This window comes from Artemia franciscana, chromosome 14, assembly GCF_032884065.1.
Source record: "Artemia franciscana chromosome 14, ASM3288406v1, whole genome shotgun sequence".
Taxonomy (NCBI): Eukaryota; Metazoa; Arthropoda; class Branchiopoda; order Anostraca; family Artemiidae; genus Artemia; species Artemia franciscana.
This window is the reverse complement of record NC_088876.1, coordinates 40,379,085-40,523,263: the sequence shown is the minus strand read 5'-3', so window position 1 is coordinate 40,523,263 and position 144,179 is coordinate 40,379,085. Positions and strand designations below refer to the sequence as shown.

Here is a 144,179-nt window from a genome sequence, read left to right as displayed (position 1 = left end):
AAAAATAAAATTGTTTTCTGTAACTCGCAAATGACAATGAGGTTAGGCTTTCAAACTTAAGGTAAGAGAAAAGGACAGCAGCCAAACACCTGTTTATGTTAATTTTCGTTCATTTTAAGCTTGGCTTGATTATTCATTTTAACTGGTTTATAATTTATTCATTCATCTTGTCACTAAATGTATTTATTTGATAAAATAAAAAAATAACTTAGAATTCTGTTTAGCCAAAAATAATCAAAAATAAATTCAAATAATTTTCAAGCGTAAAACTACCACAATTTACCATTAATGAATAAATGAAACTCAAAATTAACAGGCATTGCAATAAATAGCCGAGCCAAACTGAAAACTAGCAATAATTACATCGGTAGGGCTTATAAGCCCCATGCCTTCTCAAGATTGGAACATAATTTGTGCTTTACTGAAGAAAAATTAATAAAAGTATATTCTTATTTCGTATATGAGGGGGTTCGCCCCCTCTTTAATACCTTGCTCTTTACACTAAGGATTAAATTTTGTCCCAATTCTTTAAGAATAACCCCTGAATCCCAAATGCCGTAGAAGAAATAGATGAAATTACTAAAAATACTTTAGCTTAAAGAGTATGTATTTAGGAGGATATAAACTCCTAATATGCGTAATAATTTCTGTTCGTTTTGTTTTAATGCTGCTCATTACTTTCAGTTGAAAAAACTTTCTCATATTTATCTTTCCATTGTTTTTTGCTTTAAATCACATTAGAAAATCTTGCGCCCCCTTCATGGAAATTCCATCCTCCCATGATAATTTCCTCCATTGAAAGATAATCCCCTGTAACCCCTCCCCTCAATTCCCTCTCTATCCAAGAAAAAAAATCCTCTGAAAACGTCTGTACACTTCCCAATAACCATTGCTATATGTAAACACTGGTCAAAGTTTTTAACTTGTAGCCCCTCCAATAGGGACTGAAAGGGAGTAAGTCGTCCCCACAAACATAGTTATTAGGTTTTTCGACTATGCTGAACAAAATGGCTATCTCAGAATTTCGACCCACTGACTCTGGGAAAAAGATGAGCGTGGGAGGGGGTCTAGGTGCCCTCCAATATTTTTGGTCACTTAAAAAGGCTCTAGAACTTTTAATGTCAGTTAGAATGAACCCTCTCGCAACATTTTAGGACTATTGGGTTGATATGACCAAAAATATTTTTTCATAAAAATTATTTTTAAATTATTAAAAATAATTCCACATTTTTGTACATAAGAGCTTGAAAACTCTACAGTAAAGTTCTCTGATACACTGAATGCGATAGCGTGATTCTAAGACTTTTAGGGGGTGTTTTCCCCTATTTTTCAAAATAAGGCAAATTTTCTCAGGCTCGTAACTTTTGATAAGTAAGACTAAATTTGATGGAATTTATATAATGAAGAGAAAAATCACCAATGCAACAGCAAAAACACATTAAAAAAACAGAAGGAGAAAAGGAAGACTGTTTTCCTGAATTAGTGATTAATATAGCAATTGAATGAGGCCTTAACCCTACTCATCCATACAACCACATAGGTCAAACAGCATAGCCATACACAATCAACCATAAAGAATAATCCATGGACAGGCAGTCATGTCGTCAGTAAGTATCAGTCGTCATTTACCACACATTAAAAACAGTAAAAAAAAGAAAAAAGACAAATAATTCAGAAGCAACAACCCAACACAAGGGCTTATCAGGAGAATACACACTTGCCTATAGGGTTTTGGCACTTTAAATTCTCTACCTAGGCAAGTGGCGTGCCTACCCTAGATTCCCTATGGCATCCCCGTGTTAGGTATCACCCCAAAAATATATGCCTATGAAAAAACAAGCAAATGTAGAACAGCCAAGTAACAGCAAAACAAGCTAATCCTACCTTAGCTCTGGCTCTCATGTATTTAAGTTACCAATTCACAATCTATATTAAAATTAAACAATTATTCAATGTTTTTCACTATGTCAAAATTTCTCTATTAATGTAAATGTGACCTAGAAAAAAAATCAAGGAAATGAATGTAAAATAAGACCATTTGAAACGACAATATATGTAAAATCCTCCGGAAATCCACTGTCAAAATTAAGGACAAGCCTAACTCAGTAACAAGGAAAATCAAGATTAACCAAAGATTTTGCTAAGTATTTCAAGATAATTCTTTTGTAATTTATTTAAAAGTTCGTTATAATGAAAACTAAATTTTTTAAATTGTCAAGTTGATTTATTTGGAAAAAAACCTCTTAAAATCAATTTTTGGCTTAAAATTTTCCATCTATTTTTTAAAATCAATATAATTAACATAAATCCTTGCATATCTAAGTAATCGTGAGAAAAATGCCGAATATGTGATATTTGAGTGTATATTACTTTCAGGGAACGGGAAATTAATCACTTCAAAATCGAAATCATCCGTTTTATTATACATTTTAAAACTTAATTTATTATTTTCAGAAATATTAATATTCAAATCTAAGAAATGATCTTCTAGACCAGTGCCATGACTAGGTTCAAGAGTAAGCTCTGATGGATGTATATTTTTAGAAATATCAATGAATTCCTTACAATTTAAAACCAAAATATCATCTAAATATTTTTTATTATTTGACAAAACATGTTTTAAATTATTTGGATTATTCTTATCCATCATATATTTATATTCGAGTTGACTTAAAAACAAGTCAGCTATAAATGGGCTGGTATTCCCCCCCCCATGGGATTTCCCACGATTTACTTGTACAAGTTACCATAAAATCTTATATAAGTGTTATAGAAAACAAATTCTAATAAATCAAAAATCACATCTAAGCTGTAACAGCTTGAGGTAACTGTAGTATTAAAGCAATTTGTCCATATAGCTTTTTTATTTTAAGTGTCTATTTTTAAGAACCTCTTACAAGATAAGAGGAAAGATTTCTTGATAACCCTTTGTAAATTATTAAATTATTAGTATCTATTAGTGTTAAAATCCCATTTTTTAGAGTTTCGTTTACTAGTGAGCCGGGTCGGTCCTTACTACAGTTCGTTACCACGAACTGTTTGATTTTGGCAACCCTCGGTAAAAAATGACACTTTTGCTCTACCGATACGAAAAAGTGTTATTCCTTCTTGCTGAAGAAGGAGGACTGTAACTCCCTTATGCATGATTTTTTACATGTTTGACAATGGTACACTCCTCATATTTATATAACACCATTTTTGGAGGTTTTCTAACCTGTTCTTTAAACCAATTTAAATATCTTTTTTCGCTATAAACTTTTACTTTTAAGATGAACCAAAGTAATAATTACCATTCCTGAAGCACGTCATATGGCATTTTTATCATTAGATAGTTTTTTAACACATTTAATAACTCGTAGTTACCATGGGCTATGATTACAGACAAAAGACTTTTCTAAATTTAAATAATTATTTTTGCTGGGTATTTTAGAAGAATGTTGCAACAGTGGGGAAAACGTGATGCGGCCCTAAGAACCAAAACTTTTGAAAAGTATACTGTTCTAAACCAATTAGCATAAAACACACTTTCGCTCTTCGTATCAAGTGTAACTTAGTGTCGTTGAAAGAATTTCAAAGATTCAATGCAGAGCATTGAAAAATTTAATGCAGAGCAAGAGTCTACCTAGCACTGCCAAATTTACAGACCGATTTTTTTACGCTGCCGAATTCACTCCGTAAGATTGTAAACTCTTAATTTATGTTAGTGTGAGAGGTCCTATGGCGTAATGTGAAAGAGGCATAATGAAAAAGCCATTTGTTCTACAGGTTAACTAGATTATACTTTTTATCCCAAAAACTATTAAAAACCGAAAGACGTGCTTTTAGTGTAAAAACACACTTCAATTCTCTGCTTCTAATTTTTCCCTTTCTGGAAAACCTCTTAAGACAACGTCTAAGGCCTCCATGGCAATCTTAGGGAAAGTACCACTAGAATGGCATAGCAAAAATCGTATCCAATGGCTCTTCTGTATTGAAAAGAAATACCTAATTTTAAGAGTTACATTGAAAATTTTGCTCTTTGAGCTATAAAGGACAGTGAAAATTAAATCTGATTGTTTAAATTTGTTAGGCGGCAATTTAAATAACCATAGAGGGGTTGAAAATTAAGAAAAACTCCAATTCTATTTTAAACTTTGAAACCTCCAATTGCACTTATTCAATTTCTGTTAAAAGCTTGCACCTAATAAAAAAAAACAGAAGAGAAACATGGATGAAAGATCAGTAAATGAAAAGCTACAAGCAAATGGCCTCAAACAGCATAAGAATTTATGCTTTGGAGGTACAGATGTAGTTGACATTGAGATGTAGATGTTTTCGATGTGATATAAGATGTGTTTTATTAAAAGATATAATTATTGCTCTTTGAGAAATATGAAAATATATGAAATATTGAAATATATGAAAATATTGCTATTTGAGCTGTAAAGAACAGTGAAAATAAAATCTGACTGCTTAGATTTGTTAGGCCGTAATTTAAATAGCCATATTGGGGTTGAAAATTAGGAAAAACACTAATTCCATTTTTAACTTTAAAACCTCCAATTGTGCTTATTCAGATTCTGTCAACAGTTTGCATCAAATAAAAAAAGAAAAGAGACCTGGATGCAAAATCAGTAAAAGAAAAGCTACAAGCAAATGGCCTCAAACAGCTTGAGAATGTATCCTTTGGAAGTGTAGATGTAGTTGATTTTGAGATGCAGATGTTATTGATGTAGATGATTTGATGTGATATGAGATGCTTTTGACTAAAAGATATAAACATTTTCAGTTACACATAATATCTTCTTTCTATCATTCGTATGATGAGGCCTTTCAGGCCGACTATTTGCATGATAAAACTAGTGAAATTGTGGCACACATGTCCTTAGAAAAAGCAATTTCGGTCCGTCCAGCTCAGCAGAATTGCCAGACTATGTGTCACCTTTGTAAATTATAGATGATCCACTAATAGTTGAGTCGCTTGGTAAGGCCATTGTCGAACATTCTGACTTTGCAGATGAAAAGAACTAGAAGAAGAGTCAAGACAGAAAGTCATAAGATAACCATTCGATAATAGGTAACCATAAGATAACCATAAGATAACCAAGGATAACCATTCAGAGAGTAAAAGAGGAAAGGTATGCAAGAGGTAAAGGTAGTTGAGAATATCGCGGTTCCAAAGCCTGTCATTTGGGTCATGAGCTTGACCGACGGCAAGATTGAGGATATATTATCTCATGCGATTCACGCCAGTTGTCGATACAAATTACTACCGAGCCCACTGCTGCGCAGAGAATATTGAAGTGCCAACTTTTGTAATTATAACACCATGTGAAGTTTTTGTTATCCCCGTATCAGATTTGAACTCTCAATGCAAAAGTAAGCCTTTATCTAGATCAATTGAGATCGCCTCATAACAGTATCATTCTCGAGGTTGCTCTTTTACGCCCCTCTAAGCCTAATACCTCTTAACCCATCCCTGCGAAACCATCATTAGCTGTTGTCCTTGTTGTCTTCACAATCAAAAAGAAATCTAAGCTTGATTATAAAAGTAAATTGCACCTTGCTCGTTTAAATACGGGAGACAGTCCTAAGGATAAACCTTCATGGGAAAATGTAATTAATAGTGAAAAGTGTTCTCTGGATGTTGCTTGTAATTTGAGTTTACAGGATTTTTATAGTCATTATGTCTCTTTGTTTAGTGCTATTAAGAATAAATTACTGGCCGCTTTTTTGGAGAAATTAAGAATGTTTTTACCTTACCACATTCGACAATCTCAAATTTGACCTGTGTCTTTAGATGATATTCGGTCTGCCTTTAAAAACGTTAAACGGTCTCCAACTATGGATAGCGATGGGATCTAATTTTCATTACTTTTCTTATGATCACATTGCTATTATTTTCCATTTACAATTACTATTCCAATCATCCCTTGCCGAATGAATTGTCCCGGATAGTTTTTTAGTGGGTTTTTTCCTCTATCCCGAAGCGAGGAAAAGACCGTAAAAATTTTAGTAATTATCGACCAAATACTGTTTTATATTTTCTTAGTAATTTGTTTGAGCATTTATTAATGCCCAAAATTAATTCGTTGTGTGATTTCACATCTCTGCAGTTCGGGTTCTGCAAAGGGTTCAGCTGCTCCCAGGCTCATCATATTCTTACCTGTCTTATGAAAGATGCTATAAAGACTAAGTCCTGTTCACTGTGTTACGGTTGCTATTTTGGACACTTTTGATAATTTTGTGCACTCAAATGCCTTTTATTGCTTGGCTACTTCTGGGGTTAGTATGCAATCCCAAAGTTCTTGAAATAGTGTCAAAAATGAGAAGTATAATATTAAAATCGCCATTTTTGGAAACCTTGTGAAGAAAACTTATGACTCACCAGCTTGAGTAACAAGGAAAAATACTTCCTTTAAAAACTGAAGGCTGATATGTCCACTTTTTTTACTTTTGTCTTCCATAAAAAGGAAAAGGAAAGAAGAGGACGACAAAAGCTAAGAATCACTAATTTAAGGCTAATAAGAAAAGCAAGATAAAAAATAATGACGCTACGACCCGATAAGAAAAGCTTTGAACACAAAAAAAGGGTTTGAACCCGGTATACGTGTCCACTTTCTTACTTTTTTCTTCTGAAAAAAAGAAAAGAAAAGAAGAGAACAGCAAATAACATATATAATTAATTTAAGGCTAATAAGAACAGCAAGATAAAAAAAAATGGCCACTACAACCCTAAGAAAAGCTTTGAATACAGAAAAGGGTTCAAACCCAGTATGTGTGTCTGCTTTTTTTTAGTTTTTTCTTTCTTAAAAAGGAAAGAAAAGAAGAGAACTGCATAAAACACAAATCACAAATCTAAGCACAAAATGGCAGCTACAACCTAAAAAAAAGCTTCGAATAAAGAAAATGGTTCAAACCGATTCTTTGTGTCCCCTTTTTTTACTTTTACCTCCTGAAAAAGGAATGAAAAGAAGAGAACGGCAAAAAACATAAATCACAATCGCCATGACCGCCATAAATGACCACCATGACTGCATAAAAAAGTTTTGAACACAGAAACGGGTTCAAATCCGATACGTATGTCCACTTTTTTCTTTCGAAAAAAGGAATTGAAAATATGAAAACAGCAAAAAACATAAATCGGTAATTTAAGGCTAATAAGAAAAGCAATAAAAAGAGATGGACCCCAAGACCCGATAAAATGCATCAAACACAGAAAAGGGGCGGAGCCCAGTATGTGTGTTAGTTTTATTTTCTTTTTTTCCAAAAAAAGAAAGAAAAGAAGAGAACGGAAAAAATATAAATCACCAATTGAAGGCTAATAAGAAAAGCAAGATGAAAAAAAAATGGATGCTATGCTCTGATAAAAATCTTCGAACACAGAAAAGGGTTCGAACCAGGTACGTGTGTCCACTTCTTTTTGCTTTTTCTCCCTAAAAACGGAAAGAAAAGAAGAGAAGGGCAAAAAAAAAATCACTAATTTTAGGCTATAAAGGAAAGCAAGATTAAAAAAACGGCTGCTATGACCTGATAAAAAAGCTTTGATAATAGAAAAAAGTCCAAACCCGGGACGTGTGTCCACTTTTTTTCGAGCTTTATTTCTTCAAAAAAGGAATGGAAAAAAACGGCAAAAAATATAAGTCACTAGTTTAAGGCTATTAAAAAAGCTATAAAAAAGATGGTCACTAAGACGTGATAAAAAAGTTTCGAATACAAAAAGGGGTTCAAACCCAGAATGCTTGTCTACTTTTTTATTATTTTCTTCTGAATAAAGAAAAGGAGAAGAAGATAACGACAAAAATATAAATCAATAATTTAAGGCCAATATGAAGAGCAAAATAAACAAAAGAAAGAAAAAAAAGGCGCTATTACCCGATGAAAAAAAACTTCAAACACAGAAAAAGGTCTGAGCCCGGTATGTTTGTCAACTTTTTTTTTACTTTTTTCTTCAAAAAAAGAAAAATAAAAGAACAAATCGGCTAAAAACATAAATCACTAATATAAGGTTAATAAGAAAAGCAAAATGAGGAAAAATGGACACTAAGACCCGACGCAAACAATTCAAACACAACAGAAAAGCAAGTTTTAGGGATTAACTGGCATATTTTAATTTTGTCAGAAACAACAAATGTAGCCTAAATATAGATTTTTTTTTTAGCCATCTTTCACTATTGCATCTATGCAAACAAATCTTGAACAATACAGGGGTGTCAATTAGGGGAGAGGGTTAAAAGATATAGGGGGTGCCGATAAGGGGGGGGGGTTGAAAAATATAGGGGTGCTCGTAGATTAAAAAAAAATTCTTGGCTCTATCAAATACATATTTTCTATTTTATTTTAGACTACTGATTGTTTTGCCCCTCCCCTTCTACGTTTTGTGGTACCACTTAACAAGTTTTCTTCCTAAAGAAGATTTACCACGAGAAGCTGTTGATTAGAATTTAACCACATTAAATTTAAAACAGAGCAGTCTACTATCCTCCCTAGCCAGTAAATTTCAAATCAACATGGTCGTAAGTGACCATTGGAAACAGGTAATCACAGTAAGGGGGAAAATATAGGGGTGCCCATAGATTAAAAAAAACTTCTTGGTTTTATTAAATACCTATTTTCTATTTTAGTATGGATTACTGATTGTTTTGCCCCCCCCCCCTCTACGTTTTTGTGAATCGGTGCTACTGGTACCTAAAGCCAATTAACTATCAGAAAGCAAATTTTATTCCTTAAGTAGATTTACCACGAGAAACAGGTGATTAGAATTTAACCACATTATATTTAAAACAGAGCAGTCTACTATCATCACTAACCAGCAACTTTTAAATGAATATGGTCTTAAGTGACCATTGGAAACTGATAATCACAATAGGGCTACTGTTATACATTCATCAAAAATTTTTTTACGGCTTGAAAAGGCTTCAAAAATAATAAATTACTTGAAGAAAGAAATGAAAACTATTGTTCACAACTACAAAACTGGACAAAAACTCAAACAAATGAGCCAACTCCAATTCTATTTTAAACTTTGAAACCTCCAATTGCGCTTATTCCATTTCAAACAGCTTAATTTCTGTTAACAATTGTTAACAGCTTGTTAACAGCTTGCACCAAAAAAAAGAGTGGATGAGAAATCAGTAATTGAAAAGTTACAAGCAAATGGCCTCAAAAAGCTTAGGAATGCATGCTTTGAAGGTGTAGATGTCGTTGACTTTGAGATGTAGATTTTTTCGATGTGTATAAGATGTGTTTTACTAAAAGATATAATTATTGCTCTTTGAGCAATATGAAAATATATGAAATATTGAAATGTATGAAAATATATGAAAATATTGCCGTTTGAGCTATAAAGAACAGTGAAAATCAAATCTTACTGCTTAAATTTGTTAGGTCATAATTTAAATAACCATATTGGGGTTGAAAATTAGGAAAAACACTAATTCCATCAGTACTTCCACTCCAGCTTGAGAATGTATGCTTTGGAGGTGCAGATGTAGTTGACATTGAGATGTAGATATTATCATAAGCTAAAATATGAAGAGCGAACTGTACAAAAATCCACAAGTTGAGAGAATCATTATGAAATATTGTGAGTCAGAACACTCTCTTATTCAAAGAGTAGATACACAGTGTTATCGAGAGTGTGCTTAAGAACCAGGAAGTTAACTAGCCTCTAAACCTAGTCAAAAAATTTATCAACGTAAAGTATCAAAATCTATATGTGACCATTAAGTTTCACAAATCACATTTTACGAATTTTCATTTTATGAAAACCTATCAAACATATTCCGAACCGTCTTTTTCAAAGGTCAAATGGCTGAAATTCCGCCAGAATTTATGTAAAAAAAGAGTATGGTACAAATAGCGTTTTTTATATGATCATTGTAAAGTTTTCTAAATTGCTCCATACATAACCATTCAGAGAGAAAAGGGGAAAAGTAAGCCAGAGGTAAAGGTAGTTTAGAATATCGTAGTTCCAAAGCCTATCATTTGGGTCATGAACTTGACCGACGGCAAGATTGAGGATATATTATCTCATGCGATTCACGCCAGTTGTCGATACAAATTACTACCGAGCCCACTGCTGCGCAGAGAATATTGAAGTGCCAACTTTTTTAATTATAACACCATGTGAAGTTTCTGTTATCCTGGTATCAGATTTGCAACTTTCAATGCAAAAGAAAGCCTTTATCTAGATCAATTGAAATGACCTCATAACTGTATCTTTCTCGAGATTTTTTTAAACTCACCCCTGCGAAACCAGCATTAGCTGTTGTCCTTGTTGTCCTCACAATCAAAAAGAAATCTAAGCTTGATTATAAAAGTAAATTGCACCTTGCTCGTTTAAATACGTGGGACAGTCCTAGGGATAAACCTTCATGGGAAAATGTAATTAATAGTGAAAAGTGTTCTCTGGATGTTGCTCGTAATTTGAGTTTACAGGATTTTTATAGTCATCATGTCTCTTTGTTTAGTGCTATTAAGAATAAATTACTGGCAGCTTTTTCGAAGAAATCAAGACTGTTTTTACCTTACCACATTCGACAATCTCAAATTTGACCTGTGTCTTTAGATGATATTCGGTCTGTGCTTAAAAACGTTAAACGGTCCCCAACTATGGATAGCGATGGGATCTGTTTTCATTACTTTTCTTATGATTGCATTGCTATTATTTTCCGTTTACAATTACTATTCCAATCATCCCTTGCCGAATGAATTGTCCCGAATAGTTTTTTACTGGGTTTTTTTCCTCTATCCCGAAGCGAGGAAAAGACCTTAAAAATTTTAGTAATTATCGACCAAATACTGTTTTATATTTTCTTAGTAATTTGTTTGAGCATTTATTAATACCCAAAATTAATTCGTTGTGTGATTTCACATCTCTGCAGTTCGGGTTCTGCAAAGGGTTCAGCTGCTCCCAGGATCATCATATTCTTACCTGTCTTATGAAAGAAGCTATAAAGACTAAGTCCTGTTTACTGTGTTACGGTTGATATTTTGGACACTTTTGATAATTTTGTGCACTCAAATGCCTTTTATTGCTTGGCTACTTCTGGGGTTCGTTTGCAATCCCAAACTTCTTGAAATAGTGTCAAAAATGAGAAGTATAATATTAAAATCGCCATTTTTGAAAACCTTGTGAAGAAAACTTATGACTCACCAGCTTGAGTAACAAGGAAAAATACTTCCTTTAAAAAAGTGAACACTGATATGTCCACTTTTTTTTTTACTTTTTTCTTCCATAAAAAGGAAAAGGAAAAGAATAGGACGACAAAAACCACAAATCACTAATTTAAGGCTAATAAAAAAAGCAAGATAAAAAAAAGGACGCTATGACCCAATAAGAAAAGCATCGAACACAAAAAAGGGTTTGAACCCGGTATATGTGTCTACTATTTTACTTTTTTCTTATGAAAAAAGGAAAGAAAAGAAGAGAACAGCAAATAACATAAATCACTAATTTAAGGCTAATAAGAAAAGCAAGATAAAAAAAAATGGCCACTACAACCCTAAGAAAAGCTTCGAATACAGAAAAGGGTTCAAACCCAGTATGTGTGTCTGCTTTTTTTTAGTTTTTCTTTCTTAAGAAGGAAAGAAAAGATGAGAACAGCATAAAACACAAATCACAAATCTAAGACATAAGAAAATGGCAGCTACAACCTAATAAGAAAGCTTCGAATAAAGAAAATGGTTCAAACCGATTCTGTGTGTCCCCTTTTTTTAACTTTTACCTTCTGAAAAAAAGAATGAAAAGAAGAGAACGGCAAAAAACATAAATCACAATCGCCATGACTGCATAAAAAAGTTTTGAACACAGAAACGGGTTCGAATCTGATACGTGTGTCCACTTTTTTCTTTCGAAAAAAGGAATTGAAAATTTCTTTCGAAAAAAGGAGATGGACGCCAAGACACGATAAAATGTAACAAACACAGAAAAGGGCTGGAGCCCAGTATGCGTGTTAGTTTTATTTTCTTTTCTTCCGAAAAAAGGAAAGAAAAGAAGAGAACGGAAAAAATATAAATCACCAATTGAAGGCTAATAAGAAAAGCAAGATGAAAAAAAAATGGCCGCTATGTTCCGATAAAAAACTTCAAACACAGAGAAGGGTTCGAACCAGGTACGTGTGTCCACTTTTTTTTTACTTTTTTCTTCCAAAAAAAGGAAACAAAAGAAGAGAAGGGCAAAAAAAATCACTAATTTAAGGCTATTAACGAAAGCAAGATTAAAAAAATAATGGCTGCTATGACCCGATAAAAAAGCTTTGATAATAGAAAAGGGTCCAAACCCAGAACGTGTGTCCTCTTTTTTTTTAACTTTATTTCTTCAAAAAAAGGAATGGAAAAAAACGGCAAAAAACATAAGTCACTTGTTTAAGGCTATTAAAAAAAGCTATAAAAAAGGATGGTCACTAAGATGTGATAAAAAAAATGTCGAAAAAAAAGGGTTCAAACCCAGAATGCTTGTTTACTTTTTTATTTTTTTCTTCCGAATAAAGAAAAGGAGAAGAAGATAACGACAAAAATATAAATCAATAATTTAAGGCCAATATGAAGAGCAAAATAAAAAAAAAGAAAGAAAAAAAGGCGTTATTACCCGACGAAAAAAAACTTCAAACACAGAAAGAGGTCGGAGCCCGGTATGTTTGTCAACTTTTTTACTTTTTTCTTCGAAAAAAGAAAAAGAAAAGAACAAATCGGCTAAAAACATAAATTACTAATATAAGGTTATTAAGAAAAGCAAGATGAGGAAAAATGGACACGACCCGACGCAAACAACTCAAACACAACAGAAAAGCAAGTTTTAGTGATTAATTGGCATATTCTAATTTTGTCAGATACAACAAATGTAACCTAAATATAGATTTTTTTAAGCATCTTTCACTATTGCATCTATGCAAACAAATCTTGAACAATACAGGGGTGTCAATTAGGGGAGAGGGTTGAAAAATATAGGGGGTGCCGATAAGGGAGGGGGGGGGGTTGAAAAATATTGGGGTGCCCGTAGATTTAAAAAAAAATTCTTACTTCTATTAAATACATATTTTCTATTTTGTTTTGGATTACTGATGGTTTTGCCCCTCCTCCCTTCTACGTTTTTGTGAATTGGTACCACTGGTACCTCAAACCAATCAACTATCAGAAAGCAAATTTTCTTCCTTAAGTAGATTTACCACGAGAAACTGTTGATTAGAACTTAACCACATTATATTCAAAACAGATTAGTCTACTATCCTCCCTAGCCAGCAACTTTCAAATCAACATGGTCTTAATTGACCATTGAAAACTGGTAATCACAGTAGGGGGGAAAATATAGGGGTGCCCGTAGATTAAAAAAAAAGCTTCTTAGTTTTATTAAATACCTATTTTCTATTTTAGTATGGATTACTGATTGCTTTGCCCCCCCCCCCCCCTCTACGTTTTTGTGAATCGATGCTACTGGTACCTCAAGCCAATTAACTATCAGAAAGCAAATTTTATACCTTAAGTAGATTTACCACGAGAAACGGGTGATTAGAATTTAACCACATTATATTTAAAACAGAGCAGTTTACTATCATCACTAACCAGCAACTTTTAAATGAATATGGTCTTAAGTGACCATTGGAAACTGATAATCACAATAGGGCTACTGTTATACCTTCATCAAAAATGTGTATACGGCTTGACGAGGCTTCAAAAATAGTAAATTACTTGAAGAAAGAAATGAAAACTATTGTTAACATTTTCAAAACTGGACAAAAACTCAGACAAATGAGCCAAAAGTTAGAAACAAGATACTTCAATTAGAGGACACTTGCTAGCACAACATCTCTAATCACCAAGGAACATAGTAAGCCAGAAACAAGACTGAAAGAGAGCTGACATCACAACTAGTAATCAGAAATGGGATAAAATACTGCAACCAAGATATCTAGGACCTGCCATACATATGTATGAAACTTGGCGGCCCTAAGCTGTTCTCCAGAGGTAATAAAGCAAATCCAAGTGAAGAATTACCAAAACATGGGTATACCAATGAACTCTGAAATCTTAATGCAACCTTACTACCAAAAAGGGAGGATGTGCTGGCTGGACAAAGCCTGAGGACCGACTGATATCACTTATGGCACCCTAATTACCACTGAAACCACAAGAAGATATTTGGTAATAGGCTCAGATCTAGAACAGTTTTTTTGGAGGGGGGAGGTGCAATGTTAAAAGGCTGTCAATGAGCAAAGTTGTTTTTTTTTTTGGGGGGGGGAATGTTAAAAAGGTGCCAACAATTGATCAAATTTACCAATTTATTCTAAAAAAGACTAGCATTAAAGAAAAACCAGGGTAAGAGGGAACCAGAAAAAATCTGGAGTGCCCAGAGTCCCTCCCCCGAACCCTCTGGATCTGTTGGCGTAAGTAAATGTCTAAATAAAAGGAACAGATGGGAATAGAAATACATAATATTCAGAAAATAAAGTGTAGGACTAAAGTAGAAATCAAAAAGGTAATACATCCTAAGATTAGGTTAACAAAGCCATTAAAAGAATAGACAAAATTGGTTCTTTTATGTATTGCCTAGAGCAATGTATGTTCCCAAAGGTGGGCTGGGTGGTTGTAGGATGAAATTATTATATTTGGAAGTTGTATTTATGAAAAGTTTTTTGGTAGATCTTTTTCAATTCTTGTCCTATAGCCTACTATAAGCTCTCCATGTTCTAATTTGTGAAAGTTTACTAACAAAGCAACCCTTGATTGAAGATAGTTGCAACACTTTCTTGACTCAAGGAGCTGTGCTTAAAATTAAGTATAGCAAAGTTTAGCAATTAAGTTTAAAATTGAAAGTCATAGAAAAAAGCTAGGAATATAGGTGAAGCTATAAGGAAGAGCTTAACTGAACATTATTTTGTCAATGAATTTATGAGAAAAAATTCAATTTAAATAAAATGCTCGGTGACGGCACGCCACTGGTGTGCTTAAACATTTTTGCGTTATGTCACCAAAAACTGATTGGTGGCACGCCGTTAATTCATTGGCGTTTCTTCTATTTTTGGTTTGTTTTGCTTTTTTTAATTCCAAAGACTAAATTGACAAGGATGTATCCAATGGGAGGGGAAAGGGAATGCTAAACCTTCCCCAAATCCCCAAGTTAATTTCTGTCCAGCTCGAAAAAAAGTAACAAATTTTAATATAAATAATTTTGAAGTGTTTTTTAAAGTTTTCTTAAACCTCCCATCTTTTAAACAAAATCTTGGAACCGTTTTTGTAAATTGTTATAAATTGTTTTCGGAAGGCCTTCAAAGCAAAATTTTTTGGGGTCTATAATTTCTTTTTATCTTCGTTACCATAACCAAACATCGGACAAAATAAGAACGAAACATGAATCTTAACTTCTCTCTACCATTATTTTAATCCAAATGATTGACAATGAGACTTTAAACTGCCTAAAAATTTAAATAATCTAACAAAAGGAAATTTAAAATTTACTTGAATTTTAAGTCCTAAAATCAAATTTAAAACAAATTTTTTGCCCTAACATCTGGTGCAAGAGAACTCAAGGGAATCTTTTGTATACATCTTCTTCCATGTCGGGATTTCCAGGTCTTGGAAATCCCGACATGGGATTACTTTGACTTTGACTACCCCAAACCTTTCTTGCAATTCCTTGATATCTCCTCCCATCATTACAATACTCTAAAAAACAGTATGTCCATTTTATCGTTGTCTCCCCTTCAATGCCATCGCAACAAAAACTAAAGGTGAAGGTAAAGAATACAACAATGGACTTTATAGTTCCTACTTGCGGTGCTGATCTCCATTTCATGACCTTTGAGCTAAAAGGCGCAAAGGGAGCGGGCCTGGGGGTAGCTGACCTTTACTCTCACACAGCCTTCCTCTTTATCTTCCCAAAATTTCACCAGGTACCCATTTAGAGCTGATTCAACTTTGGCTAAGCATATAGAATCACGCCGCTAGGCCCCTTTCCAAAGTAAATAACCAGCAACACCAGGATTTGGACCCATCTCCTAACTCAAAAGAGATTATACGTGTAACGCACTAATTTTGATCCAACTTTGGAAGCAAATTAGGGGATAGCAAATTGACTTAGACTTCTGAAAAGCTGTATGAAAATTGTCTTAGTCTTAAAGTTCGCTTTGCCACATCAAGCCACACTTGCCTCTAAACACTAAGTTAAGCAGTCCACACATAAAAGAGGGATGGTTATCCACTATTTCATTACTGAAAGGAAGTTTTAGGAAAGTTGAAAATTTCATTCTTTTTTAAATTTCATTTCTTTGTGGAAGGGATTCCGAAAACTCACAAATTTATAGTTTTTAGGGCCAACTTTAGTGAAGTGAAATACTATGTGGTGAAATGATTTATTTACAGTATATTGTTAGGCGACTTTTTGTAAATCGCATTATTTTGATAGGATCCTATTTGGTTAATATTTTTCTAAGTTTTGTTTTTGCCCTTACCCAGTCGTCTATAATAATTAGAAGTGGAACATATACCAGTTTCGTAACTTTTCAGGAGAGTTGTTTAAAATCGAATGTTTGTGGGTATCAAGCCATGGCTAATAGTAGAAAAAGCCAAGACGTAGAGTAAGATTGAGTGAGAGGCAAATCCGACTTTAAGCCCCCCCCCCCCCCCATTAGGATTGTACAAAGTTGATACCAGGTCATTTGTTAATAGATCGGTCCATCTATTATCCGTCCATGTGTCATTCCTAGGGCAGAAGAACTAAGGTAGATAGTCATAGAACTAAGATAGTCAAAGATGTGGGACATATATAAAAAAAAACTAAAAAATTTTGTCTGTTGTGGTCGTTCTGAAAGACGAAGCAAATAGCAATACCTGATAAAAAAAGAAACATACACCACTTAGAGACTTATGTATCGTTTTATATTAGAAAAGGTGCGATATAATACTATTCTGAGCGCACTTTTCAATTGATCGTGCTTAGTTTAGCCTTGACACATAGATAACTCATTTCCGACCAAAATATCCTATGTTGCACTTCTAATTATCACAGCTGCAGTAACAATTTTTTTTCAGTGACTCCTCTAAAAATACAAACAAAAGAACCTGAGGCTGAAGAAAAAGTTCTAATCTCAGGTGCTCTCAATGGATCAGCTACCTTGATCGGTTGTTTGAATCTTGTCAATGTGTTTTCTCAAAGAAACTCTAAATTTCCTCAAGAGTCATGACCACAAATCAAAGAAAGGAGTCTGATTGATTTGATAACTTCAGGGCAATGAGGATGCAGATGAAGACGAAACTAATAATTTTGGCATTTAAGGCCCATCTTTAAAATGATATTAAGAGAACTGGCTTTTTAGGGGCTTTTTTTTCATTTTTAAATCATTGTAAATGCAAAAGTTAAACTTTAGCGTAAAAGCGAAAGGTGGATTAGAATGAGTGTGATAGAGAAAATGAATAGAAATGAAATATACATAAGATTTTTATGAAGCAGAAAACTACATTAGAACATAAAATATGTATTCCATCTACATAATAAGAGGGTGGATACTTCCGAACATTTTACTATCTACCCTCTACAGTTGACTGGAAATGAAAAAGGCTAGTGCCCATTTTAATATTCAAAAGTGATAGGAAGGTAAAAAGCCCCTGACACCCATCATTTCCATAAGAACATACCTTCAAAATTTTGAGATAGCCATTTTGTTCAAGATAGTTAGACAATCCGAAAATTATGTCTTTGAGGATACACCTCCCTAGATCCCTCAGGGAAAGAGCTATAAGTTATACCTCGGGGGTATAATAGTTGCCTTATATAATTTTTTAGTGGTCTTATAAAATTTGAAAGGGTTTTGTTCGATTGCAACTTGAAAGTTCTAGTGGCCTTTTTAATAGTTGTTAGTGATTTGAGGGCAACCTCTAATCACTAAAAACCCCGAAAACCCCATGCATATCATTCTTCCTAACCCCTCCAATAAAAATTTTGAAACAGTGATTTTCTTCAGCATAGTTTAAACGTCTTGTAACTAAGTCTTTAAGGAGGACGATCCTGTCCGAAGCTCTCAGGGAAAATATATAAGCTATGCTCCCGGGGTATGTAAAAAATCCATGTAAAGGGAGGTCCTATACACTTCCGAAACTGCTGACAGGATTAGAAATCTAAAGTTCTAGTGACATTTTAAAGACTCAAAGTAATGGAGGGTGATTAGCCCCCCCCCCGTCTAGACACCATTTTTTATAAATGCATCTGATAACAACTGGCACATCGCCATTTTGTTTTAAATAGCCCAAAGGGCATTTAACAATAACTTTTTGAAAATAAGTCTCTTATGAAATAAATGATTATATAAACTTCAGATTGGGAATTTTATTTGAAATTGTAAGTTTTCCTTTGTAAGAGTCAAAAATGATTTGAGGGCAATAAGTCGCTCCCCCTCTGCATCCATCATTTCCCAAAAATAACATTTTATCAAAAGTTTGAGACATCAATTTTGTCAACATTTAGTTTCAGTTAAAGATGACATTAGGGACAGTTAATTTCTTATATAGGGATTTTAGACAAAATGGTTTTAATGGTGTACTTCTTTTTTTGATTTGACTCTAGTTTCAGGAATAATGGGAGATTTTGTTTTTTACTATGGGACGAGATCGCTTTTTATTAGGTTGTTAGCAACCGCTGCGACCCAGATATCTAATTAAAACTCCAATCATTCTCTAAATTCTCTTAATTGGAATTGAAACCCCTATTATCTGCAGATAATGTCTTATTCTTTAAGTTTTTGGATTTATGTCTTAAAATATTAAAGTGTTTGTGTTAATTGACTGTAAGAATGAAGCTTCAAGGCCCAATAGTAAACGAAACTCTAGAAACAAAATTTTATTATCAATGGATATGTCATCGACTGATCAGGTTGATTCCAAATATATAAGACTTTTTAGACTTAGTTTAATCCATAAATGGCTAAGAATCTGCAAAAATTTGCCTGGTTTTGAAAGAAGGAGGAAGCACGCACTAATAGTCAAAGAATTCAAATTAAAATCAAACCATTAGATCATGCGTATCAGAGAACCTTACAGTAGAGGGTTCAAGCCCCCACAAGTTTCTAAGTTTTGATTTGTAAATTCTTCCAAAACTCTTTGAAGACGTAATGTCCTTGCGTCTTTCACTTTCAATCGACGTAACTGCTAAACTATTTAATTTTTCTGATTTATTGTTGATATTAGATAGTTTTTATTTGTTTTAGCTAGGAAAATGAATATTTCAGAACTTTCAAATTTTGTTTATTCTGATGGCAGCACGGGGTCTTTACAAATGCGGAGCCCATTTGGCTCCAATCATTCAAATCGCTCTTTAGCTAACCCTGATTTTTTAAATCCTGAAGCTTGTAGAGTTTTATAAATTAGGTGAGAACACTAAGTTTCTTATGTATAAAGTTACACCTGAGCAATATATCCTGAGCACACTGAATAAGGAAAAAGATCAAAGAACAAAATCCTGAACGGATGAATTTTACCTTGTTTTACATCAATATCTTCATTTAAGCTCAGAAATCTTCACTATCTTAAAAATCTCTCTCAGAGTTTCCACCCCCTAGTGATCTATCACTATTTCTAGTGATTGTTTATCTTTCCAGGTGATTTTCTTCTAGCTAGTTATTTATACTGATTTTCGTTCTAAAACTACTGATGTCATCAAAATTCAGAGATTTTTCTCAGTATAGCTCCTAGATTCATGATTCAATCGAATAAATTATTCAAGAAGATAACTATTTAACAAAAATGCAAAATTGTGATTGACAACAGTTCTTAGTATGTTCCAGATTTGGATTTACGCAAATATACTGCCTTTGAAACTGTTGACTTCCAACCGTAAATTCATAGCAGATACAGACTCCAGAGTGTGGTAAATATCTGTGGTCTATATTTCAACCCGAGCAACATTTGCTGGGGTTGAATTTTTGTCTTCATATGAGTGTTTTTTTCTCTATAAAGTATCACTTCTAAATTAGATTTTCTTCTGTTGAAACCTTTGAAATAGGAATTATTGATGGATGTAAATACACCCTCTATATCTGCAAATAAAAGAGAATTGGAATCATTGAAAAATAAAAAACCTTTTATTCATATAATATAATTTTCTAAATGAAAAAAGAAATTATTGAAAAAAAATAGGACTTGGTACATTTTATAATAGGATTTGTAATATAACCGGATAGATTAAATCAATCGTAGTTTGACTACTTCAGTCGGTTGAGAGTAAAGAGGGGGGGGGGGGGCTTTCCTCCGAAAATAGTATAATTATTTTAATTTTTACCACTAATGCTAAGAAACATGATTTTCTCTTACCCGGTCGCTAGCTTCCACTAAAAAGCAGATTTTTACTTTTTTTTGATTGTTTTAGTAAATTTACTACCAAACTGTTGTAAAACCAATTCTTTATTAAGACTTTTTACTTGCATAAGTTAGATAAAATATTAAAATGAAAAGATAAACTATATTATATTATTTTTTCGAAGGATAAGTGTGTCACATCATCACACATATAATGATTTAATTTTTGTAAAAATTGCATTTTATTTTAATATTTCACTTAATATGGGCTAGAGTTCATTTTTTCCTATAACTTATTTTAAAATAAAAATCGGAAAAAAAGCATATGGATTTTCCTCTTTTGGAATAGTTAGAGACAAACTTCCGAGAATAGGGTAGCTAACTAAGTCAGATACGTGCCAGAGTTTGTTCTTCACTAGGTTTCAGCCATCTCTACAACCATGATACAGATGAAACTTAAATAATCCCTAGGCGTAATTGAATCGAACCCACGGTCCTAAAACTTTGGAAGAGGGCTCATTTCAATGGAAACTAAAATTTCTTTTATTTGTTTAAATTCCTTTTTATTTGACCTAAACGATTGGATGGCTATAAGCCACCCCCCACCCTTCCACGTCCTTTTTTCCTTAAAAAGTTGTTAGATCAAAAGTGTCAGATAGCCGTTTTTGTAAAGCTTAGTTGAAAGGTTCCAAAACTATACCTTTAGATTTAACATGACCCATGCTGCCCCTCAGGATAGGTTTGGGGATGAAAGTTTTCTAAAGATAATTTGCTAAGTATAATAAGGATGATATATGATCTATGAAAACCAGTTCCATTGCCACCAAGACAAATAATGGGTGACGGAATGCATTGGACTTGTTTTCTTTGGGCTATATATGTGCATATTTGGAGGGTGGCTTAAATTTTGGGTTATATTAAATTACCTCGACACCCCTTAATGTGCAAATATACAGAGCAAATTATATTAGTATATAAACTAAAGAATTATATTTTCATCATATTTGGCTTATTTCACTAGGATTAACATAACTTTACTTCTTGGGTGTGTTTCATATAAGTAACAAGTACCTCATTTTTTAAAGAAGCAACCTAACCTGTGCTTATTGAAATTTGTGAAGAGTGAGGTACATTTAATTCATGGAAATATAAAAGTGCCGTTTGCAAAATTGTCACTGGTGTCTCAGTAATTATACTACCTCACATAGAGCAAAAAAGAAAAATATTCTCGATATTTTTTGGGATAAAAACTGTGGTTTTGGGTCGATAAGAAAAAAAATTTTTAAAGCAAAATAATTATTTTGATTAGATCCCTAATAACCAATTTTCAGTGTGCGAGGTAAAAGCTAAGGGTATCAGATAAGGAAAATACAAGGAGGAAACAAATCTTATATAAGATTTGGGGGTGATTTGTACAAGCAAATTATGGGAATTCCCATGGGGGGGAATGCCAGCCCATTTATAGCTGACTTGTTTTTAAGTCAACTAGAATATAAATATATGATGGATAAGAATAATCCAATTAATTTAAAACATGCTTTGTCAAATAATAAAAGATATTTAGATGATATTTTGGTCTTAAATTGTAAGGATTTCATTGATATTTCTAAAAATATATATCCATCAGAGCTTATTCTTGAGCCTAGTCATGGCGCTGGTCATGAAGATCATTTCTTAGATTTAAATATTAATATTTGTGATAATAATAAATTAAGTTTTAAAATGTATAATAAAACGGATGATTTTGATTTTGAAGTGATTAGTTTCCCATTCCCTGAAAGTAATATACACTCAAATATCACATATTCAGCGTTTTTCTCACAGTTACTTCGTTATGCAAGGATTTGTAGTAATTATATTGATTTTAAAAATAGATGTAAAATCTTAAGCCAAAAATTGATATCAAGAGGTTTTTCTGCAAATAAATTAACTTGGCAATTTAAAAAATTTAGTTTTCATTATAACGAACTTTTAAATAAATATCAAAAGAATTATCTAGAAATACTTAAAGAAATTTTTAACTAATTTTGGAGGTTCGAGAAATGTTGTCACAGCGCCATTTATTTTGAATTGTGTTTCTTATTGAGCGGATTTTTTAAAAAAATTAGCCACATGGTAAAGATGAATTCTATAATTGTTTAGTTCATTCAGGTTTTTTGCAATGTGTTAATATTTGTGATTTGGTAAAATTTATAATATTTAGTTTACCTATTGTTGCTAAAGGGAGGGATATATTAACAAGATAAGCTTGTTTTGGTTTTACTTGGTTGTTTTACATTTGCTGGTTTTTTTTTCATAGGCATGTATTTTGGGGGTGATACCTGACGCGGGGATGCCATGGATATTCTGTGGTAGCCACAACACTGTGCTGGGTAGAGAATTTAGAGTGGCGAAACCCTATATAGGCCAGTGTATTCTCCTGATGAGCCCTTATGTTGGGTGTTGCCTCTGAATTATTTGTCTATATTATTTTTTCTATTGTTCGGTAAATGACGACTTATACTTATTGACGACATGACTGCCTGTCCATGGATTATTCTTTATGGTTGATTGTGTGTGGCTATGCTGTTTGACCTATGTGATTGTATGTATGAGTAGGGTTAAGGCCTCATTCAAGTGCTGGTCTATATTAATCACTAATTTAGGAAAACAGTCTTCCTTTTCTCCTTCTGTCTCTTTTTTTTTTTTTTTTTTTTTTTTTTTTTTTTTTTTTTTTTTTTTTTTTTTTGTGTGTGTGTGTGTTTGTGCTGTAGCATTGGTGATTTCTCTTTTCATGATAGTAATCTCTAGTCATTTATCAAGGGATTTACACGCTAGTTTAAGGCCTTTTTTCGCGTCAACCAAAGAGACTGTTTGAGCTTAACCACTCAGTGTGGTTGAGCTCAACCGCTGTTTTTGCGTGAAACAGTGACAAACCAGGTTGTCATGAAAAGTGATTTTGCGTGAAACAATTGACTGGTTGAACTCTAATTTAACCAGAACTGTCATTGTTTTTATCCTTAGGGTTCTACCATTCATAATTGTTGGTTGACCTTTTCAGGCGTAGATTTCGAAAAGAAGAATTCGTAGGCTATAAATAAGTATATAAAATAAGAATTATAAGCTGACAAATAGAATTCTAGCCACGCAAAAGTAAGGTTTAATTTTGTTTTTTTTTTCGTATTAGGGCTATTTGGATAAATGTTGGGTTATATCCTGCAATTTGATTCACATAGGCCTTAAGACAGGAAGTCAAGAGTTTGAATATGCTTTTGAAAACTTATGTAGATACTTGGAAATCTTTGTTTCATCCTTTTGATGCCCTAGGCTTGACCTTAGCCTGGTAATTTGGCTTCAGAGATAAAACCTTGATGAAGCAAGACCCTAGTGGTTATAAAGCATTGTTAATCCAATTACTATTCTTACTAGATGCTTCAAGATGTGTTGCATCTTTGTCAGAACTCTTTGCATTTCAGCCTTACCCTATAGGGCCATGGATAAATTTTCAGGTCAAACTCTAGTTTGGGTACTGTTTGCTATCTTAGAAGTGGGTTAAGTCAGGAAAATAGAACTTCCAGTAATGAATCCAAAGCAAAAAATATGTAAAATTCTAGTTTAGCTAATTTTCACTATCTTGGAAAGGGAATAGGTTACAAGAATGAAACTCAGTAATTAATCCAGGGTCAAAAACACTCTGGGAAGGTACTGCCAGGCTTCTATGTCAACCCTTTTCTGATTTCTAAGTCTTAGATAATTGCTTACTCAAAAGGTCTATACCTATACTATTGAAATTTTGACAAAACAAGATTTACCTTAATTTTTAATTATCAGTTTCTTTTACTCTGGCTTTAGCTCTTAAAATGCAATTCCTTTTATTTGAGTAGCATTTTAAGCCATATCAATATTTTTTTTTCAAAATTTAGGAAATGTCTTTGCATATCTTTAAAACCTTATAAAGTGGATTGAGGAAAGCTGTGAAACAGTTTCTTTGTACTCCATGTAAGCAGACCTTCCCAGAACATACTTAGCCTTTAGACCCATCCCTGAAATTTTTTTTTTAATCTCACCCCCTGGTGCTCTTTTACACATTGTATAAATTGTGAAGAAATGCCTGCCCCCTTGCTAAAAGTCTTAGAAGTATCTTATATCAAAATACACCTGATACAGTTTAATTTTTTAGAGATGACACAGAATAGCATTAAAGCTGAGTATTTGCTTTGCAAGAAATGTGTCCCTTCTGTTGTAAAACATTTTGGATAGACACTAATCTAACCATGGGCGTATTGCTGTTGCAAATGGTTTTGCTTAAAATGTTTTGGAAAACAAATAGCAAATGTAAATTTGCTTTTTTATCATTATTTAAGACTAGAATATCACAAAGCTATGCAATCACATTGCTTGTTGTATCTTAAGTAAATACAATCCCTGATGGAGTTTTGTTGATACCTGTCTTAAAATTAGTTTGTCTAAATAAAATATATTGTTTATGGGACAGTAAAGAAAATGGTAACAACCATGAATTGAGTTTTTTTCAATATTTCTTTTTTCAAATAATAGTTCTCTGGTCACATTTGTGTTCCTTGCTAAGTTGTTGGCACTCTGGTTTGGGAATCCTTTGTCCAAAGGGTACAGGTTTAATTCCTGGCATTGCTAGTGTATTTGGTTTTTACCAGCTAAGTATTCACCATGCTAGTTTGCATCTTAAGTAAAGCAATCCTTGCTGGAGCTTTGTTGACACCTGCCTTACAATAGCTTGTCTAAGTAAAATACAATGTGTATTGAAGATTAGTGAAAATGGCTGTAAATCCATCTTGTTTTTTTTTAAATAGTTGTTTTACTCTGGTCGTAATAATGTTCTTGGCTAAGTGGAAAGCACTCTCAGTAAGAAATCCTTTGTCCATGGGGTACAGGTTTGATTCCTAGTATTGCCTGTTTATTTGTTTTAAATGAAGGTCAGTGATGTTAGACAGATCTAAACCAGCTCTAAATAGGCAAATGGAGAAATATGCAAAAGGTAAGCAGGGAGGGTGTACAAAAGCACAGGATTTCTGGCCCCCAGCCCTTAATTGCAATTCTTGGCCAAAGGGTCACAAAGTGGAAATTAGCACTGCCAGTTTAGACCTTGATGTGTCAGTGCTGCCATACTTACTTACTTGCATATTGGTGTTGAGTTTGCCCACATTTTATCTTCATTACTATCTAAAATCATTTAGACACTCAGCAAACTGTCTCAAAGCACAATTAGTATTGAATAGTTTTTGGGCCTTTCTGACTTTCCCTTTATAGCAAAGGTTTATTGTTGTGTATAATGTAGATATTTTAAAGTAATCAATCATTAAGAAGTCCCTTTTAGTTTTATCAAGTTTTTGAGTAATAAACCTTTTTAATTACCTTAAAATATTTACTCAGGTCCTTTACTATTGGCTGCCCTTTATATTACACTAATGATTGAAATATATTGTGGTAACTAAAAATTTGGATAATCTAACCTATTTTACCATCTTAAGGTTGTTTACAAAGGTGTATGAAATATTTAAGTACTGACTTAGCTAAAGAAAACTTCTAGATATAATAAAATGTAAGCAAGATGGTTCTTACTTTGACCATATCTATGGAAGCACTAATGAGAGAGTGGGTCATTTGATGCATTTGTAGGATTGAGTGAGATGAGAAATGAAGTGTAGGTTTGATGAGAGATGGCTGGTGAATGTGATGAGGGATGAATGTTTTGCAAGATTTAAAAATTTTGCACAATTTCTCATGTTGACAGAAGAGTGCAGAAGTAAAATTTTGTAATTTTTTTTTCTTTGTTTCTGTTATGTTAGACAATGTTGAATATTCTAAAGTGAAGTTTCTTTTTTGTTTTGAATTGTCATGGCCCTAGGGCTTTAGTGCAATACAAATTACTAATGTTTATTCACTTTCTTTAAACAAACACAAGGTCTATGTCTCCTAGCTTTAACAAAGTCAAATGTAATTTTAAGACCAGGGATTTCAAAGTAGGTCAAATGAACTTCTGATAAAAATGAGCAATTTATGAAACATCTAGATTAAAAAAAGTCTTTTTGACAACAAAGAAGACAATTGAATAAAGAAAAGTACCTTATATCATAATTGTTGTGCACCCTTAAGATAGAAATGAACAAAGCTTCAATTAAGATTCTGTTTTGTTTAAACAGACAGAAGGGACAAACCTCCAAGCTTTGACAAATACAATCTCACTTTGTGGCTCCTATCTTTTCAAAGGGGACTTTCTTTGGATTTTTTCCACCCAACTAAAACTGAAAAGGACAGCATGATATACAAGTGACCTTCCAATTACCCTACATAGCAAGAGAAAATCATTAAGTTAGGCTATGCTTTATCTCAATCCCCCTCCCAATGTGCAGAAATATGGCTCAAATTTCATATTTTCAATGCATTTAACCTCCTGTCACCTGTTTTTCTAGTTTTTGTTTGTCACATTTGTTTAATTTACAGCTACATGGGATGAAGTTAGAGAGACAGATTGACAAAACAAATGGAAAATAGGAAATTTCAGCAATAGATTTTTATATTGGGAGGATTGAGGGGTAAAGTAGAGCAAAGTTATATATAAAATGTGTTACCAGCTATTATTCTAAAAATTATGAAGCATGAATTTTTTTTTTTTTTTTATTATGTTTCTTTCTCTTCAGGTCCTTCTCTAGAGCTTTACCAAATCAAACATTCTATGCCCAGAAAAATTATCAACAAGGTATAGTCTATATACAAAGGCTTATGTTATTTAACTATGAATATGGAATTTATATGGCAATCAGGAACTGGATACAGGCTAAAGCAAGTAAAAAACAAAAGAAAAAACTTCCCTAGTTAGCTCAGGAGACTTTTAATAGATTACTCTTCAGATAATTACCTATGATACATAATTTAAATATTTACCCCTGTACAGTAGGGCGTTAAAACAATCTATCACAATGTAAGATACAGTATATTTAGATATGATGCTGATTTACAAATTCCAGGATTCTTTGTTGTAGTTTTCATAATTTTGTTGATAAAGTTTTATATATTCATCATATTTTATTTTATGTCATTAACATTAGCCAAACTTAACTTCTCAATAGAACTTGAATGTGGTGGCTATAATGCACAAGTACTGCAAGAATCTTACAACACATTATGTGTTATGGTAACTGTTCAGTGAGAAAAAAACTATTTTCCTAGTTTAGCTAAATTTGTTATATTTTTGTGCTTATCAGAAATATTTTGTTAATTTTAGGCAGCTGTCCCCCCTCAAAAAATTCTTAAACATTTGCTGGTTTATACTTAACTAGTATTCTACTGAAAACAAAAATTAATATATATTTTGTATTGAAGAAACATAAAGCCCTTTAGATTTTTTTTTTATTAAGATTAAGCAGTTTGCTATTTTCTTTTGATTATAGAACTGCACTTAATTTTTTATGATTTCATTAAATTTGAGTTAATTCTAACAAATAGCTGTGCTTTAGGTTATAAAAGAGCTATTAGATTGTTATATTACAGACATGTTGGTTATGAAGTGTTAGGACCAGAGAATGACATTATAACTTGACTTCAAAACAACTTCTCTGTTTCTAAGCTAAATAAAATTCTAGATAACTATTGCTCTCTGAATTCAGGGTTCCTCTGTTTTGAGTAAGATATTGATAATCAAATGGAATTTTTGGTCTTTATATAGCTAAGATTTTGCTTTCAAATCAGTTAGGTAGGCCTACTGTTCTTTTGTTAGGCTAAGCCTGTAATAGTGCTTTATTGTGAAGAGTCAAAATTTGTAGGGATTGCAAAGGCTAGCCTGAACAATATGTTATTACAAATTATTAGGTTAAACTTCTGTTTGGTAAAATTCTAGTTTAGATAAATTTGTATTATCTTGAAAAAGGTTTAGGTTAGGAAAATGAAACTTTTAGGGATGGGTCTAGAGACTAAACTATATCATGGGAAAGTATTTTGGAGCATCTAACTCTACTCTTTCTCTCTCTTAAAAATGTTTGCCTTAAATTACCTTAAATCACATTGTCTAATGAAATAAGGATTAAATCCTGTAGAATTGCTGGTTAGTGATGATGACAGTTGGAAATCTCAATATTTGGTCCACACCCTTAAAAATGCTTGTGTTATAAAAGTGAAACCCTTGCAAAATAAATCTTCTACTTAAATGACAAGAAAAAAGCGTTTTTAGTGTCATAACTGCTCAATTTCAATTTATGAAGTTTCCAAGATTTGGAAACTTTCAGGAAATACATTTCCCTATATTTAAATATGAAACACTGATATGGCTTAAAATTCTACTCAAATAACAAGAATTGCTTTTTCAGAGCTAAAACCAGAGAAACAGAAACTGCTTGCTGAAAATTAAGGTAAGATGTTGTTTTACCAAAATTTTAATAGTTACAGACCGGTCCAGTATGCAAAATTCCCAGACTTAAAAACAGAAGAGGGTTATCACATAAGCTTAGCAATAGCTTCTCAGAGTATGTTTTTAGCTAGGCTATGGATTAATCACTGAAAGTTTCATTCTCCTAAGATGACCCCATTCAAAGATAGCAAAAAGTAGCTAAACTGGAATTTGACTGGAAATTTAATCTATAGCCTGGTAGGCTAGTAGAATTCCAAATCAAAACAAAAAGAAGTCAAATTAGAATTTTATCCTCTGTTTAGGGTAGCTCAACAAAGCTAAAGTCTTATCATTTAGGACTTTTTATAGATGATTTTGCTTTTACAGTATGAATACAACATTTTCCAATATGTTACCTGAACAATTTAACCAAAGATTCCACTAATTCAGACCCTTCCTATCTCTTCAAATATACCAGAGAGTATGCTAGATCATTTTTAAATTCTCTCTGACCTCAAATTAATGTGAAATATGTCAAATCCGGAGGAACTTAAGCCAGTGCTAAATCATTTAATTATAGTAGAATGACACTCTTAACAGTTCCAGTTCCAAAAATTGTAGGGAGGTATATGGACTAACAACAAGTCCTTTCACCTCTTTGACTTCTTCTTCAGAAAAACTAGCTACTGGAAGCGCTATTCTCCTCCAGTCTGCGAACAATGGATATATACGATTATGAACAATAATACACTGTTATTGATTGTGGGAAGTGCGAGTACCTGAGCTACCTGTCCCCAGCAGTTTAAGGCACTAGGCCGGCCGGTACCAATTCGGCTCTTCCTACTCATTCCCGGTCTCTTCTGCACAATCAAAAACTATGGATAAATCGCGTCCCATTAGAAATTGACTTCTTCAAGCTTTAATCCTTATTAAACAATATTTCTCTTCTTTAAGGTATCAATTGCTGCCTTAAATATCTTACGATCAATTTCCCATGGCAGGTTAGAATCCAGGATAGCTGTATAAGTATTTGGAATCTTAGCCAAGGAGCAGAAACGCTTAAGAGCAACAGTTTCCTCACTCTGAGCCTGGCAATCAAATAAAATATGCTGGATTGTTTCCTCTGTTGAAAAGCAGATTCGGCATAAAGGGGAATGATGTAGCTTCCAATTAAATAACAAGCTATTTAGAAGTAGGGCACCTGATTTCAGCCGGTAATATAGCACTGTATTTAATCTTGTATGAAATGGAGATAACATTAATGTACTGTGATTAACTTTGGATCTTTGCCTGATAATATCTCGTGAATTGAGGTCAGAGGAAGGACTAGGAGATAACATGGAAGCCTTTGCTGCTAGAGAATCAGCCATATCATTATATTTTATACCTTTATGACTAGGAATATGTTGAAAATAAACTTCATTTTCCTTGATCTTAAGATTAAGAAGCTGTCTTCTAATATTATATAAATCTTTGTCATTAGCAATTCTATTAATATTTTGGATCAGTCGTAATGCTGATTTAGAGTCGGAGAGACAGAGTATATTTTCAGCTTCAATGTTACAATTTATAAGAGCATCCAAGGCCAGGCGGATGGCACAGAATTCAGCAGACAAGATAGAAGATCCCAATGGGAGAGGAGAATAAATATTCAAATTCAGGGATGGGATGCATGCTGCTGCTCCAGCTCTTTCCCTCTGGACGGATCCATCTGTATATATTTTTCTATAGTTGGGGTAAGCCTTTGAGATGTGTTCAGCCAAAATAGTCTGGATCTCATAATTAGGAATCAAATCTTTACTAATAGAGATAAGTTCTACTTGACAGCTTGGAGGGCTCATTTCCCATGGGGGGGGGACTCAGTAAAGGGATATGCATGAAGCGAATGCTGATTCCAGTTTGGGACCTCCAGTTGAAACTGATTCCATGATGAATGGGCATTGGGACAGGCTGACTTCTCAGCAAAGGTATGTGCATATACAGCATGCTTGGCTCTATAAGCCTGGATTTGCGAGAAATACTTTATCCTTAGACTAGATGCTCTTTCACTTAGGGACACCAATCCCGACAGTGTTCTTAACTTTGACAGAGGAGTATGCTTATGCACACCCAAAGCTATTCGAATAGCAGAATTTTGTAAAGATTCAAGGATTTTGAATGAGGATGGGGGACGAGCTGAAAATATTTGAATCCTATATTCTATATTTGAACGAATATATAATTTGTAAAAATCCAAAATAATCTTTGGGTGACATCCACACTTACTTCCAGCAAGTCTTTTTAGAATACAAAGTCTCTGAATAATCAGAGATTTCAAAGAATTAATATGTTCATGCCACTGCATTTTAGAATCCATTAATAAACCAAGTAACTTCACTGAATTGCAATATGGGATCTCCCTTGAGAAAATTGTCAGTGGATTAGGAGGATCTAGAGTACCATTAGTAAATATAATGGCTTTAGTTTTACCGATTGATATTGGGAAGCCAAATGCTAAAGAAAATCTCTGGACTAGACTTATATCCTGTTGAATAAGGCTTAGAAGAACGCTAATATCCCTTCCTGACTTCCAAATGATCAAATCATCTACATAAAGGCCAAATGATGCATGAGATACTTGAAATTCAGAAACATACAAGTTGAATAGAAGAGGACTCAATATTGCACCTTGAGGAAGTCCTCTCGTAATGGGGCATTGCTCACTTCTAGACTGATTTACTTGAACGTAAAAATATCTATCAGTTAGAAAAGACTTTATAAAACTTATAAAAGGATACGGGAAGTCAAGATTTATTAGGATTTCCAATAATTTATTGTGGACTACATTTCCATAGGCATTCGACCAGTCAAACAGAACAGCCATTGTGACATGTCTTTTTTTGAGGGAGTTACAAACATCAATTTCTAGCCGGGTAATGTTATCTAAAGAGCTATGTCCTTTTCTGAAACCTGTTTGTTCACTAGGAAAGAGATTGTTGACTTCAGAAAACCACTCAATTCTTGATAAGACAAGCCTTTCCAGAACTTTACTAAAGGAAGGTAATACTGATATAGGACGGTAAGACTTGAGATCATTAGGTGAATAAGAAGGTTTTAAAGCTGGGAATACCTGAGCAATATTCCAGGCATCTGGGAACTTTTGACTTGACCAAATAAGATTATAAAGACTTAGGAGGGCTGTATGAAACACATTTGGGGACTCAAGAATCCACTTCATATAAATACCATCATAACCTGGGGAAGACTTGATTTTAAGAGAATTAAGTGCTACACAAAATTCATCTTGAGAAAAAGGTTTCATCAGAGTACCCCTATAAGAACAGGTAAGAGGGAGATTACAAAAAGGAGGTCGGCTGGGATGAAAATCTGAGCAATCATTTTTAAAAACATTGGTAAACAGATCTGCCTTCTTTTTATCTGATACAATTGGATATCCATCCTGAATGATATCATATCTACGGTCATCATTAGGCTGCTTTCCACTATTTAGTTGGCTAATGAAATTATGGACCTTTGAAATTGGGGTTCTAAAACTGATACTTGAGCTGAAATTCAGCCATGTACTCTGTTTAGCTCTCCTACAAATTAGTTTCACCTTAGCACATGACTGCTTATAAAAGATTGCTGTTGACTGAGATGGGTGCTTTTGAAACATTTTACGAGCCTTTCTTTTTGCCAGAACTGCAACCCTACACTCATCATTCCACCAATTCTTGGGTCTTTTGGAGCCATTGTAAAAACGTACACTAGTCATTGGAATTGCCGATTTAGCTGACTCCAGCAGGATTGATCTCAAATTAGATTCAATGGCATTAATATCATAATTAGGAGAAACAAAGGAAAAATCTACTTCATTTAATATCTCACGAACAAGGGACCAATTACCTTTGGAGTTGATAAATGTAGGGATGTAGGGTTTGGGAGTGTAGCATAAATCTTGAAATGATGTAAGAATTGCACAATGATCAGATTGGAGAGACGACACCTTTGCCATCTGAACTAAATCATAATATGAAGAAGGACCTAGAAGCAAATCTATAGTTGAGAAAGAGTTAGAAGAAATATTATACCTGGTCTGAAAGTCAAATGGAGTGAAAATCAAGGTGTCAGGAAAATTGGACAATATGTACTCTATTCCTCTTCCTGCTTTGTTGCTACCTGCTGATTGTTCCCAGAGAGGACTGTGGGCATTAAAATCCCCAAAAATAAAGGTATTATTACCTGATAATTCTGTTTCCAAGATACTTTGGATGTCCTTACTCCCACATGGATTATAAAAGGATTTTATGGCAAGATGGTTACCATTAGCTAAGGTAATTAATATGCCTACAACATCTATTTCATCCCTGTAGATAGTTAAGGGTTGAGGGGAGTGTTGGATTGAAACATGAACAAATATTGCCACACCCCCTCCCTTTCTGTTAGTTGATCTATCCTTCCTGTAGCACTTGTACCCAGGCATTTTGATTTTCTTGTACTGATGAAGATTAGTCTCTTGTAGACAAATAATTCCAATTCTTTTATCATTTGCACATTGGATAAGATCAGCGAGTTTATTTGAATTTAAAGAGACGCAATTCCATTGTAGGATCTGCAGCTTAGTTAACATAGGAAGGGTTGAATAGGTGACATGCATGATATTTTGAGAGAATGGATGATAATTCTGTTCCTATTTCATTGAAAATAGAATTGGAAAAGTAGTATTCTGCAATTTCTTTTGTTATACTGGCTTTTTTATCTTTAGCCATATTTGATTGTAATATTAGGTCCACTGATGCAACATATTTAATTAAATTAGTAATATGAGGTCCAACTCTATCTTGCATAGTTATGGCTTGAGTAGAAATATTAGGAAAAGCTGCCATTCTTCCAGACCAAGATTTAGGCTTAGTTTTAGGATTGTTGCGGGATGGACTAGCTTCAGCCACCTTGGGATGCTCCGTAGCCAATGGAGGGTAAGAAGTCTCAGTAGGAGGTATGAGTGCCTGATTTGGGTGGTTCTTGTGGACCTGTAGCCAGGGTTTTTGAGGAAGGGCTAAATTCCCTTCTTTGGCCTCATTAACTCTTGGACCTGATGGTACTTTGGACTGCTTGGCCAGCTCCATTGCAGCTATTGGGAAAGGAACATTTTCTTGGAGAGCAATCTTTAAAACTTTAGCTCATTGAACATATTTAGGACATGAATTGTGATCTGTTGATTGATATCTACCATCACAGTTTGTACATTTAGGCACTTCAATGCATCTACTTTCTGTAGACAAGGAGTGATTACCAAGGCAATTAGGGCACCCTGGCACAGAAGAAGAACAATACTTAGATGAGTGACCAAGCTTAAAACATTTTGAGCATTGAAGAGGTTTTTCTTGGTATATTTTATGAGCTTTTTGCTGACCAAAAAGGAATACTGAGTCAAATTGGGAACTAGCAGGTAAGATAAAGAGGACACTCTTACTACTTCTTGTTCCCTTAGAATCTAGTTTGCCCATACAATGAACATCCAGAACCTCCAGCATTTCCCCCTTATTGTTCATAAGGCCATCTTTCAAGTCGTCATTTGACAGTTCCAATGGTATGTTGTACAGTACTATTTTCTGAGAATTTTTCAGGGTTGGTTTCCACCATTCAGGTGTAACAGGGATATTGCCAATTTTATTTAGGCTAAGGGCTTTGTAGGCTTCATTTCTGTCTAGAAACATAACCATTAGTGAACCATCTCTGTTCACATTCACAGTGAAGCTGCATCTAAAAGTTTTGAAAAGATTCATTCTAATGTTAGTAATATTTTTGATAGAGAAAGATTGATCTTTTACTGTTGGAGTAAAAAGGATAATGGATTTGTCCTTTATCTCCACAGCTGGATTTGGGTTTGAGAGTCCCATTATTTCAGGAGGACTCATAGAAGGTTTTTTTCGTTTCTGTTTTCTGCCTACTGTCTGAAAATCCTCATTTAGAAGGTTGTCAGTTTCAGAGATTGGTGGCTCAGAGACAGTAATCATGGTTTCATTCAGGCTATCATCATTGGATATTGGAGATACAACAATAGGAATATCAGCTTCTGATAACCAATTAAATGCTTGGCCCCCTTCCCTGAGGGGGCTAGAAGTGTTAGGAAACATTGGGTTCAGGAAAGGGAAATTCCAGAAACTCTAACCACGCAATAGATTTATATGAAAAGGCAAAATAATACTTCTCAAACAAAAGGAGTAGCAAGAGCTTTAGTTCCTTTCACTCAGAAAATAAATGAAATCAATAATATAAATTTTTCATTAATTGATTTCTTCTTTTCTTCTCCCAACACTTTTTTCTTCTCTTAACAGTTCCAGTTCCAAAAATTGTAGGGAGGTATATGGACTAACAACAAGTCCTTTCACCTCTTTGACTTCTTCTTCAGAAAAACTAGCTACTGGAAGCGCTATTCTGCTCCAGTCTGCGAACAATGGATATATACGATTATGAACAATAATACACTGTTATTGATTGTGGGAAGTGCGAGTACCTGAGCTACCTGTCCCCAGCAGTTTAAGGCACTAGGCCGGCCGGTACCAATACGGCTCTTCCTACTCATTCCCGCTCTCTTCTGCACAATCAAAAATTATGGATAAATCGCGTCCCATTAAAAATTGACTTCTTCAAGCTTTAATCCTTATTAAACAATATTTCTCTTCTTTAAGGTATCAACTGCTGCCTTAAATATCTTACGATCAATTTCCCATGGCAGGTTAGAATCCAGGATAGCTGTATAAGTATTTGGAATCTTAGCCAAGGAGCAGAAACGCTTAAGAGCAACAGTCTCCTCACTCTGAGCCTGGCAATCAAATAAAATATGCTGGATTGTTTCCTCTGTTGAAAAGCAGATTCGGCATAAAGGGGAATGATGTAGCTTCCAATTAAATAACAAGCTATTTAGAAGTAGGGCACCTGATTTCAGTCGGTAATATAGCACTGTATTTAATCTTGTATGAAATGGAGATAACATTAATGTACTGTGATTAACTTTGGATCTTTGCCTGATAATATCTCGTGAATTGAGGTCAGAGGAAGGACTAGGAGATAACATGGAAGCCTTTGCTGCTAGAGAATCAGCCATATCATTATATTTTATACCTTTATGACTAGGAACATGTTGAAAATAAACTTCATTTTCCTTGATCTTAAGATTAAGAAGCTGTCTTCTAATATTATATAAATCTTTGTCATTAGCAATTCTATTAATATTTTGGATCAGTATTAATGCTGATTTAGAGTCAGAGAGACAGAGTATATTTTCAGATTCAATGTTATAATTTATAAGAGCATCCAAGGCCAGGCGGATGGCACATAATTCAGCAGACAGGATAGAAGATCCCAATGGGAGAGGAGAATAAATATTCAAATTCAGGGATGGGATACATGCTCCTGCTCCAGCTCTTTCCCTCTGGACGGATCCATCAGTATATATTTTTCTATAGTTGGGGTAAGCCTTTGAGATGTGTTCAGCCAAAATAGTCTGGATCTCATAATTAGGAATCAAATCTTTACTAATATAGATAAGTTCTACTTGACAGCTTGGAGGACTCATTTCCCATGGGGGGGGACTCAGTAAAGGGATATGCATGAAGCGAATGTTGATTCCAGTTTGGGACCTCCAGTTGAAACTGATTCCATGATGAATGGGCATTGGGACAGGCTGACTTCTCAGCAAAGGTATGTGCATATACAGCATGCTTGGCTCCATAAGCCTGGATTTGCGAGAAATACTTTATCCTTAGACTAGATGCTCTTTCACTTAGGGACACCAATCCTGACAGTGTTCTTAACTTTGACAGAGGAGTATGCTTATGCACACCCAAAGCTATTCGAATAGCAGAATTTTGTAAAGATTCAAGGATTTTGAATGACGATGGGGGACGAGCTGAAAATATTTGAATCCCATATTCTATATTTGAACGAATATATAATTTGTAAAAATCCAAAATAATCTTTGGGTGACATCCCCACTTACTTCCAGCAAGTCTTTTTAGAATACAAAGTCTCTGAATAATCAGAGATTTCAAAGAATTAATATGTTCATGCCACTGCATTTTAGAATCCATTAATAAACCAAGTAACTTCACTGAATTGCAATATGGGATCTCCCTTGAGAAAATTGTCAGAGGATTAGGAGGATCTAGAGTACCATTAGTAAATATAATGGCTTTAGTTTTACTGATTGATATTGGGAAGCCAAATGCTAAAGAGAATCTCTGGACTAGACTTATATCATGTTGAATAAGGCTTTGAAGAAGGCTAATATCCCTTCCTGACTTCCAAATGATCAAATCATCTGCATAAAGGCCAAATGATGCATGAGATACTTGAAATTCAGAAACATACAAGTTGAATAGAAGAGGACTCAATATTGCACCTTGAGGAAGTCCTCTCGTAATGGGGCATTGCTCACTTCTAGACTGATTTACTTGAACGTAAAAATATCTATCAGTTAGAAAAGATTTTATAAAACTTATAAAAGGATACGGGAAGTCAAGATTTATTAGGATTTCCAATAATTTATTGTGGACTACATTTCCATAGGCATTCGACCAGTCAAACAGAACAGCCATTGTGACATGTCTTTTTTTGAGAGAGTTACAAACATCAATTTCTAGCCGGGTAATGTTATCTAAAGAGCTATGTCCTTTTCTGAAACCTGTTTGTTCACTAGGAAAGAGATTGTTGACTTCAGAAAACCACTCAATTCTTGATAAGACAAGCCTTTCCAGAACTTTACTAAAGGAAGGTAATACTGATATAGGACGGTAAGACCTGAGATCATTAGATGAATAAGAAGGTTTTAAAGCTGGGAATACCTGAGCAATCTTCCAGGCATCTGGGAACTTTTGACTTGACCAAATAAGATTATAAAGACTTAAGAGGGCTGTATGAAACACCTTTGGGGACTCAAGAATCCACTTCATATAAATACCGTCATAACCTGGGGAAGACTTGATGTTAAGAGAATTAAGTGCTACACAAAATTCATCTTGGGAAAAAGGTTTCATCAGAGTACCCTTATAAGAACAGGTAAGAGGGAGATTACAAAAAGGAGGTCGGCTGGGATGAAAATCTGAGCAATCGTTTTTAAAAACATTGGTAAACAGATCTGCCTTCTTTTTATCTGATACAACTGGATATCCATCCTGAATGATATCATATCTACGGTCATCATTTGGCTGCTTTCCACTATTTAGTTGGCTAATGAAATTATGGACCTTTGAAATTGGGGTTCTAAAACTGATACTTGAGCTGAAATTCAGCCATGTACTCTGTTTAGCTCTCCTACAAATTAGTTTCACCTTAGCACATGACTGCTTATAAAAGATTGCTGTTGACTGAGATGGGTGCTTTTGAAACATTTTACGAGCCTTTCTTTTTGCCAGAACTGCAACCCTACACTCATCATTCCACCAATTCTTGGGTCTTTTGGAGCCATTGTAAAAACGTACCCTAGTCATTGGAATTGCCGATTTAGCTGACTCCAGCAGGATTGATCTCAAATTAGACTCAATGGCATTAATATCATAATTAGGAGAAACAAAGGAAAAATCTACTTCATTTAATATCTCACGAAAAAGGGACCAATTACCTTTGGAGTTGATAAATGTAGGGACGTAGGGTTTGGGAGTGTAGCATAAATCTTGAAATGATGTAAGAATTGCACAATGATCAGATTGGAGAGACGACACCTTTACCATCTGAACTAAATCATAATATGAAGAAGGACCTAGAAACAAATCTATAGTTGAGAAAGAGTTAGAAGAAATATTATACCTGGTCTGAAAGTCAAATGGAGTGAAAATCAAGGTGTCAGGAAAATTGGACAATATGTACTCTATTCCTCTTCCTGCTTTGTTGCTACCTGCTGATTGTTCCCAGAGAGGACTGTGGGCATTAAAATCACCAAAAATAAAGGTATTATTACCTGATAATTCTGTTTCCAAGATACTTTGGATGTCCTTACTCCCACATGGATTATAAAAGGATTTTATGGCAAGATGGTTACCATTAGCTAAGGTAATTAATATGCCTACAACATCTATTTCATCCCTGTAGATAGTTAAGGGTTGAGGGGAGTGTTGGATTGAATCATGAACAAAAATTGCTACACCCCCTCCCTTTCTGTTAGTTGATCTATCCTTCCTGTAGCACTTGTACCCAGGCATTTTGATTTTCTTGTACTGATGAAGATTAGTCTCTTGTAGACAAATAATTCCAATTCTCTTATCATTTGCACATTGGATAAGATCAGCAAGTTTATTTGAATTTAAAGAGACGCAATTCCATTGTAGGATCTGTAGCTTAGTTAACATAGGAAGGGTTGAATAGGTGACCTGCATGATATTTTGAGAGAATGGATGATAATTCTGTTCCTATTTCATTGAAAATAGAATTGGAAAAGTAGTATTCTGCAATTTCTTTTGTTATACTGGCTTTTTTATCTTTAGCCATATTTGATTGTAATATTAGGTCCACTGATGCAACATATTTAATTAAATTAGTAATATGAGGTCCAACTCTATCTTGCATAGTTATGGCTTGAGTAGAAATATTAGGAAAAGCTGGCACTCTTTCAGACCAAGATTTAGGCTTAGTTTTAGGATTGTTGAGGGATGGACTAGCTTCAGCCACCTTGGGATGCTCCTTAGCCAATGGAGGGTAAGAAGTCTCAGTAGGAGGTATGAGTGCCTGATTTGGGTGGTTCTTGTGGACCTGTAGCCAGGGTTTTTGAGGAAGGGCTAAATTTCCTTCTTTGGCCTCATTAACTCTTGGACCTGATGGTAATTTTGACCGCTTGGCCAGCTCCATTGCAGCTATTGGGAAAGGAACATTTTCTTGAAGAGCAATCTTTAAAACTTTAGCTCGTTGAACATATTTAGGACATGAATTGTGATCTGTTGATTGATGTCTACCATCACAGTTTGTACATTTAGGCACTTCAGTGCATCTACTTTCTGTAGACAAGGAGTGATTACCAAGGCAATTAGGGCACCCTGGCACAGAAGAAGAACAATACTTAGATGAGTGACCAAGCTTAAAACATTTTGAGCATTGAAGAGGTTTTTCTTGGTATATTTTATGAGCTTTTTGCTGACCAAAAAGGAATACTGAGTCAAATTGGGAACTAGCAGGTAAGATAAAGAGGACACTCTTACTACTTCTTGTTCCCTTAGAATCTAGTTTGCCCATACGATGAACATCCAGAACCTCCAGCATTTCCCCCTTATTGTTCATAAGGCCATCTTTCAAGTCGTCATTTGACAGTTCCAATGGTATGTTGTACAGTACTATTTTCTGAGAATTTTTCAGGGTTGGTTTCCACCATTCAGGTGTAACAGGGATATTGCCAATTTTATTTAGGCTAAGGGCTTTGTAGGCTTCATTTCTGTCTAGAAACATAACCATTAGTGAACCACCTCTGTTCACATTCACAGTGAAGCTGCATCTAAAAGTTTTGAAAAGATTCATTCTAATGTTAGTAATATTTTTGATAGAGAAGGATTGATCTTTTACTGTTGGAGCAAAAGGGATAATGGATTTGTCCTTTATCTCCACAGCTGGATTTGGGTTTGAGAGTCCCATTATTTCAGGAGGACTCATAGAAGGTTTTTTTCGTTTCTGTTTTCTGCCTACTGTCTGAAAATCCTCATTTAGCAGGTTTTCAGTTTCAGAGATTGGTGGCTCAGAGACAGTAATCATGGTTTCATTCAGGCTATCATCATTGGATATTGGAGATACAACAATAGGAATATCAGCTTCTGATAACCAATTAGATGCTTGGCCCCCTTCCCTGAGGGGGCTAGAAGTGTTAGGAAACATTGGGTTCAGGAAAGGGAAATTCCAGAAAACTCTAACCACGCAATAGATTTATATGAAAAGGCAAAATAATACTTCTCAAACAAAAGGAGTAGCAAGAGCTTTAATTCCTTTCACTATAAAGCTTTAAAACACTTTACGGATGTTTTATGTTTGAAATTTTTTGCCCAATCCGACAAGTAAAAAGAGTGTTTTCGCGAACCAGTTTTGTTTGAGCTCAACCATATGTAATTTTTTTCCGTTTTTGCGTTAAATATACAAGCTGGTTAAACCAAAGCTGTCATTGGTTAAACCAGCTGGTTGACGCGAAAAAAGGCCTTTAGTGATTTTTATTTTAAGTCTCTAGTAATTTTTTTACCCAGCGGCAACCCTAATCTCCTTGACGTGGAATACATCCTGTTTTCAAAATGGAAGAAAGCATGGAAACTAGAATAATTGAAAAAGAAAGATTGGAAGGACTTTGGAGCTGTCTACCAGAAGAGGTTAGAGATACGGAAAATTCTACTTTTGGACATTTTGGAAAGGGGTTAGGCTAGGAAAATGAAACTTTCAGGGATGGGCCTACAGGGTAAAGTAGGGGTTCCGGGAAGGTATTTTGAAGTATCTAGGCTACCTCCGCTCCCTCTCCCTCTAGAGGGTCCTGACCGTTGATGACATTTATAAATCTGTTATTTACAAAAATGAAACCTTGCAAAATAGATGTTTTGCTTAAATGATGTAGCCTACAAAATCATTGTTTTGTAGCCTACTTAATTGTACATAGTTGTAAAACTTTGCTGAATTTACAAGGTTTTAATGATTAGGCCTACAAGGTTTAATGCAAATGCATTTCTTAAATTTTCCAAAAAACATTAATAAATTCTACTCAATTAGTAGGTATTGCATTTTCAGAACAAGAGCCAAAGAAAAAGAAACTGCTAATTGAAAATTAATGTAGAATGTTGTTTTTCATAATTTCAAGGTAAATAGGGCCTATATGACTGTCCATAGCCTATTATTGGCTTAGCAATATAGTGAATATATCACTTGATGCCTTTTTTATGCTCTTTACAAATATTATAATTGCCTCTATTGCAATTTCAAATTTAAGCACTTTAGGATTTAACCTAGAATGATGTTTTTTGTGTACCTTCAAACCAGAAGACCTAGAATAACCTAAGCTAAACTAACCTTATTATAAACATATTTGTGGTAATTGTGGTATTCTCTGTCAAGGTCTATATTCAAAGTGATAAAATCAAAAAAAATATTAATAAACCTCAGTAAAATTATGATAGCCTAATTGTGGTATTCTCTGTCAAGGTCTATATTCAAAGTGATAAAATCAAAAAAAATATTAATAAACCTCAGTAAAATTATGATAGTTCATATAACTGACCTACCAATAAAGTGAACATACCACTCAAAGCCTTTTTTTTTATTTTTTTTTACAAATATAAAAATTGCTTCTACTGTAAATTCTAATTTAAGCACTTTTTAACCTAACCAAAACTAACCCTATTATAAATAATTTTAGCACTGAGAAAATGTAGTAGTATTTTTCAGAAAAGTATTATTGCATCAGAAAATGCATTTTTGTTTTGTAGAAAATGAGTGATAACTCATAGGCTACTTTAATTGAAAATTTGTCATTTTTAAGAGTTCAAAAATGCTTAAATTTGAATTTGCAGTTTAAGCAATTATTATATTCATAAAGAACATAAAAAAGTCAAAAAGTGGTATATTCAGTTTATTGGTTGGCCAGTTATATGAACTGTCATAATTTTACCCAAACTTCAAACAAGGCTTATTAAATAAATATAGAATAAAAACCTTGCCCTGCAGCCTACAGGGCTCATGGACTAATACAATTTGCTCTATAGGTGATATTACCTGTAAGAAAGCCCACTAAATATATTTTTAGTTTGCCCCATGGAGGAGGAGGGTCAACCAGAAATAGATGTGCTGCTAGATTTATAAGCATTCATATGTATAATTAGTGTATAGAAACTATGTTGCTTTGCAGCATAGTTTCCAGTTTAGACAGCTTGTGACAAAACTTGACAAAAGTTAGCTCTACACTCTAGTTTATATTAATACTGTACTAATTATTGTGTTTCACAACACTTGTCTAGGATAAAGTGCATCCAATGTCAATTGTGTCTGTCAATAGGGTATGTTGTTCTAATTGTAAGATCCTGTGTCAAAGATTAGATTACGTTTTCAAAGATTTGTTTCTAGATTTAAATGTGCAGCAAAGATTAGGCTTCTGTGTTGATACAATATTCAAGCTAATCACATACTTAATTTTTTTTTTTTCACCTCTAATGGTAGAAAAATCCACTTTCTAAGTGTAATTATTAAGCTATGATTTAGCTAGTAAAGAGAAGATTAGCTAGCTGACTGTTGGGTATCTTACCTTTATTAGCTTTTAACCAATTCTTTAACTATTCATCACTATCTAAGAACTAAACTTATCTTTTGAGGCTTATATTTAGGCTACAAAAGTGAAACCTGAAGAAATAGGTTTTTTGCTCAGAAGAGGTATGATAAAAGTATAAGGTTGTCAAGTTACTCTACTGAAACCACACTATTACCAGGTTACAAAACAAATTCTCCAATCAGGTAGTCAGCCTATAGAATTCCCTTATAAAAGAGAGCTTCCTGGGAAAAGAGATCATCTTCTGCTCAGATGCTCTCTTGAAGGAGACAAATAAAAAGGAAAGATTTAATTTTTGATAATTTTGTTGTCATTTTCCTGATGATGCAATATCATATATAGCCATACAATGTAGGCATATAGTCAATCAAACTAAAAAAAAAAAAACATTTTTAGTTGATAGTATGCAGCATCTTTGAGTCAATTAGATTATAGTATTTTTTATTATTATTTACATTATTGACACTTTTAAGATATTGTTTTTTTTTCAACCCAAACTTTAAGTATGATTGCTCAGGTGAAAATGGATATCTTGAGTCTACACAGAATAATTGGTTTTATGTCACAAGAAAGTTGTTGGTTTTATCAACCAACAGAGCAGACAACAAGCAAATGTTATTAGGACTGCAAATGTCCAAAATGACTTCTTTGGAAAGGAGGATAGATTAAAAACCTAATGGTTTTATTTTTTATTGTAAACAGTAAGTAAATACATAATTCTTGTTACAGAAAATGATTGAAAATTAGAGAAACAAAACTGGAAATGCTAACATTCTCATAGGCAGAGCTGTTCCTTGGGTTGGTGGTGTGCTGGGCAAAATTAATTACAACAACTCCCTCCCAATTTAAATATATACAAAAAAAAACAAATAAAAAAGGACAGCCCCCTCAGCAGCAGCATTAAGGGCAGCTGACCCAGTTGCCCCCTTACGCTTTGAACAGCCCTGCCTATAGGTCTATTTTGTTCTGAGCAACAAAGCCCTTTCTAGCTACATTCCCATAGACCTGGTAGTGCTATATTCCCTTAGGCCTGTCTCATGACAAAGAACAATAGCACTTCTTAGAAAAGTATAAAAATATGCAATTAATAAAAGAAACAGTAAACAAAGTAAACAGAAATTGAAAATCTGAAAAACTGTAAAGAATAAATTTCATAAGCTTATAACATAACAAAAACAAACAGATACATCACAATTAGCAAGAAAGATACTCTTAGCAGTTCCCTTAAGGGGTACTAAGTAAAGAATATCACTCTAAGATCATATATATATTCTAGTTTGCCTTTTGTAAAGAGGTTTTAACCAAAGCTGTTTTGAAAGCTGTAATACTGTTTGTTGAAACAGGATTGTTTAGCAACATATCCAATGATTTAGTCTTTTTGTCAGATTTCATGTTGCTACTAACACATCCCAATGATGCTGTCAACCAGCCCAAGAACTAAGAATAATAGCTTGACAATAATTTCTCAGGATACACCTACAACCCTTGATTTATTCTTCAGTTTCCTTCTCCTTAATTAACTTCACTCCAAGAAAAGCAAGAAAGTTTTACCAAATATAGATTTTGACAAGCATTGCTAGCTGCAAATCTAGTTATATTGATTCATGGTATTTGCTTTTTTTCAGAATCTAAGTGTAAAATCAGAAGAAAACACCATCAAATTGTGAAAACCACAACAACAAAAAATCTAAAATACTAATATTTTTCCTAATATGAAATATATATATTTCACATATTATGTGAAAGTGCTTCACATTTCTTTACCGCATACCCCCTCCCCCTCCTATTGATGAAATACATAGTCAAAACTATATATTTCTCATGTGTTTTTCACTTTTTTCTCATTGGCAAAGTTGTAATATAATGGAAATCAAGCAACAGAAGAATCCCTTTGATGCCATTACTGCAATTTTTATATTAATTCGGTTTATGCACCCAGGCTACCTATAAAATAAAGCATCATATAAGCACAGCACAATCATTACCTAAGCAAAGCATGGTATATACACAGCAGAGAATTAAGCACAAGCATAGCAGAATGCGATATTCTTTTGTCATTTAAGCTGCCTGCACTTCCTCTTACATTAACACTCAACACTCACTCCAACTCATCCACTGTGAGCAGGCTTGCACACTTTTATAACTACCTTCAGATTGGTACATGTAAGAAGGTGCTAGGCTTGCTTCATACATATTCATTAACTAGTTCACTTCTTCTTCCTCCCATACTGTCACTATTTACAGATTGAGCCTTTTAGGTGGGTTGACAGCTCTTACAGACCTGGTTTGGAGTGGTTGATGTACTCTGACAGTGGTGGTACTGGAGCTGGTACTAGGCCTCACCACCATATGCTTATCTGGCATCCCAGAACCTCCAGTGGGTTTTACCTCCACATGCGGTGCAGCTGGTAGCAATTGTGTGAAAGGTGAGGGTGGGCTGTAACATTTGTGCGTTGACTCTCCTGGGGATGTGTAATCTCTGACAGTTAGTATATTGGGCAATTGCTGGTTTGGCAAAACGGATGCAGCCCTTCTTTGTTGATATTCAGGACAACATTGTGGAAGGTCTGATAGGTGCTTCCTGTTCCTTCTTATCACCAACCCATCCTCTGTTTCCACAATAAATGATTGCAGCATCCCTGAACTGGCAATGATGGTTGCTGGACTCCAGATGCTTTGTGCAGATGCTTGAACATGTACTAAATCATCTACAGAAAGTGGAGAAAGGGGTTTAGCTGATCTGTCATAGTGAGATTTCTACTGCTGCTTCCTCTCTGCATGCAAGTTCAGAAATTACTTTTCTGAGACTACTTTCTTTTGTTGATGTTTGGTTATGTGCGGTAGTATTGTTTGTAGCTGGTGGCTCAACAGGAGTTGAGCTGGTGCAGTTAGGCCATCTACAGGAGTCTTCTTGTACTCTAAGAGTCCTTGGTAGGGGTTGTCAACATTTTTGGATGTCTTGATCATCAGGCTCTTGGCTGTCTGTGCTGATTTCTTGATTAGTCTGTTGGATTGTGGATAGATTGAACTTTATTTGAGCTGCCTGAATCCCCATGCCTTTGCAAATCCCTGGAATTCTGTTGAGGAATCCTGTCTGCCATTATCAGATATGAATACCACTGACATTCCATACTGAGCAAAAAGGGTTTTCAGTTTGGTAATCACTGCCTTTGACGTGAGGGTACTCAGTTTATCAACTTCGAAAAATTGACTCTGATAATCTGCAGTGATCAAAAATCAGTTCCATTTCACTTGAAGTGATTAGATGCAACCTTTTGCTATGTCAGAGGTGGGACAGAATGGTTAATCAAGGCCTCTTTTTGTCTATAAGGCATGTTTTTGGCTGAATCCCCATGCCTTTGCAAAACCCTGGAACTCTGTTGAGGAATCCTTTCTGTCATTATCAGATATGAATACCACTGACATTCCATACTTAGCAAAAAGGGTTTTCAGTTTGGTAATCACTGCCTTTGACGGGAGGGTACTCAGTTTATCAACTTTGAAAAATTGACTGTGATAATCTGCAGTGATCAAAAATCATTTCCATTTCTTGAAGTGATTAGATGCAACCTTTTGCTATGTCAGAGGTGGGACAGAATGGTTAATCAAGGCCTCTTTTTGTCTATAAGGCATGTTTTTGGCAAAATATCTGCAGTTCCAGACATACTGCTTAATGTCTCCATTCATACTTTGGCAGGAAACGAGTATGCATGCCCATTGCTTGGTTGTATCCACTCCAAGGTGGGCAGCATGTAGTTGCGTCAGGATCTCAGGTTTTAAAGCTTGGGGCATCACAAGTGTCTCCTTTAAAGATGATGCCATTTGCTGTAGTGTTTATGCTGGATGCTCCAAAACATGACAATATTTGACTGGCACCTTTTCCTGCAGCTTGGCCATCCATTTTCTTTAGCCTTGAGGAATCCTTCTGTTAGGGGTCTTTGTTGTTTTCATCCTTGATTGCTGCTAACTTAATATCACTCACAGGTAAGTGTTTGCAGATTTGGTGCACATAAATATGAAGTTCCTTCTGTAGTTTGTCATCTGTGTTGGGTAAGTGCAGCCTGGATAGACCATCAGCCACAGGAGTTTCTGATTGAGGTCAAAAGTGCAAGTGGAGATTGTAAGACTGAAGCTGCAGCATGAGTCTGGACTTGAGGAGGGGCTTTATGGACTGGCTTGGCAACTATTGTCTCCAGTGGCTGATGATCTATTATGACTTTAACACATCTTCCATACAAATAGTGTTGAAAATGTTACCGCCATAGACAACCGCATGCAACTCCTTTTCAAGTTGTGAGTATTTTTGTTCTGTCTTGTTCAGTGCCCAAGATTCTTATGCTACCACTTCCCCAGCAAAGCAGAGATTGGCTTCCAAACTGTGGCCCAAGGAATCAACTTTGAATTCTACATCTGTACTTGTGTAGTTGATGAATGATGTATTTGAGAGAATGGGGTGCTTAAAATCTGACAAGACTGAATTCTTTTCTGGGCCCTGAGAGAATGTGTCTTGTTTGATGACATTGTAGAGACTCTTGTTTTGGGTAGACAAATTCAGTATGTGTTTTGCCAGGTAGTTCAGCATACCTTAGAGAGTGAGGAGCTCTTTGCGTGTTTGGGGACTGGGCATTTGATGAATGGCTTTCGTTTTTCTGGATCTGGCTTTATGCCTTTTGCTCCAGTGATGTGTCCAAAGTTGCAAACATTGCTAGCACCAAACTGGCATTTGTCTCTGTTAAATTTCACCCCCTTTTACAGGGCTTACTCCAGGAGTGCTTTCAGCCTCTCATCATGCTCTTCCGCATTTCTACCAAATACCAAAATGTCATCAATTATAATGACAAATTCTTCTAGCCCTTCAAATGTTTCCTTCCTTTGTCTCTGGAACTCATCCTGGGCTGATATGATGCCAAAAGGCATTCTCTGAAACCTGCCATATTTGTTGCTGAATGTCATTGTGTAAGATGTGCTTTGGGACAGTACAAGCAACCATTACCCAGACTGTGCATCCAGTTAGCTAAACACGGTTGCACCATAAAGTTTCAAGGTCGCATCCTTTAGGGTAGTATGGGCGCTTAATGCATTTATTCAAGTCCACAGGATCTATGCACAACTGCATGCTTCCACTTTTTTTTCCACCATGACCATTGAGTTAACCCACTCAGTAGGTTCATTTACTTTTTCGATTATTCCATCCTTCTCCATCTGTATTAGCTCCTGTAAGAGTTTATTCTTTAATGGTTCTGGTACTCTTCTAGCAGGGTAGGCATTAAGTACTGACCCATCCTTCAGATGAATATTGCACTCGCCTTCCAGTCGACTGATTCCATCAAAGACTTTTTTGCACTGATCTTGTATACACGTCTGGGGTTCACCTGAGTTCACGTTGAGGATCAGCTTAATTAAGTCCAAACTGATGCTAGATTGGTAGCTTGTGATGGGAGCAGATCATGAGTCAACAATATAGAATTTATGCATTGCAGTAGAGCCGGTTTTGTGGCTACATTTTAGGTGACAGGTTCCAAGAACTGGTATTTTGGCACCATAGTAGCTAGTGAGTCTTTGGTTAGTTGACTAGAGTTTGGGTTTTGGGTTAAGCTGATCAAAGACTGATGTGGGAATGATATTAGCTTGAGCCCCTGTATCCAGTTTGAAGGCAACTGGAAGCTGAATGTTTACTGTGAGAGTAACAATGGCTTTGTCTTTCACATTGTACTGATTGATGAGGTACAGGAACACTTTCTCATCTTTTTCTGAAGTTGCTCCTGTTTGCTCGTTTTCTTCATCAATTGCACTCACAGTCTTGCTTCAACAGACTTTAGCAAAATAATTTGGCTTCCTACACTGTGAGCACTTTTTACCTTTTGCTGGGCAAACATGTTTTGGTGAGTATGCTGCACCACAAAAGTAGCATTCTTCACTTTTTAGAACGTTACTTGCCAACTCTCTCTGACTTCGAAAGCAATTTTGAGGTGAACTGCGTGTAACTGCATCTATTTCCTGCTTAATTGGTATGGAGTTGCTTTGACAAAATTATTTTAACTGAGCCTGGGTCAGCTCGTGGGTTCTTCATCTTGCAACAGCATTTTTTAGTGTCAATGAGTCACCTTTAGCCAGTAGTTTCTCCCTGGCTGCCTGGTTTTTGATTCCACTGATAATTCTATCCCGAATCATCTCATCCTGTTCCTTATACATACATGGTTTAGCTAATGTCTAAGTCTGTAATGTACTTTTTGACACTTTTACCTTCCAACTGGTCCTGTTTTTGGAAGAGGAACCTTGCAAAGACATTATTTTCCTTTGGACTGGCGCATTTCCAGAAGTGTTCTAGGAGAGGTTCTGTTTTGTGAGCTTTGCCATCCTTAAGCTCAAAGGTATTGAATATTTCTCTGCCATTTTCCCCAGTCCAGATCAGAAGGTAAGCACAAAAGGAATTCTCAGTTTTATCTGCTAGGGGTCCAATGAACATCAGCTGGACATGCTGTTTGAAGCGACTCCATTCTTCAGCAAGGGAGCCAGCATCCCAGTTTATGGTTGGTTGCTGGATCTCCATGGTGATTTATGGATCCTACTTCTGACACCATGCTATGTTTATATTAATAAGGCTGATTGACCCAGGCTAATTATAAAATAAACAAGGTATAAGCACAGCTTAAGCATTCCGTACGCAAAGCATGGTATAGGCAAAGCAGGAAATAAAGAAGTAACAGAACAGAAATCAAGCAACAGAAGAAACCCTTTGAAGCCATTAATTACAGAAGTCTTGATTGTTCAGTTGTGGTGTATTGAAGTTTGAAAATATGTATGCTAGGTTATGTGTTTCTGTGAAAGCTCCTACCCACAATGGTTGTTATATCTCAAAAACTTAGGTACCAGTTTGAAAGGAATCTGTCGGAATGGGGTAACCCCCGCCCCCCCTTCCAAAAAAAAGGGAAAAATGTATTGATTGATTTATATGAAAGAAATATATTTTCATTTACATTTTTAGATTTGTATTGGGTAGATATTAAAGAAAAGCTATCAAAGGGATGGATATGCAACAAAATTGAATTATGCAGGAATTCTTTTCCTTCTGATTACCGCAGCTGATTTTGTTTTAATATGAAAATGAATGTTCATTGAAAATATTTTAGTAAATTATCTCTTTCATGTCAAATCCTCTATGTCTCTCTATTGAAAGTCTGTTCACCTATTTGAGAAACATTAGCGAATCTGGGGTGAAGTATGTATTTTTGAAATACAAATCTCTTGAGTCTTAAAGTTAAAATGACAATTTTTATTATTACTGATTGACTGCCCTCTCCACTTTTGAACGCCCGTATCATTTATTTATTTTTGAGATGGAGATCTTAGTGTCCACATTAAATACAAAGCTGGTGTCAATTGTAAAAAATAAATACCTAAGATGTCTCTTTAAATTAAGATGTCAGTAGCAGTACATTGATATTATTGCTGTTATGACTATTATAATAAAGAAAATGATTTCAATAGTTATGATAAATGTCGGGGGTCTATATTTACTCATAGCCTTTTTTCTAAACCAAAATTTGAGGTTGACTTGACTCCTCAACACCTCACTAAAGTTTCAGCTTGATCTCCCTAGCTGTTTCTTTGATGCTGCTGAATGGTGGATACCCTTGACTGAAGAATTTTTGGGTATTCATTGCAAGCAAATGTAAAAAATACCCTTTAAATTTCAAGCCAAGCGGAGACCCAAGATAGAACTCTATCTTTTTATCCTATCAAAATTAGCAATAAAATGGCTATCTTCAAAATTTACCCGGTCAAATGAGCCCTCTTTGATGTTTCTAGGATCACCTTTTCCAGATGAATTGGGCAAAGGGAAAAATAAATAAAAAAAAAAAAAACATCCAAAAGGTAAATAGGTCTTTACTGTAAAAGTACTTAAAACAGAAAGAATGTACTGCAAGTAATAACACCACTTGTCGTGTTATTGCTAAATAGTGTGTATAATATATGATTAAAATATGTGACGTTTTCAAATATAAGTGGTAGGTGGCATAGATCATTCACCTTTCTGGGGGCTAATTGTCAACATTAATTCAACACAAAAAAGCAAGGCGCACATTGCATCCAAGTTCTTTGGTCTAGTTTATACCGTTCTAGGTTATATGCACATTCTATGAATACCTAAACTTCAGAGATGTCGAAGCCGCCAGTCAGACTTGTAGAAGCTGGTATGCAGCATTTATCAACAACAGTAAGATTCATCACAACTTGGAATTTGTAATCCACCGAAAACATAGTCAGGCTCTAGCTGCTTTATCAAGATATCCTAGTCGCTGCAAAAGGATTACAATTGAGGTAAAGTACTTTAATTGGAATTTTTACTGGACATATAACACAGGACAATAGTGGAGTAATCCCCTTTAAGGATTGGCCAAAGATCCTTCTCTCCTAAACTCTAGAACTGGTTCAGGACAGAAACCCAAGACAATATGCTGTTTTACAGTATATACAGTTTTTTTGTAGTAAACCTACCAAAAAAGATGTTTTTTGAAATTAAGAGGGGTGGGTACATCCCCTCTACTAATTGAGACCACTAGCTCTAGAAGACTGCAGTCTAAAAATCAAATTCATTGGAAAACTTCGAGTTTTACAGTAAAATTGATATGGAAAATATGCAAATAACAAGAAAATTATTTAGGGTTCAAATTATTAACTGTTCTATTCTATACTTCGAAAAAGTAAATATTCAAACAATTTTCTCAATTGTCATATTAACTTTGATTTATATTCATTTTTATAACCCCTATTTCTGCACTTTTAAATAACTTTGAATACTGTTTTATGCTTCCAAATTTAATTCCTCGTCTTAAAAGCCTTAGCAAGTCATATCAGTTAATTTAAAATTTTCTCTTCCAGAAAGAGGGAAGAAGAAGTCCAACTCAAAGAGCAAAGTTTGTGGTTTACTTCAGACCACAAACATTCAGGGTGTATCAATGAGAAAAAAAATATGAAAACGTAATGATAGTTTTGATACAACCACCCTCTGAAAAATACAAATTCTCCTTAAAGTTTTGACCTTTTTAGATCGTTTTGTGGCCAGAAACGCTGCACCCGACACTTGGCATGTTGCAGGCTTGCATATATTGATTCTTGTTGTCTCCAGTAATAAGGTTGAAGAATCCCAATGACTTTTAATCAAAAGTTGCGTAGGGTAGTTTATGGCATCTTTATAGGTTTGTGCTAGGTTTTGCGCCACGTTTTGTTGGCGTTGAAGATTGTGATGGTGTTGTTCTTCTAACGCATTATTTTTTCTTCACTTTTATTTTGCGCTCGTTCTGATTTTTGTTGTCGCTTGTCTTCTTACAGCACAACTCTTAGTTCTTCACTTCGCTTTTAAAACGTTCTGATACTTGCTTTCTCGCTATCACATGTAATGCTGGCTGCCACTTATCTTCTAATCTCATATTTTTTTGTTCTTGCTGTGGCATATCTTTTTAGGTGCATATTTCTTTGCTCTTCACTTTCATTTTTAATTCCTTCTACTCCTTGTTGTTGCATGTCTTGTAACCGCATATTTCTTTGTTCTTCACTTTTGTTTTTGTATCGCATTAATTCTTGCTGCCGTTTATCTTCGAACCAAATTGTTCTTCACTTTTGTTTTTGACTTGCCGCAATTCTTGCTGACGCAAGTGTTCTGACTGTATAGTTCTTTGTTCTTCATTTTCGTTTATCTTTACTTTATAGACATTTTCCCATGCTCTTTACCTTTGCTACTCATAAATATGACGTTAATCATACGGGTTTTCTTGTCAATCATGTGTATCTTGTGTTATTTTGCCTGAATCATAGACACTAAAAACGATACAGCCACTTCAGAGGCAAAAATGACTCATGTTTGCTCTTAAAATATGCTCATTAATATGACATTACTTATGGTTATTTTTTCCAAATGAAGGCTCTTAACGAATCTCCTCAAACTCGTTGCTTATATAGATCCTTTTTGTAGGCCAGTAAATCCAAGATTGTCAATTTTTCCGAAAAAATATGGAGTTGTTTTCGAGAAACATATATAAATACATATATACCCAATTATTGCTCGTTTAACTAGATAAGATATATAGTGATATTTTGAGTAATGTCAGATATATAGTAATAATTTTGAATTCATGAAGTTTTTTAAAATAAATTTTGTTTTCAGTATAGTGCTAATTATATTCTTGATTTTCGAGGGCGTGGTGGGTGTCAGTCCTCCTTGTCTTAATTTCTGTTTTATTTTAGTTTGACTCGGTTATTTATCGTAATATCTGTTCGTTTTTGGCTTTATTTATTATGATAATTTGTGTTAGTTCTACGCTTGGAAAATTATTTTACTTTATTACAGCGCTCTTATTTAAAAGTACCTCTTGACTTTTTTGAAAAACTTCTTCTATTGAAAATATTTTTGAAATTAACTTTTGTTCTTTTTTTTGACGTAGTATTTTTTATTGCTTAAAAACTTATTCTAAACCTTTTTGTTGTTTTTTTTTCTTTAATAATCCATATTTTGGCTTACTATTTAAATGTTGGACAACTATTTTTGACAATTATCAGTAATATACGCCGTTTAAAAATCTGGAGTCACATAATATCCTTTGATTTAGTCTTACATTTTGAGTTTCCATGAAAAATGAAACATAATACCCTTTCTAAAATGTTGTATCCATGGTATTTCAACCTGGATGCACTTTCACGATTTGATTTAGTGCAATCGTAAGAGCAGAAGTAGTAACAGTTTTACACTTGAGAGTTTCAACTTAATACCCTCAGTTGCTCTTGAGACATTGGTGAGGCATCTTAGTGATAACCAGAATACAAATATTGCTTTTTGATTCAGTTTTAAAGCACATAAACTTTCTTTGAAAGTTTCAACTTTATACTCTATTCAGCTCCTAAGATATCTCGCCCGTATATCTTGACAATGAGGAATGCACTTCGCCCTCACTGTTCTCTGACAGTTTAAATAAAACCCTTAGCATTAGCAATGATAGTACGTATAGTAGCAGAAGCTATATTTGTAGAAATAGGAGTAGTATTAGAGATACCAGTGGTAGTATCAGTAATAAGCAGTAGTAGTGTTCGTTTGTGCCCTTTGCTCTAGGTCAACATTCCTTCCTCATCTATTGATAGTTTCAACTTAACAATTTAAGCCTTTCTTGTGATGGTACTGTTACTTCCTGTTCTTTTTTTATCTAGTTCAAAATCCTCTCAAAATTCCCTGAAAGTTCCATATTAATACCATTAGGCAAATACCAGCTCCCCCCTTATTATTTCTTGAAACTTTCACCATAATATCCATAGTATAAGCTGTAGTCGCAATAGAATTAGTTGTTGTTTTATCAGTCAGAAGTATTATTTCTGATTCACGGGGCTTCTACAGGCGCCAAAACGTGGGGCCTGACGTCTTGGTCAATTTCTTGATATCTTTTCAGTACCCATTTCGCATGCAATTTGTTTTGCGGTAATAAGAGCCGAAGGAAAGCCATTGTCCTGCTATTTGTTAAGCTAGGTAACTAACCATTCAATTTGCTATGCTGCTATGTCAAGCTGTATGTCAGCGGCTTCTAACATTTTGCTGACGGTATTTACAGCCAACAAGATGTCATACCAAACAACTGTAGCCAGAATAAAGTCAAAATTTCCTTGGTTATTGATAGCTAACGACTTCGCTTTGTTTCTTACTGTGGAAGCTTTTGTCTCTTCAGCCACTGTCAAACTGGCTTCTTTTATAATATTAAATAAAAAAAAACAAGTTTTTTTTAACTGAAAGTAAGAAGCGACATTAAAACTTAAAACGAACAGAAATTACTTCGTATATGAAAAGGGCTACTTCCTGATCAACACCGCCTCTTTACGCTAAAGTTTGACTTTTTCTCTCAACACTACTTTTTAAAACAGTAAAAAATATTAGCGTAAAGCGGGGCGTTGATGAGGAAGCAGCCCCTTTCATATACGAAGTAATTTCTGTTTGTTTTAAGTTTTAATGTCGCTCCTTACTTTCAGATAAAAAAAACTTGTTGTTTTTTATTTAATTTCTGAACGTTTTTGAATCAATGCATGTTTTGATTTTGCCTCTCCGCAGAGGAATAATTAAAACGAAATTTGTATATTTATTTTTTTTGCTAAATGGCTTTCTCATAGTTTTGATCGAATGATTTTGAGAAAAAAAGAGCGGGGTGGAAGCCTATTTGCCCTCCGATTTTTTGGCTGCTAAAGAAGGCAACTAGAACTTTTAAATTTTTAAGAATGCTTTTATTAGTAAAAGATATACGTAACTTATAAATTAGCTTACGTAACGAACTTTTGTATTCTCATGTTTTTATTACATATATGAGGGGGTTCACCACCTCGTCAGTACCTCGCTCTTTACACTAAAGCTTAAATTTTGTCCCAATTCATTAAGAATGACCCCTGAATCACAAAAGCCGTAGAATGAATAGTTGAAATTACTAAAAATACCTTAGCGTAAAGAGTGAGGTATTAGGAGGAGGTGAGCCCTTCTTTTCGTTTTAAGCTTTAATGCTGCTCCTTACTTCCAGTTGAAAAAACTTTTTCATATTTATTTTTTCATTGTTTTTTTTTAAATAATGGTAGAAAATCCTTCACTCCCTTCATGGAAATTTTCTTCCCCCATGACAAATTCCTTGATGGAAAGTTCCTCCAACATATCCCCCTCTTCTCAACCCCTCCCCCCAACAAAAAAAATCCCCCTGAAAACGTCTGTACACTTCCCAATACCCATTTCTATATGTAAGCACTGGTCAAAGTTTGTAACTTGTAGCCCCTCTCACGGGAACTGTGGGGGAGTAAGTCGTCCCCAAATACATAGTTATAAGGTTTTTGACTACGCTGAATAAAATGGCTATCTCCGAATTTTGATCTGTTGACTTTGGGAAAATAATTAGCGTGGGAGGGGGCCTAGGTGCCCTCCTATTCTTTTGGTAACTTAAAAAGGGCACTAGATCTTTTCATTTTCGTTTGAATGAGCCCTCTCGCAACATTCTAGGACCACTGGGTCGATACGATCACCCCTGGAAAACAAAAAAACAACAACAAACAAATAAAGACGAATCCGTAATCTGCCTTCTAGCAAAAAATACTAAATTCGACATTTTTTTTAGATAGGAGCTTGCAACTTCTACAAAAGGGTTCTCTGATACGCTGAATGTGATGGTGTGGTTTTTGTTAAGATTCAATGACTTTTAGATGGCGTTTTCCCATATTTTCTAAAATAAGGCAAAATTTCTCAGGCCCCTAACTTTTGATGGGTAAAACTAAACCTGATGAAAATTATATATTTAAAGTCAGCATCTAAATGCGATTCTTTTGATGTAGCTATTGGTATCAAAATTCATTTTTTTGAATTTTGGTTTCTATTGAGCCGGATCGCTCCTTACTACAGTTCGTTACCACGAACTGTTTGATTACTACAGTTCGCTACCACGAATTGTTTGATTTAGTGGATATTTTAGTGTCTTTACGCTTTCCACGCGCTAACGTGTTTTAACCAAATTGTACAAAATAACCGATCTAAGAACTCTTCTCTGCAGACAAAAGTTAAAAATCACCCGTGACACAATCCCTATGGCCCAGCCAAACCTAACCTTCCCAGAATGTGACATAGAAGATTTCCGTACAAACTAAAGCTCCCTCTTTTCACCTCTCGTCAAACCAGTCGGTTCAAAGGTATCTTTCACTCAAGAATTAGTCACCGAACAGCGCAATAGTCTGCTATTTTTAACAGCAATGTCGTAGAATAATCATTTTTTAGAAGTTTCATGCTAGTGGACTTCGATTTCAGATAAATTTAGGGGTATCAAGTCTTGCTGACAAAAAACCGTATTACTGTACGCATCTCACAGTTAGCGGCATTTTCAGTTTTGAAGTGTCACTGTAACTCAACGGGACACAACACGAACCTATCACTAGCACGGCCTATGCCGGCTAAGAGGCATGGTTAAACCACGTTCTATCACCATTAGGATGCAACCGAGTAGTGAGCCACCATGTTTGACGAGCTGAGTTAACGAGCAGCAGGATGAATTCAGCAGTCACTATACTGGGTTTTCCACCCGGCTCTTCTTTAATGACCATTTGTTCGGCATTTTTAAATCCAATACACCATTGAGGCACTCCACCCTCAGAGATAATATTGTCTTTATATACTATACAAAACTCTGGATAGATTTCTATCGGTTTATAGTTTTTTGCTGACAAAAAACCGTATTACTGTACGCATCTCACAGTTAGCGGCATTTTCAGTTTTGAAGTGTCACTGCAACTCAACGGGACACAACACAAACCTATCACTAGCACGGCTTATGCTGGCTAAGAGGCATAACGCCCAAACACCAAGAAGGCCGCGCTAGACAGGCTCCTCAAGGGTACAGACGATAACGTTATCTACTCTCTGGATAGCCGTTTATTCCTTTTATTGCAACGACATAGCATTTGGGGTGGGGGGGGGGCTCAGTCAATTGGAAACTAAAAGTTTCAGTGTCTTTTTCTAAGATCTAGTTTGCATTTCAGTGAATTTCTACTGAATAAAATGTTACTGACTGCAGTGGCTATTTTAAATTCTTATTCTAGTTTAACGGCCCTTGTCTTTCAGCAGTTGTTTTGAAACAATGATACCTTTTTATTGACAGTGAATAGATATAAAATTATTTAACTGGATATTTCGAACACATATACAGTGTTCATCATCAGCAGTAAAACTCTGATCAGAGTTTTCTACTGCTGATGATGAACACTGTATATGTGTTCGAAATATCCAGTTAAATAGTTTTATATCTATTCACTGTCAATAAAAAGGTATCATCCCTATTTTGAACTGTTTTACTTTCGTCATGGAAAGGTAGTGTGGTCTTCAAAGTTATCTAAATTAAACCCTTATGGGTCTTTACTATAGGCAATGCCCTACTGTTGCTACTGACTTAAACAGAAGAGTAGAAATTTCCATTTCTATTCTAATGAAAATCCAGAATTATCAAAGGGGAAAATAGGGGAGAGGGATTTTCTGCAGAGGAGGAGTTAATATTCCGTGGGGGTGTTTTCCGGGGGTAGAGTGATAAACGTCGGCTCTTGGGAAAAGACGGCATGAATACAATATCTCTCTGAGATGTGAAATTTAAAACAAATTGAGGATATTGATCCTGCTTAGGCCCTCCACATTGTTAAAAATCTAGATCATGTAGCTCCTTTTGATGAGGTAACTTCAATATTTGAACCAAATGGCTTCAGACAATTTTTTTTGAAGGCATTAGAATTATAAAAAAAATCCATAAATAGGGACTTTGCTTTAAATAGAGATACTGGAGATATTCCTATAAACCCAATTTACAACAACTTAAAATTGAAGGATTTAAATAAAAAATTTCTTCAGTTTAAATTGAGATCATCTTACCACACTTTTAGAGAATTATGTCAATCGACGAGTTAAGCCAATCGCTAAGCAGGAAATGTTTGCCCAATCTAATTGGTAAATAAGCTTTCATTTATTCGTGCTTGGTTTCTTGGGTTGTTGATTCAGTCTTTCTTTTGCTCAGTTAGAGTTAAGTTAAGAGTTAAGTCGTGAAAAATCTAACAACTATGTATTTGAGGATGATTTGACTCCCAAAGCCCCCGGGGTAAGGGAAACAAGTTGTTGATTATCGTCTACATATAATATTGGCTATTATGAAGTATGCAAATCCATTTAGGGGGGGGGGGCTGAATTTCCCGGCATTATTAAATACGATCAGAAATGAAATGAAAAACACACAATTTTCAACTGTAGGTAAAGAACAACATGATAATTTAAAACGAATAAAATTGTTACGACTATGATGGTTGTTACTCCACCTCAATACCTCTCTCTTTATATATATATATATATATATATATATATATATATATATATATATATATATATATATATATATATATATATATATATATATATATATATATAAATATATATATATATACATATATATATATATATATATATATATAACTTTATATATATATATATGTATATATATAACTTTATATATATATATGTATATATATAACTTTATATATATATATATATATATATATAACTTTATATATATATATATATATATATATATATATATATATATATATATATAACTTTATATATATATATATATATGTATATATATATATGTATATATATATATGTATATATATATATATATATATATATATATATATATATATATATATATATATATATATATATATATATATATATAAAGTTATATATATATATATAAAGTTATATATATATATATATATATATATATATATATATATATATATATATATATATATATATATATATATATACCTGAAAGGTTTTATAATGTCAGCTCAATCATTTTAGATTCAACTAGTCTAAAATAAATGGAAGAAAAATTGAGTTTTATATTTTATTGTAAATTCTTGCTAACCGTTGTTTGTTCGGACTGTTTTGAATCGAACTTACTCTGTTAGATGTTTTTCATCTTCAGTTTCCTAGTTTGTGTAATTCCTTTTTTCTGTACGCAGGACTTCGGTTTGGATACTACAGAAATAGAATGGGAACAAGTATTGGACTGTTGGAAGCTTTTTTCAGATCACGTAAATCATCTAAGGTTCTACAAGTGTAAAATAAATAAAAGACAAATTGAGAGTTTCCTTTGTTCCTGTACTTCCTTAGTGAGCCTAACTGTGGATTGTTGTGATTGTGCTGAAGGTGACACGGATTCAGTTTGTGATTTGATTAACTTAGTAAGTGTAACTCATCTTGTAATTAAGGATAGTGGATACTCCACTTATAAATCACTATTAAGATTGACCAATTTCATGACAAACCTAGTTCACCTTTCTCTGTCTTTGACGGATGGTGATACATACCTGAATATGATCATACCTGACGGATTGAACATACCTGAATATGACCTAGATAGTCCTAGACCCGAATGCAACATAGTACGAAGTATAGTTGAAACGAAATTTGCCACCATCGTTTCAATTAGTGTTGGTCCATACTGTATAAGCAGGGATCAATTGATTTGTTTGCTAAAAGAACCAGATCTACGACTAACATCATTGAACCTATATATTGTTGATGACGCTGTAATCAACGCTATCGCTACTCACCAAACCGAAATAGTCCATCTATTTATAAATATCGGTTGTATTTCTACTGAATCTTTCAACTTACTTTGTCGTCATCTGGAAAAATTAGAAACGTTCCATTTATGGTACATTTACGATTGTGGGCTAGAGTCTTTACTATACTTCAAGGAACTTAGAACTCTTAAAATACAAGATTTTAGTTCTCACGATTTTCTCAGCAATTTCCCAAAGCCAACAATTTTACAAAGATTGTTAGACAAACCATGGGATTTACAGTTGACACATTTAGACATAGAATTTGGTTTTCCTCTTCACCTAATATCCAAAACCGTTGTTAACAATGCCAAGGAGTGCCTCCGATTTGTTGCCTCACGACTCTTAAAATTGACATTTCTTCGTTTATCGGTTTGTCCTTTGGATGAAAACTTGTTTAGAGATATAACTACTAATTTGGTCAATTTGATTGTTCTTAGAGTGGAAAACTGTAATATAAGCGACGATGCCTTAGCCGGACTCAAACATATGGAAATTGACACCTACACACCTCCGCTTCGCCATTTGAAAAGTACGTATATTCATTTTTTACTGTAGTTTAGCCAAAGTGAGTGCAGATAATATGCAGTTGTTTTTTGTGTCTTACCAAAGCAACATTCATGGTAAAGTCACGTCGATTGCCTTATACCCTGACCAATGAAGCTATTGTTTTTTTTCTATGAGCCTCTATCTAAATTAGGAAAAGAGACAAAAGCTACAAAACAATTATCTTATCAGTTAAAGTCAAAGCATAGGTAATAACTAAAAAGGGGGCCAAGTGTTAATTACATTTTTTTTTCTGGACATATTGCATTGCAAAAGTTGCTGTAGAAACATCTGTAGCGGGTACATTTGATTTGAATTGAAACTGTTAGTATCCCTTGGCAGCTGAGTTCCCTTACCCCTGTGCTACCCATTGCAGTAGGCCAACATTTACCGATTCTTGTTTTTCTCAGAATAGAGAAAAACTATTATATGCATATTTTTAGCTGTATATTTTTATGTATACTATATATATATATATATATATATATATATATATATATATATATATATATATATATATATGAAACTGTATATTTTGTTTTTCTCATAAATTCTACAATTTTTCTTTTTTAAAAGAAAAATGATTTAATCGAAAAAGACTGCTACGTTTAAATTTTATTGGCTTGAATTTTTCAAGGATTGTTCTTTAGCACACAAGTAGATCATATTTTATTAAGGCAGGAATAACTTTATGAAGGCCCATAATAGTTAAAAACAAAGCTTTATCTCTAATCAGTGTGAAACTTAGAACCAAGACACCTTTGCACAAACTAGTCCTATTGAACATCAGGCAAAACTTTCTATTTATTTCGTGCGAAAGAACCAGGACGAAACCTCTTTTTTAATTATTGTAAAATTTAAATCATTATGTTTCCGAGGCAAGAGGGTCTGGAACAAATTGAAAAAAGATGGTATTTGCGGAAACGGACGTGAAAGAGGTCCACAAAAACAACTTTTTCTTTGCGAACAGCATGAAAGAAAGTTTCAAAACCACTTGTACTTAAAACATTCGACTTATTGAAAGGAAAGCCATAATCTACCAGTATTGATATAACTTAGGACCCCAAAGAAGATGGGCTTAAAACCTGTATCTTTAAATCTAGGGATTCCAATGCCAGAAAAAGAAAATCTAAGCATCATGTGTATTGCAATAGTGCCGCATATGAGAAAAGGGGTAAGATTATGAAAAGAGGGGTCAATATGCTGTTATTTGTTTTCCCAGGCTACTTCGTATGATTTGCCAATGACACTTCAAAGAGGGCTTATTTAAATGGAAATCAATGAAGTTGTAGTTCCCATTTTAACAGTTGAAAGCGTTTGGAGGACAGTAACCCTATTTCCACCCCCTTTTTAGCTGAGGTCTCCTGAAGACATTTTATCAAAATTTTGAGATAATAGTTTTTTTCCAGCTTTGTTAAAGGTCAATAGTGACGAAGACCGCACTGCTTTTCCATATCAAAAACCATATTGTTTTAAAAAGTTTGTTTTTTTATATTCAAGTTTTAATTTACATTTTGATATAAGTTCTTATAAATATTTTTTTCTGGTGTTCTGCTGAAGATGGCCTTTGGACATAGGGCCGAAATATCCACTGAATTGAATACCACTGTCTGAAAAAAAAAATGCCTATTATTTCTAAGTTGTTGTTTTTTTGGTTAAAGGCCTAATAACCATTCCTAATAACTATATTTCCAATAAGCCGTCGAATCTAATGAGTTATTTTCAAGTGATCACCATCAATCAGAATTCATCAGAAAAATACATTCTTGCCCTTATGGGTTTTTCAGTTTAAAATTCCTGACCCAAAGTAGCGCGCTTACCAAAAGCTTTTGAATATACAATCGCTGTGATAGGTGAATCTTGTGAAATATATGCATGCAAAAGGAGATTTGATGAATCCCTGTTAGGAGCCAACTAATGCATGGGCCCAAAAAACTTTAGAATAGACCTATGTTCAACAAACCCAGGATGGCTTAAAAGATAAGTTTATTTATTAGTTCTTGGGAACCGCTGTATTTTAAAATCCTCTCAAGCTGATATAAATACAATATGCTATTCTATTCGTATCAAAGAACGCAAATCAGAAAAACAGAGAAATTAGAAAAAATTACTCGTACTATTACATGGTAACTCTTTGTTTATTAAAATAAGATTTCATCACATTAAAAACTAAATCTTTAGAATTGTTGAGCTATTTTGTTCATGGACAAACCTCTCAAAACTAGTTCATAGCTTAAAATTTGACATCTTTTTAGAACCAGTTTAATTACTGCATATCTTTGCAGACCTAAGTAATTGTGAGTAATATGGCTGATAATGAGATTTTTTAATGTTTATCAATTTCTGGGAACGGTAAATTATTCCTTTCAAAATCGAAATCATCTACACTATTATATATTTTAAAATATTTTAATTCATCAGAAATTTTAATATTTAAATCTGAAAAGTGCTCTTCTTGACATGTCTGGTGATAAGTTCTTTTTTCGACGAAATTATTAGCCACTCAGTCAATTTAAACTATTTAAGAACTAAATATTTAGCTTCTTAGTTTCCAAGACATTAATGCCCCGTGATGACGCACTCATTGCTAAAGAGAAACCCTAAGAATTAACGAAATTAATATAAAAATTTATTAGTATGCTTCATTTAATACGTTTATTCATTTGAGGTTTGATAAAACCATGAGCATTTGTGTATAGTTACATATTAGCCATCATGGAGGAGGGATGGAGGATCTTTGCGTTGGTGATGTGAGCATATCAGAAGCATAAGAGGCTGTACATTTATGCCTTAACTTCTCCGTGAGTTACCGGGTGAATCGTCAGGCATTAAATATCTCTATAGCTTAGACTTAGCCCCTTTTTGGCCTGAGTCAGAACTGAAGCTTCTTTTTTTTACGGTGAGGCCTATGCTGAACTCCACTGTGTAATTGAAACTCTTTACAATGGATATAAGTTGTTTTTGCCATGAGTAATAGCTTGGATTACTAATGAGTAATAGCTTGAGTAATAGCCGAAAGTTTGCTTTTTAGTCTGTGCTTTGCCTGACTTAGTCTGACTAGCTGTGCTTTTTATACGAAGTCAAGACAGTTCTTGTTTTTTCAACTGTTTTTCTGAGGTGCCACTCCTTGGATTATTTTGTGGTTGTTTTTTTCTCCCAAGTCAGGGCTTACCTCATTTTTGCTGCGACTCAGGCTTTTTTATTTGAGAATTAGCTTAATTTGTTTTCGCTTAGACATACATACTTTTTGCGTGTAATCAGGGTTTAGCCTTTTTTGCCCAATCGGTTAGCAAAAAAGTTTTCTTGTTTTTGTGCCAAATTTACAGAAAAACGATAATATGCTTTTTCTGTGTGAACAAGTTTACTTTTTCATATAGTCTGGACTTTGTTTGTTTCTGTGCCAAAAATAGAAAAAAACAAGAGCTAAGAGCTCATATGGCACTTGTGACGAGGCGAGAAGAGCTAAGAGCCGAGAGATCATATGGTATGAGCTCTAACAAAATTCTATGAATCAATAGATTGATTTAAAAAGGAAAATAAGAGGCTTAATGCCGGTCAGGATTTAAAATAAGAGCTCTGAGTTACGATGTCCTTCTAAATATCAAAATTCATTAAGATCTGATCACTCACTCGTAAGTTATAAATACCTAATTTTTTCTAATGTTTCCTCTCCCTTTAGCCCCCCAGATGGTCGAATCTGGGAAAACGACTCTATCAAGTCAAATTGACACGCCTATCAATTTTAATCGTCCTAGCACGTCCAGAAGCACCAAACTCGCCAAATCACTGAACTCCTCCCCCCAACTCCCCCAAAGAGAGCGAATCCAGTACGATTCTGTCAATCACGTATCAAGGACATTTGTTTATTCTATCCACCAAGCTTCATCCCGATTCCTACACTCCAAGTGTTTTTCCAAGATTTCCCCCTCCAACTCCCCCCAATGTCAAACGATCTGGTCGGGATTTGAAATAAGAGCTCTGAGACATGAATTCTTTCTAAAAATCAAATTTCATTAAGATCCGATCATCTATTCGTAAGATAAAAATGCCCCAATTTTCACGTTTTCCAAGAATTCCATTTTCCCCCTCCAACTCCCCCCAACGTCACAGGATCTGGTCGGAATTCAAAATAAGAACTTTAAAGCACAAGATCCTTCTAAATATCAAATTTCATTCAGATCTGGTCACCCTTTCGTAAGTTACAAATACCTCAATTTTCAAAATTACCCCCCCCCCTCCAATTCCACCAAAGAGAGCAGATCCGGTCTGGTTATGTCAGTCACGTATCTTAGACAGGTTTTTATTCTTCCCATCCAGTTTCATCCTGATCTCCCCCCCCCCCCCTCAACTGCCCCCCCCCTAATTATGCTTGATCTGATTGAGATTTAAAATAAGAGATCTGAGTTACGAGGTCCTTCTAAATATGAAGTTTCTTGGAGATCCGATCACTCCTTCGTAAGTTAAAAATACGTCATTTTTTCTTATTTTTCAGAATTAACCCCTCCCCCCAATAGATCGGATCCGTTCCAATTATGTTAATCACGTATGTAAGACTTCCGCTTATTTTTCCCACCAAGTTTCATCCTGATCCATCCAATCTAAGCGTTTTCCATGATTTTAGGTTCCCCCACCCCAAACTTCCCCCAACGTCACCAGATCCAGTCAGGATTTAAAATAAGAGCTTTGAGACACGATATCCTTCTAAATATCAAATTTCATTGAGATCCGATAACCCGTTCGTAAGTTAAAAATACCTCATTTTTTCTAATTTTTCAGAATTAACCCCTCCCCCAACTACCCCAAAGAGAGCGGATCCGTTCTGGTTATGCCTTCCACTCTAAGTGTTTTCCAAGATTTTAGGTTCCCCCCCTCCAACTCCCCCCAATGTCATCAGATCCTGCCGGGATTTAAAATAAGAGCTCTAAGACACAATATCATTCCAAACATCAAATTTCATTAAGATCCCATCACCCATTCATAAGTTAAAAATACTTCATTGTTTCATTCTTTCCGAATTAACCGGCCCCCCATTCCCCCCCCCCCAGATGGTCAAATTGGGGAAACGACTATTTCTAATTTAAGCTGGTCCCGTCCCTGATACGCCTGCCAAATTTCATCGTCCTAGCTTACCTGGAAAACCGGGACCGACAGACAGACAGACCGACAGAATTGGCGATTGCTATATGTCACTTGGTTAATACCAAGTGCCATAACAAGCTTTCTACTAAAAGGGAAAATATCAAAACTGAAAATGAACAGAAATTTGTACGTCTTTTAGGGGGGTTGCCCCCTCTTTAACACATCGGTTTTAATGCTAAAATTTTTTGTTCTTTTATAGAAGCTTCTAATTGAGTAACCCTTGTCTTTCAGGAGTTGTTTTAAAAAAAGTTAGGACATACTTCAAACTAGCAAAAGAGGGAGGAAAGAAATGGGAAGAAAAGATTTGTCGAAGAAAATAAGAAATTGTTGGATTAACTGTAAAGATATCTAAATTTTGAGGGTGGCATATTGTGTTGAAGCAGCACAGCTCCTCTTTTTTCATATCTGAAGTGCTGGAACATCGTCGGAACCTTTTTTTCAAATTACAATTTACTCTACATGTTCTTAGGCAATTTTTCCAGTAAAAAAAAAATAATTTATATATTTTTTTATAGCTTTAATTGTTTATGTATGACTCTCTTTGTTACTGTGTTTTATGTCTTTTTTTTTATTTTTTTTTTCTTTGCAGGGCTGACTGAGTTAGACCTTAGTTACAACAAAGTGACTGACGTATCTTTGGAGTCAGCATTTACGTCCTGTTCTTTAAAGAAACTTTCTTTAAGACGCTGCTATAAGGTTTGTAATTCTCTCTCTTTGCCTAGATACATAATTCATACATATATGATTACATATACTCTCAAAACCTCCAAAATTTATTATTTTGCTTAACATACATCTAGACTGCTCAAATCCTCAACTTTTCCATTTAGTTCCCTGCTTCTCTATAGCTTTTGCTCTGTTCTTTAGGATAAAGTTCATCAAAATTATCTGTATAAATGGGGATAGAACGCATCGCTGCTCAGCTCCTGATCAATTCAAAACTAGCCACTAACCCAGTGCCCTACATTAACCTTTGCAATTTTATTTTTGGACATATTACTTGTCAATTTTGCACTTATCACTTTAATGTTTATATTTGGTACACCATACTGGGATAGAATCTTCTTTAATGATCTTTTGCTGGCTGAAGTAATGGCTTGCTCATAATAAAAAAACAACAACAAAAAACTGAGGACTAAAGAGGTTTGATAACACAGACACTTCTCAGTCATTAATATAATACGGACATTCGGCTGATCCATCCTTTCCTCTTCCTAAAGCGACGCTGTTTTTCTCTTAAAGTATTATGACAGGATTTTTAATCCCAATAGAATTATCATTCTAAGCAATTGACTTGCGATAGATATTTACTTGTGTTTCAGCTTTCCTATATTGGGGTTTAGTTTAAGTTTTCTAAAATTGCTATGTACCTTCCTGTTTTCAAAAAAAAAAATACTTTCACTATGTTCAGTAATTTATCTGTAGCTTTGCAACCACCATATTCAAAACTCATTTACCAGACTAACAGTGACGTATTGATTATTGTTTTAATTCTCTAAGTAATGTGTTTAATCCTTCTTCACAAAATAATTCTCTTTTCACTCCCATAGTGTCAAATACTTTAGCAGGATGTGCTGTTCTGACAAATAGCAAAACCTTGCAAGCTTGCAAATGACATAAAAAAGGAACTTGATCACAAAATACTTCAATGTATACAATTTATTTATCAGATTATATAATGATAAATGATGATAAAATATCATCTTTTGAACTGTTTATTGTTTTCTGTCGGTCTTTTATATTATTATATAGTATATGAGTTTTGTTAAAAGTACATAGGGCAGAAATACCCTATAATTTACTGTGTAAAGAACAATAAACCTTTTTTAATCTATTTTTACGCATTCTTTACATTTTCTGTAATTTAATTTTGACCGGTTTTAGATGTAAATTCATTGATGATGTTTGAATTTTTTCGAATTTTCTTCTAATTCTAGATTACTGACTGTGGTCTTGTGAACCTTGCAGCTCAACCAGAATCATTCAAGCGATCTATAGAAGAATTGAATTTGAGTTTTTGCTACAAAGTTACTGACTTGGGTTTGTCTAAACTCCTTCCGGAATTAAAAAGACTACGTGTCCTCAACTTGAAGGTAATTTTTAGTTGGTTGTTCCCATTTTTCAGGATTTTTTTCAATAGATTGTATCTTCGACATTGCTGCATTATTTTATAGGTAGCCTTTACTTATTTAAAACTTCTGTTTATTTACTTTTTATAACTTTTATTTAGTTAAAGAGAACAAAGACAGAGTACCAAATAGAGAAAAAGACTTAAAAAGGGGAATAACAAAAAAGACATCATAGTATTTGTCAAGCCGTTGATGAAGATCACATATTAAACTCTGAACAACTGTTGCATACATAACACTTTAAATATCACTGTATAAGAAGAGTGGGCCACAGATGAAACTGACTTTATGAAACTTTTGTACTGTTTAGCAAGGATTATTTTGTTGAAACTTTTTTATTTTATTTCGATACTTAAGACAGACAATGCTTTCTTTCAAGATGGGAAATAAGAAGCAAACAGGTTTTTTTTTTCATCGTCTAATGGAATGCCCAAGGTAAAGATGTTGTTGTACTGGCTTTATGAAAGAAACACCCCATATGGACCAACGAAGTGGGACGAATTGTTCTTTTGACCAATTGTTGACCGAATTGCTGACCAATTTGACCGAATTGTTCATTGACCAACGAAGCGGGACAAATTCGAAGTGGGACGAATTCGAATTGTTCAACGAATTGTTCCATTTTAAAGGAAGAAGCTCAGATTTTCCACAGTTAAACTCACTACCCAATTTAAAATATTCATTCTCGAGTAAAATTTTAGTTTATTAATTTTAGAATGCTCTACAAATGGTTACTGTTTGGCTCAGGGATAGGGTGTCTCCTACCGAGAGGAGTTTCTCTCGTATTTTGGGATTGGCCACTCCGTCGACTATCCTGTCTCTTAGCATTTCGTCTTTGTATGCATAACCTCATGGTTTCACTAAGATTTTCAAATCGGTAATGTATCTGTCAATGCTCTCCTGCTTTTGGTCCTGCTTTTGGAAGATGTATCATGAGTAGATTTGATTTTTCTTTGGGGCTGCATATTCTCTGAATTTTGTGAAGTGTGTATCAACGTCTTCCTTTTCAGTGTCAGTTTGGTCAAATGTGCTGAAAATTTCTTGCCCTTGTTTGCCTGCCCAGATGAGAAGGTATGCACATCGCTGTTTTGCTACAGTTGTAGTATTAGTACTAGTAGTAATTGTATTGGTATTAACAATATTAGAAACTTGTACTAGTAGCAGCAGTTGTATTAACATATTGCCTTTTGGTCAGTTGAACATATCCTTCATGAAGTACTGGAAGTTTCTACTTAATACAATTAGCCATTGCTATGACGCTGCTGATATATATTCTTCTCAAAATTTCCATCTTAATGCTCTTAACCTTACATGCAGTTGCAATAGAAGTAGTAGTTGGATTAATAGTAGTAGTAGAACTACTAAATGTAGCAGTGGTAGTAGTATTGCTAGTAGTGTGAGAGTTTGAGAGTACTCTTTTGACAATCTCAATTTTAATTTTAGTATTTAATTTAGTTCAAATTTGCTCTCAATATTCTCTAATATTTTCACCTCCATAGACTTAGCCTTAGTAGTACTAGTAACGCAGTAGATATGGTGCCTGTAGGAAAAGTTGTAGCTGTAGTAGTGTATTATTATTAGTCTTAATTATAGTAGTAGCAGTAGTATCAACAGGAGTAGTAGCATGAATGTGTTGCCTTTTGGTCAGTTGAATATCCCCTTCATAATGCCCCGAAATTTTCACTTTGATGCAGTAAGCCCATCGAAAAACATTGCTGATGTGCCCTTTGGACTCAATTAAATATCTTTTTGACTTGAATATTCAAAGGCTTACAAGTTGTTGCAATGGAAGTAGTAGCTTGAGTAGTTTAGTAGCAGTAATATCAGTAAAAGTAGCAGTGTTAGTAGTGGGCATGCACATGTTACCTTTTTGTGAAATGATTTTACCCTAAAAGTAATCTCTATAGTGTAATATCCAAGTTAAGACTCCATCAAATACGCTTTATTACAAACATGCATGCACATTGTGTGTTTTGATTTTGTTCAAATTTCCCTCTTAATATGCATAGCCTTAATTTTACTAGTGTCATAGCAGTAATGGTAGTAGTAGGAACAGTAGTAGCAGCAGCATTAATAGCAGTATTAGCAGACACACGTTGCCTTTCGGTCAGTTGAACATCCCACCCATGATGCCCCAGAAGTGTGGTATGGATACGGAGTCGTTCCAAAAATATTGTTAATACGATTGTATCAGCAATATGTATCCTCAAAGCATGTTTTGATTTAGTTAAACTTTGCCTTCAATATTCTCCTAGCCTTAAATTTTCTCCTAGTATTTTCTCATATCCTTAATTGTACAGTATCATAGTAGGGGTGGTAATAGTAGGAACAGCTGTGGCAGTACTACTACTACTGCTAACTACTCACCACAGCACCAATCCACCTAAGGCCAATACAGCTACGAACGCTCCTCTTCCACCCTAATCTACGCAAAGCCTCCCTCTTTACACCCTCCCTTAAAGTTCCAATTTCTCTTAAATCTTTCTTTACGACATCTTCCTGCTCAAACTGTGGATGACCTGGTTTTCCGTTTAGCCCAAGACGTTTGGCCGAACAGGAAGATCTTTGGCAATTTGTAATAGTGTATTATTAGTAGTAAGAGTAACTGTAATGGCAGCAATAGTAGGTGTACGTTGTGTTTTGGTCCGTTGAATATCCCACTCATAATGCTCCAAAATTTCCTCTTCATACAGTAAGCTGTTCCAAAAATACTGATGATACGCCCGTATCAGCAATCGGTATGCAGATAGTATGTTTTGATTTAATGCAACTTTCCCCTCAACCATCCCTAAAATGTTTATTTCGATATCCATAGCCTTTGTAGTTCTTTCTTCAGAAGCAGTAGTTTCAGTGAGCAGTAGTAGTAGTAGCATTAAATTTACCTGTTGAAGTAGTGGTATTTGTAGTTGTAATAGCGTATAAACGTTGCCTATTTGGCGAATTGATCATCTTGCTTATCATCTCCTGTAAGTTTCAAATTAGTATACTAAGGCATTCTTTAGTTACGCCCTTTTGCCAACCCGTATGCACATAGCGTGTATTAATGTTGCTCAAAATCTTACTCGATATTCTCTGAAAGTCACTGGAATGCCTTTTGTCTTTTGAAAGGAAAGATCAACTATGCCCACATTTCTCAACAACATATTCATATGTAAACAATTAACAATTTCCCTAACTTTCAACCCTTGTCCTGATAGCTGTGTGGGTTTTGACATCTCCAAATGCATAATTACTGAATCTTTCAACAATGTTGAACATCATAGTTGTCTCTAAATTTTGATTGAATATGTTTTGAGAAATGATGAGCGGGGGTGGTGTTTGGGGCTTATTGCCTTCCAATCACTTTTAATACTTATACAGGGCAATAGAATTCCAATTTTTCTAGTCAAATGAGCCCTACTTGAGGTTTATACGACCACCCATAAATTTTTTATGCCAGGGTTGGATCTAGAAAAAATATCTGATGGGGCTACTGAACCAAGGGTGCCGTTGTGATTCTAAATTTTTGGTTCAACCTGCCTAAGACCATAGGTAGGCGTGCCTTGTTTACCTCTCATCCCAGGTAATCTAAAGGTCCTAGGTTAATTTAAATTCTTGGTCATCCCGCCTGAGACTCTAGGCGGGCGTGCCTTTCAAAAAGCTAACAAACAAGTATTGGTCCAATAAGAGAGTCATACTTACTCCCGCTGTGCCCTGCAAAGTTTAATTGTCTCCACAGTGCTTGTAAATAATTCACGGTTTTGGTGTATTTGTTTAATTCTTTCAGAGTTCAAGGCATTCCTGACATCTTGATCCTCTTGCTTGAATGAAGCTAAAAACGCTTCAGCTCTACACAGGTAATTCATATAATACTGTGACTTGGCATATTGTGTAAGTGCACCATCTTTACCCCAAGAAATAGCCAACCATCCTCCGCCACTATTGGAGGTTCTTATTATGACACAAACACTACACCAAAGACCCTCGTGTTCTTGGTGATGGCTCACCACATCCAGGGAAACCGGGCCTGAAGCTCAGTGTTAAGTCGACGAGTAACTTCATCCTACTTTCGTCTTTGTATTGAAGTCGGACCTTCGCCTTGGTTCTTTGCCTTCCATATTTTGTTAAGAAAAAACGTAATATATCCAGATATTAGTTGGTTTGTTTCTTTTAGTATCACTGTGAAACCGAAGTCAGAGTTTCGGCGTGATGCCGGTGTGGAGCGAGGAGAGTGTACTGCTACTTGGGTGTGTCTCTCCATCTGCTGCATCTTGGTTTTTGTATCATCTCTCGATCCTTCTGGTAGCTGATCAGAATGTTTCACTTCAATGTTTGTGTCGGAATCTTGGGAAAAAGTCGGCGGTGACAGTTCGTTATCCTTGGCCAAGTTGGTAGGCAGTGTCTCTTTAGTCAACTCTGTGTGAGAATTAGAGGCAACGGGTAACGGCAAACTTGAAGTTGTCGTCAGAGTCTTTGAATTTAATGAGCATCCATAACTGAGGCAAACAACAGACTTGTGGCATCTGAAAGAAATTTTGTTGTGTTTTTTCTTGTTAAAAAGAAACCCTTTAAAAATCCTAGTGAAGATATGCGACTCAAAATAATTGATATTTTTCTCAACAATCGTCGACCGTAAATCCACAGTGTCTAAGTAAATTTGTTTTTTTGAGTTAGCTTTTTTCTAAACGAATTTATTGGGCTTCATTAATTCTGTCTGATCAGTATATTGACCTCTAGTGCTCAATCAAGTCCTTAATTATCAATCTGAGCATTCCTCTCGTTACAACCACCGAGGTCATTTTTTCTTTGTAAAATTCCCCGTGAAGCAGTGAAAAATAAGAAAAATATTCTCAAAAATGCACCCTAAGTAGAGATACAGAATTTTCTTATGATGATATTGTTCACTTCAGAAATGGATGGTCTTGGATTGTTTGTTTTGTCGAAACACGGTCAAAACGCTGTTTTTACACGTGTATTAATAATTTACATCTTAACTCATTAGTGCCCAACTGGGAACACCTTACTTTAAAAAATTTTATGACTAACACGGTAGCATCTAGGGCAAATTTTAAGCGTCCCTTAAACTTCCATAAAAATCAGAGAAGTTCTCAAATTTTTTTGGACTTGGATTTGGTTTAGTTTCGTTCTCTGGATTTTTTTTTAAATATGGGAAAAAGTATGTTTTTGAAAGCTATCGGTTTCTAATGGAGTACCAGGGAATGCAAGTGGTTGAAACCTCTTGTTTTAGCGTTTTGTTCTTCTATAATTACCACTCTTCGAATCTATGAAATTATTGCACCAAAATATCTACAAATAGAGAATGCATTTAACGGAATGTACTCCCAACTGGGAACGTTGGGTGTTTCGCAGACCTAAAATTTTTCACCTGCTTCTTTGCAGGCCATCACTTCTGTTTTGCAGATGGGTCCCAACAAATGTACTTCTATCAAAGAAGCTTTATGGGTAATAATACAAAATATGGGGGTTTTATCAGGGTAGTCAATGACGAAAGGAAGGGAGACAAGGGCAACAACAAAAATCTGATTAGTCTCCCAAGTTGTCTTGCAGGGACGATAGAGCTTGAGATAATTGATCCTTGTAAATCAGCCAGTCTACGTCGACCTTGTCAATTTGGTTAGTTTCCAACTTTCAAATTATGTTGAGATGACACAGACGACGTTCCAATAGGACTTCGTCCTAGGATGATGGTATTCTATCCTGTATCTTACTACAGTAAGGAAACTCAATAAGATAGAGCATGTGAATTAGCTCTCCCAAATCCCACTCGGCAAACTGAAATATCCAACACCTTTTCCAAAACCCTGTTTATAATGCGTCTCCTCTCCTGGGACCCATCCTCACACCTCTATCAATAACTCCCGAAAACCGTACCCTAACGGGCTCTTCAGAAAGAGAATCGAAAAAAATGTGCCAAAAAATAAAAAATAAAACACAATCTGAAGTTGAAAATCTGCCCTCAGAATCAGTACTTCAACTTGCAAGCAAGTTTAATTTTGATGAATAATTTTCCTCGAAAACGAGGTTTTTCTTATAATTTTATGACGAAATGATTCGTAAACTGATTGTTCGAGTTGTTTCATGTCCAAATCTCTAACAGATAAAGCGCAAAATCTTGGGCGAGGGGGCCACTGGACCAAGGGTGCCAATGTGACTCGAGGTGGGCACTAAGTTGACAAGTTTATTTTATAAAAGATTTAAAAAAGAAAAAAGAACGGAATAAGAGTACCAGAAATATCTTGGGGGAGGCTCGCCCCCTCTGACCCCGTGGCACTGTTCAAATTGCTTTTAACTCTTTCATTCATCTAAATTCAACCAAATTAGCTATGTAATTAAAATAAATAGATGGATAGATTTATTCACACGAAAGCCCTATTGGGCCATGCGCTATTTAATTAGTCACAAAACTTAAATTAAGGATTTAATTGAGGAGGGAGGGGGTTTATTATTAGCCAAAACTTACCTTTCGATTTCTGGATATTTTATTAAAATATCCGGAAATATCCTTCGATCCCCTTGCACATTCAGCCATCAGTCTTCGTCTCTTATCCGTTCTATGCTCCTATCCAGATTGTTTCTTTTTATCCATTTTGAAATCTTGGGGGTCCAGGCCCTCCCCCCTGGCCCCCTGGCCCCCTGGATCCACCCTTCGTATATGCCCCCGGAGCATAAACTTAAAAATCCTTGCCCCTGAGCCCTGGAGGATTTTGTCAACCTTGAAGCGCTGCTATATGTTCTTTGAACTTACTTTCGATACTTATATCTCGAAGAATCAATCAGATGCGTTTAGGTAAAAGAAAATTTCGGGGGAGGAGACGTTGGTTGGCTTCTATCTCTTTTGACTCTTAAAAAGGGAACCAGAACCTTTAGTTTCTAATCAAATGAGCATACTCTAAAGTTTATGCAACCACCCCTTCCACAGAAATCTTATATGCCCCTGGGCATGACTTACAACCATTTCTCCCATTCTCTGGGGTTTCCTAAACCACGAAGACCTTGTTATATGATCTAATGGCTATCTAAAAATTTCTATTTCATATATTTTGGGAAAAGAGGACAATAGGGCACTAGTTAGCCTCCGATAACTTTTAACTCTCAAAAAGGGCTTTAGAACTTCTTATTTCCAATCGAGCTTGTCCCTTCACCTGTTCCGCCAAAACCTTATATGTTGAGAATGGGCAACTAGTATAACTTATAGCCCCTGCCCTTGAGGGCTTAGGAGGTGGAGAAAGTTCTCAACCTCAAAGACTTAATTCCAAAAAGCCCAAAGACCTGTCAACCATGTTGAACAAAATGGCGATCTCAAAATTTTGTTTCGATATGTATGGGGAAATAGTGATCATGAGGGGGGGGGTTGATTGCCCTCAAATCGCTTTGACTCTAAAACAGAGCACATGAAGTTTCAATTTCAATCGAATGAGCGCCTTTCGAAGATTATATGACAATCCCTACTCTACGCTGTGCTTTGGTCAGAAGAAAAGATTATATTGTCCTAACATCGTTCTTTACTGAGGCAGGGCAATTGCTCTGCTGTAATTTTCGCTACTATTGATTTACTAATGGGAATAGTCAATTAACACTTGACATATCTTCAAAGGCATTGAAAAATGGAAAAACAAAGTTTTGAATATTAATTGTCAAATAAAAGAGTAAATGTGGTAAAAAATTAAAAATGAATACTTCATATTCCTGCTGTTAATTTTTTTACATATTATTTTACAATTTAATTGTTTTACATTTTCCACAAAAAAAAAGAAAAGATAAAAAAGGTGAAAGCATTGAGAAGCATTTTAAATTAATGTCGATTTTGTTTAATTGCCATATAATTTTTGTCTCTTTTTTTGAAATCATGAGCTTAATTTTCTCTCCTTCTTTCCAGGGTTGTCGTGAAGTGACTAGCAAAACGCTCGAAACTGTGAAGACATATTGTCCAAAGCTTCGATACCTAGGTATGTCAAATTTATCTGACTATATGTTAGATAAACCCAATTTATTGGATACTCTGCCGTTACTGAAATTGGATACCGACCTTGATGATGACTATTACAGTGATGGTAATTCCTGGAACTCCGGCGATTCCTAAGATTACTGCAATATTATTACTCTGATGATGAAGATTACTTCAATATTTTTTTTCTTGTAATTTTTTGTTGTCCAATGGCACTGTCTCGCAAGCTATGCTTTTGCTGTGCTTTCAGTATAATATTTCATTGTTTTGATAATAAAATTTGCTCTACTGCTACTAATCAATAACCTGTATTATTTTTACTATATTCATTTTAACTTTAGCAGTGAAGGTAGTTTTTAGTATAACGGTCTTTCAAGCTGATACTGTCTTATTTGATTTTTATTCAACAATAAGTTGTGGCTGATCGTTTTATATAACTATCTTCTAAATTAATGTATGTTGTCCTTTTTTGTTTACATCACTACAAAAGAAAGTTCTGAATACGAGTAAATTGTTCGAATCATCAAAACTTTCTACAGTTTCCTGAAAAACCAAATAGAATTAAGATGCCTTAAGAAGCTACATAGGAAGCATTTTAATATAGAAAAAAAAATCGAAACTCATCTCCTACAATCTGAAAAAAAAAATTGTTCAATAGCAGCCTTGCAGACAAAGGGTTTCCTGTGGTTGGTGTTGCCTGAAAAAATTTATTCTAGTGCCCCTTCCTGACTCAAGTATAAAGCAAAATTAAAGACAAAAATTTGATCAAAATGGGTAATCCTCCAGCCCCTCAAGTCACGGTGCACGGAGCAAATGTCCAGGTTTCCCCTCCCTCCACTTTTTGAACTGCTTGCAGATTATTCAAAATTACGAGTTACTGGAATAGTATCAGGGTGTATCAAATATATGTCAGTTTAGGAAATAAATTGTCAAATTGAAGACAACCATAAGTATATAAATGAATACCAAAATAAATTCTTATAAATAACTTATAAATAAATCAGATGTAGATCATCAGTTAACTTATGCACCAATCCCTAAACAAGCCACAGGGGAAGTCAACTCTTCCTCTTCGTTTTGCTCGTTTATAGTTTCTGCTCCAGTTTTATTGTTGTTCCTCTTCGTTTTGGGTCTTATTTATTTGGTCATAATGATTTATGGCAGTTTTAAGCTTGAAAAATTATTTGACTATTTCTGCTCATCTTCGGATGAATTTAGTTCTTTAATTTGCTCTGAAAAAATTTGTGTTATGGATTTCAAAATTAACAAGTATTGGTAATGGAGTCTTCTTTATTCAAATAATATTTTAAATCTTTTCTGTTTTTTCTATAAGAATCCGAATTTTTGCCTGCTATATTTGTGACTGACGAAAATTAAAAAAAAAATTCTAATAATATATGCCCCATAGAAAATTTGGATGACTTACTTGACTTAAGTCCCATCGGGCCTTGGTGGTCGTCTCAGGGCCTCTCTCCTCACAAGCGAATGTATTTGTCGCCTATACTGCTAGTGCCCCAAATCCTTTCAACACCAGTTACTGGAAGATAGGTTTTTGAGAGACCAATGATGTCCCATTTATATTGTTGATTTCTCTTACGAGTAGATCCTTCTTTCCTTCCTTAGCCAGGGTCCTTACATATAGAGTTCCTATTGCCAAAGTTGTTAAAGGGGTGGAGGGGGGTCCGATTCAGGATTTGTTACGTTGGAAATTGTAGTTGCGGTTTAGCCGGTCGTCAGGCTATCAATAAGCTTTCCAGCGGACCCGGTCGTCACCTCGTCAGCTACTCCAGATGCTGTAACTGGTTCTTCGGTTTCCTGGACGCGGTAGAAGGTTCGTTGGTAGCCCCGGAAACGGTAGATGGTATCGCATGGTCGTCGGATAAAACCCCGGACGCGGTAGCATTGGTTCTTATATGTTTTCTTGTCTTCATCATTATATAATTCGAGAGCAATATCTGAGAAGAAAAATGCTCTGTGAAGAAAGGTGCCAGGTGCCTGAGGGAAGGTTTCCAGGAATCTGAACGAACATAGTATGTTTTTGTACAGTTTGACATCTCATTTTTCGCTGAAAAAAAAAGAAGAACAAAAAAAAAAACTTTGTTGAAGCCTAAAGTTTAACCTAAATGTGCATAGTGTGATTTGGTGTAGCGCAGCCACCTCCTCAAAATGCCCAGAAAGCCTCGGCTTCTCTAAATGTCCTTTAAATTGCTTGTGGGGGGTGTTGAATAAAATCAAAACGCTATATACTTGCAGATAGTCATAAGAATTTTTCAATAATGTCTCGGGAACAGCCTAATAAGTTATTAAGTTAAAACTTTTCAAGTATGTTGAGGGAGGTGTTAAAGTACTGTAAAAGTCATATCTACGCTACAGCTATTGCTGGTACTTCTACTAAATTTTCTTCTCTTCTCTTTTCTCCTCTTTTTCTGCGGATGCTCTTATTGAAACTAGAGGTATTAAGCTGAAACTTTTAGGCATTGTTTGGGGGGACGTTAAACTAAACCGAGACACATTATGTGTAGGCAGGTTATCAAAAAGGAACACCAGCAATATTCGAGGTTCACCTTAGGCTATTAAGTCAAAACTTCTGGAGGAAAGGGTGGGGGGTTGAACAAACCAAAGACATTGTTTGTATGCTACTGATACGACCTATTATTACTATTGTTTCTGCCAAGTGTAAGAGCGCCAGCATTATAGGTTATGAATATAGCGTTTCAAAAACATATTCTGTGTATTAGGTTGAAATTTTCAGTACATGTTGAGGGGAATGCTGAATTAATTAATAGGCACTATGTGTATACTGTTAATTGTACTATTACTTTTACAAAGGCGTAGGTTACAAAGGTTGCAACTTTCATTAAATCCTATAGTGATTGAACTAGATCAAAACTCAGGTTATCAATAGAACATAATAGTAATATCTTCAGAATGTTAACTTGTAACTTTCAGGACATGGTCAAGGGGAATATTGAAATAATCAAAAGGTAATATATGCATTCTATTGCTAATGCTATTACTGTTACTACTACTGTTACTAAGGCTAAAGTTACAAATGTGAAACTTTCATGAAACTCTGAGGTGGGTGTTTAGCTTAATAAAAACACTATGTTTATGCAGGCTATATTTAGAGTATACCATCAATATCGTATGAGCGACTTGGAGTGTTAGATGGAAACTGTTAGGATCTATTGATGGGGAATCGAGGTAACATAACAACAATAGCTTATGTGAATAATATTGCTACTACTACTGACTCTATTAGTACAACTGTAACTACTTTCGATATAGCTAATGGTAAAGGGGTAGAATTGCCAGGGATGTTCCAAAATTTGCTTACTCCTACTATTGCCACCACTACTACTCAATGGATATTAAGCCAATCAAAAGAGACTATGTGCATGCTGCTATTAGTAAGTAAGATGAGCATATTATTACTTCTGCTACGACTACTATTGAGGGTAAGGCTATAGGGGTGAAACATTCGGAGAATTTTGAGGATGATGGTAAAATAAATCAAATCACACCGGCATGCTGTTTGTCAAAATTGTGCATCAGCAATATCCATGAAACGGCTTAAGATATAAAGTTGAAGCTTTCAGACCCTGTTGAGAGGGATGTTGAACTAAACAAAAAATACTATTTGTAAGCTACTACTGCAACTACTAACTTCAACTACTGTCACCTCGACAACTTTAATTACTCGCGACTGCGACTACTTGTGACTGTGACTGAATATTTGCAACAGCAACAACTTGTGACTTAAGAATTTCACTACCTGTGTCTACGATTACTAAAAAGTTTGATTATATGCGACTACTAGTACATAATTATTTGCAGCTAAGAAATACACTATAGAATCGCAGAGCGTCTGACGATGAAACTAAGCTCATCACTCGTATAGTGGACTTGGAACCCCCTTTCACATTCTCTAGACGTCATTAGATCGTTTGAATAATTCGAACGGCTAGATAATAATTACTCTACTGGCCAGTGGTTCAATTCTGGCATTAAATATCTTGTGTTTCATATTATTCGTCTTGGCTCTTTTCCTCACATTTCAAACGAAATTAAGATCACTATGTGTTACTTGATAACGTGGCCTAACTTCATCTTAAAACATTTAAAAATGTGATTTTGTTTAGAAGCTAATGTAATTAATCGTACTATGGAGCGATATATCATGCTCTTATTAGGTATAAGCTTAAAAATTGTGTTATATTATTAAGAGTGAAGTTTAACATATTTTCGACAAACTATTGCGAAAAAATTGGCTCGTGATTTGTCTAGTTTTTAGAATTTGTAACACTAGCTTTTTGTGAAATACATGAAATTGATGTAACAGACCAATATTGTGATGAGAGAAAATTCAATAAATAGCAGTAAACAAAATATTAGATAATTTATTAAGGTTTCAGCAGCCTTTTACCAGCCTTAAGAAAGAAAGAGAGAGAGAGAGAGATTTTATATGAGAGAGAGATAGGTTTATGTTAGGGTCAAATTTGATTATAATTTTACTTTTAATTTTCCATTTGCATGACTTTGATGACATAAAATAGTGGTAATCAGCCAAATAATACACGCAAAAACCAAATGAAGTTAAAATGAGAGAAACAGCACGACAATAAAAGAGCAGGGAATATTTTTGAAATAATGCATGTTTTGATTTTGGCTCTCAGCACATAAATAATTTAAACACAATTTGTATATTAATTTTTTTCGGCTAAATGGCTTTCTCAGAGTTTTAATCGGAAGATTCTGAGAAAAAAAGGAGTGGGGGAGGGGGCCTGGTTGCCCTCCAATTTTTTGATTACTTAAAAAGGCGACTAAAACTTTGAATTTTTTACAAACGTTTTCATTAGTAAAAAATATATATATAACTTACGAAATAACTTGCGTAACGAACTTATATTCGTATGTCTTTATTACGTATATGACGGGGCTCACCCCCTCGTCAATGCCTCGCTCTTTGCACTAAAGCTTAAATGTTGTCCCAATTCTTGAAGAATGACCCCTGAATCACAAAGGCCGTAGAAAAAAAAGTTGAAATTACAAAAAATGCTTTAGCGTCAAGTGCAAGGTATTACAAAGAGGTGAACCCCTCATATGCGTGATATTTTCTGTTCGTTTAAAGTTTTAATGCTGCTCCTTACTTTCAGTTAAAAAAAAACTTTTCATATTTATTTTTTCATTGTATTTTTTAAATAATGCTAGAAAATCCTGCGCCACCTTCATTGAAGTTCTCTTCCCCCATGGCAAATTCCTCCATAGAAAGATCCTCCCACGTACCCAGCCCCCTCAACTCCCCCCCAAACCAAAAAAATGACTATATGTAAACACTGGTCTAAGTTTGTATCTGTTAGCCCCTCCCACGGGGACTTTGGGGGAATAAGTCGTGCTCAATTTCATTGTTTTTAGGTTTTTTGACTATGGTGAATAAAATGGCTATCTCAGAATTTTGATTTGGTGACCTTGGGAAAAAATGAGTGTGGTAAGGGGCCTAGGTGCCCTCAAATATATTTGGTCACTCAAAAAGGGCACTAGAACTTTTAATCCCCGCTAGAATGAGCCCTCTTGCAATATTCTAGGACCACTGGGTCGATAGGATTACCCCTGGAAAAAAGAAGAAAAAATAAGCTGAATGCGATGGTGTGAATTTCGTTAAGATTGTATGACTTTTAGGGGGTGTGTCCCCCTATTTTCTAAAACAAGAAAAATTTTCTCGGGCTTGTAACTTTTGATGGGTAAGACTAAACTTGAGGAAACTTATATATTCAAAATCAGCATTAAAATAAAATTCTTTTAATGTAACTATTGGTATCAAAATTCCATTTTTTAGAGTTTGGGTTACTATTGAGCCGGGTCGCTCCTTCCTACAGTCCGTTACCACGAACTGTTTGACAGTTGCATAAGTTAACAAACAATCCTTATTCCGTCAAAAAACACCTAAATATTGAAGAAAACATTTGCAAAATAAACAGACATTTCCCATTACGTGACATACAGGTGTACTATAACATTACGTAAGAGCCACGTTTTCAGGGTTTTCCTTAAGGTTCACCCATTAAGGTGTTGTGGAATAGATTGGGCCTCCACTACTGCCAACAGACCATCGTTGGTTTATTGGGTTGCTGATTAAATGTTTACATCTACAGATTTGTCTTTTATTTTGGATATTTGTCAAAGGTAAGGAGCATTCTTTCCATAAAATACGTTTGAGCGAAATTATAAAAGACTATTGAAAAGATTTTATTTCAGTTTAATTATTTTGATACAATTATAAAAAGTATTATCTTTCTAGTAATACACGCAAGTAGTGTTTAGCTATATTCTAGGAGTCAATGGTCAGACTCTGAAGCAGTGCTCTTATTTGTGTTTTTTATTCAACAGAATCTATTTTATTGGCTTTTCTTTGTGCGTTAGTTTTTCAAAACATTACCGGATAATCAAAATAAGTCATTTAATAATTAAGATAATTCGAAAGAACTTATAAAATAAACCACACACTTAATTTATAATCATAGAAGTTCTTAAAAAACACAGCAATTCAGCACTGTATTTAACTGAATGTTAAGTTTCAATATTGTAAATATAAAAATAAAATTGTTTTCTGTAGCTTGCAAATGACAATGACCTTAGGTTTTCAAACTTATGGTAAGAGAAAAGGACAGCAGCCAAACACCTGTTTATGCTAATTTTCGTTCATTTTAAGCTTGGCTTGATTATTCATTTTAACTGGTTTATAATTTATTTATTCATCTTGTCACTAAATCTATTTATTTGATAAAATAAAAAAATAACTTAGAATTCCGTTTAGCCAAAAATAATCAAAAATAAAGTCAAATAATTTTCAAGCGTAAAACTACCACAATTTACCATTAATTAATAAAGAAAATCAAAATTAACAAACATTACAATAAATATCCGAGTCAAACTGAAAACTAGCAATAATTACATTGGTAGGGTTTACAAGCCCCATGCCTTCTCAAGATTGGAACATAATTTGTGCTTTACTGAAGAAAAAATAATAAAAGTATATTCTTATTACGTATATGAGGGGGTTTGCCCCCTCTTTAATACCTTGCTCTTTACACTAAAGCTTAAATTTTGTCCCAATTCTTTAAGAATGACCCCTGAATCACAAAGGCCGTAGAAGAAATAGATGAAATTACTAAAAATACTTTAGCGTAAAGAGTATGTATTTAGGAGGAGACAAACTCCTAATATGCGTAATAATTTCTGTTTGTTTTGTTTTAATGCTGCTCATTACAATTAGTTGAAAACACTTTCTCATATTTATCTTTCCATTGTTTTTTTTTTGTTTTAAATAACATTAGAAAATCCTGCGCCCCCTTCATGGAAATTCTCTCCTCCCATGAAAAATTCCTTCGTGGAAAGATCATCCCTTGTAACCCCCTCCCCTCAACTCCCTCTCTATCCCAGAAAAAACTCCTCTGAAAACTTCTGTACACTTCCCAATAACCCTTACTATATGTAAACACTGGTCAAAGTTTGTAACTTGTAGCCCCTCCAATAGGGACTGAAAGGGAGTAAGTTGTCCCCACAGACATAATCATTAGGTTATTCGACTATGCTGAATAAAATGACTATCTCAGAATTTCGACCCATTGACTTTGGGAAAAGAATGAGCGTGGGAGGGGGTCTAGGTGCCTTCAAATATTTTTGGTCACTTAAAAGGCACTAGAACTTTTAATGTCTGTTAGAATGAACCCTCTCGCAACATTTTAGGAGCATTGGGTCGATACGATCACCCCTGGGGAAAAAAATTCGCACCCGTAGACAGAAGGAGAAAAGGAAGACTGTTTTCCTACATTAGTGATTAATATAGATCAGCCCTCTAATGAGGCCTTAACCCTACTCATCCATACAATCACATAGGTCAAACATCATAACCATGCACAATCAACCATAAAGAATAATCCATGGACAGGCAGTCATGTCGTCAGTAAGTATAAGTCGTCATTTACCAAACATTAAAAACAGTAAAAAAAATAAATAAAAAATTAAAAATAAAGGCAAATAATTCAGTGGCAACAACCCAAAACAAGGGCTCATCATAGAATACACACTTGCCTATAGGATTTCGGCACTTTAAATTCTCTACCCAGGCAAGTAGCATGCCTACCACAAATTCCCTATGGTATCCCCGTGTTAGGTATCACCCCCAAAATATATGCCTATGAAAAAACTGTAGAACAGCCAAGTAACACCAAAACAAGCTAATCCTACCTTAGTTCTGGCTCTCATGTATTTAAGTTACCAATTCACAATCTATATTAAAACTAAACAATTATTCAAAGTTTTTCATTATGTCAAAATGTCTCTATTAATGTAAAGATGACCTAGATAAAAATCAAGGAAATAAATGTAAAGAAGACCATTTAAAACGACAATATATATAAAATCCTCCGGAAATCTACTGTCAAAAATTAGGGACATGCCAAATTCGGTAACAAGGAAAATCAAAATTAACTAAAGATTACGCTAAGTATTTGAAGATAATTCTTTTAGTATTTATTTTAAAAGTTCGTTATAATGAAAACAAATTTTTTAAATTGCGACTGATATAAGTTAATTTATTTGCAGAAAAACCTCTTAAAATCAAATTTTGGCTTAAAATTTTATATCTATTTTTAAAATCAATATAATTGCTACAAATCCTTGCATATCTAAGTAACTGTGAGGAAAATGCCGAATATGTGATATTTGAGTGTATATTACTTTCAGGAAACGGGAAATTAATCACTTCAAAATCGAAATCATCCGTTTTATTATACATTTTAAAGCTTAATTTATTATTATCAGAAATATTAATATTCAAATCTAAGAAATGATCTTCTAGATCAGTGCCATGACTAGATTCAAAAGTAAGCTATGATGGATATATATTTTTAGAAATATCAATGAATTCCTTACAATTTAAAACCAAAAGTTCATCTAAATATCTTTTATTATTTGACAAAACATGTTTTAAATTACTTGGATTATTCTTATCTATCATATATTTATATTCGAGTTGACTTAAAAACAAGTCAGCTATAAAGGGGCTGGCATTCCCCCCCCCCATGGGAATTCCCGCAATTTGCTTGTACAAATTACCATTAAATCTTATATAAGCATTATATAAAACAAATTCTAATAAATCAAAAGTCATACTTAAGCTGTAACATCTCGAGTTAACTGTAGTCTTAAAGCAGTTTGTCCATATAGCTTTCCTGTTATAAGTGTCTATATTTAAGAATCTCTTACTAGAAGAGAGGAAAGATTTCTTGATAACCGTTTTTAAATTATTAAATTATTAGTATCTATTAGTATTAAAATCCCATTTTTTAGAGTTTTGTTTACTAGTGAGCCGGATCGGTCCTTACTACAGTTCGTTACCACGAACTGTTGGATTTTGGCAACCCTCTAGGCCTGGTAAAAAAAATGACACTTTTGCTCTACCGATGCAAAAAAGTGATTTTCCTTCTTTCTGAAGGTGGAGAACTGTAGCTCCTTTATGCATGATTTTTTACATTGACAATGGTACACTCCTCATATTTATATAACACCATTTTTGGAGGTTTTTTAACCTGTTCTTTAAATCAATTTAAATATCTTTTTTCGTAATAAACTTTTACTTTTAACATGAACCAAAGTAATAATTGCCGTTCCTGAATCACCACTATACGGCATTTTTATCATAAGGTAGCTTTTTTAACACATTTAATAACTCGTAGTCAGCATTGGCTATGATTACAGACAAAAGACTTTTGTAAATCTAAATAATAATTTTTGCTGGGGTATTTTAGAAGAACGTTGTAACAATGGGGAAAACGTGATGCGCCCCTAACAGTAAAAAATTTTGAAAAGTACACTGCTCTAAGCCAATTAGCATAAAACACACTTTCTCTCTTCGTACCAACTGTAACTAACGACACTAAGTGTCGTTGAAAGAATTTCAAAGATTAAAAGTTTATAAATAAGGAATTCAGACGGATTTTCACACCAAAGTCATGCGTAAACGGTCTTGTAGAAAAGCTTTATTGATTTTTTTCCGATTTGGTTAATTAATCATCACGGATTTTCCGGTTTCTTACTACTATTTTGATTTTTCCATACGACAAACTTATATAGGCTAGGGTAAAATTTAATGCAGAGCAAGAGTCTACCTAGCACTGCCAAATTTACAGACCGATTTTTTTTACGCTGCCGAATTCACTCCGTAAGATTGTAAACTCTTAAGTTATGTTAGTGTGAGAGGTTCTGTGGCGTAATGTGAAAGAGGCATAATGAAAAACCCATTTGTTTTACAGGTAAACTAGATTATACTTTTTATCCCAAAAAATATTAAAAACCGAAAGACGTGCTTTTAGTGTAAAAACACACTTCAATTCTCTGCTTCAAATTATTCCCTTGCTGGAAAACCTCTTAAGACAACGTCTAAGGCCTCCATGACAATCTTAGGGAAAGTACCACTAGAATTGCATAGCGAAAATCGTATCTAATGGCTCTTCTGTATTGAAAAGAAAAACCTAATTTAAGAGTACGTTGAAAATATTGCTCTTTGAGCTATAAAGGACAGTGAAAATTAAATCTGAATGTTTAAATTTGTTAGACGGTAATTTAAATAACCACATAGGGGTTGAAAATTAAGAAAAACTCTTATTCTATTTTAAACTTTGAAACCTCCAATTGCGCTTATTCAATTTCTGTTCACAGCTTGCACCAAAAAAAAGAAGAGAAACATGGATGAAAAATCAGTAAATAAAAGCTACAAGCAAATGGCCTCAAACAGCTTAAGAATGTATGCTTTGGAGGTGCAGATGTAGTTGACATTGAGATGTAGATGTTTTTGATGTGATATAAGATGTGTTTTATTAAAAGATATAATTATTGCTCTTTGAGAAATATGAAAATATATGAAATATATGAAAATATTGCTATTTGAGCTATAAAGAACAGTGAAAATCAAATCTGACTGCTTAAATTTGTTAGGCTGTAATTTAAATAACCATATTGGGGTTGAAAATTAGGAAAAACACTAATTCCATTTTAAACTTTAAAACCTCCAATTGCGCTTATTTAGATTCTGTCAACAACTTGCATCAAATAAAAAAAGAAGAGAAACCTGGATGAAAAATCAGTAAAAGAAAAGCGACAAGCAAATGGCCTCAAGCAGCTTAAGAATATATGCTTTGGATGTGTAGATGTAGTTGATTTTGAGATGTTGATATTATTGATGTAGATTTGATTTGATGTGTTATGAGATGCTTTTGACTAAAAGATATAGATATTTTAAATTACACGTAATATCTTCTTTTTATCATTCGTATGATGAGGCCTTTCAGCCTGACTATTTGCATGATAAAACTAGGGAAATTGTGACACACAAGTCCTTAGAAAAAGCAATTTCGGTCCCACTCAGCAGAGTTGCCAGACTATGTGTCACCTTTGCAAATTATAGATGATCCACTAATAGTTGAGTCGCTTGGTAAGGCCATTGTCGAACAGTCTGACTGTGCAGATGAAAAGGACTAGAAGAAGAGTCAAGACAGAAAGTCAATAGCTCAAGAAGAAATCAAAGTGGCAGTTAATTCTGGAAAAATTTATGTTGACCCTATTAAAAGTTAAAAGCACGGGAAAGAATGTCAGATAACGGCCAGTAAGTGCGGTTTAACATGTTTCTGCTCCTGTCACACAATCAGCCAAGAAGAGCAAAAAGAGATTTTTGAAGCGTTCTGGACTTTGTCAAAAGAGATGAAAAAAATTTATTTCTTAAGACTATTAAATGCCTGGCAAACAGAGAAACAAAAAAGGAAACTAGGAGAAAGAACACCCTCTTTTATTACATGACAACCAAGGAAAAAACATACTGCATACGCAGACTTTTACCTGTCAGCGTAGGACATCGAGCAGAAACGGATTTATTTTGCATATAATACCAAGACTTCTGATGAAGTACCCAGTCCCAAAAGAACTCCACCACCTACAAACAAAATAAATTACTTTTAAATTGCATTAAATGAGATCAAATATAGCTGTAGCAGCACATTGCAAGACCAACGCAAGGACCTTTAGTAGTCAAAGACCGTCGTTAATTTGATGCAATACAATACAATTACATGATAAGAAAAAAAAATATTTTGCTGTTTTTCCTCGTGATTCATAAACTTAAAATTGAAATTTGTAGTTGCACTTTCAATTAAACCAAAGTAACCTGCTTCGGAAACTAAAATAATAAAATTAAGATGCTTTAAATTGCATTCGTATAATTGCATTCGTTAAATTGCATTATTTTTTTTCAAAACTATAGTCTTATTGCCCTTGCTCCAAAATTTCTCGTGAATATCTTGACAGCTGCTTAAATTTACGAAAAATGTATGAGCTTTAAGAAGAAAAATGACGTCTTGATTATGTTATAAGCAAAAGATTAAAACTTACAACCTCATAGCTAAAATGAGTTTTACGACAAACTCATTGGATACTATTATCAAAGTTTAGAGCGCCATTTGGTCCGAGATGCAAAATGGTAGGACTGGATATGAAATCGCAAGTACTTTGGAAGTTTTCCTCGATGAAATATTTCAGACATTTCTTGATAATAGGAGTTTAATAACATGGTTAGATATATGTGTTCCGCAAAATAGAAACTCCATCATGAGCCACAATATAAAGAGCGAATTGTACAAAAATCCAAGAGTTTAGAGAATCACTGTGAAATATTGTGAGTCAGGACACTCTCTTATTCAAAGAGTAGATAGAATACACAGTGTTATTGAGAGTGCGCTTAAGAGCCAGGAAGTTAACTTCCCTCTAAACCTAGTCAAAAAATTTATCAACGTAAAGTGTCAAAATCCATATGTGACCATTAAGTTTCACAAATCACATTTTACGAATTTTCATTTTACGATAACCTTTAAAACATATTCCGAACTGTCTTTCTCAAAAGTCAAATGGCTGAAATTCCGCCAGGATTTCTGTAAAAAAAGAGTATGGTACAAATAGCGTTTTGTATATGATCAATGTAAAGTTGTCTAAATTGCTCCAAAGATAACCATTCAGAGAGTAAAAGAGGAAAGGTATGCAAGAGGTAAAGGTAGTTGAGAATATCGCGGTTCCAAAGCCTGTCATTTGGGTCATGAACTTGACCGACGGCAAGATTGAGGATATATTATCTCATGCGATTCACACCAGTTGTCGATACAAATTACTACCGAGCCCGCTGCTGCGCAGAGAATATTGAAGTGCCAACTTTTGTAATTATAACACCATGTGAAGTTTTTGTTATCCCGGTATCAGATTTGCACTCTCAATGCAAAAGTAAGCCTTTATCTAGATCAATTGAAATCGCCTCATAACAGTATCATTCTCGAGGTTGCTCTTTTACGCCCCTCTAAGCCTAATACCTCTTAACCCATCCCTGCGAAACCATCATTAGCTGTTGTCCTTGTTGTCTTCACAATCAAAAAGAAATCTAAGCTTGATTATAAAAGTAAATTGCACCTTGCTCGTTTAAATACGTGGGACAGTCCTAGGGATAAACCTTCATGGAAAAATGTAATTAATAGTGAAAAGTGTTCTCTGGATGTTGCTTGTAATTTGAGTTTACAGGATTTTTATAGTCATTATGTCTCTTTGTTTAGTGCTATTAAGAATAGATTACTGGCCGCTTTTTTGGAGAAATTAAGACTGTTTTTACCCTACCACATTCAACAATCTCAAATTTGACCTGTGTCTTTAGATGATATTCGGTCTGCCTTTAAAAACGTTAAACGGTCTCCAACTATGGATAGCGATGGGATCTGTTTTCATTACTTTTCTTATGATTACATTGGTATTATTTTCCTTTTACAATTACTATTCCAATCATCCCTTGCCGAATGAATTGTTCCGGATAGTTTTTTAGTGGGTTTTTTCCTCTATCCCGAAGCGAGGAAAAGACCGTAAAAATGTTAGTAATTATCGACCAAATACTGTTTTATATTTTCTTAATAATTTGTTTGAGCATTTATTAATACCCAAAATTAATTCGTTGTGTGATTTCACATCTCTGCAGTTCGGGTTCTGCAAAGGGTTCAGCTGCTCCCAGGCTCATCATATTCTTACCTCTCTTATGAAAGGTGCTATAAGGACTAAGTCCTGTTCACTGTGTTATGGTTGCTATTCTGGACACTTTTGATAATTTTGTGCACTCAAATGTTTTTTATTGCTTGGCTACTTCTGGGGTTAGTATGCAATCCCAAACGTCTTGAAATATTGTCAAAAATGAGAAGTATAATATTAAAATCGCTATTTTTGGAAACCTTGTGAAGAAAACTTATGACTCACCAGCTTGAGTAACAAGGAAAAATACTTCCTTTAAAAACTGAACGCTGATATGTCCACTTTTTTTACTTTTGTCTTCCATAAAAAGGAAAAGGAAAGAAGAGGACGACAAAAGCCACAAATCACTAATTTAAGGCTAATAAGAAAAGCAAGATAAAAAAAAATGACGCTACGACCCGATAAGAAAAGCTTTGAACACAAAAAAAGGGTTTGAACCCGGTATATGTGTCCACTTTTTTACTTTTTTCTTCTGAAAAAAAGGAAAGAAAAGAAGAGAACAGCAAATAACATAAATCACTAATTTAAGGCTAATAAGAACAGCAAGATAAAAAAAAAATGGCCACTACAACCCTAAGAAAAGCTTCGAATACAGAACAGGGTTCCAACCAAGTTTGTGTGTCTGCTTTTTATAGTTTTTTTTTTCTTAAAAAGGAAAGAAAAGAAGAGAACAGCATAAAACACAAATCATAAATCTAAGCACAAAATGGCAGCTACAACCTAAAAAAAAAGATTTGAATAAAGAAAATGGTTCAAACTGATTCTTTGTGTCCCCGTTTTTTACTTTTACCTCCTGAAAAAGGAATGAAATGAAGAGAACAGCAAAAAACATAAATCACAATCGCCATGACCGCCATAAATGACCGCCATGACTGCATAAAAAAGTTTTGAACACAGAAACGGGTTCGAATCCGATACGTGTGTCCACTTTTTTATTTCAAAAAAAGGAATTGAAAATATGAAAACAGCAAAAAACATAAATCGGTAATTTAAGGCTAATCAGAAAAGCAATAAAAAGAGATGGACGCCAAGACCCGATAAAATGCATCAAACACAGAAAAGGGTTGGAGCCCAGTATGTGTGTTAGTTTTATTTTCTTTTTTTCCCAAAAAAGGAAAGAAAAGAAGAGAACGGAAAAAATATAAATCACCAATTGAAGGCTAATAAGAAAAGCAAGATGAAAAAAAAATGGATGCTATGCTCCAATAAAAAACTTCGAACACAGAAAAGGGTTCGAACCAGGTACGTGTGTCCACTTCTTTTTACTTTTTTCTCCCTAAAAAAGGAAAGAAAAGAAGAGAAGGGCAAAAAAAATTAATCACTAATTTTAGGCTATAAAGGAAAGCAAGATTAAAAAAACGGCTGCTATGACCCGATAAAAACTTTGATACTAGAAAAGAGTCCAAACCCAGGACGTGTGTCCATTTTTTTTCTAACTTTATTTCTTCAAAAAAGGAGTGAAAACAAAAAACGGCAAAACATATAAGTCACTAGTTTAAGGCTATTAAAAAAGCTATAAAAAAAGATGGTCACTAAGACGTGATAAAAAAGTTTCGAACACAAAAAAGGGTTCAAATCCAGAATGCTTGTCTACTTTTTTATTTTTTTCTTCTTAACAAAGAAAAGGAGAAGAAGATAACGACAAAAATATAAATCAATAATTTAAGGCCAATATGAAGAGCAAAATAAACAAAAGAAAGAAAAAAAAATGGTGCTATTACCCGATGAAAAAAACTTCAAACAACAGAAAAGATCTGAAAAGCAAGTTTTAGTGATTAATTGGCATATTCTAATTTTGTCAGATACAACAAATGTAGCCTAAATATAGATTTTTTTAAACATCTTTTACTATTACATCTATGCAAACAAATCTTGAACAATACAGGGGTGTCAATTAGGGGATAGGGTTGAAAAATATAGGGGGTGCCGATAAGGGAGGGGGGGGTTGAAAAATATAGGGGTGCCCGTAGATTTAAAAGAAAATTCTTGGTTCTATTAAATACATATTTTCTATTTTATTTTGGATTACTGATGGTTTTGCCCCTTCTCCCTTCTACGTTTTTGTGAATTGGTACCACTGGTACCTCAAACCAATCAACTATCAAAAAGCAAATTTTCTTCCTTAAGTAGATTTACCACAAGAAACTGTTGATTAGAACTTAACCACATTATATTCAAAACAGATCAGTCTGCTATCCTCCCTAGCCAGCAACTTTCAAATCAACATGGTCTTAAGTGACCATTGGAAACTGGTAATCACACTAGGGGGGAAAATATAGGGGTGCCCATAGATTAAAAAAAAGCTTCTTGGTTTTATTAAATACCTATTTTCTATTTTAGTATGGATTACTGATTGTTTTGCCCCCTCCCTCTACGTTTTTTGTGAATTGGTGCTACTGGTACCTCAAGCCAATTAACTATCAGAAAGCAAATTTTATACCTTAAGTAGATTTACCATGAGAAACGGGTGATTAGAATTTAACCACATTATATTTAAAACAGAGCAGTCTACTATCATCACTAACCAGCAACTTTTAAATGAATATGGTCTTAAGTGACCATTGGAAACTGATAATCACAATAGGGCTACTGTTATACATTCATCAAAAATTTGTATACGGCTTGACAAGGCTTCAAAAATAGTAAATTACTTGAAGAAAGAAATGAAAACTATTGTTCACAACTACAAAACTGGACAAAAACTCAGACAAATGAGCCAACAGTTAGAAACAAGATACTTCAATTAGAGGACACTTGCTAGCACAACATCTCTAATCACCAAGGAACATAGTAAGCCAGAAACAAGACTGAAAGAGAGCTGACATCACAACTAGTAATCAGAAATGGGATAAAATGCTGCAACCAAGATATCTAGGACCTGCCATGCATATGTATGAAACTTGGCGGCCCTAAGCTGTTCTCCAAAGGTAATAAAGCAAATCCAAGTGAAGAATAACCAGAACATGGGTATACCAATGAACTCTGAAATCTTAATGCAACCTTACTACCAAAAAGGGAGGATGTGCTGGCTGGACCAAGCCTGAGGACAGACTGATATCACTTATGGCACTCTAATTACCACTGAAACCACAAGAAGATATTTGGTAATAGGCTCAGATCTAGAAAAGTTTTTTTGGAGGGGGGTAGGGGCAATGATAAAAGGCTGTCAATGAGCAAATATTTTTTTTTGGGGGGGGGGAATGTTACAAAGGTGCCAACAATTGATCAAATTTACCAATTTATTCTAAAAAAGACTAGCATTAAAGAAAAACCAGGGTAAGAGGGAACCAGAAAAAATCTGGAGTACCCAGAGTCCTTCCCCCGAACCCTCTGGATCCGTTGGCGTAAGTAAACGTCTAAATAAAAGGAACAGATGGGAAAAGAAATACATAATATTCAGATAATACAGTGTAGGACTAAAGTAGAAATCAAAAAGGTAATACATCCTAAGATTGGGTTAACAAAGCCATTAAAAGAATAGACAAAATTGGTACTTTTATGTATGGCCTAGAGCAATGTATATTCCCAAAGGTGGGCTGGGTGGTTGTAGGATGGAATTATTATATTTGGAAGTTGTATTTATGAAAAGTTTTTTGGTAGATCTTTTTCAATTCTTGCCCTATAGCCTACTATAAGCTCTCCATGTTCTAATTTGTGAATGTTTACTACCAAAGTAACCCTTGATTGAAGATAGTTGCAACACTCTCTTGACTCAAGGAGCTGTGCTTAAAATTAAGTTTAGCAAAGCTTAGCATTTAAGTTTAAAATTGAAAGTCATAAAAAAAGCTAGGAATATAGGTGAAGCTATAAGGAAGAGCTTAACTGAACATTATTATATCCATGAATTTATGAGAAAAAATTCAATTTACATAAAATGCTCGGTGACGGCACGCCATTGGTGTGCTTAAAAATTTTTGCGCTATGTCGCCAAAAACTGATTGGTGGCACGCCGTTAATTCATTGGCGTTTCTTCTATTTTTGGTTTGTTTTGCTTTTTTTAATTCCAAAGACTAAATTGACAAGGATCTATCCAATGGGAGGGGAAAGGGAATGCTAAACCTTCCCAAATCCCCAAGTTAATTTCTGTCCAGCTCGAAAAAAAGTAACAAATTTTAATATAAATAATTTTGAAGCGTTTTTAAAGTTTTTTTAAACCTCCTATCTTTTAAACAAAATCTTGGAACCGTTTTTGTAAATTGTTATAATTTGTTTTCGGAAGGCCTTCAAAGCAAAATTTTTTGGGGTCTATAATTTCTTTTTATCTTCGTTACCATAACCAAACATCGGACAAAATAAGGACGAAACATGAATCTTAACTTCTCTCTACCATAATTTTAATCCAAATGATTGACAATGAGACTTTAAACTGCCTGAAAATTTAAATAATCTAACAAAAGCAAATTTAAAATTTACTTGAATTTTAAGTCCTAAAATCACATTTAAAACAAATTTTTTGCCCTAACATCTGGTGCAAGAGAACTCAAGGGAATCTTTTGTATACATCTTGTTCCATGTCAGGATTTCCAGGTCTTGGAAATCCCGACATGGGATTTCTTTGACTTTGACTACCCCAAACCTTTTTTGCAATTCCTTGATATCTCCTCCCATCATTACAATACTCTAAAAAACAGTATGTCCATTTTATCGTTGTCTCCCCTTCAATGCCATCGCAACAAAAACTAAAGGTGAAGGTAAAGAATACAACGATGGACTTTATAGCTCCTACTTGCGGTGCTGATCTCCATTTCAAGACCTTTGAGCTAAAAGGCGCAAAGGGAGCGGGCCTAGGGGATAGCTACCCTTTACTCTCACACAGCCTTCCTCTTTATCTTCCCAAAATTTCACCAGGTACCCAGTTAGAGCTGATTTAACTTTGACTAAGCATATAGAATCACGCCACTGGGCCCCTTTCCAAAGTAAATAACCAGCAACACCAGGATTTGGACCCATCTTCTAACTCAAAAGAGATTATACGTGTAACGCACTAATTTTGACCCAACTTTGGAAGCAAATTAGGGGATAGCTAATTGACTTAGACTTCTGAAAAACTGTATGAAAATTGTCCTAGTCTTAAAGTTTGCTTTGCCACATCAAGCCGCACTTGCCTCTAAACACTAAGTTAAGCAGTCCACACATAAAAAAGGGATGGTAATCCACTTTTTCATTACTGAAAGGAAGTTTTTGGAAAGTTGAGAATTTCATTCTTTTTTAAATTTCATTTCTTTGTGGAAGGGATTCCGAAAACTCACAAATTTATAGTTTTTAGGGCCAAATTTACTGAAGTGAAATACTATGTGGCTAAATGATTTATTTACAGTATATTGTTAGGCGACTTTTTGTAAATCGCACTATTTTGATAGGATCTTATTTGGTTAATATTTTTCTAAGTTTTGTTTTTGCCCTTACCCAGTCGTCTATAATAATTGGAAGTGGAACATAAACCAGTATTTTAACTTTTCAGGAGAGTTGTTTAAAATCGAATGTTTGTGGGTATCAAGCCATGCCTAATAGTAGAAAAAGCCAAGACGTAGAGTCCGATTTAGTGAGAGGCAAATCCGGCTTTAACCCTCCCCTCCCTATTAGGATTGTACAAAGTTGATATCAGGTCATTTGTTAATAGATTGGTCCATCTATTATCCGTCCATGTGTCATTCCTAGGGCAGAAGAACTAAGGTAGATAGTCATAGAACTAAGATAGTCATAGATGTGGGACATATATAAAAAAAAAAACTGAAAAATTTTGTCTGTTGTGGTCGTTCTGAAAGACGAAGCAAATAGCAATACCTGATAAAAAAAAGAAACATACACCACTTAGACACTTATGTATCGTTTTATATTAGTAAAGGAGATAAGATAAGATAAGATATTTATTTCAAAAAAATCACTATCACAAGCCCTCAAAGGGCCGAATTTGGACTTCGGAGTCGACTAGTAAAACAAACAAAGCAAAAAACACAAAGCTAATAATAATAAATAATCAAATTATGAGTCAAAAAAATAAATAAAAAAATATATAAGTCAGAAAAAAAAGGAAAGGGGACAAAAAAGTATAATAACACAGAAATGAACAAGAACTAAACATATATATCTACAAATTAAAAGGGACACTAAAAAAAAGTCCAAAAACTCACAAAAAAAAGAAGGAAGCATAAAACACATGAAAAACACATATGAATTAAAAGGGAAACTAAACCAAAACAGCGGGAGGCAAGCAAATTAGTGTAACGACCTAAAGCACCTCACAAAAAAAAGAAGGGGGGGGGGGAGAAACTAGTTGGCTATTTTATTTATTTTTTCTGTGATGAAGGGGACAAAGGTTTTTTCATATCTGGAAGTAACGCAGCGAATGGGAGACAAAACTGGGATAGGCTCAGAAACAGCTCGAGGCTGTCGTAATCTGGATGGTGAGTGACGTTTGGGGAAAATACTTGCCGTCCGAGGGTTCGTTATTGCATTTTTTGAAAAACGGAGGCACAACGACGACCTCCTTTGCTCAAGGGTTTCCAATCTAGCTTTTTTTAGGAGCAGAGAGTAAGGCACCTTGCCTTCTTTGAAAATTATTCGCAAGGCTCTTTTTTGGATTGACTCAATTTTGTCTGATTCTTCACGGGAGATGCCAGGGTGCCAAACTGGACAAGCATATTCAAGATGCGGACGGACAAAAGACGTGTACAACCTTAAGGAGTGAGAAGGGGGGACGCTATATTTATTTAGGAGCTTAAGGAGGGCGATAGACGCATTAGCTTTATGGATGATATCTTTAACGTGGATATCCCACTTTAAATTTGAAGAAATTGTGACTCCAAGTAATTTAACCGAGGATGTATAAATTTCAGGAGGGATAGGATTAAGAAAACAGGGCGAGGATTTGAGGAAACAAATCGGCATTATTATGGACTTAGAGGGGTTTACGGTCATATCTAGGTCCAAAGCCTCACTTCCAATTTCATTGAGAATACTCATAGGGTCACTTAGTAAATTTCTGAAGCAACTTTCAACAATCGTTAGGTCATCAACAAATTTCCAACGGTCTGGAACTTCCTTCGCAAGGCTGTTAACCATGACTGAAAAAAAGGGGGGGGCCTAGGAGAGTTCCTTGGGGTATGCCATTGTAGATAGGGAGAGGATTTGAGTAATGGTTCTGGTATTTAACCACCTGTGATCTATTTGTTAAAAAGGAGGCAACCAATTTTACCAGTAAGGGTTCGATATTGAACTCGCTTTCTAGTTTCTCAATTAAAATATTGTGGTTAACAAGGTCAAAGGCTTTCTGAAGGTCAATAGAAATTAAGTTTAGCCAGGAATTAGGTTTTTCGAGGATTTTCCCAATGTGGTCAATAAGAGAAACGAGGTAGTGGGAAGTAGAAGTTGATTTTAGGTTTCCAAATTGTTTCAGGTCAGTAAGAGGTAAGATTTTTTCCTTTAGCAAATCTGCAAGGAATCCTTCATACAATTTTGAAAAAATAGGAGTAAGCGTAATAGGTCGAACGCCATCAAAGCCAGGCTTTCCGTTTTTCTTTTTCAAAGGGGTAATAAAACACTGTTTCCAAATTGTTGGAATTTGCCCAGACTTAGTAATTTCGTTAAACAGGACAGACAAGGGCTTAGACAGGAAATCACCGAAGGCTCTAATAAGAGGAAATGGGATATCCAAAGGACAAACACTTGTCTTTCTTAGTTTATCAATTCTTCTTTCAATCTCAGACGGGGAAACAGTCGGGAAAAGAGGGGATGGGGCTCCTGTTGATAATTGGATTGACAATGCTGGAAGGCTCTGGACAATGGAAGCGATAAATTTATTTAGACTATTTGCAGTAACATCAGGGGGCTCTGGTAAGTTGAAATTAAGCTGGTCAAGACTCCTGCCAAATAGCTTTTTAACCTCGGAATACCAGTTTTTTGGCTTATTAGTGAACAATTCTTCGATCTTATTTTTGTAGTATGATCGTGCCAATTTACGAATTTCTCTTTTAATTGATTTTCTTAATATATTGGCTTGATCGAGTTTACCATTCTTAAACAGCTTCAATTTGGTTCTAATTAGTGTTTTTATTGTTTGATTAATAAAGGGTTTGTCACTTGAGCATCTTTTAAACCTTTTTTCTGGGAAACAAATTTGATATTTATCAATTAGCTTCTTATGAAACGTGGCTGTTTTCTCATCAAGGTTTTGTAAGCTATAAATGTCGGACCAATCTTCAGTACTCAGCCACATACCAAAAGAAAGTAGACCAGAATTTTGAAGGGGGCGGTAAGTGCTATAAGTCTTTGAGAAAGTATGCTTAAAAGTTGAGGAGGGGGACAAAAGAATGGAAAGATGATAACTCCCACCTAATGGGGGCAAAGTTGAGGGAGGGGTGTAAAAATTATACATATTAGTTAAAATAACATCAAGAGAGGTATTTCCCCGAGTCGTCGGTGTTTTAACAATTTGCTTTACTTTAAGTGAAGCACACAAGGAATCCATTTTAAGGTCATCGGCATCGCCAACTAAAAAAAGGCCAGCATTGGGGTACTTAGAAATAACAAAATCAGCACTTGCCTGTAATTGCTGGATAAAATTACGTTTTGACTCGATATTTTGATTTGGGGAGTAATAGAAAACAGCTATTACAATAATACTAAATGGACGAGGGAGTACTTTTGGTCTAACACTTAGCCAGAGGATTTCATCATACTCGGATAAGTTAGGGACTAGAATAACCTTTGGGTAAAGGTGACTCTTAGTAAAAAACAGAACTCCGCCACCTTTTTTCCCGAGTGGGTGGTCTGAAGGACGGAGTTTAATAAACTCTGAATAATTTGTCAGGTGTAGGGACCCTGGGTCATGGGATTGAACTTCAGTAACAGCTATAATATCTATCAAATGTGATTCTGAAACCACCTCGAGTTCAGTAAGCTTTTCAAAATTAAGACTTTCAGCATTAGTAACTAAAAGCTTAGGAAAAACAAACCGATTGGGGAATCGTGACAGGGAAACTTGATGGGTTTGAGAATTTCCTGGGGGGTAGGGTTTTAATTTAATTTTATTATGCTTTGGAGAAGAAAGGTAAGAGAAGGATTTGCTTTGGGGATTTGGATGTGGGGGGACGGGCAAGGATATGGACGAAGCACGAGGACTTATTATATGACAATTATTGGACGGAAAAAGTCTCAGACCTGAGTCACGTTTACAGGGTAGGCACGAGGGATAAAACGAATGGGCTGGGGTTTCGTAAGGTGCTGAGAAAGGGGGGCTAGGTGGAAATAGTGATTCATGTCCGTCAAGAAATTGCTGGTTTGCGGCGGAGTAAGGAGGGTATGGGGCAGCATACTGTAAGGGGGAAGGAAATATGACTTCTGTATACGGAGAGGGAGAGGAGATAACAAGGGGTAAGGAGGGGGAGTATGTAATCGGGAAGGGTTTATTAATTGTTGATCTGAGAATGCCGGGGGATAAGAATGAAAGTCGACAGGAACCTGACCAAGGGGAGGAGGGGGTCGTGAGTGCCTTCGACGCTGCCCTAAAAAAGGTTGGGTTTTAAACCTACCCCCCGCGTCTGATGATACATGAGCAAAATTACACGACTTAAAATGCTTAGTAGATTTAGCAGGATTAAGGTGGCTTCTGGGCAGCCCAGTTTTGTGGAGCCTACTACGACCTTTAATTGGCGATTCAATATGAGCTTTTGTACAGCCAAAGCACCTTCCACTTGAAAAATTTTTACAAATATCAACATGGGGGTATTTACACAGATTATTTGTACAACGGCTAAAAACAAAAAATTTACAAATGTGTAAATATTTACAATTATTAGAAATACATCTACTTTCTAAGAAGTTAAAACACACATTAGGTTTATTACGCGTAAAATCATTAAGCTCATTTTTTTGAATATTTGATTGCATTGTGTAAGGATTTCCGCTTGTCAGTTCAACTGCATTGTCACTTTTCAAAGATGTGTCGTTAACACTGGATTTCAACAAAAAATTATCTTCGGTTGAAGCGAGGTCAGTATGATAAGGTTGCGTAACCTTTTTAATCCCTTGAGAAAATTCTGACGAAGGAAGTTCACTAGCCCTTGCTTGATGAACCGAAGAATTTTGGTAATGAATATTTGCGGAAGTATTAGCTAAATGAGGAATTCTGGGCTGTGTAGGGGAATTTAAAGTATGTAAAGCTTCAACAATTGCAAGCTGAAAACCGACTTTTAACAATTTGATTTCTTTGTCCTCGAAGAGATTACTATTCTGGCGCTCGTAAAGATCAGACAAGCTATCATAAAGAAATTCGAGATTAATAATCCGTTTCTTGAGATTGACGATTTCTGCATCTTTTTTTTAGGCAATCTTCACAGGTATGGGGCTCAAACACACTAGCCTTTTTTGCATTGCACGTGACTTCATCTTTACTGGAGCAAGAAATTTGTGGGGTAATTTGGGGTTGATGGTAGGTGGTAATTTTTGCAGAATCAATCGATCCAGGGGAACTATTTTTATCATTATTCGAAACACGGATGGGGAATTAACAATACCAATTGGAATGATCACTTCCAGTTGATTATCCTTGGAATTAGTTGTTTTTTCTTCAATAGAAATAAGGTGAGGCTTTTTAACCTCGGGTGGTTGGATCACTTCAGGTTGGTTATCGTTGGTAATAATCTCGTCATTTACGACCATTGTTGATCGGCACTGTACGCATAACCATTTAGGGTTTTTTAGGCGACTACTTTTTGTGATGCCAGCACAAGCTGGGTGCAACCATGCATTGCACTTAAAACACTGGAATGACCCAGTTCCACATTTTCTGTAGCAATCATTACAAGGATGGGACATTCTAGGCTAAGGAACAAAAACGAGACACAGACCTTGAATTGGAAACTATATCTTCAACTGAAACCTGGTTGCCTAAGCCAGGATTAGCACTGGTACTTGCTAGAGAAAAGTTCAACAAGGCTGATCTCGCGTCTTCACTTAAAAATCACAGGTGTCATTTATTAAAAAAGAGACGTCTTGACAGGCCAAGATCTAAATGAAGACGAAGACGTTCTGAAAGACGAAGCAAATAGCAATACCTGATAAAAAAAAGAAACATACACCACTTAGACACTTATGTATCGTTTTATATTAGTAAAGGTACGATATAATACTATTCAGAGCGCACTTTTCAATAGATCGTGCTTAGTTTAGCCTTGACACATAGATAACTCATTTCCGACCAAAATATCCTATGTTGCACTTTTAATTATCACAGCTGCAGTAACAATTTTGTTTTCAGTGAGTCCTCTAAAAATACAAACAAAAGAACCTGAGGCTGAAGAAAAAGTTCTAATCTCAGGTGCTCTCAATGGATCAGCTACCTTGATCGGTTGTTTGAATCTTGTCAATGTGTTTTCTCAAAGCAACTCTAAATTTCCTCAAGAGGCATGACCACAAATCAAAGAAAGGAGTCTGATTGATTTGATAACTTCAGGGCAATGAGGATGCAGATGAAGACGAAACTAATAATTTTGGCATTTAAGGCCCACCTTTAAAATGATATTAAGAGAACTGGTTTTTTAGGGACTTTTTTTTTCATTTTTAAATCATTGTAAATGCAAAAGTTTAACTTTAGCGTAAAAGCGAAAGGTGGATTAGAATGAGTGTGATACAGAAAATGAATAGAAATGACATATACATAAGATTTTTATGAAGCAGAAAACTACATTAGAACATAAAATAAGTATTCCATCTACATAATAATAGGGTGGATACTTCCGAACATTTTACTATCTACCCTCTACAGTTGACTGGAAATGAAAAAGGCTAGTGCCCATCTTAATATTCAAAAGTGATTGGAAGGTGAAAAGCCCCTGACACCCATCATTTCCATAAGAACATACCGTCAAAATTTTGAGATAGCCATTTTGTTCAAGATAGTTAGACAATCCGAAAATTAGATTTTGTTTTTTACTATGGGACGAGATGGCTTTTTATTAGGTTGTTAGCAACCGCTGCGACCCAGATATCTAATTAAAACTCCAATCATTCTCTAAATTCTCTTAATTGGAATTGAAGCCCCTATTATCTGCAGATAATGTCTTTTTCTTTAAGTTTTTGGATTTACGTCTTAAAATATCAAAGTGTTTGTGTTAATTGACTGTAAGAATGAAGCTACAAGGCCCAATAGTAAACAAAACTCTAGAAACAAAATTTTATTATCAATGGATATGTCATCGACTGATCAGGTTGATTCCAAATATATAAGACTTTTTAGACTTAGTTTAATCCATAAATGGCTAAGAATCTGCAAGAATTTGCCTGGTTTTGAAAGAAGGAGGAAGCACGCACTAATAGTCAAAGATATTCAAATTAAAATCAAACCATTAGATCATGCGTATCAGAGAACCTTACAGTAGAGGGTTCAAGCCCCCACAAGTTTCTAAGCTTTGATTTATAAATTCTTCCAAAACTTTTTGAAGATGTAATGTCCTTGCGTCTTTCACTTTCAATCGACATAACTGCCAAACTATTTAATTTTTCTTATTTATTGTTGATATTAGATAGTTTTTATTTTTTTTAGCTAGGAAAATGAATATTTCAGAACTTTCAAATTTTGTTTATTCTGATGGCAGCGCGGGGTCTTTACAAATGCGGAGCCCAATTGGCTCCAATCATTCAAATCGCTCTTTAGCCAACCCTGATATTTTAAATCCTGAAGCTTGTAGAGTTTCATAAATTAGGCGAGAACACTAAGTTTCTTATGCATAAAGTTACACCTGAGCAATATATACCTGCTTTTCTTTTCAAAAGCGCAAAAATTCAAACGTGGTGAATCATGTGACTTGTTCAAGAGAGTCTAGAAAAAGTTTTTTTTGATAAAAAACTGAAGCAAGCATGCACCACAAAAGTAGCATTCTTCACTTTTTAGAACGTTACTTGCCAATTCTCTCTGACTTCGAAAGTTATTTTGAGGTGAACTGCGTGTAACTGCATCTATTTCCTGCTTAATTGGTATGGAGTTGCTTTGACAAAATTATTTTAACTGAGCCTGGGTCAGCTCGTGGGTTCTTCATCTTGCAACAGCATTTTTTAGTGTAAATGAGTCACCTTTAGCGAGTAGTTTCTCCCTGGCTGCCTGGTTTTTGATTCCACTGATAATTCTGTCCCGAATCATCTCATCCTGTTCCTTATACATACATGGTTTAGCTAATGTCTAAGTCTTGTAATGTACTTTTTGACACTTTTACCTTCCAACTGGTCCGGTTTTTGGAAGAGGAACCTTGCAAAGACATTATTTTCCTTTGGACTGGCGCGTTTCCAGAAGCGTTCTAGGAGAGGTTCTGTTTTGTGAGCTTTGCCATCCTTAAGCTCAAAGGTATTGAATTAATTGATATTTTAAATCCTGAAGCTTGTAGAGTTTCATAAGTTAGGTGAGAACACTAAGTTTCTTATGTATAAAGTTACACCTGAGCAATATATCGTGAGCACACTGAATAAGGTAAAAGATCAAAGAACAAAATCCTGAACGGATGATTTTTACCTTGTTTTACATCAATATCTTCATTTAAGCTCAGAAATCTTCACTATCTCAGAAATCTCTCTCAGAGTTGCCACCCCCTAGTGATCTATCACTATTTCTAGTGATTGTTTATCTTGCCTGGTGATTTTTGTTCTAAAACTACTGATGTCATCAAAATTCAGAGATTTTTCTCAGTATAGCTCCTAGATTCATGATTTAATCGAATAAATCATTCAAGAAGATAACTATTTAACATAAATGCAAAATTGTGATTGACAACAGTTCTTAATATGTTCCAGATTTGGATTTACGCGAATATACTGCCTTTGAAACTGTTGACTTCAAACCGTAAATTCATAGCAGATACAGACTCTAGAGTGTGGTAAATATCTGTGGTCTATATTTCCACCCGAGCAACATTTGCTGGGGTTGAATTTTTGTCTTCATATGAGTGTTTTTTTCTCTGTAAAGTATCACTTCTAAATTAGATTTTCTTCTGTTGAAACATTTGAAATAGGAATTATTGATGGATGTAAATACACCCTCTATATCTGCAAATAAAAGAGAATTGGAATCATTGAAAAATAAAAAACCTTTTATTCATATAATATAATTTTCTAAATGAAAAAAGAAATTATTGAAAAAAAAATAGGACTTGGTACATTTTATAATAGGATTTGTAATATATCCGGATAGATTAAATCAATCATAGTTTGACTACTTCAGTCGGTTGAGAGTAAAGAGTGGGGTTTTCCTCCGAAAATAGTATAATTATTTTAATTTTTACCATTAATGCTAAGAAACATGATTTTCTCTTACTAGGTCGCTAGCTTCCACTAAAAAGCAGATTTTTACTTTTTTTTTGATTGTTTTAGTAAATTTACCACCAAATTGTTGTAAAACCAACTCTTTATTAAGACTTTTTATTAAAATTTTCATTAAAATGAAAAGAAACTATATTATATTATTTTTTCGAAGGATGTGTGTCACATCATCACACATATAATGATTTAATTTTTGTAAAAATTGCATTTTATTTTAATATTTCACTTAATATGGGATAGAGTTCATTTTTTCCTATAACTTATTTTAAAATAAAAATACGAAAAAAAGCATATGGATTTTCCTCTTTTGGAATAGTTAGAGACAAACTTCCGAGAATAGGGTAGCTAACTAAGTCAGATACGTGCCAGAGTTGATTCTTCACTAGGTTTCAGCCATCTCTACAACCATGATACAGATAGGGATTAAATAATCCCTAGGCGTAATTGAATCGAACCCACGGTCCTAAAACTTTGGAAGAGGGTTCATTTCAATGGAAACTAAAATTTCTTTTATTTGTTTAAATTCATTTTTATTTGACCTCAATGATTGGATGGCTATAAGCCACCCCCCCCCAACCCTTCCACGTCCTTTTTTCCTTAAAAAGTTGTTAGATCAAAAGTTTCAGATAGCCGTTTTTGTAAAGCTTAGTTTAAAGGTTCCAAAACTATACCTTTAGATTTAACATGACCCATACTGCCCCTCAGGATAGGTTTGGGGATGAAATTTTTCTAAAGGTAATTTGCTAAGTATAATAAGGATGATATATGATCTATGAAAACCAGTTCCATTGCCACCAAGACAAATAATGGGTGACGGAATGCATTGGACTTGTTTTCTTTGGGCTATATATGTGCGTATTTGGAGGGTGGCTTAAATTTTGGGTTATATTAAATTACCTCGACACCCCTTAATGTGCAAATATACAGAGCAAATTATATTAGTATATAAACTAAAGAATTATATTTTCATCATATTTGGCTTATTTCACTAGGATTAACATAACTTTACTTCTTGGGTGTGTTCCATATAAGTAACAAGTACCTCATTTTTTAAAGAAGCAACCTAACCTGTGCTTATTGAAATTTGTGAAGAGTGAGGCACATTTAATTCATGGAAATATAAAAGTGCCGTTTGCAAAATTGTCACTGGTGTCTCAATAATTATACTACCTCACATAGAGCAAAAAAGAAAAATATTCTCGATATTTTTTGGGATAAAAACTGTGGTTTTGGGTCGATAAGAAAAAAAAATTAAAAAGCAAAATAATTATTTTGATTAGATCCCTAATAGCCAATTCTCAGTGTGCGGGGTAAAAGCCAAGGGTATGGGATAAGGAAAATACAAGGAGGAAGCAAGGATTGTGTTTAAAAAATACAAAAGGGTGTTTTTCAAAATTTCAAGGGTAATTTTCGCTTGAGAAAAAACAAAACATATATCTAGATATTTTTCGACACCTGGGAGTAATTTTACCCCCTTACTGTAGATGCTTATGTATAAAATATAGTACGAATACAAAAAATCGATTAATTACAATAATAAAAAAAATTATAATTATAGTAATCTCTAGTCATTTATCAAGGGATTTACACGCTAGTTTAGTGATTTTTATTGTAAGTCTCTAGTAATTTTTTTACCCAGCGGCAACCCCTGGGTTGCCAAAGGGACAATTTTAGTGCTTTTTTGACACTTTTTCACTCTGGGTGACACCGTGCCACTATTGGGTGAAAAAAGGCCACTTTTTGAAAAAAAGACACTTTTTGGCATTTTTTCAAAATCAGTACCATATGTACTTATTTTCAGTTTTTTCTTAACTGCAACTGCTTTTAATTTGTGCTTTTCAGGTTCGTTTCCGTATTAGGGATTTTTTTTATCGTATCCTTACTGGTTTTCTTTTCAAAAGCGCAAAAATTCAAACGTGGTGAATCATGTGACTTGTTCAAGAGAGTTTAGAAAAAGTTTTTTTGATAAAAAACTGAAGCAAGCATATTGCTGCTGGTAAGTAAAAGCTTAGGGTGTTTTATGACTTGTAGTTTACAGGAGTTTGCAGAAGTTCGGCCTGGATAGTAGTTAGTAGCAAACTATCTGAACCTGATTTGCTGCTGCTTAATCATTTCTTGGACAAGGGTGAACCTCAGTTGATTTTCTGAATTAAGACATTAAGCTTTTGGTAAACATGCAGTTTAGTTTCACATGCATTTGAGAGGGTGGACCTGTTCCATATGGGCACTGTCTAACCCACAAGAAAATTCTCTGGTAACTGTAAACATTTAATGCTGTCATTGACTGAATATCACATCTAGTGTGCCAAGTGCTAACTAAGAAAATGTGCTTTTTGCCCAAAGTGATGAAAGGATGCAAGAACAACAGTGAAAAATGTTTTGCTTTACATTCTGTAACCTGGTGGACTGTTTAAAGCAGAAACAGAAGACTGTTATCGAAACCAACCAAGCTTCCAAGCCATTTCATAAGCAAATTGGCAAAATTGTACCTACCCAATCACATGCAGTGTGGTCATCCCTGGTTACCTTTTTTGTGAAACAGTCAAAGGAACCCTCTGCAGACAAGGCTTCAAAAGATAAGGCTTCCAAGTTTCAAGCCTACATGAAAGAGCCTACAACTAAGGCATATCTGTACTTTCTGTTTTCTGTGCTTGGTAAGGTAAATACATTGAACATACAGTTCCAGTCTGGGGACACAATGATCCACACTTTGATAACAAGCTTCAGATCGACATTGAAAGTGATCATGAGATGCTTCATGAAACTAGAAATCCTGAACAAAAGTGATGCTTTTGCGTTGCCTCTTGATCCCCGAAGCTACAAAGATGTGAAAGATGTGTTGTGTGGTCCCAACACAGAAGCTTATGTGAATGAAGAAGGAGCATCAGGGAAAGCTGTTGAACAGTTAGGCTGACTTGCTTGGGATTCTACGTCGAACTGGTGAAGCAGATGAGAAAGCGGGTTAATCGTAAAGATAAGACATTACAAGCTCTCGAGCATTTAGACCCGAAAGTTGCCATGAATGGAGCTGTTGAAATGATTAGTCCATTAGAACCATCAGATTTAGCAAACTCCTGGGGAAAAGTCAGAGCGAGATAGAGTCTGCTAGAGACACTCTAGAAAACCAGTGCCTGAGCCTGCCAGATTCCAAAGAAGAAATGAGCCTGAAGTCTGGTGGTGAAGAGCTAGTTTCCTAGTCATCTTAGTTATGGAAGCTCTTGTTAGATGGGAAGAATCCTGACGGTACTCCCAAATTCTTTGAACTATAAACCTTTATGTTGAACTTATGTGCGTTACCTCACTTAAGTGCTGGTGCCGAAAGATAATTTTCTCAACTAACAAACATTAAAACTAACTTGCAAAATCGGTTGGAAATAAAAACTGTGGATTTCCTCATGCATGTAAAGCAGATGGTTACTCGTAGCGCTGCATCGGTGGATCGGTGTCAGATTTCGCCAATATTACTTAACAACTTTTTGAGGTGGTACTGCAAGGCTGACGACAAGGATGAGAAAATAGAGAATGAATCTGAACCTGACCTATTTGCTGACCAATCAGAAAACCAAATAACAGAAATCAGATTGATGTAGCCGAAGTTTTTTTCTCCAAAATGGTTAACCACTAGAAATTGATTTTTTTTTTTCAAAAATGAAAGCTGAAGATTTGAACAGATTTCTTGTACAGGAATTCTGCATTAATGTTTAATTCTGCATTAAAGCATAAGCACGTCAGAACAAATACAATGATAAAATAAATGTTAAGGGATAAACATAGTTACAAAGTTATATCAATTATTAAAATGTGAAACAAAATAGGGAACGAAAGAGTTTTTGTACCTCATGGCCAACAATTGGGGACACAAGTCAAGTTGGGTATTTGGAGCTCTACAAGCACTAAGTCTTGCACTAGGAAGGATTAGGGGGTTTTCTTTGAAGGGGGGAAGAAAACGTCTATGATAGTCAGAATTAAGGCACTTGTGTCCTAAGTTCATGGTAAGGAAGTGACGTTGTGATTCCAATGTAGTGAGTTCAAGTCTAGCCAAACCGTCATCGTAAGTAGTATAGGACGTCCCCAGTATAGATTTTATAGCTCTTTTTTGAATGCTTTCAATTTTGGAATATTGGGATTTGGTTAACCTAGGGTGTCAGACAGGGCAAGCGCATTCAAGACAAGGTCTTATATAAGAAAAATACATTATTTTAAGGTTCTTGATTGATTTGGGAACCGTTTGAGAAGGGAGAAAAATTTAAGGAGGAAACTGCCTGTTTTAAATAAGTGAAAAGAGTGTGATTTCCATTTAAGGTCATTGTCCAAATGCAATCCAAGCAGCTTAACCATATTTAAATTTGGAATGCAAGGTAATTATTGATTTGGGGTACATTTTTTAAAAAAGAGAATAGTATTAAATTGCTTTTCAGTATGCTTGGATTGAGTTTAACATTGTCAAGGTCGTTCTTTAAGTTGTTAATGAGCGATTCAAGTTTAACGCCCAAAGTGTTGGGGGTTTGACAAAGGTTAAGTAATGTCAATTAATCTGCAAATTTAAAAGTGTTAAAGTTTAGTATTAAAAATACTAAAGGACACAATTTAGTCCCTTGGGGGGCTCTACAGGAAATCTAGGTAAAACTTGATGAATCAAAACAAAAAACTAGCTACCATACGTAAAACAAAATCTCTGACACCTAAAGCCCTTGCATTATTAGTAACTGTCTGATGATCCAAGTTGTCAAAGGCTTTGCTAATATCAGCAAAAACAGCCTCAACGTAGGAACTACTTAACTCAAGATGTTGCAAAACAGTGTCAAGTATATAACATAAACAATGGGTGGTGCTATGATTTGGCCTTAAGCCAAACTGATTTGGATTAATTTTATCTTGAATATCGTCAAAGAGCAAATTGTAAATAAAACTTTCAAAAATTTTAGAGAAAATAGAGGTTTTTGATATTGGTCTTAAGTTAGAGGGAACTTTTGGGGTCTTGTTTTTTGGTGTAGGTGACATAATAGCTCGCTTAAAACACACTGGAAAAATACCATCTACAAAACATTGGTTAAAAATTGCAGTTCGAGGTACACTTAAATAAGGGGCACATTTCACACTCAATTTGGTAGGGATATCACCTGGGTATACTGACTTATTTGTATCAAGATTTTCGAGTTTAAGCCGAGTCTGATGTATTTCAATCACAGGAATTTCACTCACTGCACTGTTGGCCGGTGTATTTTTGAGTGGCGGGTAAGCTTTACAAATTGAAGCAAAATAATCATTTATGATGTCCGCAGTCACAGGGTCGCCATTACTATCCAGCAAGAGAAACTTAGAAGAGACCTTTCCCATGAGATCTTGGATACATTTGTGGAAATTCTTAGGGTTAGAATACAGTGACTTATTGAGCACGTGAGCACTGTGCTCTTTTCTTGCTTTACAGATTTCACTAATAACAATGTTTCGAAGTTTTCGAGATTCTTGGAAAAATCCTTCCTTAAAGAGTTTATCGCATTCATTTATTAGGCACAATTTTTTTTTTTATCTATCCATGGTTTACAAGTGGATTTGCGATTGACTTTTTTCACTAGAAACGTGTCTCAGTATAACTGGAAGAGTTCTGCTAAAAACTTAGAAGTCATTTCATCACCATTAGTAAGACATAGGATATTGGCCCAGGATTTGGAGCTAAGTTTCACTTTGAAATGGGAAATCTTCTCGTCAGTAATTGGCCTATTTGAATAACTGATCAATGGTTTAGGGGGCAAAGAATGATAAAGGGGTCCAAAAGATTCATAGATGGTCACTTGTCCCTAATGGAAGGGCAATTTTTTGGGCAAAATAGTAATCTTCAATTTTGGTAAAAATCAAGTTTAGGGTTTTATCACTGCATGTAGGCGACCTGACAACCTGATCAAGACTAAGAGCAGCGCTAGGGTAATAAATAATACAAAAAATCATGCAAGATATGTCTTTTGGGAGATTTTTGGGTCTGGTCCAGAGCCATAAAAATTCAGTTTTTGAGTTGTTCTCTATTTCAGGAGATGAAAGAATCCGATTTGGGAAGGTACACTTACAAAAAAAGCCACTCCTCTACCATGAGATAGAGGAATACCACCTTTGCCCAATCTGGCTTAAAATGATTAAGCCCCAGTCTGTGGGAAATGGTTGACAAAATTTTGTAGAAGATCTGATATGTTACTGAAGGAAAAAAGGGAGCGAGGGCAATTAAGCCGTGTCGGCAGCGACATACATTGTATCTGTGGTCTGCTGGCACAAATATTTTAAGCCCTGTCTTCGTTATGGCGTTTTTCGGCCAAGACGGCTGGGGTGGCTCATAGTGAGGACAGGTTTTATCGCCGTACAGAGTAGACATTTTGGCTGAAAACACATAAACTAAACAACACCAATTGTCATTCATCTTAGTTGTACTCCAGCATCTCTTTACATTCCTGTAAAACCGCAAACGCAACACAAATGACTCAAAATTTTCTGCAGCTCCTGAAATAAGACTGCGCGTTCTAATTTTTTTCCAAAGACAACGAAAACGAAAACTGTCGGGCTTTACTGAGTTTTCGAAAGAAGAATAACTATTACAACCGAAGGTTCGAGAGAACCAGAGAAATTGTACTAAATTTTTTTTTCTTCTTGGCGTATAAAGCGATTTGAGGTTTTAAATGGGACTTTACTTATTTGAAGAACCGCTTTGCTTTTACTTGAAAAAGAAGAACGCAAATCTGGCTCTGGAGTTGCGAGAAAACCATTTAAAGCCTTTTTTTGTCAACTTTTAAAGTATATTGGCTAATTTTCTCGGAGGACACTAAAAGTGTTCCTTTTCTGCTGAATTTGACACTTTAGTCCCAAAAAGTTTGGCAGCCCTGGGAAACCCTAATCTTCCTTGACTGGAATACATCCTTTTTTCAAAATGGAAGAAAGCATGGAAACTAGAATAATTGAAAAAGAAAGATTGGAAGGACTTAGGAGTTGTTTACCAGAAGAGGTTAGAGATACGGAAAATTCTACTTTTGGACATTTTGGAAAGGGGCTAGGCTAGGAAAATGAAACTTTTAGGGATGGGCCTACAGGGTAAAGTAGGGGTTCCGGGAAGGTATTTTGAAGTATCTAGGCTACCTCCGCTCCCTCTCCCTCTAGAGGGTCCTGACCGTTGATGACATTTATAAATCTGTTATTTACAAAAATGAAACCTTGCAAAATAGATGTTTTGCTTAAATGATGTAGCCTACAAAATCATTGTTTTGTACTTAATTGTACATAGTTGTAAAACTGCTGAATTTACAAGGTTTTAATGATTAGGCCTATAAGGTTTAATGCAAATGCATTTTTTAAATTTTCCAAAAAACATTAATAAATTCTACTCAATTAGTAGGTTTTGGATTTTCAGAACAAGAGCCAAAGAAAAAGAAACTGCTAATTGAAAATTAATGTAGAATGTTGTATTTCATAATTTCAAGGTAAATAGGGCCTATATGACTGTCCATAGCCTATTATTGGCTTAGCAATATAGTGAATATATCACTTGATGCCTTTTTTATGCTCTTTACAAATATTATAATTGTCTCTATTGCAATTTCAAATTTAAGCACTTTAGGATTTAACCTAGAAGATGTTTTTTGTGTACCTTCAAACCAGAAGACCTAGAATAACTTAAGCTAAACTAACCTTATTATAAACATATTTATGTTTCCACTCATTCCACCCCCGAGTAGAGTAAATTGTTTTCCTATGACAGAGAAGTCTTTTTTCCTTTCCCCATGTAGTACTACTGAGATTTCTAGTATTATTTCTCAACTTCCAAGTAGTTGTTCAGTTGATAGTTTTGGTTTGAGTAATAATGTCCTTAAAAAAATCAGTCAGTTTGTTTCTCATCCCATCTCACACATAACTAACCTCTCTCTTTCTTCTGGTTTTTTTCCTCATTTATTTAAAGTTGCTACCATTGTACCCTTGCATAAAAAAGGTGATTCTTCTCTAATTTCAAATTACAGACCTATTTCTCTTCTTCCCGTCATCTCAAAGGTTGTTGAAAAAGTAGTGTATCGTCGACTCTCTTCATTTGTATTTAGTACTAATTCGACTGCTGGAAATCCTCTCATCACTAACCATCAGTATGGTTTTCGTCCCTCATTCTCTACCTTGCACGCACTTTCTGATGCAACTGAGTTTGTGCGTGTTAATCTGGACAAGGGCTTGTGTGTTTTGGGTCTATTTCTTGACTTTTCAAAGGCCTTTGATATGGTTGACCACAATGTTCTTCTATCTAAACTATCTTTATTTGGAGTACATGGAGTCCCACTAGAATGGTTTAGGTCCTACCTCTCAGAGAGATCTCAGTATGTTTTGGTTAACTGTACTTCTTCCTCTACTTTGCCTGTATTGAAAGGTGTCCCACAAGGCTCTGTGCTTGGACCACTTTTATTTCTAATTTACATCAATGATCTTGTTGATGGTCCTCATCCCCATGTTCACCCTGTTCTTTTTGCTGATGACAGTAACTTTTTCATTGCTGCGGTGGACCTGCCATCTGCCACTTCTATGGCTCAAAGTCTTCTTGATAAAGTAGAGGATTGGTGCTGGTCAAATGGTATGGCTCTTAACAGCCGAAAAAGTGCCATTGTCAACTTCAGGACCCCTTACCGTATGCGAGACGTACAGGAGCCAATCACCCTGACTTTTGGGAATGATATTATACCACAAGCTACTGTGGTGAAATTTCTTGGTGTGTATCTTGACTGTTTTCTTTCTTTCAAACCGCATATAACTCACACCCGTTCCTTAATCCTCCGCCAATCTTCAATGTTGCACCGGATTAACTCATTTCTTCCTCCTGATATTATGGTTTCTCTTTATTATGCTTTTATTTATCCTTACCTTTCTTATTGCTGCTCTGTCTGGGGTAATACTAATAAATCTCTTCTCTGCTCACTTCAAAGAGCCCAAAATAGGGCAGTGAAGGCTACTTTTCTTCTCCCTCGGCTTTACCCTTCCTCTGATCTTTATAATGATACTGGAATAGCTCCGCTGGATCATATTATAGGTAAAAGTACTCTTTATTTTGCGCATTCTGCTTTTCTAGGTACTCTCCCACCGCCCCTACAGCAGTTTTTCTCACGGACAGGCTCAGGTAGGTACTTTTCTTCTTTACGTAATTCTCCTCGACGATTTATTTTACCAAAACGATCTTCTACAGCAGGCCAGAGGTCTCCAGTATATCAATCAATTCTATTATGGAACTCCATCCCTTCGGATGTCCCTCTTTTTCTTTCTGCAAAGGCATTATTTCGTCGGGTATTTCCAATTCAATAATTTTTCTCTCTTTATTAATCCTTTCCTAATTTGTATGTCTCTTCTCTTCTTTTAAAATCATTTTCAGCTATATGTTAAATCTCCTTCTAAATCTTCTATCTGTTAAATATCCTATCTATTCAATGTCCTTGTCTTGTTCCAGTGTTTTTTTTTTTTTTTTTTTTTTTTTTTTTTTTTTTTTTTTTTTTTGTATGTATGTATGTATTTTATAATAGTGTTTTATTCTTGTTCTCTGTGGTCCATTACAAGCAAAGCTTCTTGGGCCTAGTAACCACTTTACTTTTGTAATAGTTTTTTCTTTTTGTATCAATAAATTGATTGATTGATTGATTGATTGATTGTAGGCCTAATTGTGGTATTTTCTGTCAAGGTCTATATTCAAAGTGATAAAATCAAAAAAATATTAATAAACCTCAGTAAAATTATGATAGTTCATATAACTGACCTACCAATTAAGTGAACATACCACTCAAAGCCTTTTTTTATGTTTTTTTACAAATATAAAAATCGCTTCTACTGTAAATTCTAATTTAAGCACTTTTTAACCTAACCAAAACTAACCCTATTATAAATAATTTTAGCACTGAGAAAATGTAGTAGTATTTTTCAGAAAAGTATTATTGCATCAGAAAATACATTTTTGTTTTGTAGAAAATGAGTGATAACTCATAGGCTACTTTAATGGAAAATTTGTCATTTTTAAGAGTTCAAAAATGCTTAAATTTGAATTTGCAGTATAAGCAATTATTATATTCATAAAGAACATAAAAAAGTCAAAAAGTGGTATATTCAGTTTATTGGTTGGCCAGTTATATGAACTATCATAACTTTACCCAAACTTCAAACAAGGCTTATTAAATAAATATAAAATACAAACATTGCCCTGCAGCCTACAGGGCTCATGGACTAATACAATTTGCTCTATAGGTGATATTACCTGTAAGAAAGCCCACTAAATACATTTTTAGTTTGCCCCATGGAGGAGGAGGGTCAACCAGAAATGGATGTGCTGCTAGATTTATAAGCATTCATATGTATAATTAGAGTATAGAAACTATGTTGCTTTGCAGCATAGTTTCCAGTTTAGACAGCTTGTGACAAAACTTGACAAAAGTTAGCTCTACACTCTAGTTTATATTAATACTGTACTAATTATTGTGTTTCACAGCACTTGTCTTAGATAAAGTGCATCAATGTCAATTGTGTCTGTCATTAGGGTATGTTGTTCTAATTGTAGGATCCTGTGTCAAAGATTAGATTATGTTTTCAAATATTTGTTTCTAGATTTAAATGTGCACCCAAGATTAGGCTTTTGTGTTGATACAATATTCAAGCTAATCACATACTTAATTTTTTTTTCCACCTCTAATGGTAGAAAAATCCACTTTCTAAGTGTAATTATTAAGCTATGATTTAGCTAGTAAAGAGAAGATTAGCTAGCTGACTGTTGGGTATATTACCCTTATTAGCCTTTAACCAATTCTTTAACTATTCATCACTATCTAAAAACTAAACTTACCTTTTGAGGCTTATATTTAGGCTACAAAAGTGAAACCTGAAGAAATAGGTTTTTTGCTCAGAAGAGGTATGATAAAAGTATGAAGTTGTCAAGTTACTCTACTGAAAGCACACTATTACCAGGTTACAAAACAAATTCTCCAATAAGGTAGTCAGCCTATAGAATTCCCTTATAAAAGAGAGCATCCTGGGAAAAGAGATCATTTTCTGCTCAGATGCTCTCTTGAAGGAGACAAACAAAAAGGAAAGATTTAATTTTTGATAATTTTATTGTCATTTTCCTGATGGTGCAATATCATATATAGCCATACAATGTAGGCATATAGTCAATCAAACTAAAAAGAAAATACATTTTTAGTTGATAATATGCAGCATCTTTGAGTCAATTAGATTATATTATTTTTTATTATTATTTGCATTATTGACACTATTAAGATATTGTTTTTTTCAACCCAAACTTACGTATGATTGCTCAGGTGAAAATGGATATCTTGAGTCTACACAGAATAATTAGTTTTATGTAAGAACAAAGTTGTTGGTTTTATCAACCAACAGAGCAGACAACAAGCATATGTTATTAGGACTGCAAATGTCCAAAATGACTTCTATGGAAAGGAGGATAGATTAAAAACCTTATGGTTTTATTTTTTTATTGTAAACAGTAAGTAAATACATAATTCTTGTTACAGAAAATGATTGAAAACTAGAGAAACAAAACTGGAAATGCTAACATTCTCATAGGCAGAGCTGTTCCTAGGGTTGGTGGTGTGCTGGGCAAAATTAATTACAACAACTCCCTCCCAATTTAAATATATACAAAAAAAAAAAAAAAAAAAAAGGACAGCCCCCTCAGCAGCAGCATTAAGGACAGCTGACCCAGTTCCCCCTTACGCTTTGAACAGCCCTGCCTATAGGTCTATTTTGTTCTGAGCAACAAAGCCCTTTCTAGCTACATTCCCATAGACCTGGTAGTGCTATATTCCCTTAGACCTGTCTCATGACAAAGAACAATAGCACTTCTTAGAAAAGTATAAAAATATGCAATTAATAAAAGAAATAGTAAACAAAGTAAACAGAAACTGAAAATCTGACTGTTGATTGGAACTGTAAAGAATAAATTTCATAATCTTATAACATAACAAAAACAAACAGATACATCACAATTAGCAAGAAAGTACTCTTAGCAGTTCCCTTAAAAGGTACTAAGTAAAGAATATCATTCTAAGATCATATATATATTCTAGTTTGCCTTTTGTAAAGAGGTTTTAACCAAAGCTGTTTTGAAAGCTGTAATACTGTTTGTTGAAACAGGATTGTTTAGCAACATATCCAATGATTTAGTCTTTTTGTCAGATTTCATGCTGCTACTAACACATCCCAATGATGCTGTCAACCAGCCCAAGAACTAAGAATAATAGCTTGGCAATAATTTCTCAGGATACACCTACAACCCTCGATTTATTCTTCAGTTTCCTTCTCCTTAATTAACTTCACTCCAAGAAAAGCAAGAAAGTTTTACCAAATATAGATTTCGACAAGCATTGCTAGCTGCAAATCTAGTTATATTGATTCATGGTATTTGCTTTCGAAATGTGAAAACCACAACAACAAAAAATCTAAAATACTAATATTATTCCTAATATGAAATATATATATTTCACATATTATGTGAAAGTGCTTCACATTTCTTTACCGCATACCCCTTCCCCCTCCTATTGATGAAATACATAGCCAAAACTATATTTCTCATGTGATTTTCACTTTTTTCTCATTGGCAAAGAAGTAATATAATGGAAATCAAGCAACAGAAGAATCCCTTTGATGCCATTACTGCAATTTTTATATTAATTCGGTTTATGCACCTGGCTACCTTTAAAATAAAGCATCATATGAGCACAGCACAATCATTACGTAAGCAAAGCATGGTATATGCACAACGGAGAATTAAGCACAAGCATTGCAGAATGCGATATCTTCCTTCTTTTGTCATTTAAGCTGCCTGCACTTCCTCTTACATTAACACTCACTCCAACTCATCCACTGTGAGCAGGCTTGCACACTTTTATAACTACCTTCAGATTGGTACATGTAAGAAGGTGCTAGGCTTGCTTCATACATATTCATTAACTAGTCTCTTCTTCCTCCCATACTGTCACTATTTACAGATTGAGCCTTTTAGGTGGGTTGACAGCTCTTACAGACCTGGTTTGGAGTGGTTGATGTAAACTGACAGTGGTGGTACTGGAGCTGGTACTAGGCCTCACCACCATATGCTTATCTGGCATCCCAGAACCTCCAGTGGGTTTTACCTCCACATGCGGTACAGCTGGTAAAAATCGTGTGAAAGGTGAGGGTGGGCTGTAACATTTGTGCTGTGACTCTGCTGGGGATGTTTAATCTCTGACAGTTTGTATATTGGGCAATTGCTGGTTTGGCAAAACTGATGCAGCCCTTCTTTGTTGATATTCAGGACAGCATTGTGGAAGGTCTGATAGGTGCTTCCTGTTCCTTCTTATCACCAACCCATCCTCTGTCTCCACAATATATGATTGCAGCATCTCTGAACAGGCAATGATGGTTGCTGGACTCCAGATGCTTTGTGCAGATGCTTGAACATGTACTAAATCATCTACAGAAAGTGGAGAAAGGGGTTTAGCTGATCTGTCATAGTGAGACTTCTACTGCTGCTTCCTCTTTGCATGCAAGTTCAGAAATTCCTTTTCTGAGACTACTTTCTTTTGTTGATGTTTGGTTGTGCATGGTAGGATTGTTTGTTAGCTGGTGGCTCATCAGGAGTTGAGCTGGTGGCTCATTAGGAGTTGAGCTGGTGCAGTTAGGCCATCTACAGGAGTGTTCTTGTACTCTAAGAGTCCTTGGTAGGGGTTGTCATCATTTTTGGATGTCTTGATCACCAGGCTCTTGGCTGTCTGCGCTGATTTCTTGATTAGTCTGTTGGATTGTGGATAGATTTAACTTGATTTGAGCTGCCTGAATCCCCATGCCTTTGCAAATCCCTGGAATTCTGTTGAAGAATCCTGTCTGCCATCATCAGATATGAATACCACTGACATTCCATACTGAGCAAAGAGGGTTTTCAGTTTGGTAATCACTGCCTTTGACATGAGGGTATTCTGTTTATCAACTTCGAAAAATTGACTGTGATAATCTACAGTGATCAAAAATCAGTTCCATTTCACCTGAAGTGATTAGATGCAACCTTTTGCTATGTCAGAGGTGGGACAGAATGGTTAATCAAGGCCTCTTTTTGTCTATAAGGCATGTTTTTGGAAAAAATATCTGCAGTTCCAGACATTCTGCTTAATGTCTCCATTCATACTTTGGCAGGAGACAAGTATGTATGCCCATTGCTTGGTTGTATCCACTCCAAGGTGGGCAGCATGTAGTTGCGTCTGGATCTCAGGTTTTAAAGCTTGGGGCATCACAAGTATCTCCTTTAAAGATGATGCCATTTGCTGTAGTGTTTATGCTGGATGCTCCAAAACATGACAATATTTGACTGGCATCCTTTAAAGATGATGCCATTTGCTGTTGTGTTTATGCTGGATGCTCCAAAACATGACAATATTTGACTGGCACCTTTTCCTGCAGCTTGGCCATCCATTTTCTTTAGCCTTGAGGAATCCTTCTCTTAGGGGTCTTTGTTGTTTTCCTCCTTGATTGCTGCTAACTTAATATCACTCACAGGTAAGTGTTTGCAGATTTGGTGCACATAAATATGAAGTTCCTTCTGTAGTTTGTCATCTGTGTTGGGTAAGTGCAGTCTGGATAGACCATCAGCCACAGGAGTTTCTGATTGAGGTCAAAACTGCAAGTGGAGATTGTAAGACTGAAGCTGCAGCATGAGTTTGGACTTGAGGAGGGGCTTTATGGACTGGCTTGGCAACTATTGTCTCCAGTGGCTGATGATCTATTATGACTTTAACACATCTTCCATACAAATAGTGTTGAAAATGTTACCGCCATAGACAACCACATGCAGCTCCTTTTCAAGTTGTGAGTATTTTTGTTCTGTTTTATTCAGTACCCAAGATTCTTATGCTACCACTTCCCCAGCAAAGCAGAGATTGGCTCCCAAACTACAGCCCAAGGAATCAACTTTGAATTCTACATCTGTACTTGTGTAGTTGATGAATGATGTATTTGAGAGAATGGGGTGCTTAAAATCTGACAAGACTGAATTCTTTTCTGGGCCCTGAGAGAGTGTGTCTTGTTTGATGACATTATGGAGACCCTTGTTTTGGGTAGACAGATTTAGTATGTGTTTTGCCAGGTAGTTCAGTATACCTTAGAGAGTGAGGAGCTCTTTGCGTGTTCGGGGACTGGGCATTTGATGAATGGCTTTCGTTTTTCTGGATCTGGCTTTATGCCTTTTGCTCCAGTGATGTGTCCAAAGTTGCAAACATTGCTAGCACCAAACTGGCATTTGTCTCTGTTAAATTTCACCCCCTTTTACAGGGCTTACTCCAGGAGTGCTTTCAGCCTCTCATCATGCTCTTCCGCATTTCTACCAAATACCAGAATATCATCAATTATAATGACAAATTCTTCTAGCCCTTCAAATGTTTCCTCCTTTGTCTCTGGAACTCATCCGGGGCTGATATGATCCCAAAAGGCATTCTCCAAAACCTGCCATATATGGTGCTGAATGTCATTGTGTAATATGTGCTTTGGGTCAGTACAAGCAACCAGTACCCAGACTGTGCATCCAGTTAGCTAAACACGGTTGCACCATAAAGTTTCGAGGTTGCATCCTCCAGGGTAGTATGGGCACTTAATGCATTTATTTAAGTCAACAGGATCTATGCACAACTGAAAGCTTCCCCTTTTTTCCACCATGACCATTGAGTTAACCCACTCAGTTGGTTCATTTACTTTTTCTATTATTCCATCCTTCTCCATCTTTATTAGCTCCTGTAAGAGTTTATTCTTTAATGGTTCTGGTCCTCTTCTAGCAGGGTAGGCATTAAGTGTTGACCCATCCTTCAGATGAATATTGCACTCGCCTTCCAGTCGACTGATTCCATCAAAGACTTTTTCGCACTGATCTTGTATACACGTCTGGGGTTCACCTGAGTTCACGTTGAGGATCAGCTTAATTAAGTCCAAACTGATGCTAGATTGGTAGCCAGTGATGGGAGCAGATCATGAGTCAACAATATAGAATTTATGCATTGCAGTCGAGCCAGTTTTGTGGCCACATTTTAGGTGATAGGTTCCAAGAACTGGTATCTTGGCACCACAGTAGCTAGTGAGTCTTTGGTTAGTTGACTAGAGTTTGGGTTTTGGGTTAAGCTGATCAAAGACTGATGTGGGAATGATATTAGCTTGAGCCCCTGTATCCAGTTTGAAGCCAACTGGAAGCTGATTGTTTACTGTGAGAGTAACAATGGCTTTGTCTTTCTTATTGTCCTGATTGATGAGGTACAGGAATACTTTCTCATCTTTTTCTGAAGTTGCTGACCCAGGCTAATTATAAAATAAACAAGGTATAAGCACAGCTCAAGCATTCTGTATGCAAAGCATGGTATAGGCAAAGCAGGAAATAAAGAAGTAACAGAACATAAATCAAGCAACAGAAGAAACCCTTTGAAGCCATTACTACCAGAAGTCTTGATTGTTCAGTTGTGGTGTATTGAAGTTTGAAAATATGTATGCTAGGTTATGTGTTTCTGTGAAAGCTCCTACCCACAATGGTTGTTATATCTAAAAAACTTAAGTACCAGTTTGAAAGGAATCTGTCGGAGTGGGGTAACCCCCCCCCCCTCCAAAAAAAGGAAACAAAGTATTGATTGATTTATATGAAAGAAATATATTTTCATTTACATTTTTAGATTTGTGTTGGGTAGATATTAAAGAAAAGCTATCAAAGGGATGGATGAGCAACAAAAATTGAATTATGCTTGAATTCTTTTCCTTCTGATTTCCGCAGCTGATTTTGTTTTAATATGAAAATGAATGTTCATTGAAAATCTTTTAGTAAATTATATCTTTCATGTCAAATCCTCTATGTCTCTCTATTGAAAGTCTGTTCACCTGGGGTGAAGTATGTACTTTTGAAATACAAATTTCTTGAGTCTCAAAGTTAAAATGACAATTTTTATTATTACTGATTGACTGCCCTCTCCGCTTTTGAACACCCGTATCATTTATTTATTTTTGAGATGGAGATCTAAGTGTCCACATTAAATACAAAGCTGGTGTCGATTGTAAAAAATAAATACCTAAGATGTCTCTTTAAATTAAGATGTCAGTAGCAGTACATTGATATAATTGCTGTTATAACTATTATGATAAAGAAAATGATTTCAATAGTTATGATAAATGTTTATCTAAACATAAATGTTTAGATAAATGATGTATATTTAGTCATAGCCTTTTTTCTAAACCAAAATTTGAGGTTGACTTGACTCCTCAACACCTCACTAAAGTTTCAGCTTGATCTCCCTTGCTGTTTCTTTGATCCTGCTGAATGGTGGATACCCTTGACTGAAGGATTTTTGGGTATTCATTGCAAGCAAATGTAAAAAATGCCCTTTAAATTTCAAGCCAAGCAGAGACCCAAGATAGAACTCTATCTTTTTATCCTATCAAAATTAGCAATAAAATGCCCTCTTTGATGTTTCTAGGATCACCTTTTCCAGATGAATTGGGCAAAGGGAAAAATAAATAAAAAGAAAACATCCAAAATTTAAATAGGTCTTTACTGTAAAAGTACTTAAAACAGAAAGAATGTACTGCAAGTAATAACACCACTTGTCGTGTTATTGCTAATTAGTGTGTATAATATATGATTAAAATATGTGACGTTTTCAAATATAAGTGGTAGGTGGCATAGATCATTCACCTTTCTGAGGGCTAATTGTCAACATTAATTCAACACAAAAAAGGAAGGCGCACATTGCATCCAAGTTCTTTGGTCTAGTTTATACCGTTCTAGGTTATATGCACATTCTATGAATACCTAAACTTCAGAGATGTCGAAGCCGCCAGTCAGACTTGTAGAAGCTGGTATGCAGCATTTATCAACAACAGTAAGATTCATCACAACTTGGAATTTGTAATCCACCGAAAACATAGTCAGGCTCTAGCTGCTTTATCAAGATATCCTAGTCGCTGCAAAAGGATTACAATTGAGGTATAGTACTTTAATTGAAATTTTTACTGGACATATAACACAGGACAATAGTGGAGTAATCACCTTTAAGGATTGGCCAAATATCCTTCTCTCCTAAACTCTAGAACTGGTTCACGACAGAAACCCAAGACAATATGCTGTTTTACAGTATGTACAGTTTTTTTTTAGTAAACCGTCCAAAAAAGATGGTTTTTGAAATTAAGAGGGGTGGGTACATCCCCTCTACTAATTGAGACCACTAGCTCTAGAAGACTGCAGTCTAAAAATCAAATTCATTGGAAAACTTCGAGTTTTACAGTAAAATTGATATGGAAAATATGCAAATAACAAGAAAATTATTGAGGGTTCAAATTATTAACTGTTCTATTCTATACTTTGAAAAAGTAAATATTCAAACAATTTTCTCAACTGTCGTATTAACTTTGATTTATATTCATTTTTATAACCCCTATTTCTGCACTTTTAAATAACTTTGAATACTGTTTTATGCTTCCAAATTTAGATCCTCGTCTTAAAAGCCTTAGCAAGTCATATCAGTTAATTTAAAATTTTCTCTTCCAGAAAGAGGGAAGAAGAAGTCCAACTCAAAGAGCAAAGTTTGTGGTTTACTTCAGACCACAAACATTCAGAGTGTATCAATGAGAAAAAAAAAATACGAAAACATAATGATAGTTTTGATACAAACACCCTTTGAAAAATACAAATTATCCTTAAAGTATTGACCTTTTTGGATCGGTTTGTGACCAGAAATGTCAATATACCAATTGTAAGAAAAAAAAAACAAAAAAAAAAATCAGTTATGTAGCCAATATCGAGGCTGGACCCCGACATTTGGCATGTTGCAGGCTTGCATATATTGATTCCTGTTGTAAGTACGAATCTCAAGACACAACACATTTGTTTGCTACTCTTTCCTTGGGAAAATGGAGGGCTCCTTAGGGAAAACATATAAGGTTGAAGGTTCTCAATGACTTTTAATAAAAAGTGGCGTAGTGTATGGCATCTTTATAGGTTTGTGCTAGGTTTTGTGCCACGTTTTGTTGGCGTTGAAGATTGTGACGGTGTTGTTCTTTTAGCGTATTATTTTTTCTTCACTTTTATTTTTGGCTCGCTCTGATTTTCGTTGTTGCTTGTCTTCTAACAGCACAAATCTTAGTTCTTCACTTCACTTTTAAAACGTTCTGATACTTGCTTTCTCGCTATCGCTTGTAATGCTGGCTGCTACTTATCGTCTAATCTCATATTTTTTTGTTCTTGCTATGGCATATCTTTTTAGGTCCATATTTCTTTGTTCTTCACTTTCATTTTTAATTCTTTCTACTCCTTGTTGTTGTTCAGCTTGGGACGGGGGTCAGTAGCGTGACTCTGTAAGCTTAGCCAGAGTCGACCCAGCTCTAAATGGGTACCTGGTGAAATCTGGGGAAGGTAAACAGGAAGGGTGTGCGAAAGCACAGGATGGTTGGCCCCCAACCCCCCATTGCACTTCCTGGCTGAAGGGCCAAGAAACAGAGATCAGCACCGCCGGTAGGGACTGTAAAGTCTAATGCCGTATCCTTTACCTTACCTTGTTGTTGTATGTTTTGTAACCGCATATTTCTTTGTTCTTCACTTTTGTTTTTGAATTGTATTAATTCTTGCTGCCGTTTATCGTCGAACCGAATTGTTCTTCACTTTTGTTTTTGACTTGCTGCAATTCTTGCTGACGCAAGTATTCTGACTGTATAGTTCTTTGTTATTCATAGTTCTTTGTTATTCTTTGTTATTTCATTTCACTTTATTGACATTTTTTCCATAGTCTCTACCTTTGCTACTCATAAATATGACGTTAATCTTATGGTTTTTTCTTGTCAATCATATGAATCTTGTTTTATTTTGCCTGAATCATAGACACTAAAAAAGATACAACCACTACAGAGGCACATATGACTTATGTATGCTCTTAAAATGTGCTCATAGATATGACATTACTTACGGTTATTTTTCCAAATCAAGGCTCTCCTCAAACCCGTTACTTAAATAGATCGTTTTTCTAGGCCAGTAAATCCAAGATTTACTGATTCCTGAAGTCCAAGATTCCTTGATTCCTAAATCCAAGATTCCTGACCAAATGAGCCCTCTCCCGATTTTCTAAGAGTAGATAACTGATTCGATACGATCACTCTTGGGAAAAATAAATAAATAAACATGCATCCAAGATCTTGCTTCTGGCAAAAGAATGCCAAAATCACGTTTCTATTTATAGGAGCTTTAAACCTCTTCAGCTTGGTTCTCTGATATGCTGAATGTGATGGTGGGATTTCCACGAAGATTACTTGATCTTTTGAGGGTGTTTCCCCTCTCTGGCAAAAGTTGGGCAAATTTTCTTAGGCTTTCAACTTTCGATAGGTATCAATAAGCTTGTTTATTTGATATAGTCTGAATAAGCATAAAAATTCTATTCTTTTAATGTGTGCATTGTTACCGAAACTCTGGTTCTTACAGTTTCGGTTACTATTGAGCTGAATCGCTCATTGGTTACACTTCGTTAGAACACACTATTATTCTTATTTTGACTCACTGTCTCACTAAAATCTAAAGATATCCAGCTAAGGTTTTTTTTAGGAGCCTAAAGGGTGTAAATGTTAAATCCCTAGCACGTAATAATCTTCTGTATTTGATTTAGTGTTGTAACTCGTAAAATTGGTCAAGGTAAAATTGGGTATTTTACGCATTTTACCGTAATTGTACGGACCCCCGTAAAATTGGTATTTTACGTAATTTATGTATTTTACTGGTTTCTGACATATTTCACCGACATATTTTACGACGCTTTGGAATCTTTAGAGCACAAAAGCGCGAAAAGGCTGGCAGAAAAGGTATGGGATATGATTTTGTTTTGTGTATAGCTGTGTGACCTGGTTTTAAAGGCCGTCGGTCTGACTTAGAATTCTTGTTATCAGAACGATAAAGTGTATTATAGTTCAGGCAATTGTAATTTTAAAATGGTGAAATATTAGCTGAAATAAAATTAACCTAATTTTAAAGGCCGTCGACCTGACTTGGCGATCTCTTGTTATCAGAGGCGATCTCTTGTTATCAGGACGAATTAGTCACCTGAATTGGAATCCAAGTCTGAATAAGAGCAGTTAGATTTGCAAGCAAATCCTGTCAAGGGCAGTCTCAATGATTGTGGAAGTGACTGAATCTTCTGCTGTTATGATCCAGTGCTTAGTTAATCAAAGTCATCAAAGTGTTATGAACCTCTTTTTTAATGGTATTCGGCACTTTTTATAATAAATGAAAAATAACATGTATATTACTTGAGGCATGTGGCTGAATACGGATATTTAAATATGCAAGGCTGTTAGGGTAACATTTATTGAGTTCAAATGTAGAAAAAAATGACTAATATGATTTTACTCCCAAATAAGTTTCCTTCCCTGAGTTTCCTTCCCTCTTTACCCCTTTGCTATCCATTGCATTAGGCCAACATTTACCAATGCTTGTTTTTCTCAGAATAGTTAATAGATCGAATGTATGGGCCTCCAAGGATGACGTGACTCGCACAGCCTCACGAGCAGGGACCATAAATTCTACAATTTTCCAATGTTAAAAGACAAATGATTTAATCGAAGAAGACCGCTACGTTTAAATTTTATTGGCTTGAAACTTTCAAGGATTGTTCTTTAGCCCACAAGTAGATCATACTTTATTAAGCCAGGAATAACTTTATGAAGGCCCATAATAGTTAAAAACAAAGTTTTATCTGTAATAAGTGTGAAACATAGAACCAAGCCACCTTTGCACAAACTAGTCCTTTGAACATCAGGCAAATTTTTTTATTTATTTCCTGGGAAAGAACCGGGCCGAAGTTCCTTTTTAAATTGTTTTAAAACTTAATACCTTATGTTTCCGAGTCAAGGAGGCTCTGGAATAAATTGAAAAAAGAGTGTTTCTGCGGAAACAGACGTGAAAGAGGTCCACAAAAACAAGTTTTTCTTTGCAAACAGCATGAAATAAAGTTTAAAAACAACTTGATGTTTAGAACATTCGACTTATTCAAAGTAAAACCATAATTAGCTACCAGTATTGATTTAATTTAGGACCCCAAAGAAGATGGGCTTAAAACCCAAATCTTAAAATCTAGGGATTCAAATGCCAGAAAAGAAAATCTAAGCATCGTATGTATTGCAATAGTCCCGCTTATGAAAAGAGGGGTAAGACTATGATAAGAGGGGTCAATATGCTATTTTTTTCTAGGGCTATTTTGTATGGAAGGAATAGCCAGTAATTTACATCACATTTTGATGTAGTTCTTATTTATTTACTAGCTGTTGGTGTGGCGCGAAGCGCCACACCAACACCTAGTTGCTTGGGGAGCTTCGCGCGCCCCCCAAGCCCCCCGCGTGCGTAAGTCGTTACGCGCCATATTAGTTACGCGCCATTGTAGTTATGTCCCACCTGTGAAAATAGATAGATATATATATATATATATATATATATATGTCTTTAACTACGTAAAACTTGCGAATATACAATATCCTTCGCTGTCCCATTGTCTGTGCATATAAATAGATTGTCAGGTTTACCGACACTTGAACATGCAACATATAATTGTCCATGGGAAAACAATCCGTATTCAGATCTATACCGCATTTTTGTAATGATTGCCCTTGGGCTAGGGCATCGTAGCATCGATGAGTTTAATAAAAATTTCTTTTTGAAACGCCTTCTTATATACTTATAATGACGTTATACACAAAGCCTTTGACGTCATATACAAATCACCGACCATAACGATTGCCTCTTTGTTGATAGTTGCGTATCAGTAGGCATAAATTCGGTTGCTGTTTTGAACAGAAGCACTAAATTTTTATTTATGTGGAAATATGTTGCAACTGGGAAACGATAGTCCTTTCAACGTCGTTTTTTTAATCATCGGTATCACTTTCAAGTTGTTTGGTTTGTTTTACCTTGACTTGTCTTTCTTCACTATGAAATACATATCGCCGAACCTTTGTTTTTTTTTTTTACTAAAATATGGTAGGCATTGATGACCTTATCCAAATCAAAATCCCAAACCCAATCATCATCGCTATTATTTTCAGTTTTGATACGTTTTGACTCTCGCTGTCCAGGTTGTTTCAGGTTGCTCTTGTGATTCCTCGGCACGCTTTGTTTTGGTGATTTCTCTTTGAGACTCAAGCCTGTTTTTACGCTGTTGATGGGATTCCTCGGCATGCTTTCTTTTCATGCTTTCTCTATTAGCCGCAAACCAGTTTTCACGCTGTTGCTGTGATTCCTCGGCACGCTTTCTTTTCTTACTTTCTCTATTAGCCGCCAGCCTTTCGGCATTAGCTCTTTGAGCAGCTTCCTCGGCTGTTTCTTCTACCATTGCAGGTTATTCTATCATTTTAAAATTTATATTAAAAATTTCTCTTTTATGTTGTGTTTCCTCGGCACGCTTTCTTTTCATACTTTCTCTATTAGCCGCAAGCCTGTTTTCACACTGTTGTTGTGACTCTTCGGCGCGCTTTCTTTTCTTACTTTCTCTATTAGCCGCAAGCCTTTTGGCATTAGCTCTTTGAGAAGCTTCCTCGGCTGTTTCATCTGCCAATGTAGGTTCTTCTGTCATTTTAAGATCTATATTAAAAATTTCTCTTTTAAAGGCCTTCTTATATACGTATAATGACGTCATATACAAAACCTTTGACGTCATAACAAACATGACGTCAGTCGACAAACAACTTCATGACGGCATAATGCTCAATCCTTATAATGACGTCAGTCGACAAACATGACGTCAGTCGACACACAAACATTACATCAGTCGCCACACAAACAACTTATTTTTATATTTTTAGATATGTATATTTTTTTCTGGTGTTTTGCTGAAGACGGCCTTTGGACATAGGGCTGAAATATCCACTGAATTGAATTCCGCTGTCTGAAAAAAATTTCTTTGGTATCTCTAAAGTTTTTTTTGGTTAAAAACCTAATAACTATGCCTCTGTGGTTGACATGATCCCCTGATAAACGACCAATATTTTAGTGAGTTACCATAAAAAGAATTTCTAATAAGCCGTCGTAAACTTAAAAGTGAAAGCATGGCAAATCTAATGAGTTATTTTCAAGTAATTACCATAAAACAGGATTCATAAGAGAAATAAATCCTTGCCTTTATGGGGTTTTGAGTTTAAAATTCTTGACCCAAAGTGGTGCGCTTACCAAAAGAACATTGTGAAATATATGCATGCTTAAAATCATCAAAAATACATGCAAAAGAAGATTTGATGAATCTCTGTTAGGAGCAAACTAATGCCAGGGCAGAAAAACAGAGAAATTAGAAAAAAGTTACCCGTACTGGTAACTTGTTGTTTATTAATATAAAATTTTATCATATTAAAAACTAATTTTTAAAAACTGTTGAGCTATTTTGCTCATGGACTAACCTCTCGAATCTAGTTCATAGCCTTAAAATTTGACATTTTCTTAAGAACCAGTTTAATTACTGTATGTTCTTGTACACCTAAGTAATTGTGAGTAATATGGCCGAGAGTGAAGTTTTTTAATGTATATCAATTCCTGGGAACGGTAAATTAATCGTTTCAAAATCGAACTCGTCCACACTATTATATATTTTAAAAATAAATTCATCAGAAATTTTAATATTCTAATCTGAAAAGTACTCTTCTTGACATATCTAGTGACTGGGTTCCAAAATCGATTCGATTGGGTAAATAGTTCTTTCATATCCTGATATACTCAACATAGTTTAAATCCAAATAATCTTTAAAATATCTCATCCAAACATGTTCTATTTGGATTAAAAACAAGTCAGTTGTAAATGGACTGGCATTACCATCCATAGGAACCCCTATAATTTGTTTGTAAAAAAAAAACAGTAAATATTATAATGTATTAAACAGAACTAAATCCAGTAAATCAAATATCTTGTCCATACTTCAACATCTTATACTAATATTACTATTGAAGAAGTTTATTCTTCTCTACTTTTTATTACAAGTGTCAATTTCTAAAGGACTTAAGGTTATATAAGAGAAAAGATCGTTTGATAACAGTTTTTAATGTTCAAAGGTGGAATTGAGTGATAAGTTTTTTTTCGATGAAATTATTAGCTACTTAGTCAATTTAAAAATATTTAACAACTAAATATTTAGCTTTTTAGTTTCCAAGACATGAATACCTCTTGATGACGCATTCATTGCTAAAGAGAAACCATAAGAATTAATGAAATTAAAATAAAAATTCACTGGAATGCTTCATTTACTACGTTTTATTCATTTGAGGTTTGATAAAATCATGAGCATTTGTGTATAGCTACATATTAGCCATCATGGAGGAGGGATGGAGGATCTTGGCGTTGGTGATGTGAGTCTATCAGAAGCATTAGAGGGTGCACATTTATGCCTATACTTCCAAGCTTTCCTAACTTTTCCCTGAGTTACCGGGTGAATCGTAAGGCATCAAATCTGTCTATAGCTTAAACTTAGCCCCTTTTTGGCCCGAATCAGAATTGAAGCTTTACTATTTATTTTTTTTATTGTGAGGCCTATGGTGATCACTGCTTAATTGAAACTCTTCACATTGGATATAAGTTGTTTTTACCTCGAGTAATAGCTTGGATTCTTACCGAATGTTTTCTTTTTAGTCCATTACAGCTGACTGGCTGTGCTTTTTATACAAAGTCAAGACAGTTCTTGTTTTTTCAACTGTTTTTTTTTTTTAGGTGCCACTCCTTGGATTTTTTTTTTCAAGTCATTTTTGCAGTGACTGGCTTTTTATTTGAGAATTAGCTTGATTCTTTTTCGCTGGGACATACATACTTTTTGCGCGTAATCAGGGTTTAGCATTTTTCGCCCAATCGGTTGGCCACAAGTTAACTTGTTTTTGTACGAAATCTACAGAAAAACCATAATATGCTTTTTCTGTGTGAATAAGTGTAATTTTTACTTTGTTTATTTTTGTGCCAAAAAAAAGCTTTCTACTAAAAGGGAATATATCGAAACTGAAAATAAACAGAAATTTGTACGTATTTTAGGGGGGTTGCCCCCTCTTCAACACATCGCTTTTCATGCTGAAATTTTTCGCTTTTTTATAGAAGCTTCTCATTGCACTAATTGAGGGACCCTTGTCTTTCAGAAGTTGTTCTTAAATAACCAGGACACAATTCAAACTAGCAAAAAAGTGAGGAAAGAAATCGGAAGAAAATATTTGTCGAAGAAAATAAGAAATTGTTGGGTTAACTGTAAAAATATCAAAATTTTGAGGGTGGCATATTGTGTTGAAGCAGTACAGCCCCTCTTTTTTCTTATCTAAAATGCTGGAACATCGTTGGAACCTTTTTTTTCAAATTAAAATTTACTCTACATGTTTTTAGGCAATTTTTCTGATTAAAAAAAAATAATTTACAGAATCTTTTATACCTTTAGTTGTTTATGTATGACTCTCTTTGTTGCTGTTTTTTTTTTGTCTTTTTTTTTTAAATTTTCTTTTCTCTTTGCAGAGCTGACTGAGTTAGACCTTAGTTACAACCATGTGACTGACGCATCTTTGGAGTCAGCATTTAAGTCCTGTTCTTTAAAGAAACCTTTTTTAAGATACTGCGATCAGGTTTGTAATTCTCTCTCTTTGCGTAGATACATAATGCATACATATTGATTACATATACTCTCAAAACCTCCAGTAATTCATTGTTTTGCTTAACATTTATCTAGACCACTCAAATCCTTAGCATAATGTAAGTCTAGGAGAGTTCATCTTTTCCATTTAGTTCCCTACTTCTCTACAGCTTTTGCTCTATTCTTTAGGATAAAGTCCATCAAAATTATCAATATAAATGGGGATAGAACGCATCGCTGCTCAGCTCCAGTTCAATTCAAAACTAGCCACTAACCCAGTGCCCTACATTAGCCTTTGCAATTTTATTTTTGGACATATCACTTGTCAGTTTTACACTTATCACTTTAATGTTTATATTTGGTACACCATACAGGGATAGAACCTTCTTTAAAGATCTTTTGCTGGCTGAATCAAACGTTTGCTAATATTATAAAAAAAACTGAGGACTAAAGAGGTTTCATAACACAGACAGTTCTCAGTCATTAATATAATACGGACATTTGGCTGACCTATCCTATCCTCTTCCTAAAGCGACGCTGTTTTTCTCTTAAAGCATTATCACGTGATTTTCAGTCCCAATAGTATCATTTTTTTAAGCAATTTACTTTCGATAGATCTTTACCTTGCGATTCATCTTTCCTATACAGGGGTTTAGTTGAAGTTTTCTAAAATTGCTATGTACCTTCCTGTTTTCAAAAAATACTTTTACTATGTTCAGTAATTTATATGTAGCTTCGCAACTACCATATTCAAAAGACTCATTTACCAGATTAACTTTGCATGAGGTTTTATTATTTTTATTCTTTAAGTAATATCTTTAATCCTTCTTCACAAAATAATTCTCCTTTCACTTCCATTGTGTCAAAAACTTTTGCAAGATATGCTGTTCTGACAAATAGCAAAAAATTGCAAAAGGCATAAAAAAAAGAACTTGATCACTATATACTTCAATGTATAGAATTTATTTGTCAGATTTTATAATGATAAATGATGATAAAATATCATCTTTTGAACTGTTTATTGTTTTCTGTTGGTCTTTTGCTCTCAGGTATAAAATAAATTCCAAACCTTTGAAATAGAAATATGGATGCAGTTTCGTTCAAATTATATGGGTATATGAGTTATGTTGAAATTGTATTAGTTATGTACATAGTAAATGTGTTTTGTTTAAAGTACATAGTGAATAAATACCCTAAATTTTACTGTGTAAAGAACAATTAACTTTTTTTAATCTATTCTCACATGTACTTTTCATTTTTCTGCAATTTAATTTGGACCGGTTTTAGATGTAAATTCATTGATGATGTTTGAATTTTTCGAATTTTCTTCTAATTCTAGATTACCGACTGTGGCCTTGTGAACCTTGCAGCTCAACCAGAATCATTCAAGCGATCTATAGAAGAATTGAATTTGAGTGGCTGCTACAAAGTTACTGACTGGGGTTTGTCTAAACTCCTTCCGGAATTAAAAAGACTACGCGTCCTCAACTTAAAGGTACTTTTTAGTTGGTTGTTCTCATTTTTCAGGATTTTTTTCAATAGATTGTATATTCAACATTGCTGCATTATTTTATAGATAGCCTTTACTTATTTAAATATTCTGTTTATTTACTTTTTATAACCTTTATTTAGTTAAAGAGAACACAGGCAGAGTACCAAATAGAGAAAAAGACTTGAAAAGGGGAATAACAAAAAAGACATCATAGTATTTGTCAAACCGTTGATGAAGATCACATATTAAACTCTGAACAACTGTTACATGCATAACACTTTAAACATCACTGTATAAGAAGGGTTTGCCACAGATGAAACTGACTTTATGCAACTGTTATACAGTTTAGAAAGGATTATTTGTTGAAACTTTTCTTTATTTTATTTCGAACAATTGAGGCTTAAGACAGACAATGCTTTCTTTCAAGATGGGAAATAAGAAGCAAACAGGTTTTTTTAAATCATTGTCTAATGAAAGGACCAAGACAAAGAAGTTGTTGTACTGGCTTTATGAAAGAATCACCCCATATGGACCAACGAAGTGGGACCCGAATTGTTCCATTTTAAAGGAAGAAGCTCAGATTTTTCACAGTTAAACTCACTACCCAATTTAAAAAATTTCATTCTCGACTAAAATTTTAGTTTTTCATTGTACATTAATATTTTCTGTAAATTTCAACTTCATTCATTATGAAATTCCTAAATATAAATAATATAAACGCGATATCATATGTTTTACAGTAAAAAACGTAGAAAAGCTTTATCAATATTCCCTATTTGAATAATAAAAAAGTAGTAGCAATTATAGACAAATAGAACCTACTTTTAAAATACTTTCCCCACCAGAGAAGTTTTTCAAATTTAAGTAAAAAGTTACTATTAGTATATAATATTCATTATTCCAATATTGGCTGTAATAGTTTTATGAGTGTCTAAACGCATTCTTTGTGTTAGTTCCATAGAAATTAAACAACTGTATACGTATTAACATACTGAAAAAAGGAACTTTATCGTTAATGAAAAAGATCTGTATGTGAAGTGAGGCAATCGTAGCACTTAGTGGGTGCCAAAATTGAAAATGCAGAACGAGTGTTAAAAAGTCTGTAGAAAATGAGCGGAAAACAAACACCATCATGGAGCTCTAAAAGTTTTAACTTTCCCGATTAATTTAGCAATAGACAAACACTGCCAGTAAATCGCACATGACTTTGTGAAAAATACTACTACAACTACTTAGGAATAAAAACCTAATATGTTAGCTAATAGAAATTGAAAAGGAATATAGATCACGTTGTCTCTAATTTCAATCTTGTTTCGAATGTTACAGTGGATTCTGAGCAAACATTCCGCAATCACGTCAGCATCTCATCTAAATTAGTTATTTGCCTAAAATTAAGACAAATCTCCCGCAGTATTACTATTAGACATGGTGGTAAAGGGTTGATAAGATTCTCTATCACGGCAGTCTGGAGGATATACAGATGAAAGTAAACTATTTTTTCAGCTTATACTTCATGAGTTAAGTGGTAGTATTGGTCTTGATATGTATGCTGCTGAACTTGTTCATGCTACGGAGTGATGGAGGATGCCTCTCCCGATAGCTAAAGTAAAGAGAAGTACCCTTCTGAACTGTTGAAGTCATGATCCCAGCTAAAGGGCAGCTAAAAGACGTTCAAAATTATGGTATCCCATTTAGTTTGATTGTGATGAGGCAAGATCTGGTCTGCTTTTTACGCTTTTTAGAAAGACAAAAAGGAATTTACCGAGTGTGTCAAGTGACCATAAACCTAGGGAAGATCAGTGTGCCTCAGCTGAATTAAAATGGAATAGTTGTGGGCATCAAATCATGGCTAATTGTAGAAAAAGCCAAGACAGATAGTTCAATTGAGTGAGAAGGAAACCTGGCATTAACCCCCCCCCCCCTTATTAGGATGTATAAATATGATGTTAGTTCATTTGTCAATGGATTTGTCTATCTATTATACGTCCATGTGTCATTGCTAGGACAGTAGAACCAAGGTAGATAGTCATAGAGCTAAGATAGTGATAGAACCTATAGTTTTCTTAGTGTTTGGTTAATTTGGCACGGGTAAACGGTGGGAGTAAGTGTGCCTCTCTTATTGTACCAATATCTGTTTCTTATCTTTTAGCAAGTCACCCCTGCCTAGAGTCCCAGGCAGGTTGACCAAGAGTTTAAAATAGACATAGAACCATTAGATTTCCTGAAATGAGACGTAAACAAGGGACGCCAGCCTATGGTCATAGGCAGGTTGAACCAAGAATTTAGGATTCAACCTAACCCATTGGTTTGGTAGTGGATCTTAGGTTGACTCGGGCGAGAGTGTTTTGACTGGGGAACTTCTTGAAACGGGCAGTGAACGGGAATAAAAGCAAGACATTAGCAGTATTTGATTTCGTAGTCCAATCAAAAATTGTTTTTGCCTCTGCATGATTTTGGACTTACGCACCATATTGTTGCGTTGACTCCATATTGGTATAGACTTAGTTATGTTAGGGTTGAACTTGAAAAGGTATTTTAACTGGGCCTATTCGTCTTATTAGAGGGCTCAGGAAACGTTCTGTTAGACATTAGCGTTCTATTAACGTTCTGTTAAACGTTCTATTAGACATTAACGTTTTATAGAGATTAGCAGCATTCGATATCGTAGTCCAATCAAAAATTGTTTTTGACTCCTTGATTTTGGAGTTGCGCACCATATAGTTGCGTTGCCTTCATAATGGTATAGTCCTAGTTATGTTAGGGTTGAACTTAAAAAAGTATTTTCACTGGGCCTATTCGTCTCATTAGAAGAGTCAGGAAAGGTTTTATTTTAAGTCCTACTATGTTTAGCATTCTTACGACCACTGTGACAAGGACAATTAATGGATAATTTATTGTGATATTTTTGATTTTAGTTAGATTTGCTCTACAGATGATGTCCTGCTTATCAGTTCAAGTCCTTCTACTTTACAGGCAAACTTTGATTCTTTGATTTAATTTATTCATTTACTCTTTGATTTGATTTTTTGGTTCTTCGATTCTTTGCTATAAGCTCTTTGGACTTAATGTTAATGCTATTATGACTGAATTTCCTGCTTATATTGCCCGAGGTAAAGCTATGTCTTCTTTATCTGTTATTTTAGGTATTAAATTTATTAACCCCGCCTTGTTTATGGCCCAGATTATCATAATACAGGTATTCTTACTGTTGACATGCCATATTAGGTTTTTGTACCAGGTATGCCATATTGGCTGCATTTAAGTATAGTTATAGTACGTATGTACTTGCTAAACTTCATAGTGCTCTAGCTCTGCCTCACGCACTGTATATTTCATCACTTTTGGATTTGCTTTCTAAAACTGAGTAGTTAAAGGTTCGATCGGGGTTTTGTCGTTTACTCAAGTGTGTATCAGATTCCCGCTACATTACATGAATATTTTTATTTGAAATGATATTGCGTTCCTTACTTTTTATATGTAGTCGATTTGATAGATCGCAACGCGTTTGAGAGAAGCTTAAATCGTTTACTTCATTTTCTCTCATTTAACATTATTTACCTCGCTGTTTGGATTAATTTTGTATTAACAAACAAACGCAAAGTAAAAACAATATGGAAAATCTTTTCAACAAACACAAAGTTATAGGGGAAAACTTTGTGTTTGTTTGTTATGGAAAGGCAGTGTGGTCTTCGTCGCTAATTTTATATTATCTATTATTTTTTAGAAGTTGATTTTTCTTTAAATTTTTTTGTCTTTACTCTTCTTATTTTTTGTATAACCTGGCAAAAATAAACTTATCTTATTGTCTAGATCATTGAATAGCTAAGTATGTAAGCTATACATTAGTACGTCTATTGTTTCAATTATTGCAAGTTTGTTCTTCAATCTAAGAGACAATTGACTTGTCTGCAAGTAGATCTTCGAGCGATTAATCGAGAGATTTGTTAAATTTTTCAACTTGGCGTTTCATACCTTATTATTTATCAATAAAATACTTATTTTTCTCTATTTCTGACAATGTTACTTTTATTATTTAGTTCTTGTCATATTATGTAAGACTATCAAATTCGATTAGTAGCAGAAATTCCAAAATATAAATTCATGTTTAATGCATAGTTAATGTCATTAAAGCATTTATACGAATTTTGGGTATTACCTTGAGGGTATTCATCCAGTATTCAAGCCAATCGTGTAAAAAGCAAATTATTTGTCACCAACATTTTTGTTTTAAAACAAAAAACTAGTTATGCTTCAATGTCTATAAGTGAATAGTTTAGTCAATTTACTGAATTAGTTTCCACTTCTTTTTGCTTTATTTCACGGTTCAATGCAATATTGTCAAGGAAAACTTTGCATAGTGTTTTTACCTTAATATTCTTCTAATAACCAAAACAAACCTCATCCTTGTTTTAGATATGAATAGTCCTGAGATGGAGCTAGGGAGCAAATTATGTTTTTATTTTGCAGTCCTTTATACTTCAATGAGAAACAACCTACCCGGGTTTGGAGTTAAATTTAGCATATAATGGTAAAATGTCAAAAACATTACGATGAGAACAGCTTTATCTCCTGGTTCCTTCTTAGGGCTGTTCATTCCTTAAAGCTGTGGTTTCCTGCGACTTGATTTTGATTGTTATACAACTATTAATTTAAGCGAATAAGTTTTTCTGAGGGAAGTGAATAGGGAAGCTGAGACTTAAGGAATAAGACTTTCAGGGATAAATATCAGCATATGTATATAAAAACTGACAATGCACAATCATTGGTATGTTTTCAGTAAATTGCAAATTATAGTCATGTTTTCAGAAGGCATAGGGATCTAGTAGTAATAGTAGTAGCAGTAATAGTAGCAGTAGTAGTAATAGAAGCAGTGTAAACAAAAGCAGTAGCATTACGATTCAAATATTATCTTTTGGTGAAGTAGGAATCCCGCACAAAATACCCTCTTGGTTTCAACTTACATCAAAACTGTTCCTAAGATATTGCTTATATGTCCATTTGACAACCTGTATATAGACGGTGTGTTCTGATCCAATTCATCTTCCCCTGAAAATTTCCCCTTCATACCCTTAGGAATAGTTTTTACAATCGCCACAGCAGTAGTATTAGTGCCAGTAGTAATTGTATTGGTATTAACAGTAGTAGAAGTTGTGCTCGTAGCAGCAGTAGTATTAACATATTGCCTTTTAGTCAGTTGAAAATACCCTTCATGAAGTACTGGAAGTTTCTGCTTAATACAATTAGCCATTGCTATGACGTTGCTGATATGTATTCTTGTCAATATTTTCCAATGAATGCTCTTAGTTGCAATAGAAGTAGTAGTTCGATTAATAATAGTATCAGAACTACTAAATATAGGAGTGGTAGTAGTATTGCTAGTAGTGTGAGAGTTTGAGAGTTTCAACTTAATACAGAAATCGATTCGTAAGATATAATCTTTTGCAATCTCAATGCACATAATGCATTTTAATTTAGTTCAAATTTGCTCTTAATATTCTCTAAAATTTTCACCTCCATAGACTTAGGCTTAGTAGTACTAGTAACACAGTAGTTATTGTGGCTGTAGGAAAAGTAGTAGCAGTAGTATTGTATTATTATTAGTTGTAATTACAGTAGTAGCAGTAGTATCAACTGGAGTGGTAGCATGAATCTGTTGCCTTTCGGTCAGTTGAATACGCTCTTCATGATGCCCCGAAATTTTCACTTTGATACAGTAAGCCCTTCCAAAAATATTGCTGATGTGCCGTGTGGACTCCATTTAACATATTTTTGACTTGAATACTCAATGGCTTATAAGTTGTTGCAATGGAAGCATTAGCTTGAGTAGTTTACTAGTAGTATTTGCAGTAGTATCAGCGAAAGTAGCAGTGTTAGTAGTGAGCATGCACATGTTACCTTTTTGTTAATTGATTTTACCCTAAAAGTAATCTCTATAGTGTCATCTCAAAGTTAAGACTCAAATCTTTCCATGAGATACGATTTTTTAAAAACATGCATGTACATAGTGTGTTTTGATTTTGTTCAAATTCCACCTCAATATTCTGTCAAATTTTCCCCTTAAATATGGATAGCCTTAATTATACTAGTGTCATGGCAGTAATGGTAGTAGTAGGAACAGTAGTTGCAGCAGTAGTAGCAGATACACGTTGCATTTTGGTCAGTTGAACATCCCACCCATGATGCCTCAGAAGTTTCCTATGGATACGGTAAGCCGTTCCAAAAAGATTCAATATGTATCCTCAAAGCATGTTTTGATTTAGTTAAAACTTTGCCCTTCATTTTCTGCCTTAAATTGTCTCCTAGCATTTTCTCATAGTCTTAATTATACAGTATCATAGTAGGAGTGGTAATAGTAGGAACGGCTGTGGCAGTACTACTACTACTAATAAGAACTCATCACAGCATCAGTCCGCCTAAGGCCAATACAGCTACGCACGCTCCTCTTTCTCCCTAATCTACGCAAAGCCTCCCTCTTTACACGCTCACAGGGATTTCCTATTTCTCTTAAATCTTTCTTTACGACAGCCTCCTACCAAAACTCTGGATGACCTGCTTTCCGTTTAGCCCAAGACGATTCACCGAAAAGGACGATCTTCGTCAATTTGTAATAGTGTTTATTAGTAGTAAGAGTAACTGCAAGGGCAGTAGTAGTAGGTGCACGTTGCCTTTTGGTCAGTTGAATATCCCACTCATGATGCCCCAAAATTTCCCCTTGATACAGTAGGATGTTCCAAAAATACTGCTGATACGTCCATATCAGCAATCGTTATCCAAATAGTATGTTTTGATTCAATTCAACTTTCCCCTCAACATTCCCTGGAATTTTTATTTCGATATCTACAGCCTTTGTAGTTCTTTTTTTAGAAGCAGTAGTTTCAGTGAGCAGCAGTAGTAGTAGTAGCAGTAAATTTACCAGTAGTAGTGGTAGTTGTAATAGCGTGTAAACGTTGCCTTTTTGGTCAATTGATCATCGTGCTTATTATCTCCTGTAAGTTCCAAATAAGTATACTTAGGCATTCTTGAGTTACGCCCTTCTGACAACCCACATGCGCATAGCGTGTATTAATGTTGCCAAAATTTTCCTCGATATTCCCTGAAAGTCACTTGAATGACTTTTGTCTCTTTGGACAGACAAATTCTTTTACAATTATTTGTAACCCACACAATTTATTGTAACCCACTATACAAGTTTTACAGAGTGGAGTATGAAAGAGAAACAAATAAGAAAATACAACAAACAACGAACGGAAAATCACTCAATTAAAAAACCGGATGAGATCATGGTGCGTACCAAGACGGAATGACGGATCTTTCTAAAAGCCAACAAACAAGTATGGGTTTAATAAGAGAGTTATACTTTACTTATTTGCGCCGTTTATCCGTGCCATTTAACCAAAAACTTGGAAAACTATAGATTCTATGAGTATCTTAGTTCTATCACTATCTACCATAGTTCTTCTGCCCTAGGAATGACACATGGACGGATAATAGGTAGACATATCTATTAACAAATAAACTAATATCATTATTATACAATCCTAATAAATGGGTTAATGCCAAGTTCACCATTCACTCAATTGGACTATCTGTCTTGGCTTTTTCTACAATTGGCCATGGTTTTATGCCAACAAATACTTGATTTTAATTCAATGAGGTGCGAACAATTGAACAAAAAGAATTAAAAGGCCATACTAGAGTATCAGATTCAGTCTCCGAGGTTTTCTGATGGCAAACGAATTTATTACACCTTCTGTTTTCGGCAGTTCGTTCCTGTATAATTGCATAAACAACAGCACCTCTAACTTTTCCTATGACGTTGTGCATATGAGTGCAGAATACGTTTTGTTGACCTTGAGTAAAAATTCTGTCTGCCTCGCATGTTGAAACTGGAAGCGTCGCAAGGATTGTGAGCAATGCAAAGATATTCGAGAAAATCTACTCCTGACATGACTTATCTTCCTGGGACATAATCTTATCTTCCATAATCTTCCTGGGACATGACCTACAACCCTTTCCCCCATGCTCTGGGGTTTTCTATCAACCACGAAGACCTTGTTATTTGATCTTTGCACTATTTTGAATGTAATGACTATGTCAAAATTTGTATTTGATGCGTTTAAGAAAAGAGGACCTGGGGGCACTAGGTAGCCACCGATCACTTTTAACTCTTATTTAGGGCTTTGGAACTTCTTATTTCCAATAGAGCTAGTTCCCTCATCTCTTCCATAAAAACCTTATACGTTAACATTGGGCAACTAGTATAATTTATAGCCCCTACCTCTGATGGCTTTGGGGTTAGAGAAAGTTGTCATACCCAAAGACTTCATTCCCAAAAGCCCAAAAACCTTTCAACCATGTTGAACAAAATGGCGATCTTATTTTTTTTTCGATATGTTTAGGGAAATTGTGGTCATGAGGGGAGGCTAATTGCCCTCACATCACTTTGACTGAGGCTTTAGAGGAGGCTCATCCCTTTTCTACGCTGTGCCTTGGTCAGAAGAAAAGAATACATTGTTCTTTACTTAGGCAGTGCAATTGCGCAGCTATAATTTTTGCCAATATTGAATTACTAATGGGTATTGTCAATTAACAATTGACTCGTCTTCAAAAGCATTGTAAAATGGAAAAACAAAGTTTTGAACATTAATTGTCAAATAAAAAGAGTACATATGCTATAAAATTAATAATGAATACTTGATATTCCTGTTGTTAATTTTTTTACATATTATTTTAGAATTAAATTTTTTACATTTTCCACGAAAAAAAAGAGATACAAAAACGATGAAAATGAATATGAACGCCTAAAGAAATAATGTTTTTTTCGGTGAAAGCATTGAGAAGCATTTAAAATTAATATAGATTTTGTTTACTTGCCCTAGAATTTTTGTCTCTTTTTTTAAATCATGAGCTTTATTTTCTCTCCTTCTTTCCAGGGTTGTCGTGGAGTGACTAGCAAAACGTTCGAAACTGTGAAGACACATTGTCCAAAGCTTCGGTACTTAAGTGCCGATACTTATATGTCAGATAAGTCCAATTTATTGGATACTCTGCCGCTACTGAAATTCATTCAGTAACTTTCATTCGATTATTAAAGTGATGATTCTTACGATTCCTATGGTAATTCCTCGGTTTACGATTCCTAAGATTACTGCAATATTATTACTCTGACGATGAAGATTACTTCAATATTTTTTCTCGTGACTTTTTGTTGTCCAATAGCACAGCCCCGCAAGCTATGCTTTTGCTCTAGTGTCAGTATGATATTTAATTGTTTTGATAATAAAAGTTGTTCTACTACTACTAATCAATAACCTGTATTATTTTTACTATATTCATTGTAACTTTAGCAGTGAAGGTAGTTTTTAGTTTAACGGTCTTTCAAACTCAGACTGTCTTATTTGATTTTTATTCAACAATAAGTTGTGGCTGATCGTTTTATATAACTATCTTCTAAGTTAATGTATGTTGTCCTTTTTTGTTTAAATCATTAAAAATTAAGTTCTAAATACGAGTAAATTACTGGAATTATCAAAACTTGCTCCAATTTCCTGAAAATTAAAATAGAATTTAGATGCCTTAAGATTAGATGCCTTAAATATTTTATCTTTTCGGTTTCTCCTATAAGAATCTGAATTATTATCTGCTATATTTATGACTGACAAAATCTTTAAGTTTTAATAATATACGCCCAATAGAAAATCCGGATAGACATAGTATATTTTGGTATAGTTTCACACCACAACTTACCCTGAAAAAGAAAAAGAAAACTTTCTCGGTTAATAAGATATTGTATTATGCAGGAAGCTTTTTGGTGTTGAAAGCAAAATCGAAACCCATTTCGTGCAATCTGAAAAAAATTTATTTAATAGCAGCTTTGCAGACAAATCTTTTCCTTTGGCTTGTGGTGCCTGAAAAACATTTATTGCAGCACCCCTCCTGACTCGAATATAAAATAAAAAGCCAAATTAAAGACAAAAATTGGATCAAAGTGGGTAATCCCCCATCAGTTCAAGTCACGGGGCAAATTCCCAGGTTGTCCCTCCTCCCCCACCCTTTGGATGGCTTTGCTTATAGATTATTCAAGATTAGGAATCGCTGGAATATTATCAGTGTGTATCAAATATACATCAGTTGTCAAGTGTAAGACAACCATAAATACATAAATGAATACCAAAATAAATAAATAAATTCCTATAAATAACCGACTCAATCGCAAAACTTGCAGAAAAGAGAAGAGTACAGCTGATCCTCCTCATGCCTTCTATATAACTGGACATAATTTGCACTTTACTGAAAAAAATTTCTATTTCAAACCATGTTTTTTATTTCTCATAATATCGAAAAATAAAAAAATAGACTCCATCATAACCGACATTTCTTAAAAAACAGATGAATGTGGATCATCAGTTAACTAATATACCAATCCCTAAATAAGGCACGGAGAAAGTCAAATCTACTCCTGTTAGTTTCTGCTCGGTTAGAGTTTGAATCCATTTTTACTGTAGTTCTTCGTCGTTTCGGGTCCCATTTATCTGTTTATAATGATTTATGGTAGTATTTAGCTTGAAAAATTATTTGACTATTTCTGCTTATCTTCGGCTGAATTTAGTACTTTAATTTCCTCTGAAAAAATTTGTGTAATGGACTTCACAGTTAACAGTTTTTGGTAATGGAATCTTTTTCCTTATTCAAATAATAATTTAAATCTTTTCGGTTTCTCCTATAAGAATCTGAATTTTTATCTGCTATATTTATGACTGACAAAATCTTTCAAAAAGTTTTAATAATATACGCCCAATAGAAAATCCGGATAGACATAGTATATTTTGGTGTAGTTTCACACCACAACTTACCCTGAAAAAGAAAAAGAAAACTTTCTCTGTTAATAAGATATTGTATTAATGCTATTTCGAAAACATGGATTTACGTACACCCTTTTTGGTTTAGTCTAATAGAAAGAGCAGACGTATTGATATTAACAGCCCTGAAGGTCTCAACTGAATATCCTCAGGCGCTGTTAAGATATTTCAGACTATTTATTGTTAATAACCATATTCTTAGTACCTTTTGATTTGGTTTTAATGCTACAGAAGCTTTCCCTGAAATTTTTAATTATTTAAGCTATTCTAGTTTTAATATATCCCACTTGGACATCTTGAGAACCTGGATGCGCTTAAACCACTTTGATTTAGTTCAATCGTAGAAGTAATAGTTGTAAAAGTAGTAGCAAAACAAGTAGTAAAAGTATTACCCCTTTAAGATTCAGCTTCATACCCTAAGGCATTGCTGGGATTTTGCTAGTATTCTCCTTTTTATACCTAAATGTGCATAGTGTGTTTAATGTAGAACAGCCACCCCTCGAAGTGCCAGGAAAGCTTCAGCTTAATAGTCTAAATGTCCTTTGGCTATTGCTTGAGGGGAGTGTTGAATAAAATCAAAACGCTATTTCTTGAAGATATTCATAAGAATATATCAAAATTGTCTCAGTAACTGCCTAAGGTATGAAGTCAAAACTTTCCGAGTATGCTAAGAGGGATGTTAAACTTCTGAAGGAATCATATGCATACGCTACAACTACTTCTAGTAGTACTACTAAATTTTTCTAATTCTATTATTGAAGCTAGGGATATTAAGCTGAAACTCTTAGAGAATTTTCAGAGGGACATTAAACTAAATCAAGACGTACTGTGTGCAGGCTGATTATCAAAAAAGGAGTACCAGGAATATAATAGGTTTGCCTTAGGATATTAAATTGGAAACTTCCGGGGGAAGGGAGTGGGGTCGGACAAACCAGACACTGTTTGCATGCTACCGATACTGCATCTACTAATAACACTGCTACTATTATTACTGCTATTGCGGCCAAGTATAAGGGTGTCGGTAGGAAATTTTCAGGGAATGTC

The 144,179-nt window shown here is 34.8% G+C and overlaps 1 protein-coding gene and 1 long non-coding RNA gene across 4 annotated transcripts; both read left to right on the top strand.

Moving 5' to 3' along the window:
• The first annotated feature begins 40,785 nt into the window (after positions 1 to 40,785).
• On the top strand, positions 40,786 to 141,573 carry LOC136035711 (F-box/LRR-repeat protein fbxl-1-like). 3 transcript variants are annotated; one of them, XM_065717659.1, is made up of 4 exons: positions 40,786 to 40,911; positions 50,973 to 51,170; positions 59,409 to 60,546; positions 141,210 to 141,573. In XM_065717659.1, the coding sequence occupies exons 1-4, from the start codon at positions 40,837 to 40,839 to the stop codon at positions 141,227 to 141,229; spliced, it is 1,431 nt and encodes a 476-aa protein (XP_065573731.1). In that variant the 5' UTR covers positions 40,786 to 40,836; the 3' UTR covers positions 141,230 to 141,573. The 3 variants fall into 3 exon arrangements, with proteins under 3 accessions (XP_065573731.1, XP_065573732.1, XP_065573734.1); XM_065717660.1 differs by lacking the exon at positions 141,210 to 141,573 and adding an exon at positions 63,229 to 64,180; XM_065717662.1 differs by lacking the exons at positions 40,786 to 40,911; positions 50,973 to 51,170; positions 59,409 to 60,546 and adding exons at positions 111,049 to 111,165; positions 121,966 to 122,163; positions 132,124 to 132,279.
• Positions 67,516 to 76,302, top strand: LOC136035712 (uncharacterized). Its single transcript, XR_010619502.1, has 2 exons — positions 67,516 to 67,792; positions 75,705 to 76,302. It is a non-coding gene; the product is annotated as an uncharacterized LOC136035712 (long non-coding RNA).
• Positions 141,574 to 144,179: the final 2,606 nt, after the last annotated feature.

What these genes read in the sequence shown, in the direction of transcription:
- LOC136035711 (XM_065717659.1), top strand. Translation starts at nt 40,837, where the DNA reads ATGGAAGAAAGCATGGAAACTAGAATAATTGAAAAAGAAAGATTGGAA. An exon ending in GCAAAAGGATTACAATTGAG is followed by an intron (nt 51,171 to 59,408) that starts GTAAAGTACTTT and finishes TTCTGTACGCAG; the next exon opens with GACTTCGGTTTGGATACTAC. An exon ending in TCCGCTTCGCCATTTGAAAA is followed by an intron (nt 60,547 to 141,209) that starts GTACGTATATTC and finishes CCTTCTTTCCAG; the next exon opens with GGTTGTCGTGGAGTGACTAG.